Raw genomic sequence first — 125,764 nt, 5'->3', positions numbered from 1 at the left:
TGTCATTTCCAGATAAAAGAATGAAAGTAGAAAGAGGAGTGGGGAATCTAACTCTGACATCCTCAATCTGAAAACAGACTGTTTTGATATGACTTAGTTTTACTAAGGAGCTCAAAGGTGTTTATTTGTATATAAATCTGGAAACACATTCTGAAGCCTGACAGTCCACCACCGTGGCTACCATCATTGGCTCATCAGCCACATACAGATTCAGTGCCTTCAGGGTTTGCCCTCCCCTTTCAGGATATACTATTTCCCAAGTCATTCAGCAGGGTTAAATGTTAGACAACTTGCATCTGAGGCTTGAGTCACATCATGTTTGAGGACTGGTGTTTGCTGTGTAACTCCATTGCACTAGAAGATAACTAATAAGTTTATCTTAACCCTTAGGCCTCATGGTCACAGGGTGGTTGGCTCCTGTGGGGTTGGTGCTGACAGGAAAGCAGGCAGCCCTGGAATTTAGCCCTGTCAGGAGTCTAGCTCGGTCCCTTTGGGGATGGAATGGTGACGGCACAGACAGGACACAGAGCTCTGAGGCCTGCAGTGCCCTGCCCAGCAGGCTGAGGGGCGGCCTGGGGCTGCATGCCTGGCTCCAAGGGTCACGGCTGCTAACTCATCCAGGGGGAAGGATACTTGTGTCAGGTTTATTGTGGTGAACTGTGGCTGTAAAACGTGTGAGCACTGCTGCAGGGAGGTGAGGAGAGTCCACACCACCCCGTGTGCCTCAGGATGAAAGCAGGAGGAGGGAGTTGGTTAAGCCAACTCAGCATCACAACCCTTTTTCAGGGAGAGCACACAAAATAGCCGCTGCCACTTCAGAATAGAACCCACGACCCTCTGCTGTACTGCATGAGGATGCCTTTCTATCCCTGGAAGAACAATGCCCAAGTCAGTGGTGGTGGAAGAATTTTAAAAAGAAGGAAATTCTCAAGGCTTCATTTTTCTTTACAACAGTCCAAGTGTATTACACTGCAAAACTTCAGATTCACCTAAGAAAGGAATCTTGTTTTTTATTTTCAAAGTATGGAGCAGTAAAAATATTATAATGATCTCTCAAAATTTTTACTTATTGTGGTCCCACCCAAAATGTGCAAAATTTTTTAAGAATGAAGGGGAAAGCACTGTTTTTTCTTAGAAATCAATATTATCAGGTATAATGATGATTTTTTTTGTTTGTTTCATGGACCTTCCTCTTAGTAACATATTCCTTTATATCACAGTACCACTTGCAAGAACAGTATGGGTCTGGATCATCCCTTTCTAGTGCCAGAGTAACAGACAGGTTTATGGTGTCAGGAGGAAGCTCACCATGAATTTCCTCTCAGTACAGAATATGTGAGGTGAGTGGTACCTTAGTTTCACAGCACTGGGTCACTGTGACACTGGGTCATGGGTCAGATAAGATAAGCTGTGTATTATTCCTAAGGAAGGAGCAGATAATACCCAGCCAGTTCAAACAACAGGCATTGACTTTACCCTCACAAAATAGGTAAAAAAGGCAACATCACCTACCAGTGTTTAATGAATGACTATGACTTCCAAAGTATAAAAGGTCTAATCGTATACAAATAAGAAGACATTTTGTTTTTAAGTTAGTGTGAAAGTTAGTTCAGTAATAAATTTGGCACCATGTTTCACTGGTGTAAAAGAAAGTTGCTACATGGCTATTCCCACAACAATATGTATTAATAATCATAATATTTTCTGTATAAGACAGATAAATGGAGCACTGATATTCATACCTGCTTATTGAGGACTTCAGCACTGGGGTTCAGCATTGCCCATAAAAATCAGAGGGCAAACTAACTCTTGAACACACCTGTGGCTCAGACCATGAAGATTTAATTTAATCCCCCTCGTATGAAGAATTAAGGCTGAACAAATTTGTCTACCCAGGAGGATGCAGGATGCATCCTCCTGGGATGCAGATCCAGGTCCACTGTCTTGCCACTTACACAACTGCATTTTCTCCCACCTTGCAGAAAATCTCTTTACCATTTTACTGGGAGCAATTCTAACACTTATGATAAAGACTGTCTTTTCCTGCAAGAAGAGCATATATTACTGAAATTCTGTTCTCCAGTGTGGTATGTGCAGCCTTGATGTGTAACTGCTCAAATTCTATTTTCAAGACTTTTAAATATAAATATAGGAAAAAGTTAAAGGCAGGCCCCTGCTCTCTACTCTCTGTACCCTGCACTGAAGTTAATGGTATCTGTTCATGGAGTTTAACTGGAGCTATATCTAGGTTATGCTGACACTAATTTGCTCTTTGAGAATTCACTGTAACTTCAGTGCAAACACTCAAGGAATAAAGCAGTTCTCAGTATGAATAGAGTTTGAAAATCTGCTCTAGCATGGGTACTTCTCAGAACAGCAAAAATGCTATATGAGAACTCTATTTCAGAAACCATCAATTTTTTAAAATATTCAATTAAAAAAAATAATAATACCTAAATTAATTTCCTTTGGCTCACCTTTGGAGAAAACACTAGGAAGATTGTTATTTTCTTGGTTTTCAAAGGCAAATAACTGGAAAAGAAACTTCTAAATTTAATTTTCAATGAATGCCTGCACTGATCAACAAATAATACCAATCTTGAAACTTAAATTGGACCTAATTATCCATTTTTTAATTCTTCAGAGAAGGCAATGGAATGAAGACAGAGAAATTCCATGGATATTTTCTGCAGTTTCATCTTGTTGGCTTTCCTTTCCCCTCTGAAAATTTATTTGTAGTTCATTCACTGGTTGAATCTCTTCTGGAATAAACTGATGTAGCTCCAATTAAATGGAATTGGGTCACTTTACTCCGGATGTGTATTTAGTATTTTCCAGTTTTTAACATAGGAAGGTGTTGGCTGATGCTAACTTAGTTGCCTGTTAGAAAGTCTCTAGAAAAACAAGTTCCCTTGAACTGATTATTAGTAAAGCCTCTAATTGAGGACTTCTACTACAAACAACAAAGAACCATAAGTACAATCTAGTAAATTATTCAAGCACTCCTATTCATTTTCCCAGAATTTCTGGACACTGTGACACAAGCGAATGAAAAATTGTCTTCCTCTTGATTTAAAGATTGATTTAAGATCTTTCCTACAGCAAATAAAACTACTTAGATTCATATATCTGTGAGTTTTCTGAAGTGAATGTTAACTTTACCACTCCATTCTTTACTTGTGCACTTCTAAATATATGCAGATGTAGCACAACAAGGTGTAATAAATATGTTCATTTGATCATATATTTTTAACTCCTAATAAATTATACAAACATTTTATACCACTTGTGTTCCTGGTCCAGCTATCTACACTTCAGTGCAGGTGCCAGTGGCTGCCACACCACACAGAGTCACAGCAGAAGAGCCTATTAACACAGCCAAGACTCTTAACACTACATTTTCATGTTCATAAAGCTCAACTATATTTCTTAGTGTAATTATTATTTATAAGCATTAAATATTTCTTTCAAATCTGCCTATGTTTAGTCTCTCCAGACAGCTTCTGGGCTTTCTGTAGCAGCAGAGTGCTTGAACAGATCATGGCAGTGCCACTGCTGAACTTTGAGTTCAATGATGCTATCATATTAGGTAGGAGTGGTGATACTAAATAATTCAACGTCTTTCTGGAAGGTTGCAGCCCTATAACTTTCAGCTCTCCTCACCAGCCAATCTACAAAGAAATGTTGCTAGGAAAAACTATGGAGGAGTGTGGGAACAGCTCATCTTCCAGGCATAAAAGTAACTGCTGGTATCAGAAAAGGAAAATTAAAATATGAGACATACAACTGTAAAAGAAAATATGCTCTACATGAAAGCACATCAGCAGTTCCATCTGTAAGTTTCTACTCACTCAACATGTTGGAAAAAGTATAGAAAAAGATAAAAGTGCATGTACAAAGACTTAGGCAATGTCTGAAGAGAGGGTAACAAATGTTCTGTCTTAATGAAGCATGGAAAAGAAACCAATCTCACAGTAAGTTTGAAAAGCCAGGCCACTCACCTGGGAAACAAGAGAAAAAGGCAAACCAAGAAAATAGGCTATCAGCCTGAGCCTCACGAAGCATTCACAAAATATAAGTACCATAGACTTGTAAGTTAGTGGTTAATGGGCTCTAAAATTGTAGAAGTGCCTATAGCACACATGGAACCACAGGTGTGTGAGCCAGCCTTGTCACTGAAGATTACTGGAGCAGCAGGTTCAAAGCACATTGAAATGAATACCATTACAGGAGTTTCTAGATACCTTTCTCTGACTCCAAGGAGCAGTTTAGCAATGAGTTTGAAGCAGCCTTTTCATCCTGAAGTTACAGCAAGTAAGATTTCATTGCCATTTAATGGATATAATTCCTCATGCAGGAACAGTTAGACCTGTGGACAGTTCTTTAAAATGGACCTGGACTGAGATGTGAACCTCCAGCTATAAGCAATAAGGTGCAAGGACCACAACCAAAGGCAAGAGGAGGATTGTGAATCAAAGAGTGTGATTCCTCAGAAACAGTGGGAAGAGCATCCCTGAATCAGGCTTGGGCTGCCTGCCACAGAAGGTGGCACAAGGTGTGAGGAGAAGGTTTGTGACAACTGTATGGCAGTGCAGGTTCAGAGAAGCAGGCAGGTTTTCCATGAGGGCATTCCCTGACCCTAAGAGATCAGGGGAGTCTATTTTGCTAAAAAGCACGAGACACACAAGGTGCTGACAAGAGCTTCAAATTGATCTGGAGAGCGGGAAGGGATGATGGACTTCTCAGGGAAGGAGTTGTTCGATTTCTCATCAGAGCACTTTGCCCTCACTGTCACTCATTTCGCTCTAGAGCCTTATAAGATCTTTAACCCAAAACAGGTGGTTTTGTCCGACTAATGAGACTTAATTGGAAACCTATTGTTTTTGCAGGGAGACTCTTAGGTCTTCTCAATAGGCAGATCGAAATAACATGAGGGAAAAAGGGATTTAAACTGAAAGACACGAGTGACATTTTGTCCATGTTATTACCTCAGTATTAAGTAGTTTATTTTTGTCTCTCTGTCTTGGGGAAAAATGGTTTGGGTTTGCCTTTGAATATGAAAGGTGATAGAGAGGTTTTAAACAGTTTAGATAAATAAATGGCAAAAATTACTCTGGAAACAAATGAGAATAATTTGAAGCTACACAATAAAAAAGATAGAGATATATAGAAAATTCTACTTTTCCATTTTGAAATCCATTTAATATACTTCAGATTAGAAGGCTGGAAAAAGGTTTCTACTTCAGTCTCTTATCTGAAGCCAGGAGCAAGTGTACAATGCAGGAAAAAAGGAACCAAGGAAAACTTTTTTTTTTCTCTTTGATGCCTTCACAGATCCATCAGAATAGAAGAGAGCTTCAGATACTTTATTTTTTTTAGTCTTGAAGAACTTCTGGAATAACTCAGAATTTTATACATTCTTTTTTTTTTTCCAGTTAACTTTTCTTTTTTATCTAGAAAATTTAATTTAACATCTCCCACCATCTTTAGCTTGTCTCTTGCTTTTTCGCATTGTAGACACAGTGACTGTCTCAAAGTTAAATGAGGGCAACAATACTCCTCAGATGGCTTTTTGCTCTTTGAAAAAGCCCATCCTGCAGTTCTCCAAACTTTTCATTAATATACCTTACTTTATGGGGTTTCAGTCATCCTTTAGGTGCTGCTGCCTCCTCCTGTGGTGCTCTGACTTTTACTCTGTAACAGAGATTTGGACACTGACCTTGCTCTCCCCCTCCCTCATTTGGGACCTCACACAAGATGTGGGAGGCTCTGTCTTCCCAGACTGCCCACAAAACTGGTCTTGTGTTCACCAAAGGCATTGCTAACAAATGAATAAGCGAAAAAACCCCAAACCCAAAAACCCAACGAAAGAACCCAAAAGGCAAAAAAACCCAACCTCACCTCAGCATTATAGCACAAGGGATAAATGGAAAAGGAGTAATAACAAATATATCAGAAGAGAGTGCAAAGACCTAATTTATATGCTGGTGGTAATTCAGGTGCTGTGGTGGGAGGAAGGTGCTTTCTAAGCAGGGGTGTGAGGAGAGAGTAGAATGCTGACTTATGATCTCCAGTCCTGCAAATACACTACTGTTGGACTGTAAAGTACCAGAGACAGCACTACTTGAGGTGTATCTGCTTGAAGGAGGTTAACAGGAATGCCATCTCTCCTCACATTTCTGTTTCTCCTTCTATTTCATCAGGTAAGATCTCTCTAGCAACAATTTATCATAACCTCATTAGCAATCTCTGACAACTGTGTTCTCTCCAGCTTTGTTTTCTCTCAATTCTTATGATCAAGAAATACACAGTTTTCTCTTCCCTGATTTCCTTCAGTTTTTTTTTTTTTTTTTTTTTTTTTTTAATGAAAGCCTGCAGTATGTAATGAAGGATTGCTGCCAGGAGCACATTGCACAGTGTCTATGTGATGATTATGTGAGTGGTTCACAGTCTTTCACGTTCCATGGTATAGAAGTGAGCCTTTGGGGCAACTCAAAAAGTTTTAAAACACTTGATTTCATTCAGGGAAGAATCAAAGAGTTTCACTAGAAGAAATTGTCTTTACACATATAAAAAAATGAAGGTTTCTAAAGGGATCTTTTGGTTAGATGACAGAAAACCTGCATTTTGTAATACCGCAGGGGTTCTTTTAATAAGTCACTGAAAAGTTCCATTTGACAAGTCAAACCTCGAATTTTTTTTTCATACTTATTATAGCCAAGGAGGTGCTAACCTAATACAATGGGCAAAGGAGTGTCATCACAATACAATAGACCAGACAGAGTTAGTACAATGCTGGGCAATAAGGGATCTCACTATAATGAGTTGGAGAAGCAGTGTCTGCAGCATAAGAAGCATGCTTCAGAAAAGAGAAAAAAAAAGTGTTTGGTTTGTTACTGGTCATTTTATAGCTGCAATTGTAACCCAATGCAATGACCTGTAGATGCTTAAGAGTCTTTAAAAAGCAGAATGATCATTTCAAAGGTTCACAGGCCAAAAGAAACCATTATGGTACCTAACTGGGGGCTCAGTAACACAGGCTTATAGATTTCTGCACAATGTTGTCTCTATCTGACTTGATAATTCAGAGTTACATCAGTGGTGTTTGGCTGAGGCTGTTTGGCCCTCTTTATTGCTCTCATTGATGCACTGTGAGAGCTACAGAAGTATTAGAGGATGAGATGAGAGTGTTTACTCTTGACTTCCATTTAATTACAAAAAAAAAAATTGCATAAAGTAAGTCACAAATCTCTTCTTTTCCTGTACTTTTTTTGGTATCGGTTTCCAAAATCTTTATTATATTTTTGGCCCTTAAATCACTTTATTCCATTTATACTCACTTCCGAGCTCATATTCAAATTTCAAGGTGCTGTAGCTCTGGCATCAGGACAATCCTATAGCAAGTATGAAAGGTGTTTGGCTAGAAAAACATTCCCACTCACCACATCTTTCTAAAGCACAACACGGGCAAAGGATGCTCAGAACAAATCCATACAATATGTTATATGTAAATCTCCACAGGTTTTCAGCAAACTACACTCTGCAAATTTATGTGACCTACTTTTTCAGATTGCTTGGTGCATAATAGCATCCTTGCTGTCAATCACATGGCAACTGCAAGTATAATATATGCCCTTGATGTGGAGAGAAGAGAATGAGGCATAACTTGAATAAAACTTGGGCAAGATGTAGAAGAAAATGACGTAGGTATGAGTTCAAATTTACAGCACAACAATACAAATGCTTGGTGGGAGAAAAAGTGCTGCTCATTCTCTGGAGACCAGAATGAAATATATGGGGTAGAATGGAGTAATTGTAGTATACAGAGACACAGTTTGGATCACTTGGATATGCATGTGACAGACATCTGAAAGTCCAAGGAGCACCTTTCCTGATTACCCAGAAGTTCTAATGCAAAGCTTCATAAAAAAGAGTGACATTACAGAATCACAGAATAAGCTGAGTTGGAAGTGTGCCTGAGAACGTTGTCCAAAAGCTTCTTGAACTCTGTCAGGCTGGTGCTGGGACCACTTCCCTGGGGAGCTTGTTCCAGTGCCCAGCCACCCTCTGGGTGAGGAACCTTTCCCTGACATCCAGTCTAAACTTTTCTGATGCAGATTTGAAGAGGGAGAACTCCAACAATATGTTGTAGTTACTTGGTGTAGCATAGTTTAAGGAGGAGTGCATTTCTGGACCTGATTTTTTAAACATTTTAAATAGTTTATTACTAATGAAAAATGGCATTCTTATTTAGCACAGAAAAGCTGTAGTGGTGTATAAGCTTTAATTCAAATATGGCAAAACATAGCCAAGCTGCAAACATCACTAGAACACTTTTGACTTCAGTAAGACCCAATTTACAGCTACTAAGAAAAAGAAACTATGAAATATTTCTGAGTTCCAATTACTAAATGGCCTTCAGGAGTCAGAAAACTTGGTTTTGTGGTTCAAGCAGTAGATAAAGCCTGAGGGGAACTGGTTTCAATTTATGGATCCGTGTTGGTCTTGGAGCAAATCACACTTAATACAAAATGTGGATAGTATGTCATGCCTGTTGCACTATAAACGTTTTAAGGCAGGGAAAATCTCTCACCAGGTGAAGACTCTGCATCTACCTCAAAGAAATATCTATCTTGACTGAGAGGATGAGGTATTCCTATATTAGAAATACTGATCAATAACAAAAACAAATATTGCTGTCTTTTCCCATCCTCCCCTGGTTGCTGAAGCTTATCTCAGATGTGAGATTGGGTACACAGATTTTCTTCTGCACTTAGCTTTGTTGGGGGCAGGCAGTTCCTGCTTGCTGACAAAGATCAAGAAGGCTGGCAGAGAAGAAAATTAACAAGAATTATGAGGGAAAACAGAAAGAAGGAGGACCTGATGGAGGAAAATATACTGGTGGAGATATTCTGGTCTGCATATGGCGAAGGACTTATCCCAAGTGCTTTCCACTTCACCATCTGGCACTAGATAGAACAGAACATTCCCAGAGAATTAGAAAAGGTTGCTTTCACCTAAAAAATAACCCAAATATAGGGCTAATGATTAAGGGGGAAAAAATGTTTATGTAGCCAAGTATCCAGAGTTCAGAAAGCAGGGGGAAAGCATAAGCAAATGAGGATGAGAGCTCTAAACCTATTTTTTTTTTCCTAGCCAATATTCGGGGCAAAGACTAGCCCTTGCTCTGAATTCTCTTCACCTTGTTCCTGTGTTTGATGTTTCATGCAGTCCTCACCATCCTACTTCTCTCATCCTTTCCTTTCAAAAATCCCTGCATCTGCAATATAGCTGTGATTTGCTTCTAGGCCATAACCTGGCATGTGGGATGAGGGCTGATGGTTTCAGTAGATATATATGCTTTTTGTTCTCAAGGGAGATGGCATAGGTTAGAAAATGAACTGCCCCCTTTCTATCAGTGTTATATTCTTGCTTCTCTAAGGAACATTTGGGGTATAATGTGGTGGGAAGACATGTTACAGATGGATAAAACGTGGTGAGAAGTTGGTTTTATCTGCCTCAAATTAGACATGGAGACAGAAAGGACAGCAGTTTCTGGACATTAGGAGGAAAGTTTGCTTGGCAGGGTTTTTGAAACTCGGTCACATATTTTTTGTTTAACAGCTTACAAGATAGTGTATTATAAGACTGAGTGAGTGTTTATGATCTGTGTTGGAAAAGGACTATGGGATGTAAGTTGCTGGTGAATGTTTTCAGCTTATGTCTGAAAGGCTGGCAAGGATGAAGGAGGCATGGTTTAGGGGCCTGAACCCTGGAGAAATGGATGCTGACCACCCCACATCTGCTCCAAGGCTCCTCATGGGGAGGAACAGCAGTTGCTGCCATTCCATGGGGGGATTTCAGCACACAGTGATCACTTCACTCTGCTGTTTTTGGAGGAGCAAGTTCATACTAAAGTGTAGGTATAAACTTCCTTCAGTTTATACCTACACTTGCATTTATTGCTAAGGGAATCTAGCTTCCCATTAAGTGCCTCTGAACTCAAATAGCTCCAAATTGGGCCTTCGTTTTTGTGAAAGCATGTAAGGAAAGACCTATACTACCAAAGGCAGCTTTGCTTCTTATTCTTTAAAGGCTTTGCCAAATGTTCTTATTTAATAACAGTTATCTTTATGTAGTAGCTGTATCTTTTCATAAGCTAATGCTTGTAAAGCACTGTCTACTTTGCTTAATGATACTACTTTCCCAATATAAAACAGGTCTAATGGGTGTCAAATGTGAAGGCAATATTCCTGCAATTTATCACTTAAGCCTTCTTTCACTCTTTTGGGGTGAATTGTTGTATTTTTAAAAGGAAATTGATTGCCTTGAGTGAATTCTTTTGTTCTTCTACATTAACAATTCATGAATGAAGCCAATAGCTGCAACACAATCTTCAGTTCCTTGTCCCACCAATAACCTCAGCTGTATCCTGGAGGGTAAACTCACACTGCATCAATCAGCTGTCCCCGTGCTCTGCAGCACAGCCATGTGAACTGTGCCTTACACTATGTTCTCCTTTGCTCCCTTGACTTTTGGCAGTAGGGAACTCCACAAAAATGAATTAACTGCTACAAAGTTTTCTGGTGTGCTGTACTTTACATGATTGGAAAGCTACGTTACTAGGAAGAATACAGGCATTTACTCTGAAGTTCAGAACCAAATGCCAATGGTCAAATGATCCTGTGCACCTTTCTTCTCTGCCCTGCTCTTTTCTCTATATTTGTTAAGAATTTGGCCAGTCCAGTTAAAAAGATTCTGGGAGACTACAGAGGTTTCTGTTAGGGAACATTTTGGGCTACTTTTTTTTTTTTTTTTTTTTTTTTTTTTTTTTTTTTTTAATAACCCACTGACAGAAAAATAACCCCAAACCAGCCCTATAAAAATGAGCTGGGAAAGGCAAAGAGGGTAGCAGTTTAAGAATACATTAAGATTGCACCTGCAAATGAGTTCATTCAGTTCTTTCCATGAGCAAACCCTGTGCTTCTATTCCCAAACGAGAAATAAACACCCAGGGCTGGTCAGGCAGACATCCAAATGCCCAGACTCAGAGTAGCTGTGTGCCCACAAAACTCATATGGAGAAGATGGAAGCTGTGAATGTGGACTTCAGCCTAACTTGCAAAGCTGGAGCTCTTGTGCAGGAAAACTCATCAAAATCTGCTGTCCTGGCTGGCCTTCAGTCACTAATAAAGTTTCTCTCCTGTGTGTCCCTTTTCTTACTGATGTGACTCCTCCCTTGAAAGACACCTGCTCTTAAGCACATTTTCCTCCTTTACCTCCTCCTTATTTTGGCTCAGTCTCCACATAAGCATGGGTATGCATGTGCCTTTTGCTGCTTTAGTTCCTCTCCAGCCACATTTGCTGTCTCTATGCAGCAACCTGCACCCACACAGAGCTCTGCACACCCCAGGCTGGACAAGAGCAGGTTTCACCCAGGAGTAACACCTTGGTGTTCCTGGACACACTTATTTCCACCTCAGTTTCATCATGGAACTTGGTGTGGCTGGTTATAACAATTTGTACTACAACAACAACAACAACAACCAAAAAACTGCTGCTGGTTACAAATTCCCAACCAACCAACCAACCAACCAACCAACCAACCAACCAACCAACCAACCAACCAATATCGACAAAAGCCATCTTTTGTGAACAAAACTCAACAAAACCTAGCAAACAGTTACTTTACTTCCTCAGGAAAACAATAAATTGAAATGCAAATAGGTGGATCCCCCTTTGTCATTGAAACTACATTTAAGAGAAGCTCCTCTGGCCTAGTTGCTTCAGCATTGGACATCAGTGAGATATAGGAGATACAAAAGATTATTTGTTTGCAGATTGCAAGATAACAAGCAGTACATCTGAAAATATAAACCTGAGATAACTCTTCTTATAAATTATCCTGGGAGAAGATGAATAAGTAAAAGAAAGAAAAAAAAAGAGGCAGAGAAAGGAATGACAGAACTGCTGTAGGTAGTATGAATAAAGATTTAAGAAAAGACCAGTGAAAATAATTAATTTTTCTGATTCACCACTTAAATTTCTTGAGAGTCCCCAAGAAATCTGGTGTCCACCTGAACATAACTTTTTCCCCTATAATTATCTACATTTGAAACAAATATTGCCTGGGATTAAGTAAAAATGTTTATTCTAGCTGATTTTTTTTAAACTTTGATTTGATATCTTAGAGAATTTAGAAAATAAGATAAGTACTTGAAAATAAAGGGATTAACTCATAGAGATCACTGCTAAAATAGAAGAAAGAGAAGAACAAGTAATGATGGCACCTTTCACAAAATGGAGCAGAAACAAAATCTGGGTTGTGGAAAACCCAGGCTTAGATTTCACCTCCCCCAAAGCTGCAGTGCAGACAGAAACCCACCTTTCCTCTCCTATGCTCATGCCATTCATTCAGACAAACATTCAATAAGAGTTCATTTATGTGCTCATTATTCAACATGATATAAGAATTATACCCATAGACCCAAGTTCCAATTGGGGTCCCATGCACACCAGGAATAATTAATGAGGTGACCTCAAATGGTGGAGAGAGAAGATCTGCATCCTGTTCATAAGCTGTGGCAAGACACACAAAGGCTAAAAGTCTCCTTGTTTGTCCAAAGCAGTCTGCGGAAAATGGGTTCAGAAATTCCAAGTCCTGGTACAGTGATTTTTCTGAAAAATGTTCCCCAAGACACACTATAAATGTGTCTCTCTAATGTCTCTCCACCCCTTTGCTCCCTGATCTGGTTCTGCTGAGACTCCAGGAGAGCTCTGACCAGATAACCTTGATCGACAGAACATTTTACAAAGACAAGGGCAAGGTAAACTTCCCTGGACTAGTCTGCAGTGTCATAAATGTTTGCAGAATTGACTGTTCCCTCCAGAGGCAGCCCCATGCTTCACTGTCCCTGCTGCATACAAATGAAGTCACTGCACAGCACAACCAAGTGCATATGCTGGGGTGCGACCTTCTGTTTGGTGACATCCATCAGTGAATTGCTCTGTGCTAGTGGCTGTCTGAAAATCAGCTGGTACATGAATTTCTCCTCTGATTTCACTAAAACCCAATCAATAAGGGCACATAGCTTTAGTGTTCTCATATGCCTCCTCTGTCCATAAAGTAAATGAAATATTTGCACAGACTTTTGTGATTCTTTTCAAAGGGCCTGACCAGAAATTGGAAGACGTCAGAAGCTCTGAGAAGGGGACTAGAGACAAGCAGCATTGTATGCACAGGAATGGCAAAGTCCTCTCTTTTAGGTGGAGGAAAAGGAAAATCAAAGCAAATATCAATGAACCCTTATAAAAAATCTTGAAAGATTAATTTAGAATAAGTTAGTATTGCTAACTCTCTGATGCTAGACCTTGTGAGCAGGTAATCCTGATGCAACTAAAGAAGCATTATAGATAACTGCTCAAATGCAAGCACATATCCCAGCTATATCTATATTTGCATGGAAATTTGTAAAATAAAGTCCTCTTGGCATGATAATTGTAAGGACATTATGGGAGAATTTTGTTTTTCTGGTAAAAAAACCCAAACATTAATGAACCTAATTATTTTGTAATTATGGAAAGATTAGGTAGGAAGTGAAAACAATGGCTCACCTTGTATTCTAAGAAGAAAATTGGGGCAAAACAAACAAAAGTGCAAACAGCAGTTTCAGAACAAAAGGAGATTCCTTTGTTCTGAGTGTGTCATTAAGCACAACATGCCCCAGCTATTGAAAAATATCCATGACTAATTGGAAATCTTCTGAAACAAATTGCTACTAAGGCTCATACAGAGCTATCCCACTTGGACCAAAAAAGACTCAATGCCCCTGGTGGCAACACTGAGAAAATATAAACACTTGTTATTTTCTGAAGTTCACTCTTAGGTATTGTCTTTTGGTTGCAGACAGTACGTGTGGCTCTGAGAGTGAGAGCAGCAGAGCCAGTGTGAGACAAGGGGGTTATTATTCCTAAATGTTATGTTATTGTTCTTAAAACATTCTTCTGCTAAGAAACAGTGCAGCAAGATAAAAACAATGGTGTTATACCCAGGAGAAAAAAAAAACAATGGCTTTGGAAAAAACAACTCTGGGAAATGGAGAGGAGGCTTTGCAAAAGAGCTCTTGTTTTGCTTTTCAAGGCTTTACATGGGACTGAGCACACATAATGGCTAAGAGCAGAGACCAGAGCATTTAAATGAGCTTTTCAGAAGTCTACTTCATAGATACATGTTTTACATCAGGGACAGATGATAGCAACTTTCCTTGCTCTGGGTTTTTGATTCTGATAAAGGTGTGGGAAAGAGATAAACATATCTGCTCATGTTTATTACTGTTCTAGTGAGAGAAAGAAATTTGATTAAAACTGTCATTTACTTTACAGCCACAGAAGTTATAAGCTAGTCTTTGCTGTTCAATAAGTGTTTGTTATGTCATCTCAAGCATTTAAACTGGTTGGTGCCCTGTCTTAAAATCCTTCACCCTCTTGCCAGTCCTCTTAATTTTTGTTCTTATTCCTAACCCCTTTTCCAGCTGTCCACAATTATAAAAGTAAATGATTTCAATATGATGCAAAAGAGTAAACAAACCCTTACCCTGCAATTGTTCTAGGCACTGTGAAAGAACAAATAATCATTTTGACAGGTAGACAGGAGACAGGTCAAAGTGATCTGCTGAAAGTCTGCCTTCAAGAAAGGGCAGCAATGCAAAGCTTCTTTCTTTTTCTTCTACCTTTGTTTTCTTTCCTTTCCCTCACTCTCCTAAATCTCAGGGTGACCCAACAGCATTCATAGATAATGATAGTGACTATGTGCACAGCAAACTATAAGGCAGACACAGCAGAAATACGTGATCTTTTCTGCATTTTTAAAGTAGTAGTATGAGATCCCTTTGCTTTTGCATAATGATATAGAGCCATTGCCATTTTCTCAATCTATTACAATAAAATACACTCTGAACATTAACTACTTAGAGATATGGTAATGAGAAACTTTCTTTCAAGAGGAAAAGTTTGGACTCAGGAATGGGAAGTGTACAGCTCAGAAACTTTTAATTTCTACTTGTCACTGCTGGAAGAAGAATTCCCATCCATTTAAAACAAGCTGGGTTTGAAATAGAAATTTGGAACTCTAAATTATGGACCTTCAAAAAAATCATGCAAATTCTGCAAAATATTTCTAGAGACATCTATATATATATATTGCACATCTATCTTTATGTGAGTAATACATTTTAAAACTCTTTTTAAGGACCTCCTGTGTCTTTTCCTGAAAATCCATTCATGTTCTCCAGCTTTGGCCATCCCCCAGGCTATGGAGATTAGATTTTTCTCCCCCTAATGGCAGCTAGCACCAATCATCACTTTGCAGCAGCTACCCTGGCAGGATGTGTACAGCCTTATCCTGATCTGGGGACAAAGGGCAGCTGGGACACCTGTTCTGGCACTGTGGCCTGCTGTGACTCAGGGGTGCAGCTGGAGCTGGGGAGTGCCAGGTCCTGGCCACGGTGTCCTGGCAGCAGAGTGGGGCTGGAGGTGCTGGTGGCTCTGTGAGCAGGGCTGCCCGTGCCTCTGGAGGTGACAGAGGTGGCCCAGGGCTGGTGACACAGAATCACAGAATTTCTAGGTTGGAAGAGACCTTTAGGATCATTGAGTCCAACCCATGTTCTAACACCTCCACTAGATCATGGTACCAAGTGCCACATCCAGTCTTTTTTTAAACTCTTCGAGCGATGGTGACTCCACCACCTCCCTGGGTAGATGATTCCAGTATTTGACCACTCTTTCTGTGAAAAACTTTCTCCTTAATTCTAGCCTGTATCTCCCTTGGCGCAGCCTGAGACTGTGTCCTCTTGTTCTGTCTGTTGTTGCCCAGAGAAAGAGACCGACCCCCAGCTCACCACGGCCACCCTTCAGGAAGCTGAAGAGAGTGATAAGGTCACCCCTGAGTCTCCTTTTCTCCAGGCTGAGCAAGCCCAGCTCCCGGGCTGCTCCTGCCTGTGCAGGGCTCCAGGAGGCACCACCAGCCCACACTGGAGGCCTTTGTGTGCTGGTAGCTCTCAGCTACACATTTGCTTGTGTTATTACTTCTCATACTGTCAGGCTTAAACCACCAAGGGTAATCCTGGGACAAGCTACAATTACAACTTCTTTCTGTTGTGGAGACATGACCTTTGACTGTTTGATTGCAGCTGGCTTTGGATCAGGGCCTGCAGCCAAAGCTGTGTCGCTAGCATAACATGCAACACTCTCTGCAGAGCCCCTAAGTGTAAGCCATCACTTCTCTGATCTAAAATACACATAATTGCAATGAGCTGTGAGATCCTCCAGCATTTCACAGCATATATTAAGAGATTTATTAACAAAGATTTTCTGTTTCCAGATAAAGAATTATGCAGAATGCCAAATTTTTAGCTTTCATGAAAAAAATGAAGCCCAGAGTGTGAAGAAGGGGTGAATTCTGGGGGATGTGTGTGTCCCCATGGGAAAAGGGACACACCTTTTCCATGTACCACTTGGTAGTTCTATGAGAACAGATCTTCAAAGGAGACAGGAAAATGTGACAGAATTGTTGCAGCTTTACAGTGTTTAGGTTAAAAAACAACTACTAAAAAAAATTTGGGTCATGCCATTTACATACAGAGTGATGGCAAATTCCTATTAGTAATCCATACACACAACAGAATTATACTCATGAAAGAACTGTGGTTAAGACTAGCTCAGCAGTCAGACTGCTGCAAAGGTTTTGTGACCATCCCAGCTTTAGGCACAGACTGGGCTGTCTGGAGCAGGGGGACTCTGCAGCTCCCCTATGCTGTGCAGGCTGGCACCAGCCTACTCTCCCTCTGGCAGCAAAGCAGGCCTGTGAGAGGAGCACTGCAGCCACCAGTGCCCTGAATTTCACTGAAGCTTCCAGCACCAAAAAACAACCCTAAAAAAGCAGCTGCCCTGTCAACCTCTACATAATCCAGTTTATCTGTCACACATGCTTTGTAAAAGCATCAGCCTATTAAATTTGACAGAGTCGACTTCAAACTTGCTAAAAAGGGAACAGGACACCATGGATATATTTTGGTCAGGCACAGCACAATATTTATGGCCTTTCTTCCCCCCTACAGTTATGCTACAGATGCATTTTATGTGAGTAGATCTTATTAGACAAGCAGGCGTTTCCAAAACGTTACAAATGCAACGAACAATAATGAGTACACACATAACGAGAGGATATTCTGCTGTGCTGCTGGCCTTGATTGGGCAGCTTGTTTAAACATCAGGTTAAATCCTTTTTAAAGTGAAGTGCCTTATAGAGGTTTTGCAGCAGTGCTCTTAATGACTGCAAAAAAAAAAAAAAAAAAAAGGAAAAAAAGAAAAAAAGAATAAAAAAGAAAAAAGGAAGAAAAAAAAAAGAAAAAAGGAAAAAGGGAAAAAATAAAAAAAGAAAAAAAGAAAAAAAAGAAAAAAAGGGGAAAAAAAGGGAAAAAAGGAAAAAAAGAGTCAGAATAAGATCAATTCACATTTTCTTTCAGCTGACTACTCCAACAAACCTATCCCTATTTTTTTTCCACACACATGAATTCTGCATGGAATTGGAGGGAATAAGTATTTTCTTCTTCCTCCCCAGCCAAGCATCTTCCCGATGCTACCCCACCTGCCTTGCTCCGGCCCTAAACCTGACGCCTCTCGTTCTCGGGCCGTGTTTAGCGCCGGGCGGTGCCAGCGGTTCCAGCTGTGCGGTTCCAGCTGTGCGGTTCCAGCTGTGCGGTCCCGGCAGGTGGCACTCGGGCTCCGCGCCTCGGGGCTGCGGCCGCGCTCGGCTGCGCGGCACCGGGCGGAGCGCAGCGGCGCTTTCTGGCCTTCAATCGCGACAGCAGCGTCTGTCGGCAGTGTCCCCCGGCTTCCCAGGGACACAGTTTCCCGCGGGTGAAGCGGCCGTGTCGGGGGAGGTCGCACCGCACTGCCGGGACAGCCCGCGGCGGGTGCGCCCTTAGCGGCTCAGGGCTGAGCATCCCTGCAAACCATCGTGGAAGGAGAATTTAAAGCACAGTTATTATCCCCAAGGGAAATGCCTGCATCGGAGTGGGGAATGTATGTATGCGTACTGTAACTCCTACTAGTGTTAATGGGAATTATGTGTGTAAATCCTCAAATTCCAGCACACAAAGATGAGAGTGTCCCTGTAAGGGTCTGAATTTATGCATTTGAATTAGATCTGGCTGTTGGGAAACTCATAATGCTGTGGCTCTTATTATAAATTTATACTTAGTAGGACTAAGTTTCACCTGAAACAACAGAGCCTGAAGTGTTATTTGTTCCAGCACATTATTTTGTTAGATGTGATAATCAGCTCACAGCAGGACTGTGAGAGGCTACTCAGCTTGTTGACAATTCTGGGTCCCATCCAGCTTCTGAAGCAGCTCTGAAGGCTGCAGAGGGGGATCCCAAACCTGGCTCCTCAGTGAGACGTGGCCTGGGCATGGCTGACTGTCCACAGTCCCTTCCCAGGACATCCCTTTCCTGGGGAAGTTACCTGTTCTATTTTGTGTGCACTCCCACCCCAAAGCAAAGACTACAGGTGAGGCTCAGCAGAGCTGCTGCTGTTTCCAGCCCCCTGTATTTTGCCAGGTGGATGAGATTTTTTTCTTATGAGCTAAGTGCCTAAAAAGCAGTCTGAGGTGGAGGAAGAGCTTCAAATCAGTTCTCCTTGATTTACTGGGCTACTTTGTAGATTATTTCAGGAATTATGTGACCTAAGGGTATGACTTCCATTGGCATTACCTTTGAATTAGGAAGGTGCCTTTCACAGGAGCTTTTGTCCCACATTTATCATCTCAGCCTCAGATCTGTTTTAATCCCAAGGCATCCCTTCTCTCAAGGCTGCCAGTTTTCTGTCTGGTCTGAAAGGAAGGAAATCCTGTTCTGACCCGCATGTGTCAGCAGCTGGATTTGGTGAGTAGCCGTGGTGCTGCAGGAGGGATGCCATGGAGTCGGGGGAGTTCCTAATAGGGAAACATGCCTAAAGAAGCCATGTCCTTCAGTCTGCCCTGTCTTACCTTCATCACCTTATTGTCTGGCCCAGCACCTACAGGGAGCAAAACAGAGAAACACACAGGACAGGACAGCTGTGGAGGGCCTGGGGCAGCAGTGCATGTGTGGGGGGCCTGAGGCAGCAGCGCATGTGTAGAGGGCCTGAGGCAGCAGTGCATGTGTGGAGGGCCTGAGGCAGCAGCGCATGTTGGCAGGGAGGGGTCCCCTTTCCAGGGCTGTGCAGCTAACATGCTTCAGGGATGCAACAGTGCTGGGTGCCAGCATGAGCTCCAGGGCCACTGCAAACAGGGATGGCCACAAGCATGGTGCAAAACAGCTGCCAGACTGCCCCTCACCCCTCCCATGTGGTCATATTTTCTCCTCCTGCCTGTCTCTTTCTGTGCAGTGCTCAGACACTTCATTCCTCTCAGCTACCCCATGCGCGAGCAGCCGTGCGTGCCCTCTAATCCTGTGCAGTCTCAAGATTAGGCTGAAGCAGACCAGCACTTAATGCCACCCTAGATTTAAATACCAATCATAGAGGCAAGGAATTGCTTTATTGGGAATGAATCCCTAATCTATCGAGTTATTTGGAACAGCACAGTTAATTATTTTTAAACCTTCCTCTCCTACCTTAAGTCTGGGTGTGCCTCCAACAAATTCACTTTCAAATCTTGTAATGGAATAGAGGTATTGCCAGTCCTCATTAGAAACACCACAAAAGCCACAGCAGCAGTGCTGTGTTCCTTGTAATGATTTGTTTTACTGATAGATCAAGCAGCCTGTTGACAATTGTTGACTGCAACTGACAGCCTCATCTAATAAGATAAAGAAGCTGTACATTTTATTGATTATAAAACAAATTGGGATTTTGTCTCTTTAAATTTTTTATTGGATAAAATTGGAGAACTTAGGCCTTTGAAACTGCAGCTTGCCATGACATTACAATGAATTATAATCCTAACCTATTCATGCTTCCTCAAAGGCCTGGCCCGTTTGCCTGCCTTGCAAGCATGTTGTAAAATGCCCCACATTTACATACATATTTTCAGGAGCTTTTTATTCAAGAACTGCGGCAGACTGGAGAAAGAGAAAGAAGCTGAATGGGCAAGAGTTCTCCAGATCCTGGAATTTTAAGACTCTTGCAATATTTTGTCACAAGCAGAGAGTTCAAGGCAGACATTTTTGGATAAAGTTCTTTGGTTTTCGTTACATAGGAGTGGAAATTTTTAATCCTTTCTGGCTCTGAAGATCTATGTTCCTGAACATCTATATTGCTGAAATAAATCTGACATTTTCTAGATCAATTTTTAGGGTGAGATCTTACAGAAGCTTAAGGCAAATCAAGATTTTTAAAGACCAATATCAGGACCCCCAAATCTGCTCTCAGCACTTTCTTGCAACCCCAGATGTCTCCCTGCCTGAATCCAGCTCTGCCTGTGCACTTGCTCAGAGAGGAGCAGGTAGGTGGGGATGTTACTGAGGGGCACCCAAGTCCCCTGCCTGACACGGTTTGAAGGGGGAGGCCAGTGAACACCGGTGACCATCAGCACAGGGTGCCTCAAAAACATCACAGTGCCAACTTTACTCTTCTAGCAGAACGAGAAAGGGAGGGAGAAGGATTGCTTGTGCCTTCCCTGACACATCTTTGTGGCTAAGAAAGCTGGAGCACCTGGCTGTCAGTGAAGCTGAGACAGCAGCAAGAAGCAGCCCTGACTCCAGGGCTCAAGGCTGTTTTTGTTCTGTCGCTCTTCCTGCTCTTTTCCTGCTCACCCGTAGCAGAGATAAAAGAGGAGGTGGGGATGGGGTGGGGGAAGTTTTGGAAGGAGCTGTCAGAGCACAGCCTTCCACCTACTGTCTCAGGCACCTCCAAAGGGAGAGACATTTGGGCATCTCTTGGGCCCATGATTTCTTGCTTCAGCAGCTGAGATTTGTCAGGAAAGCACACCCCCACTGTGCTGAGTAGCAGCTCATGGGCAGGTTTCTGGCAAACACTCCCAAAAAGTCAGAGATTAAGATTTGAATCCTTACAGGAGCTGGAGCACATGCTACCTGGACCCACTACTCTGGGTTAGGAGGTACTTCAGGATAAGTGGATCAGTGTCACCATTGCAGTGTGCTATGAATCAAGAGTGCAAAAAACAACCCTTGCTCTGTTATTATGCAACTGGATGTAGGTTGCCTCTTCCAGAAATGCTGAATCTAGCACACAATGATAGCAATTGCCTTCCTCATCACATCTCTTTTAAATGGACTGACTATTCCTGTGCTCCTCTTTTTATAAACTAGTTCATATATATGAGAAAAAAAAATACAACATGTCAGGTACCACACCATCCTAAAAAACATCACTCTGGACTGAGCATTTTGACCATATGACCCTTTCCGTGTTCTCAGCCTCAACCTCTTTCAGTAAGGAGGAAACAGACAGACACACACACAGAGTCCACAGCAAGGGATGAGGGAAAAGTGAAACTCAGTTTCCAGTTGCTTTATGGTGGGCAAGGTGAGTTGCTGCCCACAAAGTGATGAGGCACCTCAACCCCTCAAACCCCTGCTAGTGGTCTGCAACCAGTGTGGCATTTTCACCTCTGATGGAGCTCTGCCTCCATGTAAGGACCAGCTCCTAGATCTGCACATCTGCTCTGCCAACCTGGAAACTGGATCTGAAACCTAGCTCTTCCAACTGGCAATACATCCACAAATGGTGACCTACTGATTACACTCACAGTTTGGCACTTATCTTATTTTTTAATTATTATCTGAAGTGGTTTAGTGACTCCATCATAGATTTCAGTGGGATGTTTGGGCTTAGGAGACTGGTTTGAAAATTTTGACCCGAGTGTATGGGTTACTTGCAGGTAACATCCATTCACTCCCAAGGAGGATCAGTTAAAAGCAGCTTGCAGTGCAGCAGTTTGTGCTACTTCTGTCCTACAGGGATGAAAAGTCTTTGGTTTCCTGTTTGTTGATCGGGTGCTTTCTCCAGTGCTCAAGTCAGTCAAAGGAAGAAAAAAAAAATTAACAGAGCTTTATAGAAATATTACATTCTTCCTGGAGTGGAGGCAAAACAAACAGAAGTTTAAAGTAAACAATCTCTACCAACAGATCTTTTCCCCTTTTATTGCATGAATTACAATGCCCTTCAGCCAGCAGAAGGCAGAGAAAGTTCTGCCAGGAAAAAGAGTTATTTGAAAAAGTTTACTTTAAACTTTTGTTTACTTTGCTGCACACACACATAAAAAAAAAAAAAAAAAAAGAAGAAAAGAAAAGAGAACCTTTCTTTTCCCACTTTAGTGCTAGGTAGAAAGAAAATGGATTTCTCTTTATCGACTGGCATGTGATTGGCAGAAGTAAAGGCAAGTTTCCTCATGGTCATGCCTCTGTGCTCAACCATGACCTGGAAGAACACTGTGAGAGATAAAGCAGGACTGTCCTGATCAACAAGGACATGCAGAGCAGTGGAAAAAACAAAATATGAGTGCCTCTGATCAATCCACTTATATAAACAAGCACAAAGCTACCAAAGCCAAACAGCACAATTTTATTCTAATATTACTGCTCAATGAATCTTTTTCTTCTAAATCTCTGTCCCTTTTTGTAATGAGGACAAAAATTGCAGTGTTTTCATTCTCACTCTTGTAAATCTGGAGTAACTGGGAAAGAGATAAAAAAGCTCTTTGTTGGCTAGGACAAAAATTCTGACTAAAAAGTAGATTGTTCTCAAAACAAAAACCATCACCTTTTGTGAAAAACGTTCCCATTTCTGATCGGGTCTAATGTTTTCATTTGAAACGGACTTCTTGATCAGAAGCTAATAAAAGTGTGTTGTGAAATACTCAGAGCATTTTATAAAATGTATAACAAAAATAAGTGGTTTTGTGAAGACTTTGTAATAGACAGAATAAGAAAAAGAGACAAAGGAAGATAAAAGGAGATTTCTAGCAATGTATAAGCAGAGGGGGATAAAGCTGAATAGCAGCTGGATTAGTGCAGCATGAGTTTGTTTTTAAAGTACATCCCTTTTCTGCACTTCCACCCTCTCCTGTTTGCCCCACAACCCTGATCTTGTTCCTCCCCATTTCAAAAGAGCCATCCCTTCTTATTTCCCTTCTGACCTGCATTCCTCACTGCTGGCTGTAATGTGGCGATAAAGGCACCAGTAAACCCCGCCAGCTTGCCTAAGATCAGAAGATATGGAGGGTGATGTTAGCAAATTAACTGATTGGTATAAAACAAAGGAGGTAAAAAAAGTCGTCAGGAAGCTGGGAACTTTTGAACCCATTTAAACAAATACGTGGCAGAGGAGCAGGCTTGTCTGTTACAGGAATAGCGTCTGCAAGAGCCAAGCCAGAGCTTGGAAACCACAATCAGATGCAGCTCAGAGAGCAGCCCCTGGTGGGGGAACAAAGCTGTTTAAGAAAGGGGAGTTCCTGCCTTGCAGAAGGTGGGACACAATGGGATGCTCCTTTCTGCCCTTGCAGAAGGTGGGATCCATCCCCTCCACTCTGCAGCCCCTGCAGGGACAGCCAAGCCTCTTTGTGCACTCCCCCTGTGACTGTGTGTTCAAGGGCCTGGGCTGGAAAAGAAAGCTGCTCTACTGAAAAGAATTGCAGTTAAGGCTTTGACACACACAGAGATTCACTTATTTACTACTTTAGGCTTTCCTGCTTCTCCACCAGCACTAAGAGGGTTAATACCTTCCTCCTGGGCTGGCCTCCAGAGACGCTGCTCTCTGTGGCTCCAGCTGGCTTTCAGAGGTTCTTGAAATGATAGCTCTCAACTATCTCTTTTGTAGCAGAATTTATTCATTTATTCATTTATCTTCCCCCCCCCCTTTAAAAATGTTACACGTTAGGGTTAGGAGGCATTCATGCCTCTGTTTTGCTACTCACCAAGTGTCACTGTTTCTACCTTTGTTTCCCTCTTGCAGCACAGCTATCCCTTGCTCACTCCAGAGCCAAATGTTGCACTCCAGCCTTCTCCACTTTACTGGGGGCTGGAAGATCTCAACTCAGCTCTCATCTGTTCTGGGGACTGCAGGTCAGCTCTGGGAGCCGGGTGCACCACAGAGGGAGGGTCTCTGGGAAGGTGTGTCCTCAGCAGGCCCTGCCAGGGAAGGGGGGGACACCTGGTCCTGCCCCATCCACTGAGAGAGGGAGTAAATGCAGCACTGCTTCTGAGAACGAGGAGTCAAACCCCAGAATCTTTAGGAGATGTATTATAGGTATTAAGTGTCAATCATAATGAAGACAAAGCAGAGCTGAGCATCAGAAGGGAGATTATCCTTCAGTAGGACACGCACTGTAATTTCAGTGAGGATATATTTTGCTTTTTTCTGCTTCAATGCTACCCACCTGCCAGAGTGGAGTGCAGACTGCCTCTCCCTTAGCTGGCATCTCTACTAAATGGGTTACAGCTGCTACTCACTTCATTTAGGGCCTAACCCCTTGACAACAGCAGCCATGACTTGTGCACAGGATTTTGATGAGTCTTAGCTGGGTATTTGCAATTGGTATTTCTGCAGATCTCTTACACAGCATGGAGCATATTTTCAGCTTAAGAAGTGTGACCTGATCTTTTATCTTGAGCATAAATGAGCTCATACTAACATGGTTAAGGTGGGCTACTTGTAAATGGAGAGAAAAACCCCACATATGTTAAGTGACAGGGACAAAATCAAAAATGGCTGAGGATCGGTAATCAAAACAACTTGAAGTTCACAAAATAAAGAAAAGAAAAGGTTCATAAACATCATGGAATGAAAAACAGCTAAATTAATTCCACTACTGATAATGAGCAGGAAGCCCAGTGCTTGGGATCATGAGTTTATGCAAATCTGTTATTACTGCAAATTGGCATCCTAAGACCCTGATCATACAACACTTGCACATATGCTTAACTTTATGCACATGAGCAGCCTCATTAACGCCAAAGACTTAGTCGTGCATAAAACTGAGCAAATACATGAGTGTTTGTAAGATTGGGATTTAAACACAAGGGAGAGAAAACAAATTTACTGTATCATCAACAATTATTTCTGAAACCCAGCAGAAGCCAAGGTGATGCCAAGAAGTCTGCATAGTGCAGAAACATTCAAAGAGAGAGAGGAATGGGATTTTGAAGATTGTTGCCTTTAACTCAATCCATTAGACCAAATAATGGTGGGCCAGACACAGGAGGAAAACATCCCTGCCCAGATAAAATATAACTTATTTTAACAAAGTAAACTGGATTGTCTCTTAAAAACATAGTTTTCAAACTTAGTTATTATAAAGAAGAACAGTTTATAATCAACTTGGATTTGACTAAATTAGCACTGTCTCACAAAAGTCTTACAAAATTAATATAAATGGTGTTAGGTTTATGTGGAGCTGACTGCAGCATTTACATAAATAGTTACAATAAATACAAAGGCTTACATTGCAGGGAGGTGCCTATTGCACTGTAGTGAAGGCTGATGGTAAGTCTTGGAGATAGTTTTAATTAGGATAGTCAGCAATGCTTTGGGAAACAGAGGAGCTTCCCCTATGTTTGTTGAAAATACACTTTTTCCTTGGGAATCCAGAGGAGAAAATACAATAAAGTATGAGCACTTACCAGCAATGCAAGAAAAATCCCAAGGACCTGCAAAACAACAGCTGTAGAAGTAAAGCTTCTGCCAAATTTAAAGGGATAGTTCTGGAAAAGGGATTCTGGGAAAAATACAACCCTGCATTGGGAAGATGTGAAATAGGACCTCTACAAAACATAATTGTTAAAGATGTAAAATAAGGCCTCTACAAAACATGAATATTATCATAAATAGAATCAGTAATAACTTATGTTTCATGATAATTTCAGTGTGATTTTTTAAGCATTTTTTTGTTCCACTTGGGAAAAAAAGTATGTTCTCAAAAGCCAGTTTTACTGTTAGATTTTGGTGTGTATGGAATTTTTTTCATACTTTCTGTTCTACTGAGCCAGTAGGACTTCTGCTGTCGATATTGCAGTGTAGCAGTAAAGTTGCTGGATTTCCTGTATTTCACATCAGTCACATCTTGCATCTTTGAAGCCGCAGCTCCAGGGCCTCCAGGTTCTGTGCCTGGCCATGGACCCGACTCCTGGCAAAGTCTGGGTGTGTCGAGGGCTCTTGGCTCTGCACAAGGTTTGTTCAGGAGCGTTGTCATGGAGATGCAGAGTCTGGGAGCAGCAGTCCTGTCCGTCTGTGGCTGCAGCTCCACGGACAGGCTGCCCACAGCGCCGGCCGGCCGTGGGGGCTGAGCTGGCAGGGAGCCAGGCAGCTTGTGAAAATGCTTCAGCACATTTGCACTTGACAGTTTGGTTGTTTTTAAGTGGACCATCAGGGTACTGCTGATCAGCTGTTTTCAAGTCTGCATCCATCTTAGAGGCTTAATTTTATATAAAAATTGCACGGGGATGACTATGGTGAGGTGGCACAGTCGCTTCTGTAATCTCCCAGCACTCAGCACTGGATGTATGAGAACCAAGGGAAAAGAGTAACACAGGCTGGAGGAAGCTGTTGGCCAGTGGCTCTCCTCCTACCATCTTTTCCCAGAGCAAAGAAAGTTTTAACTTCATGGGTTTTGACTTTTCTTTCTAATCTATATAGATTTCAAAGAAGGAGGTAGGGCTTCTCCTGGGATTAATTGGCACATGGCAAGGGTCTGATTATGAACTGACCTTTAAGAAACTATGACGATAAATATATAAAAAGTGAAATTATTGATGAGAAAAGTGATGCCGGAAGTGTAGCAGCTGGAGGAATCAGCCCTGAAAATATTTGTTCTGTTTCCCATGATCATGTGCAGCATTGCTTTATCTGTGATGTCAACAAGGGGCTCAAGTCCTGGCTTTGGAGCATCCCCATGTTCTGAGCTGAAGGTCTGTGACTGCTGGGGAGTGGAGAGAAGTCTGAAATAAATTTGCACTGTATTTATCTTGTTTTGAATGACTACCTGCTTCATTCCAATAGGTAAAGAGCACAGAAGTTTTGTTTATTAGCACAGCTCCAGCAGACTGAATCTCCCAATGGCTATAGTGATAATATTGCAGTTTCTTTGAAATACTATTCTAATTCTTTGAGGGAATATTTATTTCAGAATAGATGAGTCTTTACCTTATTTATTGTATTCTGAAACACTGAACCTTGAAATGCAACACTGAACACAAATTTCTGTTTGGTTTAATGGAAAAAATTTCTTCATCAAGCATTTACTTTCAGAGGGAAACCTTAATATTTTACTTTTTATATATCTGGTCAATCACTGATTTGTTATTTTTCCTGTTGGCCCCACTGGACATGTGACAGGCCTCTAAAATGTGTAATCTTAAAAAGTGTTAAACAAAATTCTTAGTTTTCAAACCAGTCAGCTAGTTGATCTGATAAATATATTACATGAATTTACTTTTGGACAAACAGTTTGCTTAGCGCTTGAGTGCAAGTTTGCATAACAAAATTGTAACTAATGCCTGATTATTATTTTTCTGATTTGATACCATAGACTAATAGAACAATCCAGGCTGGAAGGGATCTCAGAGGATCATCTCATCCACCCTCCTGCTCAGAGCAGGGTCAGGTTGAGATCAGGTTGCTGGGAACTTTATGCAGTCTTAAAAACCTCCAAAGATTTTTAACACAATTGTATGAACTCTCTGGGCAATCCTTTCCAACACTTGACTGTCCTCATGGTGAAAAGGATTTTCCTCATATCTTGTTGAAACTTCTCTTTTTTCAATTTATGTCCAATGTCAGCCCTTCTCTCTCTGTTGGATTGGGGTTCATGTAACTAAGGGCTGTGGCAAATAAACCTTTTAATTGTCAGTACATCTGCATGTGCTAGGAAGGGCAGTTGCAATATCCTTCAGGGTCTGAGGCAGGGAATCTAAAAAAAAAATGTATCTGCTCTTTATGTGCTGTATTAAAAGATGAAAACTCATCCTTGTATGTAAGCAAAACAGAGTTTCAATGAAGATCTGACCCAGAGACAGGAGAGCAGTTTTCTTATAAAAGATGTTCTTTCATTACAAAGACTATTGTAAGCTAAACATTTATGATATATTTTCTTTCCAAGGAACTTTTTCAATCTCCCTGAGCATGCTGAAGTCATTATATAGTTACTAGAGATGCTTTGTCCAGATCAGCTTACTATAGGTTACAGTTCTGCAGGAGATTAAAAATGATGGGCTGGTAGATATCCTTCTAAAAATACTCTTTTAAGTAATATGTATCTGCATTTCCCAACCTCAGAAGAACATAGACAACAGCAAAGGAAATACAGCAAATAATTGAGGGCAAATGATATGTAACAATGTGAACTTTTACCACTGTATTTATTTAAATGAATGGAAATGTCAAAATGTGAAAGCAAAGCACTCCAGTTTATTCACATATTTTACATTCAAAGGACCAGGAGATTTCTTTAGTTTTTTTTTGAAAAATAGACTACTCTTTTTTCAAAAAGACTTGACACAGGCATGGAACATACCTAATGAAGCCTATCATTGCAGTGCATACAATGAAAACCTTGTGTATAAGGAAAAAAGGATACAAACCAAAGTTGACCACTACTAAAAAAAGATTTCCTTTAATATAAATAAAATTCAGACTAGTGCTTTATTTTAACAGACAACACAACAGTGGGATTTATTAACAACTACATATTTACAGTGCCTCACTGGCAAAAATACTGGGCTTCATCTGAGATCCTAGGACACTTCCTGAGAAGGCAATATGGACAAGAAATTGCTCAGCACTTCACATAATTTGGGTGCTAAATGGGTGAAATTAAAGCATATTTTTCAAATAAGTCAGATACCATGGTGGAATGGTTGATGCATTGTGTTTATGCCCTGATCTGCCAAACTTGCACCTTGGCACCTTTGATTTTAGTGGTTCTATTCACACTCCTAAGGTTAAGTGCAGGATTGATTCAAACCCAGGAGCCTCAGAGGAAGACAACTGCTTGACTCAAAGATGCTGTGAGAAAACTGCTGTAATTGGAATTTACATGGTACAGAGCCACATTACCTTGAATTTAAATCTGTCTTCTTCTGCATGGGTGATTTCTACCACTTTAATTTGATCTTACAAAGTCTGGATTCCAACCATCTATGAAGTGGCAAACCTGTGAAAGCATCTTCTTCCCACAGCCTCCAAAATCATAGTGCCAGTTAAGCAGATCTCAGTCTTTTTGGCAATTAAATAAAACGAGAACCAGATATTTTTCAAAGTATTCACAAAATAATCTTTCAGTTATAAAATGACTGTCCCACCATTCTTGTATCAGATCTGACCTCAGCTCTTTAGATCTAAACAGTTCTTTAGAAGTTATAAAAATAAAGGATTGATTAATATACAAATATATATTTCAGAGTGATAAGAGAATAATATTAAACAAATTCCTTTTTTAATCTACTTTAAATTAAAAGAAATGTTTTCAAAAGTCTGGGCTGAAGCAGATCTTTATCTATTGACTCTTTAATGGAACCCATTCCCCGCAGATGGTCACGCACAACTTAATGTATGAAGTTTTTTACTACAAAAGGATGGTGAATATGTTTCCACTAGCAAAGCACTTCATAAAAATCTGCTGTGCCAGTTGGTTTTTGGTATCTTGCTTTCAAGAACTGCAGATATTTTTAATATTAGAAACAAAACCTCAGTCATGAGGTCTTGAGATTCTTTTGAAATTTCTTTCCCTTTTCTTTATTAATATTTTTTTTGCAATGATCTAGTTTGTTTTGTATACTGTCAATATACAGAATAATACAGATGTTCTGCACGAATGCACATGTATGTACAAAACCAGTAATTTAGTTAAGAGATATGCCTGCTCACTGAGTCATTTCAAACTTTCAAAATACCATATTTTGCAGTAATATCCATAACAACACCATGTAAGTTTCTTCTTTCTTCTGCTGAGATGTTTTTGAGTGTTTTCCCTCCATTTATCTCAAACAGCCGAAACAGCAAGGAACATTTTTGAACAATCTATAATACTCCTCCTGAATCTGAAATAAAAATATTGAATTCAATTATGCAATAGATTTATTAATAGGTCTATATGTCTTTTAACTTATTTTGTAATGCTCCTGTCACTAGATATTTTAAGGTGGGGCTGATATTTACTTTAGGACAGACCACTGAAGAAAGTATCATCCCAGGCTAGTGTGGGTGAATCTTGCTGCTAGTTGAAAATACTGGAAGTTTTATTGCACTCATTGTATTATTCTGTCAGGTTAATGACGCTGTAACCAGTTTTACAGTTAAAAAAACCACATTTTCCCATGTTTCATACTTCAGTTTTTAAACTGAAGAAAATATGTGAGAACATAAAAACTGGACAGAGGTTCTGCCTCCACTGAAGGCAGAAGCTCAACTTCAGGGCTGGACACCTGGACAGTGCAGGGACATGAGACGGAGTCACTTCCCACAAGGAACAGGATGCTTACCTTCCTAGACAGCACACAAAGAAATATGAAGATGAACATCCCCTGGAATGCATTGAAGATTGTAAAAAGATAGGCAGTAACCACAGACCCTTGGACCACATGGAGGACCCCAAAAATCCAGGTAGCCCCAAGGAGGAACAGGAGAGCCAGGGCACCACGGGCACAGGATCTGGACAGGGAGAGAACATTGTGAGCAGCACACAGGCACATGCTACTCTCCTTTCCCTCCACTTTGGGTGGGGAGTGCTGCCTTGGAAATTCTTCCACAGCGGCCAAGGCCTGAGAAGTGCAAGTGCAGGGGCTGCTCTGCAGGGTGTGCTATAGCACTGTAGCACGAACAAAGTCACACAACCACTTTGGAAGAGCAAAGGAGTAAAACTAGAGGGCCTTAAAACATTGGCTTCTTTAATCTTCAGCTATGTTTTCTCTGGTGTACTGCAGCACCATATGATTTGATTTAAATCTACTGTTAGTGTAATTCCCCAAGGAAAAACATATGTCTGTTATGAAGCATTCCCCCACTTTTCCTCCTCCCCCCTATCTTCCTCAAAAAAATAACCCAGAAAAATGTTCAGTATGCTCTTAGGTCAGCGCATGAGCATGACATCAAAGGATTCCCAGGCTGCCTCTCAGGTTCACTGCAGAGGACGGTGCCAGTTATAAAACCAGGCTCTTTTTAAAATTCCATCTCTTAAAAATGAAAAAAAAAAAATTGTTTTTAGAACACAAGTACCCTCAAATAGTTCCTGGGTCAGCATATTGATGCCTTAAAATTGTAGAAACTGATTGGCTACAATTTTTTTTTTCCAAGATGCTGTAGAGCCCTGCTCACAGACTTGCACAAATTACAGCATGTTGTCTTGGAAATGAAGCCACTGATTACTTTCTTATTTATTTTCAGCTCAGTCATTGCAGGACTTCCTTTGAACAGCAGACATTTTTAGCACTGTTCCCTTGAAAATTGATAATTTTCAACTCCATTAGAAACAGGTCACCACATGAAGCTATGAAAGGTGAGGAATAAGAGAAAGTAATCAATCAAACGATTGCTAAATCCTAACTATAAATCTAGTGCAATGCATTGAAACTGCAGGAGTGTTCCTAAGCAACACAAACAGTAAGTTGTTTTCAATGTTCCCTGTAGTACACTTCAGCTTTTCCTGCACAAACGGTTTTCAAGGTCCCTATAAATCAGTTTAAAAGAGAGTGAGTTGATGGAAAAATCATAGCAGCATGCAAAGTAAAGAATCTGCTCCATCCCCCAGTGCCACAGAAGCACAATGTCCTACTGCAGACTTTTCCCAAATAACGTGAATGGCTCCAATCTCTTATCTTGCTACTTCAAGGCAAATATTTTGGTCCCATTTCAGACATAGATTTGAATTCTGTTTTGCCTTGCATAGAGGCTGTGGAAAGTACTTAAGAAAAAAGGACAATTACTTCTTTAACTTTGCCATCAGTCTTTACCTCTGGTTGATATGGGCCACTTGTTTTCTTTGTGCATCTTTCACACACACCCTATCATACAAGGTATGACTCAGTGGGAATAATGACTGCAAAATTTATGTCCAAATATATATAAGGGTAATAGCAGAAAAAAAAAATCTTTCTCTCTCTACAAATCTCAGGATGTTGAACTGTTGCTTTTGAATACTCATTATCATCTCTGTCTGTATTTAAACTTACAGAATTTGTACTGAATGGCAAACTTACCTTATATTTTCATAACAGCTGACTTCTGGCTTTAACATTGCAGTGTGTCGAAATACTTTATAAATAATCACTCCAAAAGCCAACAAATTAACCTGGGGGAGCGAAGAGAAAAACTTTTAGTTTAAACCAGGATACCTTTGAATGCCAATAACTGTTAAGCATTTAAATTAAACAAGACAGATAAAATTTCTGTGTATCTGAAATCTACAGAATCCCATGCCTGGAGGGGGAAAAACCCACCCTGTTCTGATTCACTTACATTAAAAAAATATTAGCCCTGAAAAAAATATTGCTCAAACAGGGATGTAACCCTACCTTATCTCAACAGTATCACTACCAACAGTCTGCAAATGTTTATTGATTTTATTGGTAAATCTCTTCGATTTCCTGCTGAGATTATTTTTCCTGAGTAGCGATGAAGGAAAGCAAAAGAAGAAAGGAAAGGAAAGGGAAAGGAAAGGAAAGGGAAAGGAAAGGAAAGGAAAGGAAAGGAAAGGAAAGGAAAGGAAAGGAAAGGAAAGGAAAGGAAAGGAAAGGAAAGGAAAGGAAAGGAAAGGAAAGGAAAGGAAAGGAAAGGAAAGGAAAGGAAAGGAAAGGAAAGGAAAGGAATAGAATTTAAAAAAAGGAATGAGAAATTTAGAAACTCCTAAAAAACACTCTACCCTATGGGTTTTCTATTGTACTGTATCATATTGATCACAAAATATGTGTGTCTTTTGTTACTAAATAACATTAATAGCATCATACATTTTGCGGTCTTTGGGGTGTGAAAACTTTCAAGTGGCAGAAAAATCTTAGAGGCTTTCACAAATAATTTTAAAAATCTAGCTTTTACTGAAAGGTGTATTGCTGTATATCTTCTCTTTTATGTTTTTTTTTCATATATTAATAGTTTTGGTATTTTTTCCTTGATTTTTTTACAATGGCATCACTTAATTTGAGTTTGAAACAAGGAAAAGCAACTAAAATAAGCAATATTGCAAATGATGCTCAGTTGTGATTCTGATGCTTTCTTGCCTTGGCTAGGCTTCACTGATCTTTCAGTTAAATTTATACTGCATTCCTTTAAAAAGGTGGAAGGTTGCCTTCTTACTTTGCAGCATTTAACATCAGAATATATTTAAAATATTAGTAAATTATCCAAATTTTTGCTGTGTGTCATTCAGGTACTATTTGTAAGTCTTTGGCTGCAATCCCTTGGTCAGTTCCTGTGGGGTTCCAGCTGTAGAATGAATAGAATTAATGCCTTCTCCAAGCTGTTTCTCCAGAAAGACTTTATGGTTTTCCCCTGCTTCTTATTCTTTAAAAAAAACCAAACCAAAAACCCAACCCAAAAAAAAATAAAAAAAAGTCTCTGGAATAAAAAACAAACAGCTGTTGGAGCACAGTACCACCTGAAAAGGAATCGTTTTCATTTGTTAACACTCATAAAGTTTGTCCTTAGAATACTTTTCTTGTGTCAAAGGGAAAGTATCTAATATTAAAGCAGTCTCTGCTTTAATTAGCTGTGTGCTCATAGTTTAATGCAGCATAATATATTTACAATTTGATAAGACAGGAGATAGAGCTGATGAGCAGTTTTGGGAATTAATCCTTCACTGAATACCTTGTACTAGTGCTGATCATGAGAGCTATTTTGAAGCTCCTTATATTTAAAATTGTAATCTATGATATCTCCTAAACCAGCAATTTTTCAAAGTTAATTATGAGTCAGTCAGCAGTTGTGGATAATTATATGCAGACTTACTTTTTATTTTATATTTGTTGGTGAATAATATATCAAATAACTTCATGCATACACTGTAATCTGCATAACTCACATAATGTACATATTAATTTGAAAAAGGTAGCGGGAAATGTGATCAAGGTACCAGAAGTATGGAGAACACACTGCAACTTCTTTAAAAACTGCCAGAAATAGGTTCTGTGAGAGGCTCCATGGGCCAACCCCCCTTTCTCACAAAAGCAGCTGCAGAAGTGGCAAGGTTTTGCTGAGCAAGGATGGGGTGGGCAGTAGGCTCCATTTCTCCTTGTCCCAGTGGGGCTCCTTCGCACAAATGCTATTTGCACTGTCCGTTTCACAGGATAATAGGATTTGGCCTCCTGCATTAAAGTAATTCCCATTAACTCTGATCTTTTCATTCACCAGCCCATTCGAATGGGAATAATCTGTATGTATCAGGGGAGCAGGAGAGGTTAACACCAGCTTCTTGGAGTCAGCTGCCAGAACACAATTATTGTACAATATGTCTCAGGTAGCCTCACAGGAGGTAGTGTTACAGGGTAATGAGGGTGAACTTAACTTCTGAAACACTTGTCATTTTCAGGATTTATTAAAGTCTTAAGTCGGTCTTTGCCCCATTTTTAAGCACTCCATTAATAAAAATTTCTATAGCAAAGTGAAAGCACATATACAATGCTTCGACCTAAGTTAGAAACCTCCGGAACTGCATTTTGTCCTTTGAGGGGGGATGAAATGGATAGCAACAAAGGTTTAGTAACTACCCTGTGACACAGAAATGAAGCAAAACATGAGGGAAAACAATAGCATGAACTAATGGGTAAATCCAGGAGGAAAAAACCACCTAATGTAAACAATGTGTCAAGTGTGGCCTTTGGAGAAAACTGGTAATCCAATAGATATCCCAAAAGGTATCCTAAACTTAATGCATCCTGCTTCAACCTGATACTCTGTATGTTCTTTGCTATGAACACACCAATGGCCTCTATTTCTGGGAAATGTAAAGTAAAAAGTTCATATTGGATGGCAGGACTGAGTATGAACACTAATAAGTTGAACTTACTAGGACTAAAGGGGAAATAGAACTGATATCCCCAAAGAGCCTTATGTGTTCCAACAAATGGAATGAGAAGTCAAATCACTTAAAATGCCTAGCCAAAGGTACAAGCACTTAAGACATTTGAATTTGTATGCAAAAATGAGTTTCAAACAAGCAGAAATTGAGGTAGTAGGCTGCAGAAGTAGTCTAAAATACAGATGTACACAAAAGTCCTGGATCCCCAAATTTTCTGTCTGAGAGAGAGGGGCTTCTGCATGACAGACGCTGAAACATCTAAAAAGTTTCGATTGCTCCTTACAGCCAAATATTGTTTTATACTTACTTTGGTTGTAATCTTGTGTTTTCTTTTTTGTAATTAAACCAGAGTCTTAAGATCTTGTTGACTAAACCTTCAATGGCACTATAATTAAGACTGCCTTAAGGTGACAGGCCAGGTGACTGAGAAGGAAATGGCAAGCATAAGGCATGGTGTCCCCGGAGAGGGAGAGGCTGAGCAGAGCAGGATGTGCAGGCAGCTGTGACACCGAGCTCAGCACAGGCTGTGCACAGGGCCAGCCTGGGGACAGCTCACCTGAATAATGAGCACAGCGAGTCTGCAGCTGGGGGCACAGCCAGGGCGTGAGGGCTGGGCACGGCCGCGGTTTTATGGAGTGAATAACGATGTCACAGTGTGACACGGCGGCTCCGGTGCCTTTGTTTTCAGTGCTATTACATGGCTGAGCAGGCAGAGAAACTGCTGTGTCCTGAGAGGGGCTGCTCGGCAAGGCTAATAGACTAGAGGGGAATTGCATTGATTCCAGGCCCTGAACTGAATAATTTTTTTTGTATTTTATTTATTTAACAAACCACCCCAGACTGCTATTGGGCAAACAGTGCACTCAGTCCTTATCATTTTACAAAGAAAACCTCTGACTTTCTCCCTGCCAGGGCAATTCTCTGAAGTGCTCAGCATCCTCAGCTCTGCCTCCTCTGCAATTCAGTGAGAATCATGTTTCACTCATCATTGCTCAGGTGCACTACAGGAATAATTTTAATAATTAATCTATTCATTTTTTTCTTTTTTTAAGTGGTTAATCAAAGTCAAGGACTGATACAGAAAAAGCCTCTACTCACAGCATCTTCAGGGAATCAAGTCTCCCTAAAGATATTTGTAAAAGTATTTTTAGCATTCTTAAATTCTAGAAATGTTATGGTATATTTATGAACAAATGAAAAACTTAAAATATATTTGTGAGAAATAGGAAATGAACAAGAACAATTATTAGGATGCCCATGAAATCAGGATTCTGTAGATATGGGCAACTACATTTATGTAGCTGTATAACCTTGGATAAGCTCTAAGGAGACACAAACCCAGGAGCTGGGTTGTATTGTACACCTGAGATGGAGTTTAAAGGAAGGATGATAAGTGTTATATCCCTCTCTGGGACATCACATATGAAAAGGGTCAGAAGGATTTAGGGTGTTGGAGTGAATTCTGGCCCCATTAAACTAATGTGCAGAATGCCAGTTAAATAGTAAAACTCCTATTGCCACCAGCATTGTCAAGGCTTTATCACTGCACACCACAGAGAATGCAGTCCCAAGACATTCACAGGCAACAGTGGGCACTGCTGCAGGTTTTAGCACTTAATGCGTCATGGATGCACACTGTGGTAAAGAGCAGGACTGATATTTTCCTGCTGCTGTTTTGGGGATCTCCATGCTACAGTTCCCATGTTCAGAACTGTGATGTTGCTGGGGTAGGTACAACAGGCAGACAGGGAAGAGTTCACAGCAGTCTGGAGTGGTACAACTCCTAGGATCAGATCTGACCCACAGCACTGATCTGGATAATGTCCTCTTGCAGGAGAGAGAAAGCAATTTAGAATTCAAAGAAATTTACTGGTGCTCTCCTAATCATCTGGTCAACAACAGGGAGGCTTTGCCAAAGGAGTTAGCCCAGGGATCTCTGTTCAATCAGTCATATGTATTTTAGAATAGGATGGGAAAAGAATGGAGCTAACCTACCTCCACCTGCATCTAGGACATCCCTGAAAGTCTGCTTGCAGGTGAGCATCCCTCCCTCTGTCTCCCTGCTACCTGAGCAGGTGCTTCTGCAAGGAAGGAAAGCTGGGCATGGACACAGCAAGATGCTGCTGCCCTGGCTGCCACTCCTGTCAGGTCTGGGACTGCCCCAGCAGAGAGCACTGAGGAACAATCTCACCTATTTTCTAAGCGAATCACCAACCTCTCTGTGGATTGCTAGTATTTTAGAAACTAAATAATAATATAAGAACGAGCATGTAGGTCCTAAAATCCTAAGTGTTCCAGGCTGCTGGAGTTCTGCTAATAGCACATTGCCTAGCAACAGCTATATTTAAAATAGGTCTTTAATTCCACTCTGAAATGTACCTATTTTACATACTGAAAGAGTATTGTAGTGTTCTGTCCTCAAGTAAATATGATGTTAGTGCTTCACACTGCATGAAACTCTCCCTGTGTAGATGCAGAATGGTATTTTTTGTTAGTTGAACACTGAATAGGATGAGCTGCACAAAATTTAATAAAACTTGCAAATAAAAATATTTGCACTCATGTTGAAGAGCTGTAATTTCTTTCATAATTAATTACAATTAAATTGTAAGACACTGAGTGAAGTGATCTATCATCATTTTGCCCCATCAAGGTAGCTGAAAGCTGTCAGATTTGACAACTAAGACATCTTTTTTCCTTCTTCCCCCCCTTCCTTTTTTAAAGCAAGACAAAGAGCACTTGAAAGCTCAGAGGGGAATGGTCTGTCTTTCATGGCAGTGGCTCAGTTAGTACCTGGACTTGTGGTGAAATTAAATGGATCAGGACAGGGCATTCAAAAAAATTTCATCCAAGACTTTTTTTCTTGAAAAATGTCAGTTCATTAGCACTAAAAGACATTTACTGTTTTAGACTGTGTTTTCACCAGGAAACGCTTCCTGACCAGGATGGCTTTACTGAATAAAACCAGAAAGGACACTCCTGAACAATGAAAATCCCTGTGGACAGCACATTTATACAGGATGTTGGAGACATGGGGCACAATTTTCTGTTTTGCTTAATATTCAGACTTGGCTATGACCCTTGGTTTCTTCAGCTCTGTATAGTTATTCACTGCTACTGCTACTGCTGGATCTATTCCATGCCATATAAATAATTAAATATTCACTGGAGCAGAAAGACCTGGATTTCCCTCACCCCCCCAGTTCCTTGTCCAGGATTATCTAAACAGTTTTGTTTTTTAAACACTGCTACAGTTGTTTAATATGAGGCTGAGGTTTTGAGAGTATTTCCAATGCACATTATTTATAGAATGAAAAAGGAATCAGTAATTTCATGTATGATATCTTTGTGTAAAAAGATACACCCCAGCCTTTCAAAAGTTATTAAAACATTTCAAATACCAGCCTTTAAAGGCTCTCTAGTGTTACAAAGAAGAGAAGGTATAAGAAAGAAGCAGCTAATTCTAAAGACTCAGACATACTAGTTCTGATTCAGTCTGAGCACTTTAAATTCAAACTTCAAAAATGAAACCCCCAAATCATTCCCTTTTCCTTTCTTAGTCTCTGTCTCAATAATTGATGAAACCATCTATATGCTGATGTCAGATCTCACAAAAAAGAATGAGAAAATTTCTCCTGCTGCTCTCTTAGGCATATACTTGAATTTTTTACATATATCATATTGAATGTGGCTTTTTCAAAAAATGTCTGAAGTTCAGAGCAGCTGCATCTGTATCAGTCTGTACAATGACCCTCATTACGAGTGTTTGAATTAATGAGCTTGTGATGGTCTGGGTTCTGCCAGGGAGAGCAATCCATGCCTGCCTCTCTGGCTGGATGGCTGATGGTGGCTGAAGCCGCAGCGTTCAGTGGGTCATCGTTACTGCAGCCCGGGAGAACGGAATTAAGTTATTAACAATACAACCGTTTAAGCTTCAAAATGAAAATGTGTGCTGCATTAATTGCATAAAATTGGACACAAGCTGGCAGTCAAACAGTCAGGGTTTGTCTCCTGACTGATTTATCTCATTACCACGTCCCCAGTGAATAGATCTTCTCGAAAGCTTTAAGTATACAACAGCAGTCTTATCTAGGAGTAGGAAACGGAACAAAAACATTAATGAACCCCTTTAGGCTGTATTTTTGGGAAATATTTTCAATTATTCAGGGGTAGAATTTTATGCTTCTAAGATTTTAATGATTTCACTTGTTTTAAAAGTTAAAACATAGCCAAATGAGTTTATTACAAATCCTGACTTGGGAAAAAAAAAAAAAAGTTCACATAGGATTGCTTTTTATTTATGAATACTTCAAAGTTTTCTTTTACATACTTCAAGCTATAGATTTAGACTCAATTAACTGTTTCCTTTATATTTTTAGAACACTTAAAAGAAGATGTAAATAAATAAATGGGGTTTTCATGCTTCTCATCAGGGTAAACAGCTTTGCAGACTTGTGGATTCAATGTTATTTCTTATTGGATTGCAAAACCAAACACATTATTTACTGTCATCTCTGCAGCCAAGGGCAGGAGGGATGAACCAACAGAGCTGTACCTGACCTCAGACATAAATGTTACCCCAGTTAGATGCAGTGGTAGGACTGGGGCCTATTTAGCTCACAGTGTAAACAATCCCTAGGTTTACTCTTCTTTTCCAAGAAGCTTTTGAGAAGATGTATTATCTTGTGAGTTTGGAGTGACATAAATCAGGCTGTTTAATGAACTGATTCAAGGTGCATCAAAAGGCTCAGACTACACATTGCTCCTGTTCCTATGGTTTCCTTGCATACATGGAAACTTTTCTTAGGCTGCATCTGGAGCCTCGTGTAGGAACCCTGCAGGAGTTTGACACAGAAAGGAGGAGTGAAATAGTTGTACATTATCTTTTAGTACAACTAGCTTCAGTGACTGGATGAGCTACCAAGAAGGAGAAAGCATCAGGTGCATGACTGAGATGTGAAGTCTGAGAACAAGCTGTATTTTCAATTTTGGAGGCGTGAATATTTGTCAGAAAGCTATCCATACCTTCCACAATTTGCCAAATCCTCTTCAGGATCACATGGCATGATTTATTCAAAACTACAAAAACTTCTTTTAGTGTCCAAGTGAGATTTCCAAGCACAGTATTCCTGTGCAATTACTGTTGTGAATTTAAGTTCACCTCTGTAAATGCCTGTCAGGAATGAATCAAAGGGGCAGTAGGATACTGGAAGAAGATCTGATTCAAGTGAGATGTCATGTGGATGAAGCCATTATGTAATTGCTAAGAAAGTCCAAAAGACATCACCAGTCTATGCTAACTGTCTAAAGCAAACCTATGGTGTCCTTTCAGTGAACAATTTAGGGTAAGCATATATGTTTATAGTAATTGTGCTTAGAGCAAGGCATATAACAGAACCACCAAGAAGATATTAAACAATGAAAAAACCCTAAAATACAAACCAACAAAACTAACCTATTTCAGTCAGTTGTATGGCTTTCCTAAAAAAAACCCCACAAAAGCTGATTATACATGGATCCATTAAAAGAGTCTTTCTAGAACTGAAGGAAGATGTGTGCGACATTAATCTGCTCTGAGCTGGGGAACATCTCAGGAAATCTGCAGCCACCTGGCACATGCAGGTGCTCTTCTCCTTTCCCTTGACATCCACCTGTGCTCCCTCCCCTGCTGTGTCTGCTTGGTTCACTCTGGGTGACAGAGGACACGCCTGAGTTTCGAGTCTAATGTTCTTCCAGAGACAGCAAGGGACAACTTCATTTACTTTTTTCTTATAGAACTACTAAGCTGATTTTTTAAAAAGCAAACACTTTTGTTTGGAACATTCTTCAAGGACCCTTCAGCCTTATGCAATGAATTTGTTACTATGCAATAACACAGGATCAAATATTTTTTCTAATTACATTACTCTAAAATGGCTAATGGACATACCCCTCTTTTTCCTAAGTATGTCAAGGGACCATAGAATTGGGGCTTTAATAGCAGAGAGAAGGAAGATAAAACCTTGATTCATGTGAAAGCTCTGGTCTTGCTGAGAAATTGCATCCATTGGGTTTGGCAATATGGAAGCTGTTGATCCTGTCCACTGAACAGGGCAAGTATTTTCTGACTCGGTTATTATTTAGCACAGCAGGTATTGTTGCTGAACAGCACTGTGGTTTAAACTAATCTGTTTCAAGCAAAGTTGCAGACTTGGTCTTTAATGCCACTATATAATTAATTCTCTCCACTTTATCCACAATGGCATAAGAAATGCCATGGAGACACCTTTAACTGAAGCCACTGAGAGGTTAATGAAAAGGGGACTATTACTCTTTAAAAAAGAATAATAAAGGCATTGCTAGTCCCAGTAGGAATTTATTTCCACTAAAAAGGCAGACTGAGAAATAACAGTAGATATAAAAAAATGTTTTAAACAGCTATTTTCTGAAAAACACACAGTTAACGGTGGAGTATATCTTTCACATCTATATAAGAAACATAACTAAGCATTTATCACAAAAAAAAACCCATTGAATTTTTCAGAGCATAAATATTCACTGAAAAATGTGAGATGGTGCTATGTTTTGTTGTGGTGGAAGTCAGAGGTCAAGGAACATTTTTGATAATAATTCTTAGAATATCAAGCAATGTCAGGAATACTGATTGTGCAATGTTTCACTGAAGAACAAGGATAATAAAGTGAGGAAGCCCAAAGAGACAGTGGACTTGATGACATCACTGTGATGTGACTCACCTCAGAGGGGCTGCTTTTTTTTTCTTTTCTTTTTTTTTTGAAATGGTAACAACGGTCTGCCAGACCATGTTCTTTATTGAAGCTTGGGAAAATGTAATATCTTAGATTCTTTGAATATTTATTTTTTATATGAAATATGTTCAGTTTGAATAGTCTAGATTAAGTGCATGAAATTTGTGAGTATATGAGAAAATAGCACAGTAATGGATTTGCCAGGAATTCTTCTGCATTGATTGCAGCAGTATTACTAATCTTGAATCAACCTAAATGTACAGAACTGAATAAGTATTAGAGCTGTCCATTAAGATTTGATAAATGCACTAATCCATTAATTTTACCTTTTTTTGTTGAATAAATTATTTGACAAATAATGGTAAAATTCATCAAATAAATTATCTGATGAATGTATTTTTTAAGTAATCGACTACCTCTAATGAATATGCAGGCAGTTCCTTAATGAAAAGCATTACTCTACTGCTAGCCTGCTTTCATCACTCATATGTCACTTTTTTGCATTTTGCAACTGCAATCTGTATATTTTATTCATTTACCCATTCATTTATATAAGAAAGGTTCAACCAGTATGGTTAATCAATCACTGAAGTTCTTAGAATATTTTTGCTTTACAGTTGATTATTCATTACATTTATCAAAAAAGAGCTTGGATTTTCTGGGGACACCACTCCAAGAATTATTCTTGGCTTGTACGTTCTAAGTCAAGTGCACAAGAATGCTCTGAAAATTGCAGGGTTCGTGTATAAGCCATTTTTATAGTTGTAAACACTACAATTACCAATTGTTTCAAGAAACTGGAACTTGAAGCCAAGCCAGACACCTTCAAAGTCCCTAAAAACACTCATTAGAGAGGTAAAACAAGGAATAGCATGCAGGAGCTACCTCCTCACTGCACAGCACTGGGATGTTTGGACAAAAACCACAGAGAGGATTATTTGGATGATGTTCAATTTTGGAAATGTTCCAACCTCAAAGAGCAAGTCTGTATTTTTCATTAGGGAGGTGATCTCAACAAATGATAGTGATAGATTTATACTGTCAAATGGCAAATTGTACCTATTAATGTTACAACACGTCACACTTCTGAGTCCTTGTTCCTCACAGAGGTGTGCCAATTTATTGTGACAGTGACAGTAGGTACAACAGTCAAGTCTGCATGACTCTGTCGATACTGTAAAGGCACAAATCATGTTTTCATGGGTGACTTTGAACTTGCTGCACAAAGCTCAGCTGAACAGATTTGATGGGAGAACATTGTGGGAGACAGGTATATTAGAAGGGTTGGCTGGAGCTGCACTTGGAATAGCAGTGATTCTTTTCCAAATTTTCCTTTTAATGTCTCATAGACTTTCATAACTACAGTGTTAACAGCCCTTGGCCCACCCTTCCAGACATCATTTCTACTCCCAAATGGATAACTAATATATAACTGAACCTCAAAATAGGGTACAAGTGGAAGAACTTATGCTGTATCTACAGAGTTTAAAAGATGAAGATTCCAAAACCACCAGGGGTACAGAATAAAGCCCTTACACAGGTCTACTCCCACTCAAAAAGCTATGATGCCAGGGGTGGGGAAAGCCATGTTGAAATGCTCCAAAATGGGAAGGAGTTTGTTGCTGACAGAAATTACATGCTAATCAAAACTGCAGCCACGTCACCCTGGCGACAAATACTCATTTCCATTGTACACACTTATTACCAGGGAGATTATTCCTGTAAGAGTGTTTTACAATAGTAAAGAAACTCTTCTAGGGCTTCTTTATATTCTCTGGGTTTTTTCCTCCCCCATTTTCATATCTTTTATCTCCGGGGTTTATATTTTTCTTTGCCTCAATCAGTCTTTGGCTGCCATGTGTGTGAATGTTTGTCCCTTAAAGCTTGAGATAAACTCACGTTCCTATTAAAAAGTTTAAATACATGTTATAAATAATTTCTCCATACTTGTATGCTTTGATCTAATCTACTGCATAGTTTTAGTTAAAATGGTTGTGGTTCTAAAGATTACAAATATTAGGAGGAAGGAATAAATTGTAGAAGTTATCTTCAGTTTGCAGCTTGTTTTCTAAAGGTTTAAAATGCTCTTTCTTTGCTAAGTCCATCTAAAGAGTTTCTGACCCACTTCTTTTCATGTACAGTCACCAATCTAATAATAATAATAATTTTTAGATGGGATCAATAAGCCCATTACTTTGCACTTAAAACTTCTAATAGAACCTCTATATTAATAAGCAAACACCTTCAGAAGAAGTGTTTCTGCTTAGGCAATCAGAGAAGAACTTAATTTGTACTCCTGATAAACACTTGAGCTCCCTATGCTTCATTTTTACTACAGATTTACAGCCCAAGGACATGTCTGAAACAATGTGCCCTGAGACAGCTGACCATTGGTACAGGGGGGGTTCTGTTCATCATTTACATGCTGTCTTAGAAGCATATTACAGTATAATCCAAACGACAAATCTCCTGGGTCCCACTCACAGAAAGGGAAACCACCATTTGGGTACATGGGCATTTGTCCTGACAATGTTTTTAATGGTTTTGTGCAAGAATTTTGTGGTGAGTAGCCCTCCAGAGAATTGGTATCCATGGTCTCCTAACTGTCTTGGAAAATCTGCAAATTCAATGCTATTAGCAGATGAAGTTTAGGATTAAAGGTAAACTTGAAGCTGCCAGATATTTCAGCTTTGAATGATGGTTGTAGTGCTCTATCTGGTTATTCTAGAACAAAAATGATATTTTCTTGTCAGAGTTGTTAACTAATATTTTTTAAATTCTTTCTCTTTAATTAGCTGTGGGCAGAATGGAAACATTGGGAAAAGATTGGCTCCTGTAATTAAAAGGACTGCCTGAGTGGCACTACTTTGGAAAGAGTAATCTTTGTCATGTTGAAGCCCATGCAGTGTTCTCAACAGGAAGGCTGGACAATGGAAACAGAATTGCTACCAACAATGTGCTTTCCACGGAGAAGACATCTGACACCAACTTCATCTTCCAGTGTCAGTGCCTATTTTCATAGGGTTTTCCATATTTTCGTGTACTACCTGGATAGAGCATGAGCAAAATACCTAGGTACCTACACCCTTAGAAAATATCCCTCTTGAAGTTCAGGCTTCATTTTGCTGTCAAAACAAGCTGTCAAAACCCTCAAAAAAACCCTGGAGCTGCTGAAGCACCTTGCTGAAAGCAGATTGCCTTTCCCCCCACAATCTAGGAGCACACTGTTATGAAGAGACACTAAATGAAGTATACAAATGCTGGGAAAACAAATTAGCACAAAATACTTCTATAACACACCAAAAGTAGCTGAACAGGGCTCTTTGCTGTTCAGCTACAGGTCTTAGGCAAAGGAGTGAGAGAGAAAGAAACTGTCTGGCAGCTCTCCTCATCCATAGGAGGGCTGCACTGGCATACAGGCCTGGATCGTCTTCTAACACCTCCCTTTTTCCTTTTAATTTGCAGGGATTGCTGGAAGATCTGGAGTGCTCAGAGAATGTCTACAGGCCTCAGAGTCCAGCTTGCAGGATTTGCTTCTGCAGCCAGCCAGATTTACAGCAAAGCCACTGCAGACCTGCTCTGCCTCTGTGCTGTGTACCTGAGATCCCCACTGGGCACAGCTCAGCTGGAGCTGAAAACAAGGTTACAGATGCCTGCCCTTGGAGCATTTTGTGTGTTTGATAATGCGATTTTCGTGTGCTAACCCTACAGAGATACATCACTGTGCATAAATCTTTACTTGAGGGCAAATGAGGAGCAGCAATGAGAGAAATAACAACAAAATCCCAGCCCTGCTGCCTCCATGGAAGGAAAGATAAGGTCCAAAGAGGAAATAGGAAATTGTAAACATAAACCTAAGAATTGTAAGAACTTCCTAGTAAAGGATGATGCCTTGCCATGATTTTATTCATCTTATTAACCTGCTGGACACCAGGGCTATCTGACCCAGAAACACTGACCCAAGGGAGGTCAGGGTGCTTTGCCTCTCCAAATTTGCTGTGCTCACCAGAAGGGTGAGATGGGGAGGCATAACCTTGCAGCTATATCTGGCAGGTTGTTTCCAGCTGTACCCAATATGCAGTGGGAATTTGGCGTGAAATTTGACCAGAATTATACCTGATACTTTATTAAGCTTTGAAATGGATAATGCCTTGACATAAAACTGTTTCACTACCAAGTTGAATGCGTTATGACCTTCCACTTTTTTTTTTTTTTTTTTTTTAACAAATCCTCACATTATACCAAATAGCTTAAAAAGGAACACAGCTGTAACTGACTTGACCGTGGGTGTGTGTTGTGGGGCCTCACTATTGCAGCTTCTCCTCCTGTTAGCTCAGCTATCACTGTCAACACAGTCGTACAGAATACAGCCCCATTACAGCCAGAATGGTTCCTTAAACTTTATAGCACTTAGGAATGCTCCTGAGACACCAAAAACATCTCGATTCAGAATTGAACATGTAATACCTGCCAAATTTGCAGGTTTGAAACCACTTCCAATAGGAATTAAAAAGGCCCTCTTCACGGCTGAAATAGGGCTATCAATACTTGACTTGTCTGCCCATGTGAAATAGCAGGTTCTTTTCTCTGACGTCGCAATTTTGTCTAAAATGGCTTTGATGATGACAGGGTACATGCGAATGATAAAACCACAAAGATGACAGTCTAATCTTACAAAGATGACCGATCACTGATAAGAGATTAAGTCACACAACATTTGAAAAACCAGATTATCTGTCTGCTAGGATGGTGTCTGTGTAACACCTCCTGCTGAGCCATGCTGAGATGCCAGTGACATACAAAGATGCCTCTCTGTAAAAACCAGAAATGCTTCACAGAATTTCACAAACCGTTGGGATAAAAGAAAGAGAGTAAGAAAAAACTCCCCTGATATTATATTGAACTTTTTTTGTCAAACATTCATTTTTCAGACTAGTAAAGTGTTTAGATGTACAGCATATAAATAATTTAGAGGTACTATTAAAAGGTCTAAATTAGTCAATTCTGCCCTATAATTAGCACTCACAGCTATGCTGGCAATGGGTGGGTGATTATTAAACACCTTTTATTATTGGCTTTATGTACTACAATAAAAAATTAAAATTATACTTACAAGAATTATTAGACATGCTGGTCCTATAAAACTCCATATAAAGTTATTCTTAGTGCTGAGCCAACATCTGAAAATTAAACAGCAGAAAATGCCTTGAAATGTGCTTTTGTGATTATTGTCTCCGCCTGTATGATGATTTGGACACAGAAACAGTGACTTACACTTCTGTGGTGCCATAGTACTTGTATCCCAGTGCAGCAGAGATTCCAACAACCACGGCTGGGCTGACATAGCCAAAGACATAGAAATTCTTGTGCAAGAAACCCTTGTTGTAGATGACTCCCACAACTATAAGGTAGAGGTGAATACCTTCAATGCACATCCATGCAAAAGCAGCTAGCAGGAAATAATGGAGTAGTCCAGCAGTAATTGAACAGAAGAGCTAGAAATTCAACCAGAGAAAGCAGGAGTCACAATCCCATTAACAGGCTTTTGTCAATATATATTATAACATAACAGTACATGCACAGCAACTGAGTGACCTTAAAGTGGGGATTCAGCCCAGTTGTAAAGCTGGTTAACAAGAACTTGGCCTACACCCATTTGTACATTTGCTCATTAGTGTTTTCTGTAGCAAATGGTAAAATAGACTAATTCCACTTTTAAAATTAGTTTCTGTCTTTCCCATAAGTGGCTTGACTAGTTTGATCCTATTGTTATAGCTGAGTAGTCTATAGGCTTGTTCTACAGAAAGTTAATTTTTATTATTTTGATAACATTGTAATTAGGAATCACAAGGAATTATTTCTGAAATAACTTTTGTTATACAAAGTGTTTGTAAAATGATATTTTTCAATCCATCAGTGCTGGAGTGCTACCTCGGGGATAGCAGCTCGTATTTTTTCAAGTGATTTTAAATCCTATTCAGCTACTTATAGTAGGATATTTTGATAATTTATGCATAATTTTATTTCTTGAAACTAATCTGAGATGCAAAAATCAACCCCCAGATTTCTGAAAAGCAAAAGAGGTCAAGACCTCACATGTGGTCCTCCAGCCTACAGCTCAATATCTCAGATGTCAGCTTGGGATTGCAGCTCTGGCCTGATTTTAGAGAACACTGTTAACCTGGGGGCCACCATCGTAGCTTTATACAGCATCCTAAGTGAAGTGAAAATGCTAAACACATTGAGATCTCATTCTCAGTAAAGGTGACAAATTTTAAGTGAAATCCATGTAGTAAAGTCACTACACACCAGCTCAGATGAAGGGCCTGCCTCTTTAAATGACCATTTTGTATTTCCTGTTACTGTACTGGGAAGGCAGGGTCACTATTGTAGGTAGGAAGTGTGGGGAGTGGAAGGAAGATCTTATCTTATACTGTATATTTATTTTGCAATACAAAATCAAGGCACAAGTGAAAACTACCCACCTTGTTATTGTTCATATTAATTCCAATCAGAAAAATAAGTTCTGCCAGGAAAAGGCTGCAGCAGAGGTTTTTGTGAATTGTCGTTCTAGTGCTTTGAATTTCACTGAAGAACCAGAAGGTGAAAATGCACATGGAGAGGCAAATCAACGAAATAATTATTCCTAGCTGAGTGATTCTTGTAAGAATGCTATAATTTGTAACACCCTGGGGGAAAATTATAATATAGTATTTAAAAGAACAGCTTTGTAACATCTCAAGAAAGACCTCATTCTATAATACAGCTCTTTTCTTCTTTTCTACAAAATATTAATCAAAACTGTTTGCAGAGTTTCACTGGAAATGTACACTTTGGATAATCTAAAAAGTATTGGGTTTTTGTGAGACAGATATAATTCTAGGGGAAATTAGTAATAAACTGTATATATTCCTGCTCTTGCGTTTTCTGATATTTCTTAACGAAACTTTTTATTAACATCAGTATCTCCTAATAAGATTTTCAAAATCAGATCATTTCAGTGAATTACAAATACACTGGCAGTAGGACATCTATTAATATGACACAAATATTTTCTAATATAAAAGGACTTATCACAGCAGTGACTTAGATAAGCAAAACTGAATAACTGTCTTACTGAATTTGCAACATGATCAAAACAAGACTCTGAAATAACAATCACTTCAAGCAAATGCTATTCCAGATATTTAACATGAACTTTCTCCAGAGAAACACAAGATACTTCAATACTGGACGTGAATATTTTCTGTATAAGAATACAATTTCTTTTGCTGTTTGCTATTTGAACAAAGAAACTCTGAAATACATGACTGTACATCAGCAAAAGGATGGTATTCAGCTGACCATAAAATATATCCCAGTATTTTTTTACTAAATAAAGGATGAGAGATTCTTCACCTCCCAGCCTTTCTTTTCAAAATAACTATATAGGTACCTGCAAAGGTTTTAAATTTCAACTGAAGACTTAGGATGCTATTTAGCAACCAGGAAACAGCCTCTATCAGCATGAAATTCACAGTGTGAGAGAACTGTCTCAATACAGTATATTCATGCTAATATTCTGCTTGCTGTCAGTTCTGATACCTTATAAAGCTGCCTCCTGAGGCAGGACCTGAGCTCCTGCAGATCCCCACTGAGACCCTGGAAATCAATGGAACTTCTTAATGTAAGAAGGACATAAATTGAATGGCCATCCTCCCAATTTTGTGCTGGTCGGGAGTGCCCATGTTTAATAGCCATAAACTTCAGAATGATTATGCTGCTGCAAACTCTCCAGAGAGAATTTAAAGCAGATTTTTAGATGCCAAGGTTAGACAAATGGGTGGCAAAGTTTTGAGAGACAGAAATTCAGGGCCATATGGTTACTGACCACCAATGAATGGCAGATAAATCCCACAGCAGTATTAAAGTGAGATGTAAAATGAAATGCAATGCTCCAAAAATAAGCACAACAGACTGTGTTTTTGGAACAAGATACTTTGCTGCATCACTGCTCTGTAATACTGCAGAAAGGACATAAGGAAATTCAAACACATATGGGAGGAATTTTGTTTGCTTTGTGCACAATAAATTGTGTGTTTGCTGAACAAAACTGAGAGACAACCTAAAGGGGGGTGAGTATGCAGGTTGCACTAAAATAAAAACATAAGGAAAGAAAACAGAATAAAGTATCAGGTAAAACACTAAATTAAAATAGCACTTACAACGGAGCCACCTGAGGACATCAAAACAGCAAAATGAGTCAGATGATTACATTTGCATGAGATATGAGTGGAGTTGGAATGTGTCAGCTCACAGCCTTCTGTAGCCCAGTTGCCATTCATTGTGTCTGAGTAGTTCCAAAATGCACATTTAATGTCTTTATCTGCAGTCTGGAACAGAAACAAGATGTTCTGCTGATGGCAAAAGGCAGGATATTTCCCATCAAGAGACCTTTCTTACGCTAGACCGCACAATTCATTAAAAAATGCTTGTTATCATTGGAAGGTTGGGAAACAAAAAACACATTCTGCAAGGCCTATTCCAAGCAATTAAAATGTGGCTGGGGATGGAAGCAATTTATTCACACAGCTAAAACCCCACCAAACATGTAGTCTAATCAGATTACTGAACCCTGCTGGCATCTGCAAAGATGTTGGAATTTTTACCTATTGAAAACATTGTTATATATATTCTTGCACCTGCTGAACATGGAGTAGACTCCAAGGTTACAGCCACATTGCTTATCCATTCCAAATGAGCAGTTCAAAACCTGAGACTTATTCCATGCATTTTACAAAGCAATCTGGGATAAAGCCAGGGTCATATCACACCTGCTATATCACCTGCTACACAACAGTGATGAGGAAGACCATTAGTATTATTTAGTACAGTGAGTGCTTACTAAATCTAGTCAAAGACTAAGTCTCCCCTATAATGTAGGCTTTATAAATACATGCAAATTTATATAAAGGTGATTTCTAACTCAGAAGGGAAGAAACAAATTTAAAGGCTGTGTAACCAAGGTTAGCACCTTGTTCCATTGCTCACCTCTCTACAGAATTGCTTTCTTGTTATGTTTCTGATGATTCTTTGTGCTGTGTGAGGTAATTTTTCACATATGATTCAAGCCAGCAAAAATCTGTATTTGCTGGAAGTAAACTTCTCAGTTTTAAGTAAATGTGTTCAGATTTCAGAAATAGCAAAGCTCCAAAACTATAGGTTCTGCTATTACCCCCTAATTCCAGGTTACCTTTTTTGCACAAACCTTGACGCATTACTTCCCCTTTTTTTTAGTATACATGCTTAACTGTCTGATAAACTTTCAGAAAACAAAACCCACCTAAGTACAGAACAATCAAGATCCTGTTATATTCTCTGGTTCAGACATCTGCATTTTATCCATACTACAACCCAGCCAAGATGGCATCATTGCCCTTGCTTAAGCCCCATAGCAATTTTCCTCTGTACCATATTTAGTATATTGCACTTAGGATGTCACATTTGAGATTAATCTTATTAGAGTAGTAAACTGTAACATCACATCAGCAAACAACAGAATTATGTCTTAGTTCATCATATGCTGCAGGTATGCTTACATCACATAAAATGATTGGCTAATGCTTTGTTTCACTTGAAGCTGATAATAAAAAACCTCCTTACCTTGGCATACTTTAAGGTAAATGTTATTTTCTCGAGCTCATAGAGCGTGGGTGGATTTGAGCTAATTGCAACAGCTATAACTGCAGAGCTCACTGTCTGTCTCTGCTCGGAAGGGTCTTTGGAGGAGAGGTTTTTGGGCGAGGAAAGCAGCGAGCCGATGTTGCTGTACCGCAGAAAGACAACTGCCACGGTGCCTATCAATCAAACACACCAGGGTTAGGAGTTTGGGGGCTTTTATGGAAGAACAAAATTGAAGGCATTAAGGAAACAATAAACAATAGACATTATTGCTGCTATTGCATAAAATATGCAAAACAGATGGAGTCTTTGTGGAATACTTATAAAAATGTTTTAGAGACAATGAAATATAGCTTTATTTAAAACAATGTAACTGGCATTGGAAGTAAAAACGTGTGTTCACACCGGCAATACTAACTAGATATATCCATATGTATTTTTCCTAGAGTAATGTATAGTTGCTGCTGTTCTGCAACTGGTTACACATGTGGTGTCAGCTCTTATAGACTTAAATGTCTCTGACTTGAAGTAAATACTGGACTTTTCTGATGTTTGACTTCCATTACATTGGACCCAGGATGGGAAAAAGAAAAAGATATTTTAGGGTTCAATGCTGATTTTTAAAAATGTGGAGACTTTCTCCCTGGTACCACAATAAACCACATTTTTAGATACTGATATGATTTGAGATACAGATTAGATGGAAGACAAAGATTTGAAAAATCTTTTCCATGTTTATGAAATTATGTGGTATGAGTCCATAACTGTTTAAACACATGTATTTATATTTAGTGATATGCATTTATATTTAGTGGCAACAGTAGTTGCAAGCCCTTTCTGTGTAACTCTGAGGTACAAGCCAGATCTGGGTCTTGCTGGTTTTGGTACTAAAGATTAAACGTTCTTGCCCCAGTGAGCTACTCTCTGAACAGAAAAATGCACCAAATTTTGAAGGAGAGTTGAGGGGGGCTGGCCCAAAGTCATACAGCAGATCTATGGCTTGAGAAATGGATAAAGCTCAGGTCTGTAGCATCAATGCCCAGGGTGAAAACTCATTGGACACTGTGCCACTGGATATATTAGAAATATCAGTCTTGAGACAATCAAGGAGAAAGGGTCACAAAAATACCTTGTCTTCTCTGTAGCTAGCAGTGGGGAAGTTCAGCCTTGGTAAACTGCACATTTGGCTGTTTTCTAGTGGGTAAAAGTCTGTCTAAAGTGTTTATTAACCCACCTACTCTTCAACCTTTGTTTCTTACCATTTGGATGAGGTTCCTTTCTCTTCTTTGGAGAGATCTTTACGTAATCTCCCCCTGTGTATACATGAGGGTGGATGTGTTTCATGTGGTGTGAATCAAAAGCAAAAACCTTGAGTGCTGTAAAACAAGAAAAATACTGTACAAATCACAGCTCCATTATGGCCTGCCATAATTTAGAGTTGGGTTAGTAAGTGTGCTACTGGATTGCATAATTACTGTGAATTTTAAGACTCTATCCTTGTGCAAAATATTTCAAGAAAAATGTCATTAATATAACACGTTTGTTTAAACATCTATTTTTTTAAATTTTCATGCATACATTTTGCTCTCATACTTTTTACTCTTTCTATGAAAAATATAGTCTCTTATTTACCTTTCCTTAAATTAGGTACTGGAAAAACAATGTAGGTTACTTTAGGAAGAGCTATTGCTTTATTAAAAATGTATTTCTGAAAGGGGCTACAAATCACAATTATAAAAAGGAAAGCACAAAATTCTCCACTGAATAATAACATTTGATAAAAGCCAACTTTTGAAAAGTATATGTTTTATGGTTATCCATCCACGCTACCAAATACACACTGCACCATGAACTAATGATGTGTCTTGTCAAAAAGCAAACAAGCAAGCATCACCCCTTAGGACAAAAACTACATTAGAGACTATTGAGCTCTTTACTTGCTTCATTACGGCGCTGAGTTTCAATCACCCAGGATGGGAATAAAAAGAAGTCAATAGGGCTTTTTTTAAAAACAAAACAAAGTAAAGCAAAACAAAATGAAACAAAACAAATCTAAAACTTGACTGATGGAGGAATATCACTAAGCTAGACCATCTGCATTGCTTATAGCACAGCACACAAAAATAATATGAGCTATTCAATAGACCAGCTGTCAGAAAATGTTTGTAAGGACATAAGAAATTGTTTTCTTTGGCTGGAGTTTTGTAAAGCTCATAGTTCAAGAGCTTACACCAAAAAAAGCAGTGGAGAGAGAGGGGTGATGTTGTAGGTCTTAACCTAAAATTGTATTGTCTGGCACATATGAGACCTGTGAAAAATTTATTCATGCTGAAAAACAGTAACAAAAAATTTGAGTGTTTAGGTCCAATTTGGAAATTGGCTCATCCAGTTTACCATTTTAGAACAAAATCAAGGAATACAATCATTAACCTTTCAACATAGGGATTCCTCTCCATTCTCTTTATCAGCTTTTTCTGTCACCTTGGTGACTGACACCTACAGTTCCACTGGAGACTGCACCCGAACCCTCTTTGCTGACTTCCATGGCCTCAGCCCTGTGGTCATGAGAGCCTCTGCTTTCGAGCAGGGCAGGTGTGGGGAGGGAGCACAGGGGCTTTAGAGCAGCGCCTGGCACTGCCCTGCACCTGCTGCAGGCCCAGAGGGGCTCTGCAATGAAATGAGTCTCATTCTGCAGAGTCCATGTCGAGGAACAAATCCCTCCCTTCTTTTTCATCACTCTAATTTATTTTCAGAAAGGTGAGGGAAGAACAGGTGGTTTGACCAGCCTCGAGACCACAGTAGGAATCTTACGCATCAAGTCATCATATGAAACAGCAAGCTGGTGAGAGACACTGAAGGACTGTACTAAATCTAAAATAACAAATCAGATCACATACAGTTTGGGGACATTCAGAAAAATAAAGATGAAGGAGTGGCCATTGGCAAAGGAATCTGCCATGCTTTATCAGGATTTGCAAAAGTGGCTGGTCAGCCTTACTCTGCTCTCAGTAGAAGGAATGGTAAAACTATTATTACCAAAGCAAAATCAGCAGGTATTGTTGGGAAGACAGCAGCACACAGGGTAGAGAAGGTAGGTGAACAAAATGGTGCAGTTGAGATCTAACCAATTCTCCTCCTGGGGGATTCCTCTTAAAGTGAGAAATTCCTGTTGAGATTATGCCACTCAAGATTAAACTCACTAGGTACAATCCTTATTCCAAGTTCATTTATAAGAACTACACTGAACCAAAAAGAGTAAAAAAAGTCTGTAGAAAGTAAGTCCAAATTTTGTTCCACTGGTGTTTTTTATACACATAAGATGCATAGATAATTTTGTGCTTATAAAATGAATCTAGACTGTGTGAATATGGCCATAATGAGAGATTTAAAGAGAATATGAAAACAAGTTCCTTCAGTCTCTCAATTTATTTTTTTGCTCTGGACTCAAAGGTTTAGTCTTTGAAAATTATGATACCTACACTGAAAGTCAGGTGTTAGTTACAAAAATCATACAAATTAACACCTGTTTCTTTCACATAACACCATTTCTAATCTTTATAATTGTGTTGAAAAACTCCTCAGTTTAATCCACATCTGAAGTATACCTCAGAATAATTTTCTTTATCTTACCTATGTCACTTGCATTAGCATCCAGCTGGGCTGTCCTTTTGAAGCTCTGTGACATGAGAAGTGTGGCCTGCTCTGCTGTGTGCAGCAGCTTGGTCAGGCTCCTCCTTTGGTTATCTACAGGCAGAGCTTCCCAGGCTGTAATTTTGTCTTTTTGTAAAAAATTGTTCACGGTGTTGACCAAAACCTGTAAGTAAAACACGTGTTTGAGAAGAGTCCCATGCTATCTTTGGAATAAGGACAAACCCCACAGCTCCAAGGCCTGACCCACTCACGTTAATGGTGGTGTTCTGCAGGGCTTCACTGTCAGAGACAGGGTCACTCATGGTGTTCCACGGTGAATGGGACAGTGCTTCAACATATGAAATCACTTCTACAGGTAAAAGGGGTCCCAAAGTATTTTTATTAATTTCTTGCAGCTTCTCCAGAGGTGTTTTTAAATGACTAATCTGAAAAATGCCAGAATTCATATCTCAATGAAACAATTAAAGCAATATTTCTGCACGTGAAAATGAACCCAATAGACTGATATCTGTTAATTAACATACTGGTTTATAAGAAACTTGTGAATAAACACTCCTACCCAATCAACATGTTGACCTATAAATTATTGATATTACACATGTCTAGTTATAACCCTCACAAACAGCCACAATTAAAAAAATGGTGTGCTACCATTGCACATATTTTTCCTTACAGCAGCTAAGTTTTATTTATCCTGATGATCTGAAGCAAACTAGTAAATGTTCTGCAAAAAAAATTAAATATCAATGATATGATTATTCTGCTTCTGTATTAATCTATTGAATTTTCTTTTAAAATTTAACTGAAGAGGTGGAAACAGATGGGAAGTATTTGTATTTTTTTAGTTGTTTTTTCTCAAGTGCAAATTATAAAGCATGTAGTTGATTGCACTGTACCGCCAATTTCTCCTTCAGTGCTTCAGCTTATAAACTGCTAAATGCACTTACATAAAACAGCTAGTTTAAAATATAGGCAGGAGAGTGTGAGATGAAGGTTAACCTTCCTCATTTCAGTCTCATGGCTGAATAAGAGAAGAATTCTTATTTCACAAAACTGGAATCTAATTAATAAAACACCCAACATCTGATTTTGTATGATCTCCACTCTCTGCTGTTGAACAGCTTTTATGGGGCTTGCTTTGCCTTTCACTGTAACTGAACAGAACTAGCAAACAGGCTAAAAATCTGACAGTTATTTACAAGAAAGTATTTTTAATTATCAATTTAAGTTTAGTTTGAGTATATCTTTTAAAAAAATCTCCCTCTAAGATTCTGCTGTAACAGTTACCATGCCTTTGCACCCAAGGTATTATATTTGATATGATGCATTACATTGCAGGTGAAGATAAAAACTATGTTAATACTACATATGTATATGCAATACTAGGTTAATAAAATCCTGTAAAATAATATCTTTTTGAATCCAGTAACTGAATCAAATTGCTTAATATCAAACGCAAACATATACAATTGCTTTTAATTTATTTAGGCTTATGCTTCATTTATTCTTTAAAATTAGACAATACTGTAGCTGTAGAATAATGGATAGTGCATTCATTAATGTATTTTTAATTAGCTTCAGGAATCACTGTTTCTGGTGAAAAAAAGAAATTTTCTGGTGAAAAATACTCTGGCCACAGAGTATTTGAGTATTTGTTTTTATAAATCCTGTATCACTTTACACACTTGTCTTTGAGGAGTAAATAAAGCAGCATACCAAGATGCTATGGCTCCCTTTTCTATTTAGTCACTTGTTGACATTACTTTTGTAAGCTATCTTGCCTTCCTTCTGAACAAGCAAATAATTGCACATCAGTAAATGCAGCAGTGTGTAACTCCAGAAATTACAGAAACAGCTGAGTGATTACCACACTTCTGAATTTTTCATGCATCATGACTCACTTTGCTGGAAAGAGAACACGCAGATTCCCAGCAAGTTATTATCATGAGTAGAACATACAACCCAGTTCAAATAATTTGAAATTATTAAAAAGCCTTCTGTCAACATGCTTAAGTTCAATTGTATGCTTCAAGCCTTTGTTAAAAACTGTTTAAGAACTATCATAATTGAAACAGCAGTTTCAAACAGAAACAATTAAAGGATTTGAAAATTAATCTACAAACCAGTGCTACTTACCCTGGCTAAAGTTCTATTAATATGTTCAGCTATACAGTCTTTGAATAACTCACACTTGGCCCTTGGATTTTCTGTAACAACAAAAAGGGAAACTAATTATACATTGCAGTTCAATCAATATTCAATACATAATAATTGCAAAAGCTCTTGTCTAGGTCATTCCCCACACCACTAGCATTCTGAATTTATGCACATAAAACACAGCATTCCATTCTCAAACTACAATTACAAAGACTTTATCTCGGCCAAAATTATAGCATTGGGTTGGAATGAGCTCTTATATTCAGGTGGAGAATTTGGTCCCTTTTATGGGACTTCCACAGGTGGGGCAGAGAGAGCTCAAATTTCCAGAGAGCAGTACAGATCTGACAGCTCTGAGGAGGTAGCCATTATTTCAGATGGATCTCATCACACTGTTTAGCAAAAATACATTTACAAAATTATTCCATTCTCAGGAATTGTAGATGCCGCAGCCTTGCCTCTTTTTCATGTCTTGCTGATTAATCTAACTGAAGATAAATAGGCACTGGTGGGTTTCCCAGAAGATGTATCTCTATAATAACACATAAACCTTTATAATATCATGTACCTTGGCAGGAAGTGCCATCATTTGGCTTAAACTGCAATTTTCCTGTGGATGGTTGATAACCTTCCTTACAGGAGCAGCTAAACCCTCCATCCACATTTTCACATTTTGCATGATCTCCACAGGCAACGCTTCCTTCATTGCTGCACTCATCTACATCTGCAAATGTTGTGAGAAATTGAATTTTTATTAAGTATGTACAGAATAACACCTTGCTGCTTTGTTGATAATAGCCCTGCACACTACAAGCAGTTTCATAATAAAATTTCATGTAATAAAAAGAAAGCAACAACTAAACCCACAATCTCAATGGCAAAGCCCCTGCCAATTATAATACTTAAGGATTAGAAGGATAAATCATAATTGATCATATTTTTATACCACCACTTTTATTGCTCTATAATACTACACTGCTCGTGTTTTAAAACCATATTAATTCTATCATAACAAAATGGTTGGCATGATGCAAATCATCTGAAATCCATTTTTCAGAGATTAGACTAAATAGATTTTCTCTGCTCAGTTAGAAAAAGAAAAAGACCCTGCAGACTTGTCTTTTAAGTTGCAGCTTTAAAAAGACACTGCAAAAGCTCACTCTGTCCATCTTGTTAATCTAAGAATTAAACTCTGTGCCCTTTAAAGTGCTTGACGTATCCTTTTCTAATTTTTTTAATCCACATTTAAATTACATTTGCCTAAAATGTCTTTTTTGCTTCTAAATAAATTGCCATTAGGTAGACAAGTTCAGTAACTGGGTGGGGCATAGTCCAAGACTAAAACCAATGAATTCCAGTAAGGGAATCCATGAATTGATCAGTTTGGGAGAGCTGGGTACTAAATCCCTGGCTGGAGGAGTGATTATTTTGCATTATTTGGCTGGCTAAGGATAAAGATCAAATAACTCAATGGAGAAAGCAAACTGGGAACTATACCAAATAATTCTGGAGAATGAAGTAATGGACTGTGAAGGGCTGGGCTGGAAAGGAGAAAAACATGAGGAGCTTTGGGACAGGTATATCTGAAAAATGAAGTGGTACATGAGCGGGTTTAAGTAACAGCTGAAGAAAAGGGAAGGCAGTGCAGGGCATGGAGGAGAGAGGATGGCAGCTCCAGTCAAGAACTGGAATGATGCTTAGTTTTGAGAAGAAATTGGTGAAAAAAGAGAAGTGGTTAATTGATCAGTGGAAAAGAAGCGGTATGTGAATTAATAGGCAGCCTCTGCTGAGTCAGAGGGCATGTTAAAAACAGACAAGCAGAAAGCAGATTATGGGGGTGGCTGGAAATACACTATTAGCATATAGAAAATAGATTCACACTCTGCTTTTGATACAAGAATCTTGGTGGGTTTCAAAATGGAGCATGAAATGAAGCAACAATGTGAAATAATATTATTGAAAAATGGAAAGATAGACTGCAAGCATATGGATATATAGAGGGAATGCAAAAAAAATACATGAAGAATACTTGAGGGCCATCTGTCTATTTGGACAGAGGTCTCCCTGGAATTTAAGATTGCTGTCCCACCTTACTTTCATATATCTCTTTTTCCCAATGAGCCAATGCTCTGATTTGAACCTGATATGCTGTGTTTTGAGCCTGAAGCTCAGAAGCTTCAGGAAAAGCCATTCAGACTCCTGCACAGACAGGAAGGAGATGTGGCACTGGAGATGCATTTGCCCTCCCCAGCACAGCCACCACTGCCCTGCAGGGAGAGCCACCAAGAAAACTCTGTGTTTAAATGGCTTGGTGCCAGCATGGAAGTTTAAAGCAGGAAGTTAAATGATGATTTTCTGCATTAGGGCAATAGGTTATTTCCATATTTAATGTCCCAAACTGCTAATGCTTCTCTTTAAGGAGTTGAGTTTTGCATTATGAGCATTTGTATGGTTTCTGTGACCTAAGTATTCATAGCTGTGGAGCTAACCACATTATACATGAACCAATCTGGCAAAAGGAAGGAAAAAAGCATGATGTAGTGCTACACACAGGATACCTCGTAATTAAATGCTGTCATTTAAAGACACAAGGCTAAAGTTCTTACTCTTGGCATTTAAATAACCTCTCACATCAGTAAATTATAAAGCTTTGCTTGAAACAAGTGAGCGTCTGTCAGTGCCTTGTTGTGTGACTCTGTAAGACAGAGAGACTTTGAATGAAGTGGCAGGGGTGAAAATCACGACAAAGCCAGTTTGTCTAACTTGAAAACACCACCACCCTCAAACCAAAGATTTCTTGGGCCTTGTCAGCTGCATGGAGGGCATGTGCATCTGAACAAGCCATTCATCATGTAATGCAGTGCTAAAACACCAGCAGTTGACAACAATCTTTGCCAAAACTTACAGTAAAAAAGTAATATTTGAATGCGTTTCAGAACACTAAGGGTCAGGTTTCCATATGATTTACTGATACAAATATTTCAAAATTGTCATGACACTTTTATAAACTTTTAGATCAGTAAACAATTGATTTGTTATTATTGGGCAGTCATGCAAATTCTTTTTGTAATTGTAGAAGATATAAAGTGTAATGGAGATTTTAATGAGAAGAGAGGATTATCAAAAAAAGGCAGAAATTCAAGTATTTTGGCATATCTCTGGCAACAGGACTGCTATTTAAAGTCTGATAGAGACACCCTGTTGAGTATATGCAAATAGATTTTCTGCAGTTGAGTTGTCCATATGGAATGGGTCCATATCATGCCTATTTAATTTACTGTTTCGAGAAGAAAGAACAACTCCTGGATGACAAAATTAAAAGGCAATATGCCTGAACTTGCAAGGTACTAATCAGCTTCGTATCCCTTTTAAATCAATGAGATTGTCAGGAGCAGCCAACAGTTTGTGACAGTTGCAAGAAAGCAGCTTTCAAGTTCCTGCTTTGAAATGCTGCGCACAGCAGCTGTAGGCTTTTGTTTCTTCATAGTTTGTAGTTATGCCTTTTTAACCAAATATGCAATTGTTGGACCACACATGGACAACAGCTTGTCAGTGCTTTCAGCAATCCAATTTTAGAGGAGCTTTGGGGTGAGGATCCCAAACTCTCCTCCTTGCTGTGCTGTGGGAGCAGGAGTGGGCTGCCGAGGCTGCGTGAGCAGTCTTCACAGACAGCATTCCTGAGCAAAGGTTGAAGAACAACAGCTTTTTAAACAGAAGAGCATTTGCCACAGGTCTGTGAAAGGCCCTGGCCTTTCAGTAAATATTCAAAACAAATCCTGCAGCTGAACTTTGAAGCTTTTATAATAGCTGCGATCAGAAAAATAATATCACCAACACCACTTAGGCTAGCGTGAAAATAGATTTATAACCTTTTATTTTATTTCTTTGCTTTGTCACTCCTCATCTATTGCAGCAGGCAAGGAAATTCCAATTAAATTAAAAGTACGGAGAACAGTTATTATGTTCAGTCCTGCCAATTACAGGATTGTACCTACATCGCTTTGATTCCTCACCAGCCAGTCAAGACAGCTTGATGTCTACATTATACCTTCTGCTTATTAGTAGCTTGCAAGTGATTGAAAACTCCAATTGCAAAGGACTGGATGTTCCCTCCCCGTGTCTCCACACTGTGGAAGGCAGCAGCACGCACAAAGTAGAAATGTAAAAGGCTATGAATGGCAAAGGTAAAAGAAAAGTTAGCAACGCGGCCCAACGCCAGATTCCATCCACTGTACAGCTCCCTTGTCACAGCAAAGGATGGGATGGAGAATGGGTGCCTTCCCAGTGCTCTCAGAAATACCTGAAGGGAGCTAATAGCATGTTCCCAGAAAAAGCAGAGTGGCGTGGATGTCACTTTCATTTCACAGATGGCCATTTTCATGTTTTTACTCTGTTGACTGGGGTGCAAAAAGTAGGTTTCTATTTCACTTTTTTATCTGCAGCTGAACATTCAATAAATTGTGAAGTCTAAGGAAAAGTATGGCTTTTGCACAAATCAAAAAATAGATTTTAATAGCTCACTTTCAGGACAGCAGAAAAATGTCTTCAGAAATGTCACATCTCTGCATTCTTATTTTTTTCTTCTCCATTTCCTTTATTCTTTTCTTCTCCTCTCTTTCCCTTCCTACTGCCCGGTTTTTCCTCTATCTGTATCTTTCTTTGTCATCTCTTCAGCAATTCCACCTGATAACATGGGTGAAATACTTCTGACCCTCAACTCAAAACCCAGCATTCTGGCTGGATTAAGGGTGAACCAACATTTCTCAAAGCATTTTTCCCAAGATTTCTTTTGATCTATGACCTTGGGGAACATTATCACTTTTTACTTGGGAGCTCATTGTGGCTTCCAAAGAGGGAACACAGGTATTTTCATGAACTTGGAAAGTGACTTGGACACACAAGGTTTTGTGCCACGCTTGCACTGCTGGAAGCTCAGGTGGGTTTGAGGGCATAAACAAATAGGATTCATAATGGCATACTCTCCAAAATTCAAACACTAGTTTTAAAGTTACTGTCATGTACATATATACATATATTAAAAAGAAGATTTAAGACTTTGCAGAATCTAAAAATATATTGTGGGGCCCCATAAGCTTGTGTAGGATGGATACCTGGTGGTTCTGTTCTGTGATTTGTACTAAATAACTTGCACTCTATTTAGAATGAAATGTTGATATTTGCTTCAGCTGTCACCCTGAATACACAAAGGTCAACTGCTTGTGTGCAAATCATATCTGCTACCTGTAGCAGCAGAATCATTGGGTACAAAATATCCTATTATGGTTTCCCTGATGGATAAGGAAAAAAATTAATTGTGGATCAAAAGGTTGTGTTTAGGACTCACATCTTGGTAAAGTAATTTGTACAGTTGTTTAATGAAAAAAGGTGCCCACAGGTAATTTTTTTTTCATTTCAGTGTGCATTTTAAGAGCTCTTGGCTCCTCCATGTGGATTTTCAAAAAGAAGAAGTATTCTAGTAGAGGATAAAAAGAAGATCAATGCTTTACTGCCCAGTAAAGAGGGGAAAAAGGGAAGAAATTATCAAGCTAAGGGTAAGAAGTTAAAGTGATATAAAGACAGTCTGAGAAATAAGTTTGAAGACAAACTCCCAAAGCTGAGGAAATATCATAATGTAAAAATCAAAACCTGGAGCAGAAATGGTGAGAATATTTACAGCTCAGTGTGCTAACTGTCTCCATCCCAGCTAATTTAAGAATGATTCATAGCAGCTGGATAAAGCAGAGCACTTTTAGATGGATGTGAGCAATGGGCAAGAAATGTCGATTAGATCACTTTCTGGCTTAATATGCAACCACTCTGCTGATATTAAGAGCGGTGAGAAGAGAGGTTGTCAGCACTCACAAGCTCACAGGAGACATACCTAGAATGAGACACAGTCAGCATAAAGGTGTAAAGGGCAATAGATTTATTTCTCATTTTCCCATTCCCTGAGGACTTTTGCAACATACAGAGAAAATTACCAGGAGTTTGAAAAAGAGAAATAGTTGCAGTTCTTCCATTCAGAGGAAATCCTAAAGGATTGCATGGTTGTTCAGAAATAACATTTTTCCAGAGAACTTTTCCTCCCCTGTAATCTTGAACATGTTCCATACAACTGCTACAGAACCAGAGGCTAATGAAGGGCACAGGAGGTAGGATAACCACTGATCTTGCTTGTTTCTTTTGATTAGACTTGAAAAATAACAAAAGTATCCTGAACAAGTTTCCAAATAAAAGATATTTGAAGTATATTAGTTCAAACTTATAGAGAAATTTGTTGATCCAGATCTGAATGCAGAATATTTTGTCACTTTTTCTCCTGAGAATGTGATCACTTTGCTCACACATCAGTGAAACAGTGGCATAAATGGGTGAATTGGTGATTTCTGTGTAGCCTTAACTATATACTTATTGTGTAAATCTGTGACATGTGGATTGAAATATATTGCAAACAGAGTTAAGATGCAAGTGTCACTGAAAGCAATGGCAGATGCTCTGTTGTCAGGGAGAAGTGTGTGCCTGAACTGGAATATTAAGCAAGCCTGTTCCAGTCCAAAATGTGGGAATTTTATACACAAATTCCAAACTTTACAAATATGAGAGCATTTTGCTATATTTCTATAATTAAGAGAAGCAGTAAGAGAAGAGTGACAATGTAAAGCTCTGTGGCAGACAGTAATAACTTACCCACGCAGGAGGTTCCATCATTAGGAACAAAAATTTGTTGACCATTGCTGGGTTTGAAACCAGACATACATGTGCAGTAATAACTTCCCTCTGTGTTTGTGCAATTGGCATGCTCTCCACAAGGCTGAGTAGCATTTTCACACTCATTATCATCTGCAAGACAAATTATGGAAAAATATATTTACATTTGATGATTGAAGAAAGCAGTTTTCTATAAGCTTAATTTGGCTCTGGTATTTCACTTGCATAAATCTTGAATGCTGAGCTGGCAGTCTTGGTTTTTGTCTATAGAGTTTTCCCATTGCCAAGGAAGTAATCAGGTGTTCAGCAGCACTCATCTGCCCTCATCCTGTGTGAATCAACAAGTGAGAGATCAGTGGGATGCTGAAATGAATGGTTTAATTGGATATACACTTGGAATAGAGGACTGAGACAAGTGTGTGTTCTGCCATGGCTGTAATTGATAATATTTTTTTTCCTATCCAAAAATCTACAGGTAGAAGCTCGCTCTGAGGATGTGTCTGGGAATTCTGAATTATAAAAAACAGAGGTCAAAAGGCTATAAAGAAATCACCCCTTAATTCTCTGACATCAAAGCAAAACCTCTATAGCTAAATGCACATTTTTTATGGCCTGTTTTAAAACACCTTCTGTGGTATCTCTCAGCATTACTGTAAAAACAGACTTACAAATTCATCCTGCTGACTGGCCTGAGTCTTCAAGTATATTGTTTTTTCTTAGTTATCCCAAAGGTCTCAACAAAGAGATCAGCAAGATTCATGTCTTGAGCCTTTCCTCTTAGCAATTGCTCTGCGAGTCATAATTTTTGTACCTGAAAATTCACATGAGCAATTTTACAGGGCTAACCCCAGGCCTCCAATGACACAGTGAAAAGGAGTGATATACACAAGTCTGAGACTGTCATTATGAGCATGAGGATCCAGCAATCTTAATCAAAGGTCAAACAAAATCATGAACTCATGCTTTGAACTCCATAGTTGATCTCCTGCAATGACTCAATAAAACCATTTCCTATCCAAAATCTTCCAAGGTTTCTATTTTCTATTGAATAATTTTCAAACCAAACTTGAAAAAAATTTCAAAAGTTTTCTTTTTCAGGCCCACTACTTATTAAACTGAGAAAAACACTCACAATACTGATAAATCCATCTTTCCAGTAGCCCATTTTTTTGAAGTACCCCAAAACTCTGAAACAAAAAATCAATGAAAGTCTCCCAAAGAAGGTGGCACTCTTGAGTGGAATTCTCTATTTTCTACATAATGAGAAAGGAAAAGAGTTAAAGACTTTCTGAAATGTACTGGGATTTTGTTCCTGTTCTCAAGCAAAAGGTACTCACAACATGATGAATGACAGGAAAGAATTCTAACAGGGAGAGAAATAACAATTTATTGCAGAAGAGAAATGATTTAGGAGCATGACAGGGAGAAGAAATATGATTTCAGAAAAGACACCCAAGGATGAGCTTTAGAAAGGTGTTCCTGCTTCCTGATGGTCAGTGTTCTCATAAGCTGTTTACAGAGATAGGATGCAGATAAGGAAAGTGGCACGCAAGCTGGGGCAGTGACAAGATTAAAGTACAGCAAGAGCCACAAAGCCTTGCAGGAATACATTTCTGGAATAAAACTTCATCACGACCCCCAGCATAACTCAAACAGGAAACATTTTGATATTTGAAGTCTGACATGATTTTCAATGTGACTCAGTTGACTCAGACATGCAAATATCAATTCAGAGCTGCAGTTTTCCTCAGGGGAATTTGGGTCAACAGTATCAAATGGATTATGCTCATTAAAACTAAAATGTAATGTAATTTAATGAGGAATCCAAGTATAAAAGCACTGTGCCAACACACTTCAACAATATTTATTCCACAGCCTTGGTATTCATGAGAATACAGCAGAGGATGTTTATCATTTGGATCTTAAGAATGCCAAAATAAAACCTAATTAGTATAAGTGGAATTATGATAGGGAGGAAAAAGTGTGATGTTGATCCCAGTTCAAAAAAAAAGCATGAGAATATGAAAAAAAATCTGGTTTGTCATGTAGCATTGCAGAGACCAGGTCCCAGAAAACTTTGCAACCTTAATTACAGGGTCCACTTCTAATGTATTTTGTGTGTGTCTGACTCCTTTGCATCCCAAATTTGCCTAGCATTTAGTGACAACAAAAAAAGAGTGGAATACCCTATTACAGTTAGTTGTAAAATTAATTTGTTCTTGGGAAAATATTACAGATTCTAGAAAAGAGTATGTGTTGACTTTGGAAAGCTCATGGGATTGTAGTCTTGGAAAATGAGAAGGTCGCTGATAGTGGCAGGACTAGATTTAAAGTAGAGGAATAACAGAGCTAAGGAGTCTAAAGGCTACATGCAAGAACATTTATTTTTGATTTTTTTTTCTAGGACTTCAACAGCAGTCCTTGATATCCAGCAATATTGCCTTTTTTCGGTGGTCCAAAGGATTTATAAGCAATATTAAAGTGACTCATACAGTGGTTATCAACAAATTCACTAGAATTATATCTAAATAACTTCACTGGATTATTGGTGTTTTTCCTCAATATTTATGATGTCTGCAAGGGATTTAATGGTGACTGTATGGCCTTGGTAAGCTTTCTTATTGAGAGATCTTTCAGATAATTACAGGAACATTTTGAACATTGAAGAACAGCAGTAACTTACATTGCAAACACAAGAATGAATATTTTAAAGAGTTAAATTCACATGGAGCTTTCATTTCACTATTCCCATGGTCTAAAGTAATACTGACCAGACTGTGCAGGGCGATAATTTACAGGACCACATCCTGCTTGCATTGAAATTAATGACGTAAAAGTTACTGATGGAAGTAGGCTATGGAAAACTACTAGGTTAATGAGGAAGGCAAGAGAAGAAGTTTGAAAAAAACAGAAAGGATTTTCTTATACAGCCTATCAAAACATTCCTTTTTACACAAAATATTCTACAAGATAAAAAATGATGGCAAAAATAATATCGAGTTCTCTGTGTAAACAACCTGAATTTTTTATTCAGAAAGCACTCCAACGAGGACCCAGGGGCTTAAAGTAATATTCCAAATTTTACATGATTTATAATGTCATTGGATTTGTGATTTAAAAGATGTCAGGAAAAAACAATGGGATTTATAGATGAAAAAAAATATTTTCCTAACAAAATTTCCTGCCTATGCAGAAAGGATACTTTAAGTGACAGCACTCATAGAGTCCACCTGCTTTGTTGCTACCTAATTTAATTACAGCACCTGCATTTAATGCTGCACAGCTACTCACTGAACACTGCAGGCAGTATTTCGGGAATATACATTGCTTTAAAGATTTTTTGTCTCCAGTAAATTATGAAAAATTTGGAGACTTTAGAGGCACGACCAGCCAAATGACAAGGTTAATTATCATGGCTAAATGGTAATGTTACATTCAAGTCTGTTAGATACAGAAGGCATTTCCTGAATAGCTGCTCTCTCTTGAGAAATGAAGGTGGGGCCATGGAGCTGGTTGTTGGGATTGGTTGGTTTTTTTTAGGTTGCTTTCCATTTTTGGCTAGTTATTTTATTACATGGCAGTTCTATGATTTGGATTGCTCTAAAATCTCATCATTAACAATCAAAATGTAAAGAAGGTTATGCATAATTTCCAAGGGAATTTGTGTTGAGTAACTCAAAGATATGTGGGAGATATAGCAACATGTACCTGAATACTGGCAGGATGTTTCCATGCTAGAGTTGTATAATAAAATCCATTTTCCATTTTTACCTTAAAATTACAGTGAGCATGTATTTTGCTGTACATAAATGTCATAGTTAGATAGAATCAACTACTCTTATAGTAATCAATGTAATATAATCACACCTCTACTAGTCTCTTGAGAATGTATTATGGATTTTTAAAAGCAAAAAAAAAAGAAAAAAAATATGAAAAACTGATATACCCCTCTAGAGCTCCATTTTGATCTGAGCTAGTGATTCTGTTATCAAACACTTGCACTCATTAATATGACTACATTTTTGCATAGAGAGCATTAAATTATTTTACAAACTTTAAAACATACCAATACAAAAAGGAAGAATGATTTGTGGATTTTAGGGGCATGATGCACTTGGAAGCTAGAGGAATCTGATAAGATTCTAGGAGGAGATAAACAAACCTGAAACATTTCCTTTGTTGTATTCTATGTCCCTTTTAAAGTGAAAGATTTTCCATGTCATATATGGTAAATATATGGTATTTTAATAATGCATGGTTATGAAATTATAACCTACAATTGGAAAGCAGCTACAAAAGTACATAATTTGCTTTTTTTTGTGACAAGCATTGGAAAATTCTTTGAGTTATCAATTCTGGTGAGATGATTTTTGTAATACTGCTTGTGTATTTACATGAAAAATATCATGAGGAAAAATCTTTAGGTAATGGATTTATCAAACAGCTATGAAAGATTTTCATTGCACTGGGCACATCTCTGTGATAGACTTTTTGATGATATGATGACATATAATATGAAGAGTTAGTTGTGGGGTGAAACTTGTCATATTGATTCACAATCACACAGAAGTTTTTCTTGTTTTACTTTTTATAAATTTCTAAATAAATTGTTCCTCCGTTCAAGTAACAAACAAGGCGGAAATCCAAAGTTATACAGAATGATTTGTGCATTTACAGTCCTCCCCAATCCATGCAAAACGAGATTTTTGTAGAAATTAAGAGATTAAAGACACCTGACCAGAGCTTGAGTTTGTTAACCTGAGCCTCACTGGAACAAGCATAGGCCTTATGCTTGATTTTCAGTGAGTGATTTTCAGTGCTGTGATTTTCAGGAGTTTAGTGAAGCCTGATGTTACCGTGGACTACAAGCAGCTCTTACACCACAATATGTGCGCCTTCAATTTAGTGCGTTCCCGCGTGACATAAAGTTGATGCAATTAAAGCATCAACAATTAATTTTCCCCTGATCCACGCAAACCCATCTGTGGAAAGCAAGGCTGGAGGCCTCTGGGGCACACCCATCTATCAGGATGGACCCAGTATCTCCGGGACACAGCAGTGTGAGCGCTGGACAGCAGCGGGGAGGAAGGAAATGCAGCCGGGCTGGCTGGGGAATTCATTGATGCATTGCATCCGCTGCTTTCCGACAGCAGCCTCTGCTGCCAGAGCTGCTGTGGAGCCCCTGGGGGAAAGGAAAACTACCCTTCCCTAGTGTAACCCTCGTGGGAGAACAGGGCTTGAAGTGCCTCACTTAACCCCTCAAAAGCGAGGAAATGAAAGGCTTCCTGTAAAGCAAATTCCAGTGCTGCTCCCCCCGCTGTGCTCAGCCTGTCTGGAGGTCTCAGAACAGTGGGTGATTTTACATACATTACTTCTGTGCTGCAGGACTGCATCTACTGCCGTCAAAGCCCGAGTTAAGAACAGCAATACCATTAGCAACCTTGCCTTTCCTTTCTTGTGATTTGTATCCATTAATGGCAATTTAACACAATTTGTTTATGATTCTCCAAAGATTCAGCATTCGAGCTTGGTCTAAATCAGCATGAAAGAGCAGATGCTTAGAATAACCACTAGAGACTGTAGAAACTGGGCTGGAAATCTCATTTAAATATGAATTGCTTTCATAATGGGCCTGATTCATCTTTGTCCTACACCTGGGCAGGGAACCATGCAGTTGCTGCATAGGAAATCTTACTGCTGCAAGCTCTGCCTTGTTAAGATTTCACATCTCCCTGCCACCTTCAAGAGCTTTTCACAATGCCTTCTTGGGATGTTTTTGTAACTTTTTGGGAGTTTTAAAGCAGTTTTGACTTGGTGGCTCTAAAACTAGCTCCTATAAGGTCTTAGTGCTACAAACAAATATTTTCTCTCACACAGGCTATGTGTTTATGAAGGGATAATTTCAGATCAGCAGTTCTTTCATGTCTGGATGAACTAAAGGGCCTCACATCAGAAAATTCCCTTAGTCCCAATTTAAGGAACAGGATAGAACAGTCTAAGAGAGGGAGGACAGTTTCCTACATATTAAAGTCACACTCAGGTTGAGTTTCAGAGAATGGACAAGGTTTGGAGGGTTTAATATATTATCTAAACTGTTTCCCTCATCTCTTGCTGATATTTCCAGACATTATAAATTAAACATGAACAGCATTTATTATCAGGTAAATGCTAGAGATTAAATTGTCATTTTGTTTAGCCACACAGAACGTCCTGTCTTTTGAACACTTGTGAAATACCAGAAAAAAGAAATAATTTGTGATCACTCCTATGTGAAGAATCGGGTATATATTATTAAAGGTACTAATCCTTGAGTGGAAACAAACCATTTATCCAGAGAGGCATCTGCAAGAATTTGAGAACAAAAAGGAACAAGGTGCTTAAACTAGTGAAACAGAAGTAAAAGGGGGATTAAATAATTGAAGGAGAGAATAAATATTGAGTCATCCTGTCACAGTTTTCCCAACCACTTCCTCCCCTTCACCTCTGGAGAGCAGAGGCCCACATGGAGTGTATCAACATCACTCTCCCAGAAGAGACCTCATTGCTGTACTGACCAACAGAGATTCAGCAAGAAACTTCAGAGCTGCAAGGGCAGAGCATCAGCTTGGGCGTCCAAACCACAAATTAGTTATTTATTGTCTGACTGACGCCCCTTCCCTGACTGGGTCGTGAGGGTAAGGCCTGGGAGTGCTGCGAGGATTTTCTCCTGCAGGCAAAGCTTGGAGCTGGTCAGGCATCCCCTGTTGGGGAGAGCAGGGTCTCAGCAGCCTGTCAGGGTGTGGGTATTGAGCACAGCCCAAGGGGCAGCCCAGGCACAAGGGACAAGGAGCTGCCACTCATTCTTCAGGGTAGCAGAGCACGACCTCCTTCTATCTGGGGTACTCCGGGATCCCCTGCTGTCTTTCTCCCAAGAACACAGCATTAATTTACCAGCAAGGAGCTGGTCTGATGAGCTGTTAAAATGCAATGCTAAAGAAGGGGAGAGATTGTAGCAGAGTAATGTCAGAGACAGTACAGTGTGAAAAAGTCCCTGAACAGGCTGAAGATGGAGTTCCAAGGCTGGTTTTTGAGGTGAGGAGTTGTGACTGGGTGAATTATTTGGAAAACTGGTTAATAGATACCAAAGAGGAATGGATAAAAAATAATCCCAATTCCAGTTCCAGTCACATGCAGCCCCTGGTTGGTTATATTGTGAACTCAAACAACCAATGTTCCCATCAGACAGGATGTGAATAAGTGAGATGTCACTCAAATCCAAACATTTTGGTCCCATGCAAGAGATTAGACAGAAGGAAAGCAGCTTAGGAAACAGTCTGATTAAGGGGGAATAAAAACTTCCAGGCAACATTGTCCTAAATTTCAAAACAAAAAAGTATATTTAGTCAGAAAACACAACCAGGATATGCATCAGCACTTTACAGCTTGTATATGAAGTCCAGAGTGAGGCCATCATGGTGTGGGTGAGCAAGACGTGAAGAAGGTGTAACTGAGAGAAAACACAGCTTGACTGAGGCAGTGGAACATTGAGCATTATCTGATGAGCTTTATCAGACTTGCTACAAGCATGCAGCAAAGGCTGTGGGAAGAAATGGTGGTGTTCTATGTCAGGATATGGGCTTATCATCCTTCAGTCACTCAGGGCTGCATCCTGGGGTCTGGAATGTCACATGGCAGCAGCAGCACTGTGCTCCCACTGTGCCAGGCAGCTGGGGCTGGAAGCACACAAGAGCACCTGTGCTGTTCTGGGAGCCTCTGCAAAGCACAAAGGGCAGAATCAAATATTTAACATCAGTGACGCTGTGAGGTGTGTGAGCTCGTGGCACAGGTGGCACACAGTGATGGGCACAAATGAGCAAATACATGGGGCTCTGCAATGATTCATAAAATAACTGCTCAGGCACAGAGCTAGCTGGTAAAGGTAGTTTTAATTGGAGTTGATGAGATCCATTTGTTTGGGGTGGTTCATATCATACATTTGGGAGCCAGAAATTAAGACCAGGCTGCTGAGTTCCTCCCTGGAGTGGGCAGGCAGGTGTGCTTGAGCTAAAGGACCAGCTCAGGTTCATATCTAATTCTGAAGCATGCTTTCCCCTAGCTGACTTACTCCATTGCTCCTTGTGGCAGGCTCAGAAATACCAGGACTGTTTCTGCATTTCTTTCCAAGTGAATATGCTCATGTTCTGTTTAAGTGTGTGAAAGGTCTGTTTCCATAAAAGAGCCTGACCTCAAACTCACAAATGCCCAAGGAGTGGCTCCCATTAACCTACACCATTGCTATTACAGGAGCAAAGGGGCACAACCTGCCAAGAGCAGAAGTCAAGAATCAAGATCACATTGCTCTTCCTCACCCACACTGATTTAATTACAAAACCCAACCTCAACATCCTGGCAGACACCCTGTGTCAAGCTCGCTACTTCAGGATTAGACAGAATGTAATTGAGACACATCATTAGTTTCTTGCTTTGCCTCCTTCAGAAACAAGGAATTAACACAAAGTGGAGTGCAGCTGAATGGGGCTATGCTGGATTTGAACTGCTGGCAGTGTGCAGGTATATATATATTCAGGGTTATTCTGAATGCTACCAGCAAAGTGTTTTAGAAGCTTCACTGTTATTAAATTACATAATTTCCCATTTAGCTTCCATTTTTGTGGCTAGCTTGTTTGTTTTCACTGAAAAACATCCTTTAACTGAAAAGTAAAACAGGACATGCTCAATCAGAATATTTTTGCTTAAAGGAAAGTAAGCAGCACAGCAGTCCCCTGCTGAAAGGGATTTGCCGGTAGATAACCATGCCCCCTCCTGCAGAACTGAATGGAAACCCAAGTAGAAGTCCTGTTTTAGCACTGCAAATACAACTGCATTAAAAAAAAAAAACCAAAGAAAATCAGAAATACAACCAAACCCAAACCAAACTAGAGCCAGACAATATTGGCATTCTAATTTCTTGCAGATTTCCCAATGCATTTTCCATAATTCTGGTATAGAATCAGCACCATCCATGAAAGTAGATTTATCACAATGTGAGAGTGAAGTCTTGATTACATTAACTCTTTTTTCAGAGTATTTACTTATTCTCTGTACACATATCTGTCCAATACTCCAATAGCCACTGTATAATAGTATTAAGGAAAATAAGACTCAAAGTTGTTCAATTATCAATGCACCTGGTTCTTGTTATTTCCAGCACTAATTTCTCAAAACTCTGCTTGCAGAACTTTCTGAAACACAAACTCAGTATGACAGAATTTTGTGCATGTTACATCAGAACCAAAACCAAACCAAAACTCTTGTAGAGGACATAATTCTCCAGTAGCTGCAAAGAGGTTGTACATCACCATGCACCAAACATCCCTCAACAATGACCTATCAAACAGCAAGTGAAACACTAAAACAGAGGTCATGGTGAAGATGAATTCCTACATTTCACATTTCCAGACTACCTTCCTGGTCCATGAGAGGTAAATTCTGTCCTTTTACATTTCCCATTTTAGCATAATTTTTGCAAGAGAAAAGAGGAACTGAACTTACTTAGAAGGTTTTTGCTAAATCCTAAATTTAGAATCATAGCATTAAGACTTTCTTTGGACAACAAGGACAGCTAGACATGTAGAAAGCACAACTGTGCTTCTCAGTGTTCAGCTTTTGAATCAGCTACTTAAAAACAGGTAGTACATTGTGAAGCCCAGGTATCACTGTGTTACATTTTTTCCAAAGGACAAATTTATTGCAAATAATTTCCTGTAACATATCAGAAACTATATTAAGAACATTTCTTGATTTTGAGATGTGTAGATGTATGTTCCATTTTGGATTTAAAAGGCAGAACACAATAAAAGATGTGGTAAAATTTCATTGAGAGAAGTAGTAACTCAAATAACATGGAAGGCCATAAAACAGTGACTACAAAGCTGTTTTTATTTCCATTGAGGAAGAGTGTTCATTGATTTCTGAAACCACAGGCTAATTATGCTCTGAGTGGATGGAGAACCATAAGGAGTCTGGCCTGGGCATCAGACACACAGGGATCACTATTTACTTTTGTCAAACCCAACTTGCAGTACTAAAGACAGGAGTATCTTGACAAAATTGGATTGCCACTCTTCCGGAGATTAGATGAGGTGACCTAATCCTGCTCCATGAAACACTTGGACCTATATTGCTCTAAGCTAATATTAGGGTTAGGCCATTATAAGAAGATTTTACAATAGTGAATAGTGGTTTTATTTATTTTATTTTTAAAGTAAAATATTACATGTGAAATAGTCATCTTCTACAGTGGCCCACAAAGCTTTCATGTGGCTTGATGACTGTCCTTTTTATATTATCCTATTTGTGAGTTATCCCATTTAAATGTTCTGGAATTCAAGAGCTTCACTTCTGGATAATAGACTAAATCACAAAAGGAAATAATTCCAATCTATAACTGAGAAAGGCCATTAATTGCTGGAATACATCCAGTCTCCAAACCTGAAGATATCAAATATGGTCTGGCAAGGAGGAGACAATTAGGCTGAGGAATTCTACCCAGAGGGAAAACATGCCACCATTATTTCAGCCGGACTAATGACTACAACAATAACCACTGAAGTATTTCCAGCTACTGTCAATGCTGCAAGTATTTAACTCCACGGTCAAAACATCTTCACTACTGACAGTGATATTCTCAGAGACTGACCCCGGTGGATGATTTCAGAAAAAAAAATCACTATAAAATCATACAGGTTTTAATGTTGTGTACACCCCATAGCCTCCCCCCTTCTTTTTTTCTTCTGATGTGAATTAAAGCTAAGTGTAGTGATAGAAGTGGAACAGGAGGTTATAAAACTTAGGAGGAGTTAGGTCTGTGGTACTGCTTGGCTCAGTTAAAAGGTTGCAGGTATTTGGGTGAATATAATCGTTTTCCCATATAATGGCCAAATATCATCTTAGTGGAATTTGCTACTTTGAAAAGCATCTAGCTCTCCTCCTTTCTGTAGCAACCTCTTCCAAAAACCAGACTGGTCTTAAGGCCAAATTTCCTCTTTCATCTCTCCCTCCTGAAACATACAGCTTTGAAGGGATGGAACTCATGGTCTCCTCATGCCAAATGGTCTGGGTAGCTCTTTCTGGACCTTTTTTCTGAGGCATGAAACCTGGAAAATTTTAGCTTCATGTCAAACAGCAGAATGAGTTAACCTACTCAGATCTCTTCATGAATTTAGAGCGTGAGGGGAGTACATGGCATCCTAAATCAATCTAAAGAGAATTTTCCCTTGCTGACTACGCTAACAACTCTACTCTTCATTAGTTAATACATCCTAGGTTGAAATAGTCTGTTTATTCATAATCACTGTTGTCTACATGAATTTGTAATTTTCTAGTGAAGGTTTTTATTCTCAGAAACAGGGGCTGAGGACTTCATTATCCCAACGATACAAAACACTTAGTAGGCAAAAAACAAAAGTCCATTAAAAACATATCTGAGTTTGGACAGAGGTAATACTTCTACCATAAGTATTAAAGTTGAAATGCCATAAGTATTAAAGTTGAAATGAGGCACGAGTCAGAGATGAAAACATTTTTAAGTTTCTCCACCGTAATACCACCTGCCACACAAAGTGTTATTATGTCCATTTTATCCTGGGAGTACTGACAGGCGGGAGGGTGTGGATATGCTGTAAATATTCTGTGTATCTTTTGGCAATGGGAGCCAGGCTGTGTGCCACACTGCGGGGCTGCCTGAGCTCAGAGGTGTGTCCCGTCACAGGCAGTGGTGCTGCAGCAGTGCTGCCAGGTTAATTTGCCCTTTAAATCCAGTCTCTGTTAGCCTGGCCCTGGCAGCACAGCACAGCTCTGACACTGGGAGGAAAATTCCCAGTTACACAGCACAGAGAAAACACCCCTACACTGGTTAAAGTGAGGGTACAATTTACATTCTGAGATGAGAGAAAAGGAGGATTGTCATAAAGCACTGAATAAATGCACATAAAGCACAACAGATCTCCACAGACTGCCATGCTGAGGTTCCATCTGAGAGGGAGGCACTGCAGAAACTTTCACCAGTATTGTTCCCTGAGTATTACTCTGCTTCAAAGTTCTCAGTTGGAAAGGCTAAAAATTTGCTTCCTAAGAAAATCACTCAAAAATATAAAAAAGAAGCTTCCCTTCACACATTGAAATAAACCCCTCAAAGTAAGTGCCTAAACCTAAGTTCAAGCAAAAATAATCAAGATAAATATTACGATTACTGAATCAACTGAACTCGTAGAAGCCTCGGGTAGATTCCTGCAGCATGTTAAGTATCTCTGAAAACTGAGCTGTTTAATTGGAAATATGGTGAAATGCTGCAAGTTGCAGTAAAGATGGTTACTTTGTTTTCAATCTAGGAAAACCATTATATCATGTATGAAATGTTTTATTCATCAAAAGAAGTCATTGCCTTTTGTCCTCTGCACCTGCCTGTGAATGCATCAGTGCAGGCAGTTCTATAGGACAGCCTCAACTTTGCTCCAAAAGTCCTAACACAATCAACATACTGAAAATCCCAATTTTAGTTTGTTGGGAAATGTTCTTTGTGCTTGAAATTGTTGCAAATTTTACATTATTCTAAGCATTAAACATTTCACTTAGAGTAGGTTTACACCTCAAATCTAAATTCAGACTATGGACCCAAAAAGTAGTGTTTAAAAAGACATTTATTTTCAAATGGTCAAGCTATTATATAAGAAAATAATATATTAGAGCTCAAATTCTTACACCAGCTGCCTTGGCTCCAGATCAGGCCCTGTAAAGTTAACCTCCAGGACCTCCTCCAGAGACTCGCTGAAAGATCAGGGATACAGAACAGCTGGAGCCAGGGAAAAGGGCATGTTGGGGATGGGACAGCATGCCATGCTTTGGGAAGGCTGATATTTTACAGAGGGCTGACTGTTGCTCAGAGGAGTGCTTTACCAGTCCTAAAATCTACGCAGGGATTTGAGTAAGGGACGGGCATGCCTTTCCTCTTAGCTGGTGACGTCCATGTTACAGCTGCTGGAGACAACTGGCAGAGTCACCCTGCGACTTAAGGCTCAGGCAAGAAGGAAAAATTGTTTTCTAAGCAGGCTCCACTTTTAGGCCATTAAACTGCAAGATAATGATGGGTTTTTTGAGGAGCAAGAAATTCTTTAGAACTTCATTTGGTGCCTGCTCTAGCCAAAGGCTGCTGTGTTGTGATATTTTATGTTTAAACGTACCCTACTCTGACAAGCCACCAAAGTCTTTAAAGCCTTCTCATCTTTATTGCAGACAGTGCTTTGATCTCAATGCCAGAAAAGGTCAACACAAGAACTTCAGAATTAGACTTGTTTACATCCAACATAAAACACAAATAAATGAATGTGGCAAGGACATCTCAGGCAGATTAAAAAAGGCCACATTTTCCTAGTTCCACTCAAAATGTTTTTGTTTTTGCCAACCATTGTGCAAGCAATATCTTCATCAAATCCGATGAAATTCACTTATTGAGGCACTTTCCCCCTCAAAATGTTTCATCAATCATAGCCCAGAAGGGCTCTGTCATAGGATAATTGCAACTTGGCGTACCAACAAAGAGCATCCCAACATGCTCAGCTTCCTTATCTATACAATAGGCAGGGATGACAGCCATTTTATTAGCTGAGATATTGTTACCCCCATCAGATAAAATGGCATGTTTTGTTGCTTTGATGTTTTCTGTCAGCAGAGCAGAGCTGTCGTTTCCAACTGCATGTTTGGAGAATGGCTGTGGTAGCAGCCTATGTTCCCCCACAACACCCCTGCCCAAAACACCTCACAGAGTGAGTCAAGGGATGTACTAATTGCACTTTATCAGAAAGGAATGGGAAGACCAAACAGAGCTTCTGCCACAGTAATTTCTAGCCAAGCCAAGACATAATTGTGGAGTCATTTCTCGTCTGAATACTTTTCTTTGAGGGAGAAAAAAAATCACCAGAGAGTGAATTCCCTCTGAAAGCAGCCAGCTGAGAAGCCACACAGAAATGATTTCAGCCATTCCTATTCCACTGTCTCCACATACAGTATTATTAATCCACAGAATATTTAGTGAATTAAAATAACACTTGGGGTAACTACTTACCCTTAACAATTTTCCACAATAACAAAAATTATAGCACTCAGAAGAAATTTGTATCTTGCTTCCACATGCTTGGTTAGATCATGCAGACTTTGAAGGCTAACAAAAAATCTGTCATGCAGAGCAATATGCAAACCCATTTAATTTTCTATTTAAATTCTTCCTGAGAGAGTGGACTTTTCCTGAATTTCAAAACAGCAAGCCTGTTAACCAAACTCCAAAGGTGGAAAATTCTGCTTGTCGACACCAGGCTTATCTCGCTGTACCATCACTTGGGCAATAATTATATGAAGTGCTGTAGACATAATTTAATAATTCAACATTTGCCTACTGCTACTGAAGACTTCCCATCTATACTAAGCACAGGAAAGTGCTCTGGACTGTCCAGTGGACTGCATGACAAATACTTTCCACATCTTTTATGACAGCAGGGCTATAGCACGCCACTTTGTGATGAGGGGTGTTCTTGGAATGATAACAGGAACAGCACAATTAAAAGTCATTAACCCAGCAGGAAATTTCATCTTTGGTGGATACTCAGCAAGGGGTTGCCCCTGAAAACAAAGAGCAAAGTAAGAAAGTGTAGACTGTTCTGACAAACACCAGCATCTCTGCTGACCTTCACAGTTGCACACATGCCATGTGCCTCTAGAGAGTCAGGCATTTCCATCGATGCTCCATCCAACAGCCCCGACATAATGACACCTCTCTCTGCCTCATCTCCACCTCCCCCAGCCCCTAAGTAATTCCCAAATGCAAAAGGTGTGTTGCTTCCTTTACACAGCAGTGTCCTTTCCTGACTTTCCACCTCCACACACGCTCCTGAAGCCACCTCCACAACCAAAGGTTGTGAGCTGGATGCACCCTTGGTAATGTGACCTTGAGACACTCACAGATTTCATTTTCTTTTATTGACTGTCCTATAGACTGTGGGTGGAAGCCTGTGGAATCACTTAGCCTGCCTTTGTCTCAGTTCCCCATCTACCAAATCCTTCCATTTACCTTGTCTGTTTTGATTTAAACAAAATGAGCTCAAACCCTTAAAGGTCACATTTGCTTTGATAGCAATATGAACTCATTTGGTACCTTGATCTTGTTTGGGTAAGCTTAAACCACATAATGAATCTTAAGAAATGAAACAAACTGAAACTTCCTTTCAAACACTGCTCTCCAGAATGTTTTTACTTCGTGCAAAGGACGGTGCAAGATTAAGTTGCACAGTTAGAAAGGTACCTTATTACCCCATTAAAAAGGAGAGCTAAAAAGGAAATTCTGCCATGGATTTGAGTGGTTGGGAGGTTTAACCCTGGATACCCTTTTGGTATTACAGAGAAGGTACATGTTCCTCATGCTTGTCTTTAAGCCCTGTGAGCCCAGTCAACAGATGCCCTCCTTGCAGCAACCTTCTCAAGCAGACTAAACCCTGCTCTAAAGGAAAGTTCCTTCTCCTGTTGGAAAAAAAATGTTCTAACGTAGAATCTAAGGTCAAAATTGCAGGTTATGATAGTCTACTTTGAGCAGAATTTCTTGTTGTTACTTGTTATTTTTATGCATCAATGGGCACCTAAAGGCTAAACTGCTCAGTCTTTAGAAATGCCCCCAGTATATGCAATTAATACTTCTACATCATTCAGTATTGTTTTTTCTGCTTAAAGCTTTAGCTCCTGAAATCACATTAACAACGCCAATACTGAAAACTTAAACAAAAACCCCCAAAACCCAAGTATCAGCAGCTCCTAGCAACAGAAATTTTAATCTATTTTAAATGAAAGAAAGTCAAATATTTTCACGGTTCCACTTTTCTGGTTTGCAGGACAATGCATACATGAGATCTGATTCACAGATACATAACTTGGCAAAAAGGTTTTACAAATCCAGTGATCCTACTATTAATCTTATGAATTTTTTTGGTATTTCAATTTTTCAAACACACCCTGGGCACAATGCCTATCAAATCTCTTGAAAATTCATAAAATATTGAGCTAAATAATTGTGCCTCCTTGTTTTGTTGATGCATTTCTGAAAACCTCTTCAGAAGAATGTGACAGATGATTAGCAAAGAAGACAGAGACCAGCAAAAAATCAAGGCAAAGCCAATGGCAGGGAATCACTCATTTCATTACCTGTACATATTTCTTCAAACAGCAGCTTCTGACACACTTCAGTCTTGCAGCTCTGACTAACACCTGCTGACAGACTTAGCTTATACCTGTCTACCTGCTTCACAGAGAAAATAAGTGTATAAGATCCCACCTTGCTTTCTGCATTTAAAAACACGGGAGCACTTACCCTTCCTTCTTTTTTTCTTCCTTCTGCTGCTGCTCTCTGCCATGTCTGCCTATAGACTGAAACAGACTGTCAGTGGAAATCTCAGTGCTGTTTCCACTTCCTTCCCTTTTAATAGCTAGTTCAGGAGAGAGGTACTAGATTGGCATCTGGAGTATTGGGGCCCAGGAAACTACTCAGCTGCAATTGAAACCTTGTGTGTGTCAGGTGTGATGAGTTCTGAGAAAAAAAGTCAGAAACTTCCACAAATGAACAGCCACTGCCTGAATCACAGCATGGAGATCAAAGGGGCTTTTCAATGAACAAAATGCTACTTGGACATTTATCAAGGATTATTCAATTATCTAATAATGAAACCTTTAGCTAATGAAATATTTTTTGAAAAGTGGAGGGAGAAAAACAACAACAAGGACTTTGCTGAAGCAGATGTAAAACTGACACATCTGCCTCCCTCGACACCACCAAATTGGCTCTTTCAATATGTTTCATTTGTTCTCCTGCCAATTGCTGATCTCTCGTCAATTTACTTTCAGACTTGGAAGAAAATTAAATGGTTTGATGACATATTGGTATTTTATCTTTGAAATGCAAAATATGTATTTCAATGATCTTAGAAATGTTTCACTTCTTTGAAATGTTTGCAATTGTATGATGTTGGACTTGATCTCCATCTGGAACAAAAGAGTATAACTCCATCTAACTAAATGAATCTAGGCAGTTTATCACAGCTGGTGATCTTGTCCGTAGTTTTCTCATTGATTAACAAAGAATATATTATATACTTATTTGGAAATATGCAGTGTGAAAGGTGATGACACCCTATATGCTTTAGGCATGCTTGAAAATACCTGTTCTAGATGATTATCCAAAAATGCTTCCTAATAGCCTTAAATAGTCAAAATGAAATGACAGAACTGTCATCACAGCAAATCACATAGGGAAAGAAAAATGATGCCAGCATTAACTGCATCAGCCACCTGCTCTATATAGGTTATTAAAATGATGGAAACAGTATGTTGGCTGTTCCATATATGCAGGTTAAAACCCCCCGCAGGTCCAATGTTTCATAATACTAGCTGTAATTTACATGCCTGTAATTTATACAGCATTTCTCAAAATGCTGGCTGGAAAAGACTGGCTACTGACTGGGGTACTCTATTTCCTTTCTCTGTGATTACTTCCTTCTTTAATCACAACTTGAAAAAGGAATTTTGGCACCAAAAGTACTTTGACAAATGTCGTGCTCTGATTCTTGATATGGTCAGGACTGTCTTGACCCCGCCAACAATTAGTGGGGCAATCTTTATTTTGTAATGATGCCTCAAAACTCATTTCCAAAGGGTTGGGGTCCTATAAACACCTATGGGAGCTTGTGCTATGACCAGCATAGTAGCAGTCACTTTTATTCAAACGCAGCAAGAAGGAGAAAGACATGGAGGTAATGGCAATGTCCTCTTCATCAGCAGTGTTTTAGCAGGAAGGAGTCCTAAACAAATGTGCCCTGTCCTCATCCTGAGAAGCACACCAATCACCCAGCTGCAGGCAGTGCCTGAGCAGAGCTTCACCCCATCCCTCCTACCTGGCTGCTCCAGGTGCCAAGAGCAGCTCGATCCCCCTGAGCCCAGGAGAGCATCTCTGCAGCTGGGCAGGCAATGCCTCATGTGCCACTCTTGATTTCAGGTCCCTGCCCTGGGGACACCTAATATATTTTATCCAAGAATTGTTTAAAGTAAAATAATCTGTCATACAAATGAGTGGAAAGAGGCTCATTTTAGGAGCCACTGCCACTGTGACTGACCAATATAGATGAAAGTGCTCATATTTAGGCTTTCTGAACTCAAAGCAAAGGCTTTCCTCTCTTTATGCTAAGTTTACCCATCTGTAAAGCAGACACATTACAGTTTACCTAACTCAGAGAAATGAGATAATACAACTTTGGCAAAAGAAAGGCTCCATCACATTGCTTTACTAGACATAAAATGGTAATATGAATATATGATTTTAAATCAACATTAAGATAGTGTAGACTCTGGGATATTTCTGATATTGCTTTGGCTGGATAATGTAATTTATTTTCAAACAGGTTTCTAGAAGTGCTTGATATTCCACAAAGTCAGCCTGTGTTACAAGATGTACATAGCTAATCTGCTGAGAAAAGAAACCATAAACAACACTTTATTCCATATTATTTTATTCATGAGAGCATTTTCCAATTGGTGCAATCTTGAAGTATGGATTGGATCTTGGGATCACACAGCCATGCCAACACACCCCTAAGTTAGTCTGCTTTAAACATTCTTAATTTCCTGAGGAGGAAGGTGCTGCAAAATATTTAAGGCTGGCATATCTGGTTTAAAACACCCTTTTATTTTCTTTTCTTTCTTCTTTTGTTTTTGCATATTTTCATAAGGGAAAAAAATCTTGTGACACTATTACCCATACTTTCCTATGTGAGTACTCTGTGCAGGGTATTAACTATATTAGCAGTTAGTTTCCAGGGTGGAAATGACAGCATTTGCCTCTGATTGTCCCAGCACAGGAAGTATGACTCTTGGGAGCTCTCAGAACAGGCACCCACCACTGCCAGAAACAGAGCAAGATTATACTGCTTCTTGCAAGAGGAAGAGCTTCTTGCTCTTGAGCGAGATTATATTGCTTCTTTTTCTTCTTTTTTTTTCCCCCAGGAGCTGGGCTGAAATTTTTGTAATATGCATTAAGTGCCTACACATGACTTACAAATCAGCCATCACATATCTTCAGTAGTATTGTTTTCACAGGATAATCCTTGGTGATGTTCAAAGCTAAATCTGTTATCTCTTTGATGAATGCATTTTAAAGCCCAAGGAAGAACATGGGTAAGTGACACAAAGAAGAGAGTGAAGATTTGCAAGCAGTGACAAGAGTTGACAGGAAGGAAAACTGGTGTGTTTATAAGTGGCTTCTCAGAAGTCATCTCCCTCAAAAATGTAACTCTTCTTATCCACACTTGTGCAATACATATAAATTAATACAAAAGCTTCATTAGATATTATCCCTATAAATTATTTAAGAGAGGTAGATCCCAAGGTCTTGAAGACATTGGCCAGAAGATCCTGCTGGATTGGATGCTGAGAGCTCTCTCCCATGACAGTCCTGGATACTAAGCCACTGTTAAATGTCTGTCTTGACGGAGATTTATTTTGTATGTGCTTGAAACTGAACCATGTCACATATTTGGCAGGAAATGTAATCCCTTCAGAAAGAGGATTTGATCCTCAGTGTGATCTTGCCATTCTCAGGCAGGAATAGCTCTTGGTAAAGCCAGTGCAAGATCTGTCCATGTATTTCTGTTTTGAGTAAGGGACAAGTCCCAAACTTGAGGCTATGAGAGCAAAAGCTCCTGTCCCCACCAATCCACATGGCCCTGATGGCATGAGAAGAGATGTCCTGCAGATACAAACTGCACAGTGCACACACAAGATGCCTCCATCTGAATTAATCCAGAGAATTGCTGGATATTTTTGAAATTTTTTCCTAAACCTCCAAGTAGCATGTGATGCAAACAGCAGCAGAAGAATTATTATGAAGGAGACTAAGGCATGGCTCCTGGTTTGAGGAGAATCAAACAAAATCACTGAATGAATGACAGCTTAGAGATCCTCCCTTAGAGCTGACAGCTCCAGTATTCCCCCATCAAGTTGATTCCCAGTTTTGAGACTCTTTGTCTTACCCTTCTCTTTCCTTCTGTTCCACCATGGCAGCCCTCCCCTGCTATCAGCTGTGCCTTTCTGTCCCTTCCTTCTGGCTGTATGTTCTTAATGCAGCTAGTTCCACCTCTCTGCCATTCCTCATTTTCTGGTGGCACTTCTCACATGAGATTCCCATTGCTGAAGTATAGGAGTTGGGATTTCCTACTCCCTTTTCCTGAAAACCTTAGATGTGAATCTCAGCAATGGCTGAAAGTACAACATCTCTGGGATATAGCACAGCATTTGATACAGTGGCTCACAAAATCTTATTAGAAAAATATCTTATGATGTCTTGGGTAAGAGTGCTGCCATGGGGATTGCAAACTGGCTGCAGGAATGTAAACAAAGGACAGTGGGTGATGACAAAGAGCTCTGCACTGAGCTGTGGAGGGGTACCCAGTGGGCTTCCCCAGGAGCTGGTGTTAAGCCCAGTCTCATTTTACATATTTCCTAATGCTCTGGAAAAAGAGAAGAACATTCTGAGAATTAAATTCGTGGATGATACTAAATTACTAGATGCTTTCAATATCAATCAGGACAGAGTTATTCTATGGAGGGAAAGCAGAGAGGATGGGAATGGGGAGAGTCTGTGACCAGACTCAGCTATACAAATATGTGAGGAAAGATTTTATGCCCCAGCTGATAATAATGGGAGGCCACTGAAAGTCCAGCCAAAAGCAGCTGGACTGTCAAAGGCAGGAGCAGAGAAATAACAACAAAATCAGCTAGGAGGCAATTATTAGTTGTAACATTTCTCGAAAGATGCCAGATATTGTTATTTTCTAGTCTCAAGAAATTTCAAAGTTTGCAGTTTTCGAAGATTTTGTGTGGTTTCATGCTACAGAGTAGCACGTAGCAATGTAATACAGAGGCATACAGTGTCTTCATAAAACATCTAACATATATATAACATATAACATCTCTTTTCTGAGGAGAAACCAGTGGTAAAAAACTGACCATTTTCTTTGTATGATTTCTTTGCATATACTATCAACATGATGAGAACAGAAGTAGTAAAAATTGACACAGAGGCCTTTTTAGGAATTTCACTCTTCACAAGCAAAACAATACACCCAAATTGAATCTGCCAAGAGGGGTAAAAGCAAAACTTAATTCCCATAGGTCCTATGCTACAGAATCATAGAATCACCAGATAATGGTTTGTGTTGGAAGGGACCATGAAGATTTAGTTGTAACCCCTCAGCTATGAGCAGGCTTTCACTAGACCAGGCTCCTCATGAAAAATAAGATTTTTTCTAAGCACTGTGCTCTGTGTGCTATGGAAACACCTATGAAAATATGCCACTGTCCTTATCTATTATCCTTATTATATTATCCTTAGTGACAATATGTGCAGAGTGCGTAACTGCATGACACCATTCCTTAACAGCTTGTGTCATGCTCAGCATGTGTAGCTGGAGGAAGAAGGTGGAAGGGGGGGACATTCAGAGAGATGGCTTTTGTTTTTCTGAGTTACAGATGAAGGAGCCCTGCTGTCCTGGAAGGACTGAACACCTGCTTGCTCATGGAGTGGTGAATGAAAGCCCTTTTTTGCTTTCCTTGTGTGCATGACTCTTGCTGTTCTTGTAAAACTGTATTTTTTTCAACCCCCAAGTTTTCTTACTTTTATTTTTCTGATTCTCTCTCCTGCCCCACTGGGGAAAGCAAAGCAGCTGCTGTGTGGGGCTGAGTTGCTGGCTGGAGTTAGACCATGGCACACCAAAAACCTGAACATGTCAGCTAAAACAAAGGTGTCCATCAAAGATTGTACTATTCCCTACTTTCTTTCCTGACTGGTAAACACTGATATGGAAAACTAGAGCAAAATCAACCTAAGAAAGTGTATATAACACATACAAAAGTCTCTTCAGGCTGCTTTAAGTCATGGCAGAGGACGACTTCAGCAGAGGAACGAAAACCATGCCTGGCTCCAAGCACAAATCCCAAATGGTTGAGGGGCTGATAAGAGATGATTTTAATCCACCTTTTGAAATACCTATCACTGCTAGTGGCTTCTATTTTTTTCATGTAAGTATTGCCAAAGAGACTACTTAGGGAGCAAAGTTAAAAATTTCCAGGAGGAGTTTAGCTGTAGTACTTTCCAATTAAATAGAAATTTTGCTTTTACACAATGCAATTATTTGCATGACATAAAACACTAATGTGTGGATGCTTTATTTTTAAGCAAATGCTACACCTAAAAATTCTTAGGACTGGTAAGGACCAGGACCTGAATCTCATGTGATGAAAACTTGTATAGTGACTTAAAATTTAGAGAATGCCTTTCAAATATGATAAAACGTGTTTTTAATGGGTTATCCTATAATTTTATCTCTTTTCTCAAGAATTTAACACATCTTTTCAGTCAAATATTTGTAGAGACTCTTCCTTTCTCCAAAGTTTCTACAGAAGTTAAACACAAATTTGCCTGGAAAAGTTATGTTGAGCTAGTTTCTGGCAGCAATCTGGCAGCATCTTTATGTCTGCACAACATTGTGATTATCTCACAAATTCACAATACTTTAATTCTGAACCCTACTATTTTCCATAGAGGCAATATCTTCAGTGCTAGTCTGAATGCTCTGAATGTTAAGTGTCTGGCTCTGGCTGGATTCCCTACATTTTTTGTCTGTGAACACGTAGCACATGCCTCTTGATTACTACTTTTAAATTGATCTGTGTCTGCTATGAAAATATATTGCTTCATAAAAGTCTTTCAGGGTATCAGCTTCCAAATTAATGATTTTTCTCTCAAGCTCTGACTTTGAGAGCTTACAGTACAGAATCATGCAGTCCAGCTACTTGAATCAAATTGAAATCCATCCATCTGCAATTCAGATCCAAATTCTTTCAGTGCTCTTGGCTCATCTCTAGGTAAAGAGCAGCTGTTGTCCTGTTAAAGTGACTGTAAATAATTCTAACTTCAAGCTCCGACAGGGAAATGCACTGGGGACCACTCCATCCCCAGGATGTTCCTGGCCTGGGCTGGTTTCACACGGTGCTTGCACCCCTACAACACAGGTGAGGAGGGGAAAAAAGCCAGGGTTTCTTTCTCTTGCTGTTTTCTCCTTTTCATGCCAAACAGCCTGTCACCGTGCTTTTTAGGGGCCACATGTGTTTTGCAGCACAAACAGTACAGCACCAGAGGAAGAAAGGCTTGTTTACAGCAGAGGTTCAGTAAAGTGTTTAAAGGAAGAATTTTCCAGTAAAAAGAGATGGGCTCTAACTAAGAAGGAAGGTGCTTGTTAAAGCAACTCTATCAGAATAGCAGATGAATCACAATGTGATATAGCACTATTTGAAAGGATGTTTTGAATGGAGCTGTCAGTAAGTATTTTAATAGCAAGTCTTCAATTTCTGCTTTATGGGGTTTTTAACCACCAAGAAGAAAACATAAGTAACAAGGAGGGATTTAGGAATTGTTTAGTGTTTGGCTGTTCAAAGAAAGAAAAGAACCCTCCACATGTATTGCAGCTAATGAAAATTGCCATTATGGGGTTTTTTACTCCATTTGTGAATGCTAAACACTGTAATAATGCAAAGTCCTTATGATTTTCTAAATCTCCTCAATAAGGAGGATATTATCTACTTATTTAATGACCCAATCTCTAATGGCAAGGAGCTGCTACCACCAGCAGCTCCAGCTCATTCATATAGTTCCTCTCCCTAATTAAAAGGTCTTTACAGTTAAAAATAAAGAAATAAATCAATCAAAAACCCAAACTGCCATCAGATGGTAGGAAAATAAAAGGCACTTCAGGGACAGATTTTCAATTGCTTGGCATCCACAACTGGGAGCATTCTTTTGAAACAACTCAGTCCTCCTTTAGGCACCTCAGATAGAGCCAGACAGTTCAAAAATCCTCAACACATATTCCTTTGGAAAATCCATCCCTCATTGCGGCTTTGTGTCCAAGAGCCATTGTGGCTAGCGAGACTCAATCATAAGTCACCTACCTCCCTGCTGGAGGAATGTCACCAGCATCACCCCTTCTGCAGGAAACCCTGATAAAACACCTGACTGTACTCATCTGTGCTCCTGCCTCTGCTTGCTGCTGCAGGAACAGAAGCAGCAGCTCTATTTTTACCACACTGACAGTGAAGGCAGCAATAGCCCTGCTCCTGGATTTCCCTCGCAGCTCCCAAAGCCAGGTGTCCACATTGCAGCACAGGCTCCTTACTGGCTTGAATATCAAGCTCAAAATGGGATGTGGCTGCATGGCATTCCTTGAGGGTAATGTGCCATTGCCAGGTTAAAAGTTTCCTGTAGGGTGATCAGTCTAAGGCCAAAACTTGAGTAATAATTCAAGAGCTGTTTACAGCTAATGAAAGATGCAGTAGCTTTCTCTAAGAGCCGAGAATAAAGCTCAGAGGTTTTATAGCACATCCCTCTGCTCAAACAAGAAGCATTTGGTGGTATTAACATACTACCTGTTTATTCAGTAGGAAATACAAAAAGTTCAGTTAGCAGTTTTTTTCTTCAGTCTTCAGCTGTGTAAATATTATTCCAGCCTCTCCTTTGACATCCACCTAAACCCCAGACCTTGTGTGTGCAAAATGATACAAATGGAGCTCAACACTTGTGTAACCCACTGCTGTGTCCCAACATACCTAGGACTGAGTATGTGACTTCTGTGAGACCAGTGAGGCTGTATGATGCATCCCTGAAGTGACCTCACTTTCTAAAGGCAGCTTCACTATGAGTTTCCTAGGTTTTAACAATAAATCTGAGTATGACGAAAGAGTTGTGGAATCACCATAGCAAGATTTGCATGACAACACTGAAAAAGAAGCCAAATTGTAGTTCTGCATAGTTTACAATGTGCTGTCCTGCACATTTTGTATTTTGATCTGCTCAGATCAAAAGCTGTGTTAAGTTTTAGAAACTTCTCCTCATCTCTGCTTTTGAGTCACTTTTGAAGGCTGTTTGCCTTTCCCATTTTCTCTGTGGTAGCTAAGGAGATGAAAGTCTTTCTGTATGCACCAGATATCCCTGACACAATGGGAGAGAAATATTGATATTTTTTATATTGCACAGTGGGTCATATTTATGAATTGATGCATGCTTCATCATAGCTCTAAATAATGGAACATTTTGGATAGGAACAAAGGGCCTGAAACTGTCTGTCTGAGTATCTCCCTCTTTCCTCTCCCTTCTGAACTCCTTACAGACTGATTTTGGAAAGGTAGAACTTCCTTGGGATCAATGTTCCCCATGAAAATGATTTATTCAAGAGAAAAAGTAAGGCAAAGCCTTCATTGTAATACAATTTTCCACCTACTCCTTTCTCATCACCACAAGCTAAAAATGCAGGACTCAGAGCTCCTATTCGGGCCTGCAGAGCTTAACTGAATTTCTCTTTCAGCCCATGACAACACCCTGAAGCTTCTCTGGAGTTTCTTTAGGGCCTCTGGTGTTACAGGGATCAGAGGTGAAGACTGTCATGGGATGCAGAGATTATTGCTGCAATATCTCCCTTGCCTGCCATCACACTCTGTGAGCCAAGCCTGGGTTACCCTCAGCCCTTCTGAGCTTTGGGGGTACCCAAAACTCACTGGAACATTAGGAGGGCAGTGAAGATGTCTGTGCTCTGTCCTAGCTGGGGATTGAGCATGACAGGACAGGACAGTGGCTGTGGGAGCAGACCCACAGCTCATCTGCACAGATGGGGCAGAGGGAAGCAGTGGTCTCCCAGTGTAGGATGAATTCACCTTTTCTCTTCGTCTCCCACTGGTAAAATTCTGGCGATAAAATCTGCAATACCTCAGTCTAATTTCACATTTTTTAAAAATTGAGATTCAGGCACTTTGCAACAAATAAAAAGTAAATATATAAACATGCAAGTCACCCTCCAAGCTTATGTTCTCCCTCACTGTAACTTATGTAGATTGCTGCCTATGTGCCTAGCTTTCATTACAATAAAACATAAAAGCCAGTGCATATCCTGAAGAACTGTTTTTCTTTATTGCAACACCATTACATGAAGCCTAGTAACATAAACAAAGATTAGACTTGGCTGTTTTGAACAAATAACCATTTATTGTCAAGGCTTTTCAGGAGCTTTCATTTTCCTTTTTGAAAAATAAGATCCTGTGCCAACCTAGCAAATGTGTAACATTAAATAATAAGCAAAATAATGGGACACCCTACCACACCATTATTTAGACAATCTCATAGTGTCACAGTTGTACATGTCCAAGCTAAGGCAGAAACCCAGTTAAATGAAGCATATTCAACCAAACCCCTACAAACAGAGTCCCTTGGGACATGGCTGCTGTTCCTCAGCGCTGCAACCAGCCCTTGGAGCAGGAGAATGCACAGGAGGAGCCATCCAGGGGCAGAGGGCTCCATGCCATGGAAGAGCACACCCAGGACACAGCCAGAGAACCTTTTCCCTGTTTCCTGTCCCGGCACAGGGGCACAGAGCACAGGACAGAGGTGTCTCACCCCAAGGAGCAGCCAGGGTTGTGGCGGGCAGGTGGAAGGAGACCCCCCTGCACTTCACTGTGTCTGCTCCAGCTGTGGCACCACAGCTGCTGGGCCTCTGGCCTCTGGCTCTCCCTGAACGTTAATGGCACCAGAATTCTCCATTTTAAAGTAATCGTGAATCTCCTAAGCCCGGCCAGAAGTAATCACACAAGCAGCTATCCCTTAGACAATGAGCAGAGATTATTCAGCTTCCTTGTACCCCAGTGAAACATCAGCTTCCTTCCTGGCCCTGATTGGGGCTGTGATTAACCACGCAGTTCAAGGTGAAAGGAGAATGCAGCTCCAGGCATGTATGGCTTCCTTTAACCTCAGCAAAACACCGTGCCAGATATTTCAATTAGTGTGCACCAAGGTCACAAAATCAATTTCTTATCGCCGAAAAACACACATACTGTAAATTTCATTTTCAAGCCATAATCTCTAAATTAAATCTGTGTACCTAAAAAATATACAGTGCAAAATTGCAGTCCTTCAGCCCCCTACCTCTCCTGCAGCCCAGCAGCATTTTCACAAACATCACCTGGCTTTGTGCTCTATATTTAGAGCACAATGTTTGGTTAGATTCTAATCTTCTTGGAGAACGTCATTATCTCTTTCTTTGGCAAATAGAGGTCCAAAGTGTCAATTACCTTCTTAAACTCTTTCATACACACAGGGCTGAGCTGGGTTTGATATTCGCTCTGCCAGCAGCTCAGTCGACAATTTTTCACAGTCATACACAGAAAAATTGTGCACCAGCATATCATCTTAGATAAATTACACATTTCAAATGTGGTTACATACAACTTCACCACTCCTGGCCAGCATGTTTTGGCAGAAGAAAATAAAAAACAACAATTAAAAACAAGGCACAAAAAAAATCCCAAAGAAAACACTTTTCTGCAATTGAGCTCTATGGGTTAGAGAATTCATAGAGTTCATAGTTTATAGAGTTACAGAGAAAAAAGTAAAATGAATATAGGAGATTAGTGAGCTATTATTACATGTAAATCAGTGGAGCTGTGCAGAACTGACATCATCTCATGTGTGTAATTCCTGATGATGCATCCCTTGTTTTGTGGGTGACACTGACTTCAGAGCCCAAAGGCAGTTGCACAATCTGATGGCTGCAGCAGCCTCTGCCATGGGCAAGCCTAGGCTGAGAAGTCTCAAGGAAATGGAATTTATGGAAGCAATTTCTTTACAATAAATCCTGTTCTTCCCTTAACAAAAACTAAGTTTGACTATACAGCCACAGAATGAGTAAAACTGACAATTTTGAGATTACCTTACTTTTTTTTCCATGGAAAATTCCGCTTTTATTCACATGCCTACTTATACACAGGTCCCTGTGTGCATGGTTGTGCGCATTTAATACACATGTATGAGTATACATGTTCAGGAAATACTTTTCATCCTTTTACTTGAAAACAGCAAGTGAGAAGAACATATTGTTACCGTTGGACCTCCTGGGACTACTTCAGATGTCAGAGACACAGGAAGGGAATCATATCTCTGGTAAACACAAAGTAAGCAAACGCTGAAATAACAAGTTTATAGCTCCTTAAATGAGTTTTCCCACATCCTCTGAACATGTAACATATTGATTCTTAGTACCATAAAGCAGGATGAAAGGAGTATTTTCTCAAGAAAGGAAATTAGCGTTATTTGGCAAGGGTTAAAACACATTTTGAATTAAACAAGTAAGAAACCATCCAAGTGCAGATAATCAGCCTAAAAGTTTGGGTAAATTTTTGAGAGAGACAAATTACTCTTTTCTACCTCATCATCTACACACACTTTAAAAACTTCTTTTAGATGCAAACAGGACTAATTTAAAAGAGAGTCTGGTTGTGATTAAAGATATAACAAGAGGAAGTTTTTTTTCTTTCTGGTTCTTTAAAAAATGCATTACTGTATTTTAGTCATGCTCAAAGTACCATTTCAAAAAAATGTAAACAAAACACATAAAAGAAATAGAGAGATTTTTTTTTATTATTTTTTTGGCTGAAATCTGAGAATGTAATGAATCTATCTAAAAAGTCCCTAAAATGGACTTTGTCCGGGGCTTCTAAAAGTTAGGTCAATCTTAAAAATAGTTATTGTGGGCTGTGTCTTTGGCCCAGGTGAACTGTGTTTTCTGGCAGCAGGAAGAAGATCTTAACTCTCTGAAGATCCTCTGTCTCTCATTTGAGTGGGAAACTGGGAGTGATTTCTTCATTTTTGGAATTGACATTTTGGATGCATAAAACGCTTTGAGTCAAAATTTGATGGACTCAGCTATCACCAAAGGGGTATCAGGGACAGCCAAAGGTGGTCAGGAGGCATGAAAAGACACTTTATTATTAGAAATCTACAGTTCCTATAGAAACAATGGTGGACCTAAGACCTGTTTGGCCTTTAGGAATCTTCTCTCCCACTATTGGTGAACTATGAATATCACACCCTGGAGAACCATAGCTATAAACAGTGGTTGCAGAAAGACAGATAATAATCGTTTGAATTCTTTCCTCTAAGTTTCCCACAGCTCCTACACAGCTTCCCAGGATTTTCCTGGGAGAACCATGTCACTCTCTGTGATTCCACACTCAGCCATTTACAGAGGTAAGACAATCGGAGTAAGACAGACACCTCCACCATGCCTTATTCAGCAGGGTTGTATTGTTACTCCAGACATCCTGCACTGCTTTCTTCCTGACTCACTTTCTCATGCATCACCAGGCGCTGCTGTAACACATGCTCCCCTTTCAAATTCCTGACCTACTCTTAAAAAATTCAGCTAAAAACTAATTTGAATATAGCTGTAAAAATAAATTCAAGGCTACAGAAGCTGTTTTGACTAATACTGTTAGCCAAGGGTATGGTTATTTTCAGGAACATAAACATAACTCCATCCTTTGTGTCTGGAAGGCAACCATACAACAGCTGGTTAGTCCCCAGCAGCCCATGGACATCACAGCCATCAAGCCCTTCCCAAATTCACAGAAAGTGTGACATCTTGCACATGAAAAGGAAAAAGACATACATAAAGCCATAGGTCCCCGAATGGCCAGGAGCCTGCCATGTTAACATTAACATCAGCACTTTCCTAGGCAGGTGGACTGTTATGCGCCAGAAAATCAAATCCTCCCAGTTAATTTATCCAGACTTTTCAATTCCGTGATCTGCCTACAGGTTTAATCTGGAATGTGAAATCAAGATACCTCAGCTGGGTAACATCTCACAGCTCAGCAGGCAATCTCTGCACTTCATGGAAAGTAAAAAACCATTCAGCTGCATCATTACCAAAGAAGACACAAAGGAAGAAAACCGTCTGGCCCCTGAAGAGGAACCCTGAAACCATGGGCTAAGTTAAATATTATACCTAAATATGTAACAAACAGAATGATGCCTCCCGACAAATCTTAGGATCACCAAAATGCCCAACACCTAAATCTCCAGTAGGAATTCTGAATTAAAAGGTGATTCCTGCTTCTTCCCTGAAACCATGTAAAAGCTCCAGCAGAATACAGAGGCAAAGAAGAAGAGATTGGGAGGTGCAGGAGGAGAAGGGGAAAGGAAAAAGGGCAAGGAGCATGTCAAAAGGGCTGGGAATCAGCGATCTTCTTTGGCCCCCTGTATAGCACATCCCAAGTTTTCCAAGCTGTCACACGCTGAGTTGAGCCCTGTTAGTGCTTGGCTAAGGCATATCTTTCTCCTGCTGTGCTATGTTAGAGCAGCTGCAATTTGCCTTTTTATAGCTTGTGGTAACTGATAGCAGTGAAATGAATTTAGGAAATGTGTGGATTGGATCTTCCATATCAGTGATTTCAGACTATTTGGTAAACACAGAAGTGACATCCAGTGATATATGCCTGCAGTTAAAAAAAAAAAAATCTCCTTTGGTGAATCAACATTTGAATTAAATAATTTTCTATTGATGAACAATTTTGGATAGAATAAAATGATTACACACAGTGGTTGTACAAGGACATTTTAATTTGAAAGCAAAAATTCCCTCCATAAAAACTATAGACAAATTGGGTACTGCAGAATAGCAACAATGACACCAGTGAATCCAAACAAATTCAGTGATTGCAATAAAAGTCAATGCTGGGACTCAGCAGCATCATGTTAGGACAAGGAACTGAGGTCTCACAAGAAAACTTCTTTTTATAGACAGCAAAAGCCAGAGACTTGGTATTTTGACCCTCCATAAAGCAAGAAAATATGTTTGTGTTCAGATATTGAGCATGCTTTCAATTTGATTCAGCTGGATTTACACAAATTGCCCTGTGTTCTAACAGGGATTCTGTATTTTGATACAAAATACCACTTTGCACTGATGTACTTTTTACCTCTGTAAAATGATAAATCCTCCTACAGTGCACTTCAGAAACAGTTACTGCCTTGCCCCAGTAGAAAATTTCTCTGACAGCCTAAGTCCTTGCTCAATATTTCTGGAAGAGCTGTAACTATTTTACAAGTAACACTGATTAATCTTGCAGTATAATTTGCAAGTGACATTTACAAGGGAATATTGTGTAGGGATATCTGGGAGGGATATTGTGTTCAGGCTTTTCCTGCTTGCCTGCCTACCCTCCTGGAACAAACAGCGCTGCTTCATTTTCCTTCCGTATTTTACAAAGTTAAAGTAAACACTGTGATCACACTGTTTACTTTAATTTCCTGCAGTGTGCCAGCAAAGCAGCAAATTGGCAGTCAGCAATCAAGAAGCAGCCAGCATTTGAAACAGCAGAGCTGCTTAGGAAAGCATCACTGATGCCAACTCATTTTCCCCTTTGTTTTAAAAATAAAATATTGGCTTCTATGAAGTTTTACTTCTACCCTTATCTTTTCAAAAGGATCAAAAATTTTGTTAGTTTCCTTTAATTTTCTTTCAGAAGAAAGCTGGAATTATGAACAACACCTAATTTATATGTCCAACTCTTCTTACACAAATGGCAAATATATACTATTTATCTGTAAAAAATCCGTGGCATTTTTGCATGAGAGGAAGTTAACTTGTCTATAAATCAGTTGTTTCTGGGTATATCTTTATTTTTTTTTTGCCAAGAGTTTTAGCCCATGTTATTTCAATTATGTGTATGATATTGTGAAGCTAAAGCCTTGTGAATTACAAGCAGAATACACATCTGCCCAAGAGCAGCCCTAAAAAGCAAATAGATGTACTATCAGAGGTCATTCTCTCTTATTTAATACTACATAAAGCAAGGAATATAAATACAAAAGAAGAGGTAAGGAGACTGGGATAGTATTTTTTACCTCAGAGGTGTAAAACTTGACAAGGTGACTCATTTATGGCTTTCTGGAAGATACTGTACAGAGGGAATTTATTGCACTGTAAGTTATAATTCCAGTATATAAAAGAGGCCAGATACCACAATCAGTTATTCTCCTGACTATGTGCATTCCTGCATATATTCTTGCTGAAGACAATGAGATTATGAAGAGGATTAGCTTTTTGTTAGAGTGGCCAAAGTATGCCTTCAGAAAGTCCAAAACATGACCTAATTTAAAGTGGTTGAAACCTTGTGGGAAAGATTGTAAAAGGATAATTATTTTAAAAGCCATGACTTTGACACCAGGAAATTAAATTCATATCTATGTGTCTTTATCTATACACAGCAAATCCAATAATCTTGAGCTCTCTGCAGTCACTTAGCCAGCTGGCAAAGGGAGCAAAGTCAAAACTAACAAACCCCATTCCTAAGGTATGTTGACATCAGTGATTCATGATTCATCAATAATGGTGCTAGGAAATAAATGTAAGAGGACATTATTGCCTTTTGCAGCACAGAAAACTCAAGGGAAAATGTCTAAGTGTGTCACAGTGAAAAGACAGGGCTAGCAAAGAAATAACTTTTACAAGTATTTAAGAGGTGTTACAAGTAAGTGAAAGTAGAGAAACAAATGTAAACCTTTCGCTGTAAGAATGTACCTATAAATAAAAATGAAGAGTTTCTCAGCCATGAAAGCTTAAGAGGACTAACCTGAAAACTAAGATTTTCTGTTCAACATGTTTATAAGGAGGAGGAATTTGAATTGCTTGTTTCAGAATAAAGCCTCAAAACAATGACTGTTCTGGTTTAATTGTCTACCAGGATAACCACAATGAGGAAGTTGGTTCTACATTATGCAAAATTACTGATGTTGTTGACAGTAATTATGACTCTCACAGCCTATCTAAATAACAAAAAGGGCAAATATGTAAACATAATGTACTACATAGGCTCTTTCTAAAATGCCTGTATTAGCACATAATTGATGATCTCCTTTGAAGGTGACTGCGCTATCATTGTGAAAGCCTAAGATTATTAACTGAATAAAAATGGGAAGCTATCTCTAGAACAGCACACACACCTGCTGCTTTTGCCACACAGAACAGCAAGATCTCATACATCATTTAACAACTGAGGCTTTGCTTTACGTCTTCACAGCTTTAAACTATTCATGATAGGGTGTAGCCTACATTTCTAATCCTTTATAGAACATACCCAATTAAAATTCTGGTTAATTTTTTATGCTATTAGAGGACTACTGCACAATATTAGAAATGCACTGCGTTTCATACTGCCCTAGAGAAACATTGTCTCTCTTTCAGGGCCAGCAGCCACACTGCTCTGATATGAGCTTTGCTGGAGGGTAAGTGACTTTGGTGGCTGTTGAGGTATTTTACCAGAGAAAATGTTGGTCTCCAGACATGAGACTTGCTTCAAACCATTGCCACTTGACTGCAATACACCACAAGCACATCTAGTATCTTGTTTGCCTGGACTGACTTTGGAAATTTTATTTAAAAGACTGAGTTTTTAAACACGGAGTACAATTCTTAATAAACAATTAATGGATTTACAAGATTTGTGAATGCATATTTAACTGCACTGAATTTTCTTTAAGTACTCAATTAATGTTTTTACGAGTAAAAGGGAAAGTAAGAAAAAGGTATTGTATGAAAAAAAAAAAGAGCATGGAAGGCAAGATAAATTTGTCCTCACAAATTTGGATTTAATAACATTTTAATAGGTGCATGTATAATGGATGGGTTTAAGAACATCAATCATGGCAGTGAGAACAATAGGTATCCTTACTGCAAATTGATTATTCATAATTTCAGACTTTCTAGACCAGTACAGACAATGTAGTGGGTACCAGATGATGCCAGGTAAGTAAATGCTAGTTTGATTTATGCCAGGCAGTATTGTTAAAATTGACTTGTTTTTCTTCTTTCTCTGCATTATTCACAAGTGTAGGCCCTTGACTCTGCAAACATGATGTGCACTTATTATTCACACAGCTGACTTTCATGGTGCTACAATTGAACCAGTGCAAGAACAAAACCAGTGTTGTGAAGGCCATTTCTTACTTTCTTTTGTCCAGCTTGATAGACAAATAATGATTAACCCATCACAGAAAGGTTAGCATTAAATTCAAGCAATTTATTTAGAAACTACATGAAACTTGATGAAAAGAAGAGGCTGACAGAAGAGTGGTTGTTCAGACTTTAGAAGGGAAGGCAAAGGGCAAATAATAATGCTGCCTACTCTACTCAATGGGAGGTCATGAGGGCTTATGGAGGAGATGAAGCTAAACTATTATTAGACATGTACAGTGGTAAGTGCACATGGGAAGGGAAAGATACAAGCTGCAACCAGAGAAACCTCAACCAGATATCAGAAAAAACATTTTCACAATTGGTCAGACATTGAAACAAGGGCCCAGAGAGGTGCAGGTGTCATCCTTGGAGATACTCAGAATTCAGCTGGCCAAAGCCCTAAGCTGCCTGTTCTAGGTTGAACCTGCTCTGAGTGGGGAGCTGGACCAGATGACCTACAGAAGTCTCTTCTAAACTAAATTATTCTATGATTATGTGATTCCTCATTTTTTGTTGTTTTATACATCTATATTTCTCTTTAAACATTCACACCTTATAAACAAAAAAGAAGGCCTTAGAAAAAAGGCTTTTGCATTCTAAATCTTCTTTAACAAACATATTTCCAAGCACAGCGTGGCAAATAAGATACAGAACTCCAAAATACCTGTGGGCTGCTTTCCTACACTCATACCACACCAAAGGGTTACTACTAAGTAGTACCTGCTAAATTTCCCAAGATGCTTGAAACACAAAAACTGACCTGGTAAATGGTTACTTCTCCTAACTGCTTCTCAGGATATTGAAAACTGACAAGATTCATTTCAGCCTGTCTGCAGCTAGACATAACCATACCTAACAGGGAAAATAAATATTAGAGCTATTCATAGTGGAGGAAAACTCAAATACGAAGGTGGGGAAAATATCCTTTTCTTTAGCTGAAAGACAGTCATCCTAAAGTAGATTGCTTAATAGGATTTCTGGCATATTTCTCTGTAGTACAGAAATCAACACTGGCATGTCTCTGTGGCATACACACCTCCTTGTTTTCCTAGAGCAGCCCAGGAGCTGTTACTTGATGGTGACCAGCTGCTGGGAAGAGTGGCCAAGTGCTGCGTGTGTGAGGAGGGAGCTGAGGGCTGTGCAGGAGCCACCACACCAGCCCTAACTGCAGAAATACTGAGTCACAAGGGAAATTGCTGAAGGTAAATCAGCAAAGATTAGCTAGCAGCTCTCATGGAAAAGAAAAGCTGGAAAACAGGTCATACTCAACTGAGATACAAGGCAAGCTGTATCAAAAGACCGAGATGAGCACAATTTGTACAATTTCTCAGAAAATATTAAAGTTTTTGGCTTTGAAGACATATTAGCGTAGGATACTGCTGTGACATAAAGTTTAATCCTTGAGCTAGTGGGCTCTTGAGTAAGTTTTTCAAGTGAGCACATAAAGAAATGTATAGGTAAAATCTGTTTACCTTTACAGACTGTTATGCCATTTCCTGTGTATCCTTGGGAGCAGTAGCAGCCTGTTGTCCCACCCTGAACTTCACACCTGGCATCTTTGTGGCATGTCATGTTGCAGCTTGGAGAAGTGCAGCCATAGTCCAGCAGACTGGAAATCAAAACTGGAACAAAGGAAAATCAGACTTCTTTCATTATCTAAAACCTTTATTCTGAGCTCTAAAATGAGATCTGGGCCAAAGGTTTCCACAAAATGGGTGCATTCCAGTAAACATCATCACAGACTGTTGCACTGCAGGATGGGGCAAGGGCCATCAGCTACAGGGGCGTCTTTGGTAGAACCACAGATACCACAGATAAACAACTCAAATGTGTTCTTAACCAGTAAAAAATTGGTAAACAGCATAGAAGTCACTATTGATTGAGGGGGAACCATTTCAATGACTTTCAAAGCTCTCTAGTAGTTTCCAGTAAAGCCCAGGCATTCATTTGCCCTCTGAATTATGTATGGAGCAAAATCCAAACTGCCCTACATGTCCCAGGGAAAAATACCAAAGAATGTTCCCCTGATCACACTTTTTGTTCTTATAAGCACTCCCATGCTTCTGAAGCTAAAACATAGGCATGGTTTGGTAGATTAAGATGAAATATCACATATTTACATCATTATGATAGCAGGGCTTAAAAGTTATTTACAGTGTGGCAAATTATTTAAATTTAATCTCTCAAAACACCATAACTACTTTCCCATTGTATGAATGCATACAAGAAAAAAGGAATCTCTTCTTTTGAGAACACTTACAGATCACTGTACTATCACACACACCCTACAATTGGTAGATATAAGGCATTTAGCTCAGAAATGAAAGTAAGTTTTTTTAATTTGTAGTTTACAAATTGTTAGTGGGAGGACATAATGAAAGTTGCAGAACACAAAGATCATTCTGGGTGCTGTCTTTCCCTGCAGTTCTGTTTTTCCCTACCTAAATGTCATTCTGGATATTTGCTAGCCCAGTGTTACAGTTTCATTGCCGCATGAAATCTCACGGAGGTGTTGTTTTCTTGAAAAAATTAGGACTTCATGAAAAATTCAAAAGACTTAAAATTGCACACAATTTTAAAATTATTATATATAATCCAAGTCAATTTAGATATAAACAAATTTCACATTTTCTCTGTGTTTCTGAGAGGAGAGACTGTCTTCCACAGGGATTAAAACAGAAACCTGTTGATTCTGTTGTCATTTTACTGTTTTCAGCATGTGAAATCTAAAAATTTCCCAAGCAGATGGAGAGAGATAGAAGGAAAAAAACATACAAAAAAATGCACAGAAACTCACAATGTTTCTGGGGTTTTTTCGGTACCAAAGCCACAGTGAGATAAGCACTGGTGTTTGGGGTTTGGTTGTGGGATGATCCTAACCATGCAATTACCAAATCTAACAGGAGCTCTGACCAAAGCTGCAGGGATTTCCAGTCCTGTGTACCCAGCAGGTTTCAACCACCCCCAATATAATACTTTCTCCTTGTCAGATCCCACTCCCGTCTCACCTGGCACACACTCCCCAGAGACAGAGGTTTCACCTACCTAGGAATGGAAGCAGTTTCATTGGTGATGCTGTTGCTGTGCAGTGCCTGGTGCAGAGCCCCTGTGTCAGAGAAGAAAACTCCCTGCTTTAAAAGATACGACCATGTGCAAGATACGCACATAGGACCGTGGGGAGAGCGATGTCCCGGTACAGGCACGGCCCTGACTCTGCCCTCTGTGCCAAGCCTCACGCTTCCAAAAGTTCCTGAGGCTCTCAGGCAGGACAGGAAGGGTCAGGAGGGGCTGAGGAGCTGGTCTGCTGGCAAGCAGGAAGGCAGTGAGAAAGCAAAAGGGAAATGAGAGGCTGCGTCTGGCAGAGGATATCGGAGAGGATTCCGGGGTGAGGAGGTTAGGGGAGCATGGAGCTGTTTGGGAGAGTGGCTGGGGCAGGGGGAAGGTGCAGCTGGCAGGGGTGGCTGCAGCCTGCTGGCAGTGCAGGAGCAGCAGGTGGAGCAGATGAGGGAGGGTGAGGAAGAGGTGGGGGAGATCAGTGACTTGCTGGGTGTTTACGGGCTCAGAGGTAATGGTCTGCATGCTTCCTTCCACCTTTTCCTGCTGACATGAGTACATGTGAGCCCTGAGACTCATGTTTGGAATCAATCTTGGCTGACTGCTGTGGTTCTTACTGCTTCCTTCAGTTTTGAGATGGATCTTTACTGCAGTCAAGCAGTGTTGCTTTAAGGGTAATGGGATGTGAGGGAGGTACAGGAAATCACTGAACTCTGCTTTGTGAGGAAAACAAAGACATAGGCAGGGAGGAAAGAGGCAGGAAGCTCAGGAACTGAAGGAGACCAAATTTCTAGGAGTTCATGGATTGTGTAATAAGATATGTTCAATACACCATTTGGCATGTCTTTGTGTTTAACTTGAGAGCAGCTCTATTCTCATTACAGCATCCTGAAGAGACTTCAGCACGTACTTGTATCATGCATTGATATGCCAGTATTTTCTCTAATCTTGCCAGGGACAATGTGCCCACACTCATTTCCCGGCTTGCTGGAGATGATGACTCTCATGTTGAAGCACTGTAAAACTGAAGCAATGACGTGTGCCTGTCCTTATAGCTGCAACCTGAGGGATGTGCACAAACAGCCATGCTGCTGGGAGAATGGAGAATCTCTCTAAGGTAAATAAAACCCAAGAGGCTGTGGAAGGTCACTGTGACAAAATATATCATGTCTGACTAGAGGCTGGGGCTTTGGTGGGTACCTGATGGGAGAGCATCAGTCTGCTCTTGGGAATTACCTCTAGATCTGGCAACACTTTTTTCTAAAATTTTGGGAACTATTTGCTCATCACCATATTCCAGCCTCAGTGAGTAAGGCTCTACTCAGGCCAGGGAGGTGTGAGGCATGCAGGAATAGCACGTAGGTGTCTGGTTGGCACAAAATACTTCTGGAGCACCTTGGTAAACAGAGAGGAAGCTCCAGGAACCGGATGTTAATTTTTGACGAACTGCAGAGTAGTGAACAAAGGGTCCAGGTGTAGGAAGACTTTTTCCCTCCTGTTTGACTTTGTGATAGGGGGGAGGACTTAAAGGGCATGAGAGGAAGGGACTAGGAATTTGTTTGTTTTCTTAAGTTTTCCCATAATCTAATGCATGGGGCCACAGAAGAACACAAAATCAGATGACCCGAGGACAGCTTTGATCTGCACGTCCTGTCCTGTCCCGTGTGCTGGCATGTACTGTAAGCTCAGCTGGTCTGTACTAACTTACAAATCCTGCTGCTAAACTTCAGTGGAGTAATAGGGGATGGAAACCTATAATGCAGAAAATAAATGTTATTGTTCTGTGTCTTATTACTCCCCAAAATCAAGCGAAAAGATTTTGACAGGAAGCAAGAGAACAAGAAGTTACAACCTAAGATTCAGGCGTTAAGAGCTGGAAACACACTTTTACCACTCAGGGATGTACATTTCAATTTTGTCTAGACACCAGCATTCTGCAAGGAGTGTCCAGATAGGCTTGGAGAGCAATTTCATAACCCCAATGATAGTAAATTTATAGTAAAAAACTTTAACTCCTTTTCTAATTAAAGGTCTAAGGAGACAGGAGAAATTGTGGATGACTCAGAAAAATACCCCATAATCTTAATATTGGGAGGTGAATGCCTCCTTTTCTTTCTGCTGAAAAGGCACATGCTAGCACCTTTTCACTGGTCAGTGATTCAGACCTGCAAGGGGACTGTGCCAAGCAGGTGAGGACGTTTCCATCTGGAATGGGAACAACTCCCTGCTGGCACCCACAGGCACCTGGGTGACATGGAGGCAGGGCACAGGTCCAGCTGGCCAGGACTGACACCGTGCCTGGCACTGGGTGAGCAGGCAGCACATAAAGAAGAAAGATGAGGAAGAGCAGAGCAAGGACAGGAGAAGGTAGGCTAGGTCAAGAGCAACTCGGTGATAAAAGGAGCTTCGATCAGATTTAGAAGGCAATAGGGAGACAGTGAAGAAGAGGGATTTAGGAATATCTTAATGAGATCTCAATACTGGGAGCAGTGGATTACTTTTGCATTACACTGCCTTAAAAACTGGCTAATGTGAGTGTCATTTAGAGGCTGAAGACAGCAAGGTCACAATAGGAATGGATTGGAGAAGGATGGACTTGACAAAGATTTTATGGGGAGAATGAGGAGGAAAGAAGAGATTTCTGAGACATTTTGGAGATTAAACCAGAAGGATTTACTGATAATATCTATTGGCATACAGGGGCAGGAGTTAAACAAGTGGAGATGAGCAAGTGAACACATGAAAAGGAGACACTTTCAAATTTGTGCTGTCAAAAATTTCAAAAAATGCTGAGAAAAAAATATTGAGGTGTCACAAATCTGAAGTATTGATGGGTACCTGTCTTTATAGGCAGGGAAGAGGGACATGCACAAATGTGCATATTCCTGAAAGAGTGTAGAATAGGTCTAAGCTAAATAAAATGGGTACAAGAATGTGGAATGCCAGTGCTGCATAATCCATCATTAAGAAACATTAGAAATAAATGGTTTGTGGAAGTATTTCACAAGTCAGTCTTTCCATTCTTATCCATGGAGAGTAAAGCCCCAGTTCTATACTTAACTGTGTTGCTCATTTTATAAATGGGCTCATTTGTCTTTGCAAGACTGAGTTAGGAAGGCATAAGTAAATGAATATACACAGGTTAACATGCTTGACTTCAAACCACACATTTCTGATTACTGATCACTGTGATTATAACATCCTACATGTGACTGTAGAATTCTCAAGCTGGTTTTTTTTTGCTGGTGAACTGATGGGAAGACATCAGCCTGCTTTTATAAATTATTGGGTACTTTCCAAGCTTTGTATCATGAATAAACCTATTTATTCCTATCCTTGTTTTAAAGGTAATTGGAATGCTGATTGTGCAGACAATGCTGTGAAAATAACATGCACAGCTGATGGCTTTCTAGAACTCAATCATATATAGCTTTCTAAAGATAAATATAGATGAATACAGAGCACTGCTTTCATTCCAGAAACTGCCTATAGTGCCAACAAAGGAGCAAAAACTGAACAGAGCTAGCATTAGGTGTGGCTTTTAAAATGAGCAGCAGCATGATCTGCTGTTTTAAAGATATTGTTTGGTGTGATCAAATTTGGACTACTAGCTGAAAATGCAAGAAAGGATCTCACCAAACTTGCAGTTTGCCATAGGTTGCAGACCCCGCTTTCAGACTGCAACAGGTCATGCTCAAAGGAGATGGTGAGAGAATGTATCAGATTGAGAGATCCTGAATGCCCCAGGTATTGTTTGTAAATCTTCACCCTCCTTGGTGCTGAGATCCGTGTATTTTCAGCACCCTCAAATGCCAGTATCTAACACTCACAGTGTGCTCCAGCATAATCCACCCTGAATGTGCAGAACAGCCAAAGGCACGTGCATGCAACACAAGCATTTATCTCTATCACATAAGTACACACATGTATCAGTTACTGAATTGGGATAATATTTAATGCAAATAATAAAATTATGATAATTTTGATCATGATTTTTCATGCTTTGCTTTTTATTTTTTTGACAAATGACTGTTGAATCACCCTGTTCCCTGCCAAAAAGAAAATATGATATAAAACAGACAGAGGATGTACAAATGCACTCCATAAAGATTTTTCTCTGATGATTCCTTTGGTTTTTTATATCCAATTTATTTATTGGTTTCAAATCAAGTCCTATCACTTCAAAAATTTAGATGGTCTTTATAATACTTCAGAAATGTTTCATTTATCCTTGTCACTAGGACAGTTATAGAGTTTTTTCTTCTAGTCACGGAAATCTGGATACAATTGAAAATGCACTTAAATGTCAGATACAAAATAATGAATTTCCATTATTGGTTAAAATTATTTTCAAATAAAAAAATCCACGGAAAGTATTTTTCAAACACAGGCCACTCAATCACAGGGCAGCCTACCTCAGAGGGCTCTAGCTCAAAAGTAGTGTCAGCATCTGTTTTATAACTGTCTCACCTCACCTTCCTGTCTGAGTGCTTTACAAATCCTTATCATTTTATGTGCAAACATCATATTCCATCTGAGCATAAAGGGCTGAATAGATCTCTTGGGATGATGTAACTCTAGGCAATTCTGAAGCAATAAACACACAAACTCACATAAACATATGCATGCACACATCCTCCTAAATCTGCGTAGCTATGTCCATCTGAAGGAAATGGCACATTTCAGTGCTCAGAGCCAGTTCCTTTCTTCTCTTTGTTTTACCTTGGATGAAGTCATGAAATAAGGGAATTTAAAGTGAATGCAATGTTTCTGAAAGCCAGATTAACTGCCCTGAAATTGGACTCTGTTTCTGCATCTGCTGTAATACAGCAGAGATGTACAGATTGAGTATAAAGTTCCCCACAGCTAAAAGGGATAAAGTAATTCAGTTTCCATGTCTGTTTGTGTTCTCCTGGTCATGCTACAGTGAAATTGTAACAATAGTCTCATTTCTGTGGGAGAAATAGAGTGAACTCCATGAATAATTACACCACTGAAATGCCAGACTACCAGTTTCCTTTAATACACTCATTTTATCCCAGAGCAGCAGAAGCGAAGGGCTCTTACGTCTGAACCACCAGATGACCAGACTGGGTCCTACAGGCCCATGATTATATCCTTGTGTTTTTCACATGGGAGAGGAGTTCTGGCACTTCTTGTTTGCCTACTACAGAGTCCCAGAGTGGCAGTCCCTCTCCTGGCCTGTCCAGGTGTTACCCTCTCAATGCTACAGACAATCTCTCAGCAGAGCAATACCCCACAAAAGCCATCGTGAACTTTTTGTCCTCAGGTAACACTCTGAAAACTAGTTAAATTATGACATGGGTTTGGGGTCTTACCAATTAACTTCAATGCCTATTGAAGAACGACTTGATCCTAAGCAAGGATATTGGGATTTGGTCCTGCATTCCCAGGAACCTTGATGTGCCATGGGGGTGTATCTTGCAGAAATGAAGGTCAAAGGGAGCAGAGGAGGAGGTGTGACCTGCCAGATATGGCCACAGGAATGGACAGAACTATGGGCAGAATGTTGTATGCTCAGTACTGGAAAAGAAGATGCTCTTTTCCATCCTCTCAGCCCCTCACAATTCCAGATGCCCTGGATAACAGTTCATGGAAGTTCTGGCTCTCTGCTGCTGCCGTGTTCTGTCTCACTTCTCACAGTCTGGCAAGGCCAGAGCCCTCCTCCCCCTGCCCTCTTTCCTTCCTTACCCCTTCATCCTTTCTCCCAGTGACTCCTCAAGAATTTGTGCATTTCCTATCTGAGAACTCTAGCAGAAGGAAAAATACTTGAGGACCATGACAGGAAACAAAATAATACTCAGAGGAAGAAAATAATGAATGATCGTTTAAGATCGAGAGTGGAAAGTTCATCGTACGAACTGCCAAGAGTGCTTTATTTCAAACCCAAACATCTGCATTACAAACAACAATCATATAATCACTGACTTCTTGCATTATCCCTTCCCAGGCAGAAAATACTCTGTGGTGCATGGGCCAACAAACAATTATTCTGTAATATTCCTTCTCTGTGATATCATCTCCTTCCTTGAAGATTTCAGGAACATGAGAATTTGCTGGGAAGTTGAAATGTTTGGAGAAAAGTTGGCTGTAGCACACAGAGTGTGAGTGAAGTCTCTCCATTCAATGACAGATGGATACTGCTTTGAGAGAGAGCATGGACAGGAGGGACAGGTCCTCAGGCAACCCTGCTATTATCCAATTGCTTTTCTACCACACCAGTCACCTGGTAAAGCATGTTCTTCATGTGCACTGACTCCAGAAAGGGCTTTCTCTCGACTCCAGTACTGCAAAGCAGAGGGTTCATAGCAGCAGAGTTCATAGCAGCTACAGAAAAGTTCAGATTTTGTGTTTGAGCCAATGACTTAGAGCCATATTCCCCCTCACTCACACTACAGGGTCGTGTTTCTCTGGTGTTGGGGCACTAGTGGCTGAGTGCTGGCAAATTCTGTTGGACCAGTTTAAAATTAAAACCTGAAGTGTGCTGAAATGGTCAGCATACTTATACAAGCCTATAAATTCATTGCTACAACTTTCTGTCTGTCCTCTCATGCACTGGATTGTGGCGCGTCTTGAAGAAACTCAAAATATGCCCCTCACAGAGTTGCATATTTTGTATGGTGCTGGTGCTCGTGACGCTCTCTTGACTTTGAAAGTAAACTTGCAAATTTAACTTGCATCCTTCAGACACCTTCTCACATGCACTCTGTCCTTTCAGAGTTGCCTTTTATCTTAAATTAATGTAATTTTATTCCCCAAATGAGACATTAATTATAAATAAATAAATAAATAAATCTAGTAATTATTGTTTCCCAGCTTGGACTCCTTCTTATGGGTCTAGGGGTCACTATTTCTATCTTACTTTAGCCCTGCTCATGGCTGGAGTAGGACTGAAGAGATATTACTGCTCTGGACTCACACTCCTCCCTGGCTTACTGCACTTTTCCTTCCTCTCTGCTGCTGGATAGTACATCCATCCTAACCCAGAGGTTAGGGCTAATTCACACCCCATCAATAGGCACAAGAAGTTTAAATGATTTCTTACAGTGTTCATTATCTTGTACCTGTCTGCAGCGAGCTTCATCTGGTATCTTGTTAGTCACTCAGGTTTTATTAGCTCCTCCTGAAATTCCTTACTTTGCTCCTTGGTTTATATTAACTTAAATAATTGTGTATTGTCAGCAAATTTCAGCACCTTGTTATTCATTCCATTTCACATATCATTAAATATGAGTGGTGAGCAAACAGCGGAGGAAATTATTCATGAATATTCATTTAAAGTTGAAAGCAAATTCCATTTTCACAGCATTCGTGACCAGCCCTTATTCACTTTCTGCAAACAACTGAGTGCCAAAGATTTACTTGTGTAAGTGCATGCAGAAGATTCACATTTTATTCCCATATACAAATAATCCCCCCAAAAATTTCCACCCGCATGTTTCTAGACAAAATTCACACTCTGTGAGTAGAGGAGATATCTCTAGAAAGGGGACAGAATCCCAGAAGAGTATATTTGAGCATATTTGAAAGACCTACTCCTTTCTCATGCAGAGACAATCTGACACAAGGCAAGTGAGGAGAGGACTGCATTTCTGACACATCCCATTCAACATCTGCACCTGCGTTCACCCAACGCCAAGCAGAGACCTGCAGCCTTCTGCTGCCATCTGCACGGGCTCCTGACCGTATTTCCAGCTGGTCTGGCTTATGGATTGGCTGTTCCATGCATCCTGGCACTCTGGTACAGGCCTGTCTGGCATCATGGGCTCCCTACCAGTGTTGTGGTCAGCTGAGCCATTCACAGGCTGCTGGCCCTGGCCCTGCTCTGCAGCTGCACATCCAGACCAAGCTCTGGGCAGGACACTGCACCTCGTGGGTCCCTGGCCACCTTCACCATCCCCAGAAGCCTCCCTCACCCCTACAGGAGAGGTTGCACTGCATGGTTGCACCAAGCACATCTTCTCCTTTTTAAACATCGCCCTGTGCATTTCTGAAACAACATAATGAGATGTGTCATAAATGAAGACCATAAAAGAATGAGCTGTTTTTATAATAGCAGTTAAGAACCCATCCAGTCTGTTAGCGCTTGTGTTATGAGTTGCACAGCAGTGCTAACCTAGATGAAGGTTATCTTTGGAATCCTGAAGGTGCTGAAAAGAGAGGAAGAGAAGCAGGACTTGTGAATGAGGCAGGCAATCTGCAATACTGTGACACTGTGCATGAGAAACATCATTGTAGCCAAGTGACTAAATTGATTTGTCTTCCAAATGGCAAGAAGAGGTTGAATGGAGGTGGCTCGTGAGCAGTTTGATTGCCCCCATACTTTAATCCTTATTTTTTTTTAAATGGTATCAATACTCTGTTAAGTGTGCATATAAGGAAAAGAACCCCTTCAGCTGCTTCAGTAAATTCAAATCTGTGCTCCACATTTAGCTCCACGTGAACACAATGTCACACACACATACTCATGGTGGACCATTTGGCCTTTTGGGTGATCAGCCAAAATTGTTTTGAGGTCTGCTCCATACATCAGTATAATGACAAAAACAGGACAGAATGGTTTGCAGAACTTACAAAGCAGCAAGAAATATGTGCTTGCCTCAGTTGTAGGTAATCCTGCCTGTGAACACCCAGGTGTGGCAGGCATTTCCTGAAGAAACTCCTGCCTGCAAACTAAATTTAGTGGAAATTTTGCTCATGCATAGCTATAGGACTCGTTCTTTAAAAGAACAGGCATACAATAAGTCTGTTCATGAACTGCTTTCACTAGTACACTGAAGTCTTCACTTACTAAATCAGATATTTTCAGATTAAATATTTAAAACATTTTCAAAACACACTGCTGCCGTATTTATGTGGTCCAGTGAGTGCTGATTATACCATATGATACAGCTTTTTTCATAAGATTGCAGGAAAGGAGACGTGCAGATAGTCATATGCAACTTCCTTCACAGAAATGCCTGTATTTAAAATGGAAAAAGAAAGGAAATTAAAATGAGATTCCATTGTTTAGATGAAAAAGTGCAAAGGTTCATGACTAAATTAATGTAATTCTGACTTTGACCTTTGGACAAAGCATTTAAGAGCTTTCCAATAATGACATCATATTTACTTGGTGCCTATGCCTTAGTTTGCAGTTTAATTACTTAAAGAATAAACCAATTACAGATTTATAGTATATGCATTATATAGTAGATATGTTAAAACTCTTACACTCATCATAGCTGCTTTAATTAATTCAAGTCATGATATGCTGGATTTCAGCTCACAAAGCCCTTCCCTATAGCCTCATTGCCATGATCCTAGAAACATCTGGGTGCACAAATGGATGCTCGTGAGAAATTCCAGAGTGTTTGAGGGAACTACAGGGATTCAGGAGATGAATGTATACATTTGCTATTCTATATTTCACACTGTTTGTCAATCTTCATTTTTAAAAACTCTCTCCTAGGTATCTTGAATTATCTTTTATTTCAATATTTTTGAACCTCCCTATCAAGAAGAGAGTTTCCTTGGAGATTTTGAGATTCTGAGTTCACTGAGGTCAAGGGAACTATGCTGCTTTATGCAAGCTGGGGATTTAGTCTGATAGTCTCATCTTAGTGAATACAGAGAAGATTGAGTTTATCCAAACTTAAGAAAGCCACATGAATAAGTTTGTTTGAACAATTCTGTTGTATCTCCTCTGTATTTACAGTGCAATTTAGCAGGCTGAAATTAATTTTTCCTCTCTGATTATGTTTTCCACAGACACTGGAAAGGTTGATGAGTACAATATAGTTTTAAATGATGTGCCTTATTCATGCTTTTTTCTTTATGTCCCATTACTGTAGGATTTGAGTGGAACCATATGATTATAGTCTTAGGCTGTCATGCAAATGGACTAATTTTGTTCCATTTCCCATTCCCCTCACCGTCCTTGTCAATGCAAGGGATAAATCTTGCTCTGTGTTCTGTTCCTCATAGACTTGCAGGGCTGTCATCAGAGTGGATTAATCTACTGCCTGTGTTATCACAAAATTCTCTGTCCTAACAATGACTTATCACCGAATTTAAAGCTTGATATACTTTATATTCAATCTGAAGACTTAGTCTTGCAACAAAAATTGTAATGAGAGCTAAAAACGGTACAAAAATAATCCATTCTTATCACAGTCTTTGAATTGTAATTTCATGGATTTCCTTGAATACAGTTTTTTACTGAACAATAGCAAGAGAGAACATGACAGAATAACATACTTGAAATTTCAATTTTAAATGTCACCTAAATTAGGCTTCCAAATTGTTTAATTAAGTGACCATAGCTCTATTAGAAGTTATTGTCAGCACAATCTCTGTGCAAGTAGTTCCTTCGATAAAAGCCAGGGTGTGGACAAGCTATTACTCAACAGCGTATAAAAACACCACTAAAAACAATTACAATGGTGGGACTTAAACATAAAATATCACAAATTTTAGAGTTATTTCTTCCACATGTAATCCTTTAACTCCCTCCTTCATGCTTGGCTATTGCATGGTTTTTAAATTGGCATGTGGTTGTTATACATTCCTATAATTTATTCTTTTCTCAGGGTTCTCACACTGGTCTATATTGCAAGAAAAAATGTTCTTTAAAATATGTATTTATCTGTGTGCTCAAGATACTAGATGAAATTACAAATTTTTTATTATTTTTCCTTCTGATGTTAGGTATGCGAGGCCAAAAGAAACTGACTTAAGCTACTCTACATAAAAATAATGCCTTCTAAACTTTAAGCTATCTTTTTATTTTTTAGCGTATAAGATTTTTCTACATGGGAATTTCAGAATGAAGCAAAGCAGTTGGTCCAAGATTATGTTAAATGGAAGAAGGAGCTTCCACTCCACCACCTAGAGCTGATTTACAGAAATTCCTATGTTAACCATTTCATTTACAGATTCTGAGTTTTTTACTTCATAGCTGGCAATTTTGGCAAGGAACCCAGCGCAAACTTTTGGGTGTTAGCTTTGTGATTTTTCTCACCGTGCTTTATGAGATGCCTCCCACAACTGGCAGTGGGCCTGAGACTGGCTGTGTTAAACTGCCACGATGCTTTTCCCATAACTCAGCTGTGTTTTGCCAGCTCCATTTCTAAACTGCCACGAGAGCAGCCTGGAAGACACACTGCTCACTTCCAGCAGTCTTTCAAATAAACAGGATAATGCCTTGCATTGGCACTCATGCAGTCAGATGGATTTGCCCATGTAGCTTTGGAGGAGCAACATTATGATTTCAGAAGAAAGAAATCTGGAGGATGAAGTAAAAAAGCAGTGTGTGGTTTGTTGTGGTTTTGGCAGTTTTGATTTTGTGTGTGTTTTTTTGAATTTTTTTTTTAATTTGCTTTGTTTTGCTTTTCTTTGAAGGCCTCTCTCTGCAAGTGCCTTCAGAAAGTGCAACATTGCTGCTTTCCTTGGCAAGCTGTCAATGTCTGGTAGGAGGAATTCCTGGGAGAAAAAGCACTGATGAAGAATTTTATACCAGAGAAGGTGATGATCCCACCAAGATTTTTGGTGCTCATTTGAAGGTACAGATTATCCATATGAAAACCTTTTCTCCCCATAATTTAATACCCTTCATGCCTAAAATACTGAAGAAGTAAAAGCTTGAAAAGCACCAGCAACAAGTGGGGAATGTACTGGGCGTTATGGATGTCCCCTACAGACATTAAGGACATTTGGCTAGGTCTGTATCATACTGCGCTGCCCCAGGGTGACAAATGACTGCCTCAGAAATGGAAGAAGACCTGGACAATTCGCAAGATAAAGCCTGTATTGAAATGAGCATGCTAAAACACACTGTCTGTTTTGCCATGAGCTGTCCTTTATCACACACACTCCCATATATCTTGCTTTGCACCCACGGTATAAAGAATGTTTTAAAATTATTCAAATTTAAGAAGTGCTCCTACTTTGAACATTAGCCCATCAATGCAGCATTTCGGATCCATTGCTCTCTGCCTGCACTATAGCACTGATGCACAGGTCAGTCTTGGGAGTGAAATTCCAGTCCTGACTTTTACAAATTCCGCAACACATACACAGAAATGATGTGCACAGAAATGATTTGCATGAAGAGCTCTCATTGTCTGCAAGGTCATATAGTTTATGAGCGCTGTTAAAAGTCTCCTCCTGGTAAGATCTCAACATTTATGTAGAAAGATTGTTTTCCTCTCATTATGGTATCTTGGGAATTTTTCACCTTTTCTTGGGTTCCTGTTTGGCTTCAACAATTTTTAAGAAAGTTTCCAGCATGTTGGTAAGCACACTGGAAGTGTGCAGTGATAGAACATCTTGCCAAAGTGCTCTCTGTTTTCCAAGAAGGTACTAGGAGCACTGACTGAGCCTTGGTCCTCTCTTGTCTTCAGTCACTACCAGAGAATATTTTTTCCTTTGACTTGGCACAGGGAGTAGGAGCAGAAATTACCATCTCAATTTTATTTATTCCAACAACATCTTGTAGACATTTGCTTTTGTGACACCCTTCCAGATGGGACTGAGCATGCAGCTATTTGAGTCCCAGAGCTCTACAGATGTCCAGATGGAAGACTAGAGTGCACAGCAATCAGTGAGTAATTGGGTAAGTGATAGACCTACTGCAAAGCAGCATTACCTCAGCCTTAAGGAGGATTAATTACAAAAGACCTATGATGCCAATTAATTCTCTTTAAAAAGTTGTGTGTGGATTCAAGGCACTTTAAGTCAAAGAAGCTGTACTTAATTCAACATAATATGCCTACATAAATAAGCAAGTGTTGAAAGATATTAAGCACTTTATATAGCACACTAGCAAAAGTATCTGAGTCTTTTGGGTTTTTTCTGTAAAAGTATTCTGGAAACAGTAATAAACTGATCCCCCTGTCACCAGAGGTGGTCTTCCTAAAGCACAGTGTAACCTCTAGTTTTGTCTCACACATAGCACCCGGTGCTGAATACTGAACATGAAGTTTGATCCCAAAGTGCTGATAAAATACAGCTGATTTCTCAGCTTAGGCTGACAAGATTTGTTCATGCTTAAAAAAATAATGCCTCAAGTGACAAGCCCTCAAGATTTCAAAGGAACCCTTAGAGAGTTTTGTTCAATCAGAAGGTAACAGAGATGCTCTTCCTGACACATCGCTGCAGTCTCAATGGAATAAGACAGACACCAAGGAGGGGCAAATACTACTGATCAGGTTAACATGAAAACTTTTTTGCAAGCACTAATTGGAATGCAAATCTTTGTACCATAAAAAAACCGAGCTATGAATAGAGCATTGGAGTTTAATTGATTAAATCTGTCAGTTTCTAAAAAAGCCAGAGATACACGTTCTGATGTACTTGACTCCCAACAGTTTTATTAATAGCTATACGGTGCCTCAGCTTGCATAGAGATGCAGGTATAAAACACTGTATATTTTTACACTTAAGCAGATTTCCTATGAAGGCACACAGCAGAGTGTGACTCACAAGGTGAGTGTGCCTGTCAGTGGGGCTGGCTCTGCTGGCACAGCTGAACTGCAGAGCTCTGCAGCAGCAGGAGTGAGCCTGACAGTCACTGTACACCAGGCACAGGTACAGGTTTGCCATTGCTCCATGAAAGAAATGACAATAAATTGTAACAAACACAGGCTGTAAAATCAAAGAGAAAGAATAAGAGAAAAAAAAAATGAAGTCCGGCTAATCGCTGTTTAAATTTCATCACCATTTTTCCAAATTTCTGCTCTAAGAAGCTAACAAATTTATGAATCCTGCAGTGAGAGATGTGCTCCCTTTTAGATAAGTATGACAGAGTGCGTGGGTGTATGTGTGTGAGGAGGGTATCAGCCCCTCTGCTTATCACTATGCTCAAGCTTAATGCTTAACGTGACAACTTCCCCCACAGCTGCTTTCTCATTGTAACTCAAGTAGGTTAGTTTCAAAATTATATATCCAGTAAGTCACTCTACAGATGTTCACTGTCACCCTATGAATCCTCTGTCTTATTCCCTCAATGTGAAGTATATTTTTCTCAAATCCTGGACCAACATTTATCAGAACATATATCAGAACTTTTTGAAATTACTGTAATTAATTGAGAGTCTGTGAATTCCTTACCTATCCAAAGGCAAGGATAAAACCCTAAAATTAAATGCAACTAAAAATTATGGTATAAATTAAAGCCAAACTAGAATGCTTTTGTTGCTCTTCCATTGTGTCCCCAAACTTTAAAAAATAAAAAAGACTTCATGATCCTATGATCCAAAATAACAATACCCATATATACAGCATGGCACATAGTATCATGCTGTTTCATTAGTGAGACTGCTATATATGGCTTGTGTTTTATTACTGCAATAGTATTTAATAGATAGTTCTTGCCCTTTGCATTGAATATCTGGTCTCACATTGTGGCTCAAATATTTAGTCTTTAAAGAAGAGAATATGAAAAGAGGAAATAAAAAAATTAATTCAATAGGCTTATATTTCTACTCTGTGTAGAACCACATGAACCTTTTCTGATTTCCCAGCAATTCCAAAAAGTCTGAACCAGTTCCAAACCACCTGAGTAAGAATGAGAAAGCATGAACTACCTGAAAACATAAGATAGCAATTTAAAAATTAAAATAGTAAAGAAAAAAGACCTTCAAGTAGAAAAATCCTTTCAATTTGGAATACTGGAATATCAAGATATTGAATCAGAGCAAAGCACTTTGACTTCTATTTCAGTTTTTATTAAATTTCCATCAATCTCTTCTTGACCCAAATAATTCAGAAAAATTGGAATGGAGCCAAGGAAAAATTCATTGCCACCACCCAATCAGTGTTTTCCAACAAATTCGACCTACCCTTACTTTCTCCTGATACTCGGCAAGGAGATTATTTATGAATTTTTCAACTTTACTTTTTATGCTTTTCCATAGAAAAAAATAAACACAACCGGGGAAGAGGTTCCAGCATAAATATATTTGACAGCTCATGGAGAGATAACTCGCTGCTTTTAATCCTGCTGGCTAATAACAACATAAATACACCCTGCGCAGAGTGCTCCTTGTGCGGTACGAGCGCTGCGGTCGGGAGGTGTTAAATGAGGAGTGAGTGACCTGTCAGGGTGCTTTGGGGCTGGCTGGGCACGGGCTGGGTGCGGCAGCAGCGCAGCAGCAATGCCCCAAGCTGTGGTGGGGCTGTGCCACCTGGGGCTGGGGATGTGGGCAGGCTCCAGCCGAGGCTTCATGGCCAGAGCAACAGCAGCAAGAGAAGTTTGGAATGGCTGCACACTCCCAAGAGCCCATCAATGACCTGACCCAAAAAACCCCTGAGGGGTCAGGGAAGAGAAATCGCCTGGGGAGTGGAGGGCAGCAAGCAGGGCTGTCACCTGTCCTTGCTCGGTGCAGCAGAGCAGACAAAGGGCATGCAAACCTCTCCTCCCATGCAGAGGAGCTGGGCCTGAGACCTGCCGTGCAGAGTGTGCCTTTGGTCAAGATGCCCTAGCAGCCAGTTTCAGGGTTCAGGGCGTTTCAGTGGAGGAGCAGATATCGCAAATAGAGCCCTTTAATTAACACTGTACAATGTGTTTCCTATACAGGCTGACATAACTGCCTATATTTCAAGTGGTAGGTTTATGCAGGAATGGTTGGAAATGAGCAGATTTACTGCAAATACCACCATAAATAAACTTTCCTGAACCAACATCGGTAACACAAACAAATGATTATGTCTGTTGTCTGAAATGCAGCAAAAAGCAAAATTGTGGCAGGTGTGACACCTGATAGCTAAATTGAAATTTATAGAATGCATATGGCAGAACTTCGTTTTTCTTTTTCATTTAGTGATCAAAAACTAGATGACAGACAGTGCAAAATGAAAACAGATGAAATGAATTTCCGAATGGATCCTGCCAAGTTTCATTTTCTCCACAAGTTCTTGGAAAGCCCAGAACCTATTCCCATGTGCACAGCCAGAATTTGCAGATTCTGCTCTTTACCTCTTCATCCTGCCATCTGACAGTTTGCCAAGTCCTGTGTGCTGCAGAACGATTGTGAAGAGAGGTCTGTTTATTATGGTACCAAGATCATTCTGTCAGACTTGATAGCCTAATTTTTATATGGAGTATAAATAAAATATAATAATATATAAATATATATGTACACATGCACACATTAATTATAAAAGTTTTCAAAGTCACAGTCATTAAAATGCTTCCTCTGATGAAAGTAGAAAGGCTGGATAATAAACGAAGTGTAATGGAAATTTGATATGAGTTTTTAAATGTGGGCTGAGGTAAAAGGTGAACATAAGCAACAGATCCTTTTACTCGTCCGATATGAAACAAGATTCTCTGTGGAATAAGTTTCAGACAGGCATGGAGAATTTATTTTTAATCAGCTTTAAAATACAGTCTATAATAAGCATGCCCTTAGGCAGTTATACTGTGCATGCCATCATAAAAAGAAGAAAAAAAAGAGAAGAAATCTTACAATGAGGCTTAAGAAAAATGGTCAACTGGATGCTGGATTTTTTAATCTATGATTGTCTTTGCCCCTGCTGAGGATTCCTATATCATCTTTTCATCAGGAGAGTTTGGCAAAGCCACTCAGCGGGTGCTGTATGTTGGGAGCCACAAAAATCAATATAGGGAATATGAAGGCAATTTTTAAAAGCTAATGTGTGAAACATTAAAAATCCATGCAGTATAAACCATGTATAATCTTAGCTACTCCCTGGCTCAAACGGATCAAACAGCAGAAATTGTGCTATATTGCACACTAAAGTGAAATAACCTTTAAGGCTGAAGATTGATTCTTTTGGGAAAGTATTTACAATATGGTATATTAAGCACTTTGGATAGAAATAACATGCCTTCTCATAACAGGGATATACACTTGTGAAAGAAAACAACTGGACAGTGATCTCATGAGCTAAAGGAAAGGATCCAAATTTATGCCGTTTCATAAGAAAATTATTGGATAGTTTTCCTTTCAGAGCGTAACATCATTCAATTACAGCTTTTAATCAGGACATACTAGTTGCAAATTTATGTAATGTTTTCTTGGAGGCAACATATGTCATATTGCACTAAAATTATTTTGGCTAAAGCTTTATAAACCTCTTAAGCATCTAATGAGGTCCAGTGCTAGGAAAAAAAAAATTGCCTTTGGCAGAGTTTCCATGTATCAAAGATATCCCACTAAAATCGAAGTGATTGTTCTGGGGAAAAAATTGTGCAAAACACCAAAGCACGCTACAGTCTACCCCAAAGAGATGAGAGATGGGGAGTATTTCTGTCTTGGCTGGGTAGCTGGAAACATGAAGAACAGAGAGATGAGGGGACATGCCAAGGTTATGTACAAAGTCTTTGTCAAGGCAGGATCTAAATATACATCTTGAGAGTCCTAGAGGGCACAATATTGTCTCATTTTGAATCGAAGTACTCTTTCTAATTCAGTGCAATCTTCCAAAACAATTATAGCCTACAGCATATGCACAATATCATTGAAAAAAATTTGCATGTGTTTTGTATAAAATTCCCAGCACAATTATCGTCCTAGCACACTAGTATGAAATCAAGAGTAAAGAGGTAGGTAAAAGAAAACAGCAACACAGAAAGCATTGGGAAATGGAAAAAATGGAAAATCTCCACCAAACCCCAAACAGAGAGCTGAAGCAGATATTCTTACCCTCAACCCTGCTTGTCCCTGTACTGGCTGACCAGATTAAAAGGGCAAAGGAATCAAAATGTGAGCCTAATTGGAACTTGTCTCAGTTTCTGTGCAAATACCTACAAAATGTCTCCAAAGAGCTGTACTTTGCTACTTTGCCATAGGAATAACATATTCCATGGCTCCTTAATTATTTCTTTGGGACCTATGGAAGTCCCTTGTTAAAACTCTTGCTGTGATGCAAAGTCACACTTTTTATTATTTAAAATTTTTGTATTGTGAGTTTTGTATTTGAAGAATTTAAACTGGGACATTAAAAACCTTCTTCAGAACAGAAGCATATTAAGTACAGAAGAGATTTGCATAAGGCTTCTTAAGAGAGACAGCGTGATTAAAAATGCCCCTACAACGTCTAAAATACCTGCTAGCAGTCAAGAACTGAAGGAGGAAAATGAAATTCTTCAAAATATTATCAACTTCTGTGCTGTAATATTAAAGAAAAAAGAACAGAATTTTCAAAAATGTCCAGGGGAGAGAAAAACAAAAGACTGAGTAAAGTTTTTGAATAACATAGAAGGAGAAACAATCACCAAGGAGTTAGGCATGTCAAAACTCCTGTGTAAACACTTCTCTTCCTACTTACAGTAGGAATTAATCAGTAGCAAAAATGTATTGGATACAAAATCCAAAAAACCAAAGGGAAGATGTTAAACTGATCTTCAGTGGAGGGAATGTAAACATGTACTTAAGTTAACAAAGAATACTTCAGGATCTGAAGGGTTTTGCTACCTGGGGACAAGGAACTAGCAGACAAGGAACTAGCAGGGCGCATCTGACTAATTTTGCAGATCAGTCTCCACCACCCAAATATTAAAAAAAATGTAGTGCTGGAGTTTAAACAGAGAGGAAAGAATGAGTGACCAGGATATGTAAACTTTTAACCTGGCTTTTGTTCCAGGTGAAGAACCTGAAAGGATCACAGAGGAATTAATTTATGAGAACTGATGGAGTGGAAAGCATCTCAGCAGAGCCAGCTTGTGTTAGCTGAACTCAGGCTAACATCACCCATCGACTTTTTCCACACACTGAACTGGGCAAAAAGGGATGAGGTAAAATTAATCAGGACTGCAGCAAGATGTTTTGATCTAGTTGCAATCAGAAGAGCCACTGAGATAATGGAGATGAATTGCTGGCTCAAGATGATGATATGGTGGGTGGTGATTAGTTTTCAGATAGAGTATTATCAGGCTGAGTCATGGTTCAGCTCAGCCAGCGCTGTACTACATAATCTCTAGTGATTTTAAGGCAGTGATTAATTTAGTCTTGGCCAGATCTATTGTTGGAATTGGGAGCAGCAATAAATATTTTCCTAGAGTTACTGTTATATACATTAAAAGCATCTGAGGGGGATGCTGGGTATTGATGGAGCAGCAGTTATGAGCTCTTATGTCAAGGAATGGAAGAGATAGCAAGCCACAATTTATAAAACAATTTTTAAGTGTTACCTAGAAAATTATTACAAATATAGTGATAGGGGAAAAGTAGTGAGTAAAGAAGGGGAAGAATACACATAAAATGGCCATTGAAAAGGCAGTTTTCTCCTGGGATGAATACAGGGGGACATAAGCTATGCTTATTGCATAGTAATGTGTATTCAGCTCGAGCTGACTACAAAGGACCACCAAGCAGAAGCACTTGCAGTTTCTCACCACTTCCAGGAGTGTGACAAGCTGTGTGTGGTACTGTGTGGAGAATTCAGGTCAGCAGCGTTCCCAATTCAGAGAGAAGCTTCAAAGCAATTCTAAATGGCCTAAATTACATTTAGAATGCCACAAAATATGCATTTTATGTCCAGTGGATTTTTTGTAAATGACATCACAAAGGGAAAAGTGGTTCCTGAAATGGAAATTTAGCATGAAATGCAGATTTCCCTAGTCAAGATGCCATTGAGCCTCCATCTCCACAACAGTCTTACAAAGGCTCTACTTTCCCTGACAACAGCACCATTCCACACAGCCCTATTCTTTGTCCTCCACTTTAATGCCCAGGCTGGGATTTAGGGAAGAGCAAAGTACATTGCTTTGGAGATTGAAATAATTAATTTGCACTTGAGTAGGGGGAACAATCAACAGCCCTGACATTTTTACTTCTGCTCTGAGCCTCAGCTGCTTCTCCCCAGGTAGGGAACAGCCTCTGGACTCTTTGTCTTACTATTTCCCATGCTGGTCACCATTCTGGTGTTCAGGATACTCAGCTCATAAGAGAACTGATCACCTTATGAATGCTCTGTACCAGCCCTACTTTCTTACAACTGGATTGGTTTGGTGGGGGAAGAAAGATTTCAAACCCAGAAATGCTGGCAGTAGCAAAGCTTTGCTGATTTGCCTAAGTACATTCATTCAGAAATCAGTCACTCCAGTTCCAGGCCAGATCTGCTGGGATTGGAATAACAGTCTTTGTTGTTCAATGTTTTCTTGATTTTTCCTTTCTACATACCAAATTTTGTGTTCCCATACCTCTAACAGGATGTGTTTTTACTTTTTCCTGGCTCCTCTTCCTGGCAGGAAACTGGATCAGCCTCTCTGTATTTAGTGTAAAAGGAGATAAAAGAGTCATGACGGTGACTTTGGACAATATTTTGCCATTATTTATTTCACAGAATTTTCTTCTCAACAGTAGGTACTACTTCCAGAGTATTTCCCCTGCTTTTTTAGTGTCTATTCTCTGGGAAAATGAATGAAAATAATAACATTTTGGGGGGTGTCAGCCATCCTGACAAAAAAAGACAAAGAAACCAAGTTGGCTTTACTTTAGCAAATTAACCATATGCCTTATATCAGTGGGAGATGTGCCCCATTGAGAAGAAATAATCACCCCTGATTTTATGGAGATTTATGCCAGGTTGTGGGCTTGGCTTCTGGTCTGCACACACAACATTTATTGATACCTACAGGTTTGTTGGAATTGTTCCTCCATGCTTATGCTGACAGAGACCAAAGTAGATGGGAAAAAGAAGAAATATTGGTTTAGCCCTACTTTCACAGAAGGGACATATAGCATAGCATACCACAATGTGAATGCAATAATATAAACACAGTATTGCAAGACTGTGGTCCAAACACAGTGGCGTTCACATGTCTTGATACAGTTTAAAGAGGAACTTCTCCTTTTTCTATCCATTGGAATAGAGAGCACAAAGATTCTGTCCCATAAACATTTGTGCACAGGTTCAATTTTCACTACTAACAGTGATCAAACCTTCTCACTGGCCTCATCACATATTTAAAGTCGAGTATGAGACCTAAGAACTCACAGGGACAGAAATATGAGTCAGGGTTTACACGGAGAGAATTGAGGGATGCAGTTGCCAGGACGTGACAATATATCAGAAGAAAAATTGAATTCAGACCTCTGAGATCCAACTAAATCACAAGAGCACATTTCCTCTATTTAATCATTAGATAAAAAGTGAGGTTGAAGAAAAACTTCAATTTGTTGGGAAACATTTTGCCTCCATTTTGGGACCAGATTTCAAAAACAGTAGCTTTATCAAATTCAGAAGGGTAAGTGCCCATAGAAAGTGCCAGTGGGAGACTGTGATTTCACATTTGCTTGTTGTTCTTTTTTCTCCCCTAACAAGAATTCCTAAAATAATCTAAAATATCTGTTGTTTATATCTGAAGAAGACAATAGTTTAAAATATGCATACCTGTTTCTAGTGAGTTGAAAGCACAATGCAGCTATGATTTTATTGCCATATCTTTTGTTCTCTGGGTTTCTATTTCAAGAGTTTGATCAAAATTAATGTGGTTTCTCTACCCAATGGCATTTATTTTGGTTATAAGATTAGAAAAGTAAATTTGCAATAAAAGAAGAAAATAGGAAGCTGTTTTTAATGAATATTTTACACATGACTAATTAACAGAATCCCCTACAGGAATTTGGAAGTAATAAGGAATTGACTGAAAATAAATTAAAAATTAATAAAGGGGTCTCCAAACAACTTTGTTTATGAGCATTACCAGTTGCATTCTTAGTTATGAATATTTCAAGCTGCTTTACTATTCAGGATGCTTTATTCTTGGAGTGTTCATAATTTTGGAGGTGATTAGGCAAAAAAAGAAGAACAGCACAAAACAAAATGTCTGGAAATGATAAAGCCTACCTGGGGAAAACTAGCTAATGCACAAATAATGGCTTAATATCCATTGTTTTTGTCTGATAATACCTGTGGTATGATGTTCCCCTTAATCCTCATCTTCTAAATGGACGGAAAAGAACTGCTCAGTAATTCATTGAGAAAAATGAGAATCTTCTCCCAGATATTGTCTTAAGAGCTGTAGTGCTGCAGCTGTGCACAGTCAGTAATGGATGTTGGCTGAGCATGGAGAGGGCTTTGGCCTCTCTTGGGCTTTGCCCTGGGCTTGGACTCTGCCCTGGTCTTGGGCTTTGCTCTGGACTTGGGCTTTGCCCGGGACTTGGGCTTTGCCTTGGGCTTAGACTTTGCCCTGGGTTTGGGCTTTGCCTTGGGCTTAGACTGTGCCCTGGGTTTGGGCTTTGCCCTGGGTTTGGGCTTTGCCCTGGGTTGGGCTTTGCCCTGGTCTTGGGCTTTGCCCTGGGTTTGGGCTGTGCCCTGGGTTTGGCTTTGCCCTGGGTTGGGCTTTGCCCTGGGCTTGGGCTTTGCCCTGGGTTTGGGCTTTGCCCTGGGCATGGGCTTTGCCCTGGGCTTGGGCTTTGCCCTGGGCTTGGGCTTTGCCCTGGGCTTGGGCTTTGCCCTGGGTTTGGGCTTTGCCCTGGGCATGCGCTTTGCCCTGGGCTTGGGCTGCTGCAGCCCTCGATGCTGTGGTGGGAAGGGGCTGCAGCCCCAAGCTGAGCTGGGTGCCAGGCAGAGCGTGACCTGCTCAGAAGGACTCTGCTCATGGTAGAAACACGAGCACCACCCAGCTAGTCTGCTCCAATTTATCTCTGCTAAACCCATGCGTTAAAGCGCATTGCAAGATAATGGTGCAAAAAATATACCTTTGTATGTTTACAGTGTGTCTTCATTTATATCAGTATGACAGAAATATTACCTGGGGAGGGTGGAGGAGAGGGAGAAACACACAAATGGCATGTGTTCTCATATGCCTACTGTAATATTTTAGCTAGGTTAAAAGTCTTTGAAATAAAAGTGATTTAAATTCTCTGGCATTGTCTTTGATACAAAAACTGTTATAAAAATTCCTCAGAGAACTTAAGCTAAACCATCCAACACCTTTAGCTGAGGATGGTCAGAACATAAACCTGAAGAAGAGAAAAGGAAGTAAATGACCAATTCAAAATAAATAAATAGGTCCCTTCCCTGTTAGATGATCTGAGATGATCCAATCAATCTAGGTATCCTAATATCAAAGATAAATTACAGCAAAACTAGAATAAAACACAGTGGATTTTTTTTTTTTAAGCAGTAGTGCTTCCTGCTGATACCAAATATTGACAGAGAAGACACTTGGTAAGTATGTTCAGCAGTAAGGAACCAATACATTCAGTGTAATCAGTGAGACTATTTGATGGTTCCCTCAACAAGAGCTTGATGATCACTGCCCAGAACGGAATGAACAGCACAATATTTTGTCCTGCACAAATAAGAATATAATACTGCTGCTACTAGTAGTAATAAAAGATAATACATTTGGTCACATATGGAAAGAGAAGTCACACACATTAATATAGGAACTTCTAACTCTTCACTTCAGTGGCAAAGTTTCTCTGTCCAACAGAGCAAAAAGCTCTTTCCTAGCCAAGTGTTTGGGCAAGTATCATTCCCATTTTGCTTCAGTTTCAAGGAATATATGTCTCACAGAGGGCACATGTCACCAGTGTTTGATGGCTCTTTTCAAAGGCTATATCAGACAAGATGTATGTGTCTTATTCTTCTCCCCCCTGCCCAGGGAGACAGAAGAATAACAAAAGAATTCTACTATCTCCCATGGTAGTAGAAAATTACCCATAGAAAAATGAGATTAAAAAATATGAAAACTCAATCCCACCTTTTAATGCACTAATTGCTTTTACACTGTCACTACCACCTGAGAAGTTTAAGGCATCTTAAATAATAAACTAACATTTAGGGTGTGACCTCGTCTCTTGGAAAAAATCTGCAGAACTCTTGGGAATAAGGAAAATGATTGCTCCACCATCATTAAATGCAAAATCCCTTAAAGAAGAGGTAAGAACCCATTACACTTCAGGCCTGGCAGTTCTCATCATAAAATTACAAGTTTCTGTTTGGATGCATGGAGAAACTAGAACTTCTCCATCACACAGAGGAAGACCACAGGAAGACCACATATTTCTCTGATCAACAGCACAGACTAATTAATTTTGTTTTTCTTAAACAGAAATATTCCCCTGTGTCTTGCAGGACCCTAAAAAATTAACGGACAGATTTGATCTTAGGTAGACCCCAATGAAACCTGGAAAAGCACCTAAGTCTCTGAATTCCTATCTGAACATGGCAGTCTTCAGGTATCCTGTGCTAGTAATTTAAAACGACAATAGGTACTCTTGAAAAGTCAAGGAATTCTCTCTGAATGTGAAGTCACTCCCGCATTTTCAACTCTGATCTTTTTTTCCATTGCCCTTGTCTAACAATGAACCAACTAAATAAAGCTTCAAACAGTTTTTACCAATCTGTAAATGTGATGTGTTTCTTAAAAATAAGTAACTGATTACTATGATTTAGTTATCAGTAAAAGCTTTTAAATAAAACCCAAAATATATCCACATTGTAAAAAGAAATTGTAGCTTCTGACTTTTATTGATAAGGCCATTTATTAAGCACTTTGGAGCTGATTTGCTCATTTGAAGATAAGCTTCGAACAATATTTGTTGGATATTCATTCAATTCTCCACAGCCTTTGTTCATTCCCCTCTTCCTAATGGAAACATATTTTTTTTCTTTTTCTTCTTTTTTTTTTTTTTTTTTTTAAGGTAGAAAATCACCTTGTGTGTTTCAGAGTGGCCTGCAAAGACTACACTGAGACAATGGCTGACACTGAAACATCAGCAGCAGCCAGCAGACACAGGCAAGGAGCCCAACCATGGGTGGGGAGGTTTTAGAGGGAGCAGTAAGGCCGTTCTTCCCGTTGGGAAGGATTTGAGCTGTGCCTGGGAGCGCTCCGGGAGCGCGGTGCCAGC

The 125,764-nt window shown here is 39.6% G+C and overlaps 1 protein-coding gene and 1 long non-coding RNA gene across 2 annotated transcripts; one reads left to right on the top strand and one right to left on the bottom strand.

The window, feature by feature from the left end:
* Positions 1–28,587: 28,587 nt before the first annotated feature.
* Positions 28,588–101,405, bottom strand: ADGRL4 (adhesion G protein-coupled receptor L4). The gene is made up of 16 exons (XM_063165839.1): positions 100,923–101,405; positions 99,350–99,499; positions 63,904–64,056; positions 57,785–57,940; positions 57,196–57,266; positions 55,311–55,484; positions 55,039–55,222; positions 52,668–52,784; positions 51,391–51,584; positions 49,953–50,120; positions 48,234–48,437; positions 47,023–47,243; positions 46,862–46,928; positions 32,187–32,278; positions 30,474–30,642; positions 28,588–30,032 (listed from the first exon to the last, which is right to left on the bottom strand). Exons 1-16 carry the CDS (start codon positions 100,942–100,944, stop codon positions 29,970–29,972), a joined length of 2,205 nt encoding a protein of 734 aa, XP_063021909.1. The 5' UTR covers positions 100,945–101,405; the 3' UTR covers positions 28,588–29,969.
* Positions 101,406–101,891: 486 nt separating this feature from the next.
* LOC134422794 (uncharacterized) lies at positions 101,892–116,874 on the top strand. The gene is made up of 3 exons (XR_010028943.1): positions 101,892–102,048; positions 112,335–113,547; positions 116,756–116,874. It is a non-coding gene; the product is annotated as an uncharacterized LOC134422794 (long non-coding RNA).
* Positions 116,875–125,764: the final 8,890 nt, after the last annotated feature.

This window comes from Melospiza melodia, chromosome 11, assembly GCF_035770615.1.
Source record: "Melospiza melodia melodia isolate bMelMel2 chromosome 11, bMelMel2.pri, whole genome shotgun sequence".
Taxonomy (NCBI): domain Eukaryota; kingdom Metazoa; phylum Chordata; class Aves; order Passeriformes; family Passerellidae; genus Melospiza; species Melospiza melodia.
The sequence above is the reverse complement of the archived record's forward strand: the minus strand, read 5'-3'. Positions and strand labels throughout refer to the sequence as shown.

Bases quoted from the DNA above. Each gene is read 5' to 3' on its own strand.
- ADGRL4 (XM_063165839.1), bottom strand. From the start codon at position 100,944: ATGAAACTGCTTCCATTCCTAG. The intron at 57,267-57,784 runs GTACATGATATT...TTGTTGTTACAG, and splicing joins TGATGGCACTTCCTGCCAAG to AAAATCCAAGGGCCAAGTGT. The intron at 46,929-47,022 runs GTAAGTCACTGT...TTTAATTTTCAG, and splicing joins TACTATGGCACCACAGAAGT to ATGTTGGCTCAGCACTAAGA.